Raw genomic sequence first — 121,896 nt, 5'->3', positions numbered from 1 at the left:
GAGTGAACATTTTTCCACCTTCAGGTTTGAGGATGTTAAGCTCCTGGTCAAATTTTTGCCTGTTGTATTTTTGGCTACTACCCATTTGTCTATCTGAGACAGGTCTTTAGGGGACTTGGTAGAAAAAAGTTCGTATACTGGTAATATTTGCTTCTTATGCCTTTTTCAATAAGATACACTAGAAAAAGTGAAGCCTTTGTTCAAGCTGCTCATGTAAAAGATGAAAGAAAATACAGCTTTGTTTAAAAGGAGTTTTCTGCTTCGAGTCAGCAATCCAAATGATTCAGAGTCAAATAAGTATGTATCCTGTTCAGTTGGAAAAGTCAACTACCTATCCTCAAATTAATATTAGTACATGAAAGGTAAGAAATTGGAGACAACATTGGGAATAAGATATTACAACCTAGGAACAGCCAGAGTGCAGACAAATGCCCTAAGCTCTGTCTAAAGACTTTGCTTCATGTCCTGACAAAGATAATATTTATATCCCTAAAATGTAGTGTGGGAGTAGAATCAGATTAGTTGGGTCTCATATAACTACAGCCTTTCATTTCTGAGGTAAACGAATAATGGAAGCAGTTTAACTGAAGGCTAAGGGATGAGCAGACTGCTCAGAAGTGCTGCCAAAACAGAAAGCCTTAAGGCAGGGTCTACATTTAAAGACCACAACTAAACTGCCTCTTTAGGTTTGGTTACTAGAATTTGGAATAAAAGTATGCAAATTTTCTCATATGCAAGTTTTAAAAAATATTTCCAAAGAGAGCCCTAACAAAAAAAACCTGTGTCCCTGCAATCATGCTAAATAAAAATGGTAGATTAAAGTGCAGCCAGAACTTTCTTCAGGGAAGAATCCTTCTTCCCTGATGCCAATAAAGAACAAGGGATGGACAGGGAAGATGTTCCCTGATAACAGAATTTGAATCAGGCAAAATGACTAACAACTACACAACTACAAATTTGCTGAACTGCAGTTGACCAAGAAAAATGAATATCATCTGGAGTTTCTAGACTCAGAGCTATATAAGGAGTGAGTTTCCTCCCTCTATGGAAGAGACAGATCTTAGTTCCAAGGGAGTAGATTCACTGTGTTAGGGAGGAGAATATTTAAATAATATACATAGAATAAAAACCTAGTTCTAGGCAATATTTTATATTTTCTTTACTTGTTTTTAATTATCTTGCAACACTTCTTCCTTTTTCTGATTATAATTTTCTTCTTATCAGAAAATGTCTTCTTCTATCTGATGGGGATATCATTTACATGAGCCCATTTCTCTACCACAAGGGTGGAGTGACAAAAGAGTTGGCGTGATGAAATCAGGGTCAATTAAAAATCTAAAATGCACCAAGCATCATGTAACATGTTACTGCTAAAGATCATCTTTTCTATCAGACAGAGATTGAGGGCCAGGCACGGTGGCTCATGCCTGTAATCTCAGCACTTTGGGAGGCAGAGGCAGGTGGATCACGCAATCAGGAGTTTGAGACCAGCCTGGTCAACATGGTGAAACCCTGGCTCTACTAAAAATACAAAAATTTGCTGGGCATGGTGGCGCTTGCCTATAATCCCAGCTACTCGGGAGGTTGAGGCAGGAAAATTGCTTGAACCCAGGAGGCAGAGGTTGCAGTGAGCCAAGATCATGCCACTGCATTCCAGCCTGGGCAACAGAGCAAGATTCCATCTCAAAAAAAAAAAAAAAAAGAAAGAAAGAAAGAAAGAAACAAATAGAGGCAGAGCTCTCGTTATACCTTTGGATCATTTCTATCTTTTTTATTGATATCTCTATTTAATGAAATATCATTCTTCTTGTTCTTGTTAGCTCTTTGTCCATAGTTTCTTTAGCTTCTTGATACACCAAAGAGAGGGCTCAAGCCCACTGTGGCAGCTTTCCTGGGCTTAGGAGTCTCAGGTTATAATCCAGTGCTTCCAGAACATCTGTAAGTTGAGAGGGAAAGACACTAAAAAGGAGGGAACATAAAAGTATGAGGTCAAAATTTGACTGTAAAATCCTCTTTAAAAAACTAAGAAATATTGGGTAAACTTAAGAACTGGGCAGAAATTTGTATGTAGGACTAGGGACGAGTGTTTGAAGTCCAAATTCTACCAAGTTAGCGAAGCAAAGTACAATATTGAGCTTTATCTACTTGAAAGCACATTAGGGTCTTGGTTTAGGAATTAGAACCATATAGCTAGACTGAAGAATGCATCATACACCAGAGAGAATATCTGAAATAGGTCCACCCAAACCAAACCTAATCCTAATATGAATATTTGAACAGTTTGAATAGCATTGATCTTTGCTACCTATTGAAGCAAAGATCAACGCTCTTCAAAAAAAAAAAAAAAAAAAAATAGAATGAAATCCACAGTGACCAGTCTTCAATGAGAAACAACCAGACATTTGAAAAGGTAAAATTTGATTTTTAATCAAGCAAAAAAGTAAATAGAAACAATTATGTGAATGACTGACGCTTTGGACTTAACAGAATAGAACTTTAACTATCATGAATATATAAAATAATATAAAGGAGAGTATAAATATGACAGGCATGGAAAATTTCAAAAGAAAAAATTTAGTTCTAAAATTAAAAAATATAATACATGAAATCATTGGACTGGCTTAGCAGTAGTATTAGGCATTGCTAAAGGTAGGATAAATAAATCTAAACACAAGTCAATAGCAATTTTTATAGTAAAAAACATAGAGAATAATAAAAATAACAACAACAAGGTTCCAGTGACCTGTGGGGGATAAAAAGAAAGGGAGGAAGGAACAGAAAGTGTGTATCCATATGTACTATTTTAAAATTTACCCAACTTGACAAAAAAACTAAAACCTCACAGGTCTATGGTGCTTTATGTGCTATGAACAGGATGAACACACAAAAAACACATCTAGGCACTTTTTTTCAGAAACAATATTAGCTGAAAGAGCAATGGAATGACATTTTCAAGATGCTGAAAAAAATTAAAAACCTACAAACCTAGAATTTTATATCAGCAAAACCAAAAATTATCCCAAAATAATGATGGTATGGATACATTTTAATACAGATTGAGTACCCCTAACCTAAAAATCTGAAATCCAAAATGCTCTAACATCAGAGATTTTTGAGTACTGACATTATGGTCAAAGGAAATGCTCACTGGGGCATTTTGGATTTCAAATTTTCAAATCAGGGATGTTGAACGAATAAGTATAATATAAATATTCCAAAATCCAGAAAAGTGTATAAAATGAAACAATATGGCCCCAAGCATTTCATATAGGGAATATACTAACCCTGTATTTTGAAAAAGCTAAGAAAATTTATCACCCACAGGTTTACTTGACATTCTACATGAGATTTTTAATGAGGGAAAGTTTATGTCAGTCAAAAATGTGGTTCTATGGGAAAGAATACAGTGGCTCATGCCTGTAATCCCAGCACTTTGAGAGGCTGAGGCGGGTGGATCACATGAAGTCAGGACTTCGAGACCAGCCTGGCCAACATGGTGAAACCTCAACTCTACTAAAAATACAAAATTAGCCAGGCATGGTGGCATGGGCCTATAGTCACAGCTACTTGGGGGAGCTGAGGCAGTAGAATCGCTTGAACCTGGGAGGGGCTGGTTGCAGTGTGCCACGATCGCACCATTTAACTTCAGCCTGGGTGACAGAGCAAGACTCCATTTCAAGAAAAAAAAAAAAAAAAAGCCGGAAATATGAATAAATATAAAAGATTAGTTTCTTTTCTTTTCTGAAATTCTTTAAAAATCCATTTAAAAAGGTAAATGTAGGTAATGCTACTATAAGGTTCTTATACGTGAAGCAATATAATGTGAAGTTAAGATAAGCTTTGATAAATTTAAGTATATATTTTAATCCCTTGAGTAACTACGGCATAAATGAGACAATTTAGCTAAAAATACAAATACAAAAGATAAAATTCTAATAAATACTTGATTAAATCAAAAGAAGGCAAGAAGTAAGAGGTAGAGAGAAAGGGCAAAAGGGCAAGAAGAAAACAAAGCTCAAGTGGGTAGACTTAAACCTAATCACACAAACTATTATATTAAATATAAGAGGATTCAAAAGTACAATTAAAAGGCAAAGCTCGTCAAGCTACATTACAAAGCAAGACTCAACTATATGGTGTCCACAGGGCATGTACTTTAATAACATAAAGCTATGAAACATTAAATATATAAAAGTAGAATTATGAATATCAGATAAAGACGACTTCAAGAAAAGGAGTAGTCTCATAAAGAAGGAATATTTCATAATGGCAAAAGCATCATTTCAGCAAGATACATAAACAATTTAAAATGTGTTTCAGTTAATTCAAATTGCATGAATCTAAATACTTAATAAACAATATAAAGTTGGAGATTTTAGCACTTATTTCTCAGTAATTAGCAAAACAGTTGACAAAACACTGAAAAAGATAGAATAGTGGAAAAAGGTTGTTATTCAATTAGATTTATCTTGCATTTATAGAACTTCAAATAACCAAGAACAGCACAATACACATTGAGTAAATATGGAGCATTCATCAAGGTTGACCACATTCTGGGCTATGAAACACACTTAAAAGTAAATTTTAAGCATTAAATCATCCAGAACATATTCTTTCATCACAATGGAATTACATAGGAAAGGAGTAACAATCTAGTAAATGCTTATACATTTTTTTAAATTAAGCAACACACATATAACCTATCGTTGCAATCTACTCCATTAACTGGATAAAGGATAACGTTGCATGATCATCTCAATATAAGGAGAAAAATAATTTCACAAAGTTCAGTACCCATCATGATTAAAACTCAAAGTGTGACACCAACAACAAATTCTCAGAAAGTTAGGAACAGAAGGAAATTTCCTCTATCTAATGAAAGACATATATGAAAAATCTACAACTAGCATCATTCTAAGTGAAATATTGAATACTCCCAGTTTAGGATCAGAAATAAGGCAAAGATATTTGTTCTTTTCACTCTTTTTACCATTGTACAGGAGATCTAAGCTAATACAATAAGGCAAAGCAATGGGGGGGAAATTATATAAATATTGGAAAAGAAACGGTAAATTGGTCCTTGTTTATATTTTGTATATAGAAAATACTGAAGAATGTACCAAAGCAGTACTAGAAAAATGTAAGTGCTTAGAGTATGGATGCAGAATAAAAAGTCAATATAAATAAGTAAATACTATTTTGAATACTAGCAAAAACCATTTGGAAAATAAAATTTTTAAATATCATTTATAGACTCTCAGTTTCCAGTCCAATATATAAAGATCTTTGAAGTCATTTTTTTGTATCCTCACAAAAAGAATAAGAACATACTGAAAATCAATAATCTTTCTTAGATGCATCAGAGAATTGAGGTTACAGGGCAAACTGTTGGCCAAAACCTACAGAAACAGATAGGTGGATACATATAATCATAGCTTTCTAAGAACAAACCCTCAGAGATGAAGTCAATATCTGTAAAATCGCTTACAGCTCTAATTGACACATTTCTGGTGGCTCAGTGTGAACTAGCTGTAGAGTTTGAAGTAAAACAATATATACAATTTTTATTTGACAATTAAAAACAAATTTAAAAAGAGACAAACTCAACACAATGTGTAAAATAAAAGACAAAATGAGTTAAAAATTTCAACAGTAAAAAGTTAAGGTGCTAAATGGTATTAATCATCAATGAAATGTAAATAAAAAAACAGAGTGGGCTATTACATTGCATCTACTGGAGTGACTAAGATTTCAAAATTTGTTGATTTCAAATATTGGTGGGGATGTTGGCATCTATTAATAAGTCTCGTAAAATTGTAAAGTGATGAAACATATTTGGAATGCTTTTTTGCATATATATGTGTGTGGCATATGGCCTACCAGTTTCATCCTTCGGTATTTATTCCAAGTAAAATGAAAATATACATACAGATAAAGACTTCTGTAAGAATATTCATAGAAGCTTTATTTATAATCACTGAAAGATCAAAACTAAACATTCATAAAGAGATGAGTGTCTTATTCTTATAATGGAATAATAGAAACAAAGCAAAAAATATGCTAAGTGAAAGAAGTCAGACACAAACACATGCTTTGTGAGTCCATTTTTAAGAAGCTCAAGAACTTAAAAAACCAATCTTGGGTGATAAAAGTCAAAACAGGGCTGGGAGTAGTGGCTCACTCCTATAATCCCAGTTTGGGAGGCTGAGGTGGGTGGATCATTTGAGGTCAGGAGTTCAAGACCAGCCTGGACAACATGGTGAAACTCCGTCTCTACTAAAAATACAAAAATTAGCTGGGCAGTAGTGGCATACACCTGTCATCCCAGCTACCTGGGAGGCTGAGGAAGAATTGCTTGAGCCTGGAAGGCAGAGGTTGGGGTGATCTGAGATTGCACCACTGCACTCCAGTCTGGGTGACCCTATCTCAAAAAAAAAAAAAAAAAAAAAAAGTCAGAACAGTAATTGTCTCTGCTACAAGGGAATTGGTTTTAATGGGGCATAAAGAAACCACCTGAGATGATGGGAATTCTACATCTTAATTGTGGTGTTATTTATTTGAGTATATTCATTTATGAAAGCTCATAGAACCCTGTATTTTACTGTAGGTAAATTATAACTATAAAAGTTATCATGAAAAAGAATTAAAGAACAAACTCCTTAAACATTAATTACATTCATCTTATATTAATTCCTTAGTCCTCACTTCCTAATATCATACATTTGGAATTTTACTTTATCCATCCTGTTACTGGTTTGTATTGTTTGTGTCTAAATTTGTTGTATATTTAGACCCAGCAGAAATTAGATATGCTTTTGTGCAATATAATTTAAATTTAGCTTTGTTATACATCCATCCAAAGCTATGCTTACCCTGCATACTTTATATATTTATTTATTTATTAATACTTTTCAGGACCACATAATACAATTGTGGACATAGTAAATGAAGAGCCAGAACTGATGCTATTACAGAAATTATGAACAATCAGGGAACAGATCACAGGAAATTGCAAATAACACAAAATTAACCATTACAATCATAAGGCCTGAGAAGTGTCCATTGACTGTAGCAACGTGAAGGTTGTTGGAGTTCCTGTGAGAACACTGTGAGTGGGTTATAACAAACCAAAGTCAGTTTAAGGGTGTGTGGAATATGAAGTGGACACAGCAAGTGCGGACTCATTTTAAGCATTTTTGCTGAGTGAGAAAACAATAGAAAAGCATTTGGAATGGGCTCTGAAGTCAAGTAAAGTGAGGGTTTTTTGTTTGTTTTTTGTTTTTTGTTTTTTTTGGTTTTTTTTAGTTAGGAGTTAAAACTCTTCAGTTATTGCAAGGGAAAAACTGTTGGTAAGGGAGAAATAAAAAATATGCAGGCTAAGATAACATTTATTTATTCATTGTTGTTTTCTGGGCTATATTTGTAGTATTTGTCAGAACTAAAATGCTTTTTCCTTTTTTTTTGTTATTTCCATAGGTTATTGGGGAACAGGTGGTGTTTGGTTACATGAGTAAGTTTTATTAGTGGTGATTTGTGAGATTTTGGTGCACCTATCACCCAAGCAGTACACACTGCACCCAATTTGTAGTCTTTTATCCCTCACACCCTTCCCACCCTTTTCCCCTCAATCCCCAAAGTCCATTGTGTCATTCCTATGCTTTTGCATCCCCATAGCTTAGCTCCCACTTATAAATGAGAACATGCAATGTTTGGTATTCCATTCCTGAGTTACTTCACTTAGAATCATAGTGGAGACTAAGATAATTTTTTAAAAGAGCAAGATATCCAAGAGGGTAGAAAGTTATGGGATCATAACAACATCTAAAAGGACTATCTTCATAAAAAGGATAGATGCCTTAACTATTATCACTTAAAGGAAGAAGAACGTATGTTGTATTCATTTATTAGAGTGATAGTAAAGAGGTGTCCTTTTGATAAACATGTTTGGATAACTAGAGAGGTGTTGACTGAATAAAATAAATACTGAATAATCACTAGGAAATGGTAAGGTTACAGAATTTATGGTATCAATCTTTGTATTGGTATAATGTTGTATTAGCATGGCTCAGTATTCATCATATAGAGATGATAAAGATAAATAGATTGGCCCAGGGTTTGGGTTTCACCCAACAGGAATTAAAACAGGAAAACAGGATAAGTCATTTTAGTATAATGGCAAGGGAAGAATTAAGATGATATCAAGGAGAAAGAAAGGCATAAGGTGGCTGAAAGTTAGAAGAATACAATTTTACTAATAAGATAAATAAAATCCCCAAAAGGAACAAAAATATTGCCTTTTATTTTCTGGTGACTAAATCCAAAATTGTGAGTTTTTCCCCCAGAGTCTTTCTATGTTAGCAAATTGAAAATGAGCAGATGGTCCCTGGACCTGCCCATTCTTTTCCTAAAGCAGATGATCATTTCCCAAAGGACAAATGTTAAGTTAGAAATAATGGTTATGTTTAATATTTTTAGATTTAACAAGCATTTATGTGGCTGTTAGCCACAGTAGCATCTTACACACATTACCATAGCAGGTCATGAATTTTGTGAATAATTTCCATCATATATGGTGATATCTAACTTTAGGAGAAATAAAGATTTTCTTAAATCCCCATAGGTTTGGCAGAATTGATTTATAGAGAACTTTCAGAACAAGAATCTAAATTTTCCAAAAGTGACATTGTGAAAGACTTCTGTTTATCACAGGCACTAAACTGTAAGCAGTCTCACTGGAAAAAGCTATACGAAGAGTGATATAGTGCAGTGAGCAGGTTGCCAAAACCAATGAGTGGTAAAAGTCCTAGAAGCTAAGTGAAAGAAGAAAAAACAATTTTTTTTAATAGTTAAGTGCTTCTCTTCAATACTGTTACCTTTATCTGGCACAATAAGAAGTGATTGCTCATCACTTCTTTTCTAATTTAATTTCCTTCTTTACTTCTCCAATCTGGGTTACACAATACACACCATGATGTACATGTAGCTCTGTCAAGCAACCAAACAGACTTTGAGCACGTGTCTTGCCTTTCTAAATAATTCAAACCCCAGAAGTGATTTCTCTTCAAATATTATTTTCACTGTAAGAGCCAGAGGTATGTGTTTTTACCCAATGGGTAGACAATGGATTATTTGCAAAGTGACATGAGAGTCCAAACCAGGGAGAATTCTTGTTGAGTGCTGACATGCATTGCAATAGATGCTTCAGAAATTATTGTGAAGTATTCATCTCACTTGCAGCATGTAAAATTTAAAAATGTAAAATATTGAATAAAAATATATTATAAACCACTAAAATATCCATATTTAAATTAACCTAATTTTACTATAAAACCTTTAGGGAGACAGAGATATCACACTGTTTTAAGAGGTAACATTTATGAAAGATAAATGCTTGTTATCTCTATATCATACAGACATAAGATAGAATTTTAAAGGATTTACAAGTTTAGAGATGGAGAACTCAGGAAGCTCATAAACTGTAAAACATTTTCATAATATTTTCTTTGCTTGTTAGCTAGTTTGCTATACTCTATCCCTGATCTTAAAGGATCATGACAGCTCACAGCAAAAAGACATACAACAAATTGATAGTAAAATTTAAACACAAATAAGGAATCCAAATTATTTAAAATATAAATAAGGTAGAAGTATATGTACGCTTTGCATTTTCTGAGTCTCCTAACAGCCAAATAATAATGAAAACATGATCAGTAAATACATGTTTTCAAGAGGAGGGAACAAATATTTGTAAGAGAAATCCAAAAAGTTGCACATAGAATTAAATTGTAGGTGAAATTTCCCTTGTAGAGTTTCATAATGGGAGTAATATAGTAAACAAGGTCTATAATAATATTTCTACAACAAACAATATTTCTATAATAGCAACAGACTTAACCGCTTCATTTTAAAAAACCTCCATTTCAAAGCCCAATGGATAATACTGAAATGCAACTTACTAAAGGCAATTATACAGAGTCAATGAAATATAGTCAAACCATTTAGTAATGACCCAATTCTATTATTGGTTTTTAAAGACTCAATGATAGAATTCACTGTGTATATGTATATGTTTATGTGTGTGTTTGTGTGTTAATTTCATATATCCAATGAATGGTTTACTTTGCAATTATATATTGTTTATCCATTTTGTAAGAGAAAGTACTATCAAAGAACCCATGCCTTAGGTATAATCTCTCCTTTCACAAACCCATAGCTTTGTTTATGCTGTCACCCTTAGAAATCCATTCTCCCTCAACAACGTAAGCTATTCTTCAGAAATCAGGTCAAATGCCATTTCCTTTTCGATATTCCCCAGGAATCAGTTTCTTGTTTCTCTGTGCCCACAAAGAATGTTTTTCACCTTTTACAGAATTCTTTACACTGTGTTGAAATTATTCTCATTTTGGTCTGTTTTATCAGAATATGAGCTTTTCAAAGCTATGCAATTTGCCTTATGCATGGTAGTTTCCTTAATACTTAATACTAGGACTCAATACATATTCTCTGAATGAAGGAATTAAAGGAGAAAGAAATTATTTCTTGATAAGTTAAGAAAGTGTTAATTATTCTGAAACCAAAGGCTCCAATATGTCTTGATAATTCCCTCAAATTATTTGGAGATATTTTTGGCTATGAACATTTTTTCTGGGATATAGATCCATAGCCTTGATCAATGTCAAAGGAACCCCTAATCCTGCCTCTGTAGAATAGGAAACATTGGGATAAAAGGACAAACATTCAGAGAATGTTACAATTTTAGTCTTCCAAATGCTCAAGTTACTTATTGGATTTTATAACTTTTCAAATAGAAAATAAATATTCAACACACTATCTGATTATTATTTGCATTAATTATGGGGAGAAAGTAAATTTTTCTAGTGTTTCCTGGAGTCTGTTGACCATGTAGGCCATATCACAGCTAAATATATTCCACCTGACCTTTATTTGTTGGTTGCTGAGAAAATTACGGTTGACTAAGCAGAGATCCAAATGACGAGAATGTTGGACTAATTATTCATTAATGAGAGATGCAAAAGAGAAGTGCTTCTAGGAATCAGTATACTATACTTAAATGACTTAGCACTTGGAGAAAAATCTATGAAAATAAGGACATAACTTAGACACTATATTAATTGGAACATATTTTTCTAGATTTTCACACTAGACCTACAACTGACAATTCTATTTCTAATGCCGGTTCCCATTTGAAAAATTCCTTTTTCTGAAATTATAGCATGCAACATATGAATGTAGATGAAAATCTATTAAGGTAATTTGAATTACAGAATTCATTGTGCTTATATAATAGATTGAAACAACTTAAAACATATGGTTTGATTCTAAAACTATAATGTAAGTAAATTAATCATAGTCATAGCAACTTAATCTTATAAGTCATTATTCTAAAATATAGATATTTGAATTAGCATATTTATACATGCCAAACTAACTGTATAGGTCATCATTATCTTGTAGAGGAGTTTAAATGTACCCTCTACCTTTTTAAGGTTTCTGGCAGGGACTAACATAAGACAGATTAAAAATAAAAAAAGCATACAGTCTTTATTTGGTAATTTTTACATGTACATGAGAGCCTTCAAAAGAAGAATGAAGACCCAAAGAACTGGCTAAGCCTAAGGCTTATATGTTAGCTTGAATAAAGGTTGGCAACTATGGAAAATTAATTAAAATAAATGTGACTAAAAAGACAAAAGTTATTTTAATAAGCTCTGTTTATACAGATTTTCTCAGCCCCTAGTCTGCATCTCTGGTGATAAGAATGTTCTATTCTCCTGGTTTAGGGAGAGCATCTTTCACATAAGAGTTTTATTTCTTGCTTTCAGGAAGAAAAAGGGAGGTCAGAGTGTCCTTCCTGCATCTGCTGTTTGTCAAGTACCTTAAGTTCAAAATAATCAACATGTCAAATTTGCATATTTTGGGGTGGTATGTCCTGAACTCCTTCAGTCTACACAAGTGCTTATGAGCAACATGGTACCTTAACTCAGGAGAAGACAATCAAGTTGAGATCCTTTATTTAGTTGTGCAATCTCCCTTCTTGTGTAAAATAGAGACACTCATATATATGCATTGGAGATTGCTGTCAAAATGCAACGGAACATAGTTTTCAGCACAAAAGAGATTCTCTTTAATGTTATTCCCCCATCCTATCTACATGTGATTCTGTTATTTTGCATGTATGAAATGTGTTATAATGAATATGCTAACATCACATTTAAAAATCAGTGTTTCTTAACCTTTTATGACTGTGACACTTCAAAATGTCAAAAATTTTGGCAGCAGGAAAAGGATTTGAAAGTAAAGATGACTGAGTAAAGTTTAGAACTTACTTTTTCTCTGGATAATTTCAAATGTTCCCATGTTCCCCACTCCTATTGAGATCAGATGCGTATGTTTATCTAGAAATTGGCCCAGAAACTGATTTAACCCCACCAATAAACACTATGTTTGCAAAGTAGATCTGAAAATTCCTCTTTGGAAGGGCTGCTCAGCTATTGAAAAAATAACCTTGGACAAAACAAAGTGGTAGCTCTTAAGCTGTTTCCCTTCAACATACAACTACACAAACTTGGGGTTTTGGATATGATTCCAGTTTATACACACTTTATGTTTCCTCAACATAACAGTAAATGTGTGATTGGCTATTCTAATACTTCAGATTATAAGCAATATTTGTAGATCAACATATAAATGTGTGAAAAAACTAGCTAAATTTAAAAGAAATTCATGTTCATATTAAGTTATGTGGGATAAGTGTGGAATTTCTTTGCGTAGAATATAGAGTCTGACTTGAAACACTGATTTGGTTTTATGAGGTAATGATTCTTTTAAATGATTAATACTGGAGACTCGAAAATCTCTATTTTAAACTACTGTCTTTCTCCCTAGATACTAATTTTTCACTATCTTCAAGCTCAAAAATCACAAAACAGAATTCATTGTATTCTTCTGTACATCCTTCATTTTTTGTTCCTAGTGACAGAGAACAGCATTATAATATGTTTAAAATCTTCCCCCCACCACTAAAGGAACTCCCTTATCCTTTTTACCTAAAATCTCACTCAAGATTTTTTTCAGAGATGAAATCATTCTTGACATAATTCTTTCTCTATTTCACTTCCACTTTCAAATTCAAAGCTTCACTATATTTCACTTAAAATTTTGCAATCATCTTCCCAAGTGGACCCTAGCATTCATTCCTTCTTTCACCATTCATCTATCAGTCCACTGTTTTTTTAAATTAAATCAATATAATTATATAATTTTCATAACAACTTTGATAATTCCCAATAGGCCAAAGGATAAAGTTCAAGTTTTTTTTAGTATAGAATGTGTAGACCATATCAATAAAGCTAAATCATCCTTCTAACCCTGTCCTACCATGTGACGCATTTTAGCTAACAATACTACTCACACTATTCAAAGATGCTATACATTTCCTGGCTCCAACTTTGATCATGCTATCCCTTCTCTTCTACTAGAAACACACAGGGTTGATAAAGTGTAATCTCAGAGAGCGATGTCCCTTCGTTTCTACCAGAAAGTCACAGGATTGATAAACTGCATCATCCCCAAGTCATTATCCACATAGTTTATGTTATGAGACCTTCATGAAACAGACTAGGATGGTGCCCTTGGAAGCAACAAAGCAACAAACATACATTGAAAACTCATGTTCCTAAGAACCAATTTATTGTTTATGCTTATTTATTTTTTCAGTAAATAATAAATCAAAGCCTATGATGAGGCATGTCCTGGCCAGGGATTTTAGGATAACAGATATGAATGTTTTTGAAGAAATAGGTACCATATGTGTATATTTCTCATGATCCTAGGCTAGACAAGGGCATGGGTAATATCTTGCTCGATCAGGTGCATTGCGTGGATCTAAGAATAAAGATTCAAGAGATATATTTCTGGATAAAGCTATAATCAGAACTATTTGACTATTCAGCCATATCACAAAATTAATTTATATATGCAACAATAACGTAGAAATCAGGGAAGCCAGGTTATTGATGAAAGGAGGCAAAAGGAGACGGGAAGACTCACCAGAAACTATCTTCTGCTTAGAAGATAATCTCATCACAGCCGGGCACGGTGGCTCACGCCTGTAATCCCAGCACTTTGGGAGGCTGAGGTGGGCAGATCACGAGGTCAGGAGATCGAGACCATCTTAGCTAACACAGTGAAACCCGGTCTCTACTAAAAATAGAAAAAATTAGCCAGGCGTGGTGGCGGGCACCTGTAGTCCCAGCTACTCGGGAGGCTGAGGCAGGAGAATGGCATGAACCTGGGAGGCGGAGCTTGCAGTGAGCTGAGATCACGCCACTGCACTCCAGCCTGGGCGACAGAGCAAGACTCCGTCTCAAAAAAAAAAAAAAAAAAAAAAAAATCTCATCACTTGTATGCAGTAGTGTGGTGATGAACAAATCAACCAAGTGATATTAATTCTACTGGTAAATCAGAATTAACCAAACTATTTTCTTCTATCAAAATAAACAGGTGAATTATATTTCACTCTCATTACTAGAAAATGTTAGTATTAACTAACTGTTGCTCTCAACTTTCACCTTCTTAAAACAAAATGTCTCATTCAAAACATTATATTCCACATTGTGTACATACTGGACTATTTAGCAGCCTTCTTGTGACATTGTATTGTAATTATTTATAGCATATTAGTTCCACCTCTACTTTTTAAGTTTTTTGTTATTTTTTAATTTAAATTTGTATTTCCCACATATTTAGCCCAGATTAATAATATGCGTGATAGGGAAAATCTGAAATAATTTACCACATTGATAATGGAAGAAAAGTAGATTTGAAAGTCACCTATGTGATGTAATTTAAAACATTTGAAAATTATAGGATGGTTTGAATTTATAAAAAGTGAAAATAGGAAAGAAGCACTTTAAATGGGAAGAAAACATCCAAATACACACAAGGAAAGAGAGAGCATAATGGGAGAAAACCTTGGAAAACATGGTGCCACAAGATGGGATTACCAGAATGCCATGTTATACAATTCAAATATTGGGATACAAACAATTTGCCTTATATTTGCAACCAATTTTAATTGAATGACTATATTTCTTCCTTATTAGTTTACTAATTATACCTTCAGTTATTCTTCTCATTTGCTGAAGGTGTTACAATATGTATCCTTGGCATATTAGGGTCCTACCTTGGATTAGTACTTTTACCACTTCCCATCTAACACGGTATCTTACAACAATTTAGGCCCTTTACCCCTTCCACATTTTGTTTTGCAACTCTATAATTTTTATCTCATTTAAGTGCACAAAATACCATGGAGCACATAATTTTTATAACCTACTGTAATATATCACTTTCCAAACACTGTATTTTTCTTAAACAAGATGTGAATTGCTGAAGAATTTTGCATAGAAGTATGAACTATTAATATACCTGTCTCCTACTATTAGATAATTATATTGCTATGTAAAAGAAACATTAAAATGACTATTATTTACTAAATATTACTTTCTAAGAATACATTGTTAAAAGTGCACTTTCTAAATGAAAGTATAAGAACTTCTAAAATGCTTTTGAGACATATTCCAAAATTGCTCTTTAGAAATGCTGTATGAGTTTATGTCACAGTTTTTGACAGGAGACTGAATATTATTTTTATGCTTATAATATTGCAAATTATAATTTAGTAATTAATTTTAAATTGAATTTCTTTTTTAAATAATAAATTGTATAAATTTTAATATATTTGTCATCTATTTTTATTGTCCATTGGTGGATTACTTACCCATTTTATCTACTTTTATTTTTCTATGGAAGTACCCATTACTTTAGTTCAGTTAATATGCAGTTATGTAGATGTGTTGCAAGAATACTGCATAAGGGTGTTAAAAATACTTTCATAAGAGCACTAAAAATAAAAGTTTTAATATTAAAAAGTTAAAGCAAAAACAGTATCTAGTGTGTCATATGCCCTTCTAGTGGAACTTAATTTTATTAAAATATCTGCATGTTTTACTCATGTTCATTGGGATCACAGATTTAATTCAGAATAAATACCAGGAATGAAAAAAATGTAATTTGTTGTGATAAAAAATCAGTAACTTTTCTATCATGATTAAAGCTGAGAACAAACCTATAGTACAAGCAGGCTTTTGCGTCCCAACACTCTCTGTTCATATGATATCAGGCTCACATGTTCAGGAGTATGGCTTTTAAGTCTTCATAGCATTAGGCTTAGGCACTGTATTTTCCTCACGCTTTTAAGATGATGTTACTGATCCACTTTGCTTTCATCTCTGAGTCTACAGCATATACCATGTAACTGGGTATATTAAACTTTGGTCAGAAACTAGTAGTTATCCATGGTTGACTATTGGGCTCATAGAATCCTCTGGGTTCTGGCTGTGCCTTCTATTTTCTTCTGGGGTTCTTTACAGTTCTTCCTAAGAAGTCACTACCTGGTACCTCACTGGTGGCACCGCCTTCCGTCACTTTTGCAAGATAGTCCAGCCATACTCTCAGAAAATTCTTGTTTCCATCTCTGTTCCTCTAAGTTCAAGATAAGCTTTTGGAAATGCCAGCTTCAGCTAGACCCAGCTGTGCATACCCCATCCTCTTTTGGTTAGCGTAGAAAGGAACACATTCTAGATTCCTAAATGTGGGGTAGAAACAATAGAATATCTCTGTTCTAGATATTACCTTAACTTATCAAAAGGACAAGACTTATCTTTGTTCTCCTATTTTTTTCTTAGAAATGTAAAATAACAGGTTTCCAGCTGATGCCATGGACACTGATTCCTCCTCCTCCTTTTTCTTCTATTAATCTTCTTCAAACTTTTGAATAAAACCATAGACCTGGCCTTTATTAATCTACATAGGATAGAATGAGAAATACCTAGAACTCCATAGTCCTTTCTAGATTTTTTCTTATATTATACACGTCATGATGTGATGTCTACCCTAACCACCAAGAAATGAATAATATAAATAAGGCAAAGATAAGGTGCTACAAAATTCAAAAGAGAAAAATCACATCAATAATTCAATATTTTATACCTATTATGTATGTATGTTTTATAGTTAAATAATCTCATTATTCTCAGATACAATAATTAATGCTCCCTGTCAATCCTTAATTATTAATTCTTAAGAAAGCACTATAAAGTTGCCCCCAAACCCATGATGGGTCTTGGAAGTTCTAAGTTGATGCCATCAAATGTATATCACAGAAGTTCATACATTAATCAAACATAGCTAAGTATTACATTAAACTTGAAATAACTTATGCAGGCTAATATTTCTTGTTATACATATCATATGGATAATATTAACAATACTTAACTATGTTTGTTCAACAATGCATGCAGTTCTTATCAATACACACCCTATAGCAGCCATTGTAAGCTTCAAATAGAAGGTTGCCTCTGGTCAACTAGAGAAAAGTTAATATGCTTTTGCTTTAGAAATCTCAATACAAGATCTCATGACTGAATCTTGCCACTGGAAGTGAGCTGCCAGGGATTACTTAGTTTTAAGATAGAGGACTAAGTGGATGAGAAGTGAGGATTTTTCTTAATCGTCCAATAGCAGGGAACTCAATCTCCAAATCTCCAGAGCTGTCACTTCATGTAACCTTGAATCATTAGGGCTTCTGGATAGAAGTAGTTGCTGTGTGTGCCCCCACTGACTGAATCAGCCATCCTTCTCTCTTAGTCTTGGCAATTTCGTTTTCCCCATAGTTGAATCCTTTTCCACCTCCCCTTGAATAAATACCAGGCTCCCTTACCTACTAAGTTACCGTCTATATTTAACTCCCTCAAAAAAAGACATTTATAAAGACCTATTTTTAAATTGTTTAGACATATTCTGCATTCTATCCATTTGCTTTCTGCTAAGAACTGTCTTCCAATAACCATAGGGATAACAGCTTATTCTCAGAACTATGAAATTTTGGCAACTCCATGATGATGATAGGGTTCAGGGAGGTAGAATAAGGATTTAATTCTGATTTTAACTACCCCGCAATCATTTTGTTGTTTTATTCTTTCAAATCATGTGTCAATATAAAAGAAATTTAAAAAGAGTTTAGTATGGGCAGTGCAGAAAATGATTCCATGATTGATATCAGCAAAGACAGAACCCAGTCTTGAGTAAACTTAGAAAGGCATTCACTGGAAATAATCTAACATCTTATTTGTTTCATGAGACACATTGCTGGTTCTATCATGAAGCTGTGAGCACACTGTGACTCACAGTAATGTCAGTGAGCTACAAAACAATGAACTTCAAAATCCAAGGGGAATTTTGTCAACTTTAGCTTTGCCATGAAATATGACCCTTCTCTGTGTAAAAGTGAAAAGGGGAAGGAAAGTGAAAGAGGATAACTAGTTTTTAACTGGCTTTAATGTTGTAAACACGTTACATGTAACATCTTGTTGAATCCATACAACTAGAATATTTGTATTCCATTTGAAAGGTAAAAAATTTTCAACAGATTAATAAGTTACCATAAATCCTGTAAGCAGTATAAAATAAAACTGAAATTTGAATTCAAGCCTGGATTATTACTATGCTCACGGGTTTATAACCGTGTGTATAGCTTTGTAACCATCACAATGGTAGTTAATTATAAAGAATCTTAATGGCACTAAGGTGACTCAAAATAGTAATTCTCTACCTTACTGAATAAACTGATATTACAGTTTTACTACTGTTAGGAATCCTTCAAGGAGTTTGAGGAGATATAAAATGAATAGCACATGGACATTGTCTTGTATCAGTTAAATTCTAGTAAATAAAACAAAAACATGACATTATATACTATATAGGCTTATTTCTAAACTATCAGAAAGCTATAGTGTAACAATTGTGATAGCAAAAATGAAAGCAAAATGCTCTGGGAAAAATATAGAAAATGACAGATTCCAGAGAGAAAAAAGGGCATGTTTTAATAGGCAAACACATGTCCAAAAGATGGCTAAGATGTCAACATTTAGCAATGAAAAGAGGAATATTTTGAATAGTGGAAAGTATGTGACTAATGAATAGAAAGGGCAGTAACATGAAAAGTAAGTAGTCCATTATAGGAATACATAATTATTTTCTAGAAAAGTCTACAGAATTAAAAATAGAAAAATAAATAGTATTCAGATTAAAGGGAGCCTTGAACATTCTGGTTTGGGGAATTTTGTTTGTCATTATACATCTATCAAAAGGTTTTAAGCAAATATTTGACATATTTTTAAAAATAGACTTTGAAAATGTTTCTGTAACAGTTAGTATATATTTGAAGGGAGATGGGATATAAAAGCAATAAGGCCAGATTTTAAGAAAGCTATTGCAATAATCAAAGAGTGAAAATGATGTCTTGGATTAAGGGTACGCCAGTAGAAATGGAAAGGAGAGGACACACATGAAAGATGTTAAGGTGAGAAAATTAGCTATTTTCACTAATATTTCCCTTTAGTGCAGAGTTTACTTTAATAATCAGCTGGAAGATACTTTCAATATGGCTTCTCAATGATCCCCATCCATTTAAGATTTTAATCAGGCAGTTACTGTCTGGTAATAAAATGACATTTTATGTTATAATGATGGGCCTTTCAAAGAGCTCTCATCAATGATTGAGTTGATGCTCAGTAATGAGCTGATCTGTATTCAACACACTGTGCTTAGTTTAATGAACTTAAATTTAATTTTTGCCAGAGCTGAGAGCTTTAAATCAAAGCCATGCCATTGTATCCTGGCAACAAAAGTTCTCAACACTATTCTATAGTATATTGCAGATTTATTCTGGGGTGGGCACTTAGAGATTATTTCTAACTTTTTATAAACTTTATATTTTGTTGATCACTGTTTAAATCAGCATATCTTTACTCAACTAGTAAGGAGACTTGACTTCATAGTCACAAGACTGACTAGAGGAGATAAAACATATTGTCTCCAAATATCTAGATTTATGAAAGAAGTCCTGAAACATTATGCAAGACATTGGGATTTTTTTAAAAAAAATGTTTTCTCTATGCAAAAAGTAACAGATGCTGGCGAGGCTGTGAAGAAAAGGGGATGCTTGTAAGCTGTTGATGGGAATGAAAATTAGTTCAGCCATTGTGGAAAGCAATGTGGAGAGATCTCAAAAAGCACAAAAGACAACTATCATTTGATGCAGCAATCCCATTATTGGTTACATACCTAGAGGAAAATAAATTGTTGCACAAAAAAGACACATACATTTATATGTTTAGTGCTGCACTGTTCACAACAACAAAGACGTGGAATCAACCTAGGTACTCATCAATGTTGAACTGGATAAAGAAAATGCTGTGAGGCTGTGGAGAAAAGGGGATGCTTTTAAACTGTTGATGGGGATGGAGATTAGTCCAGCCATTGTGGAAAGGAATGTGGAGAGATCTCAGAAAGCATAAAAGACAATTATTTGCTGCACCAATCCCATTATTGGTTACATATCCAAAAAGGAATAAATTGCTCCACAAAAAAGACATGTACATTCATATGTTCATGGCTGCACTACTCACAATAATAAAGACATGGAATCAATCTAGGTAACCATCAATGGTGAATTGGAAAAACAAAATGCTGTACATATACACCATGGAATACTATGCAGCCATGAGAAAGAAAAAAGTCATGTCCTTTGAAGCATTATTAATGCAGCTAAAGGCCATTATCCTAAGCAAAATTAACACAGAAACAGAAAACCAAATACTGTTTGTTCACATTTATAAATGGGAGCTATATAGTGAGAACATATAGACATGAAGAAGGGAAAATAGACACTGGGGGCTACAAGATGGGTAGGGGCAAAAGTAGGTAGGGGATGAAAAACTACCTATTGAGTATCATGCCCACTACCTGGGTGACAACAGGATCCATACCTGAAACCCGAGCATCACACAATATACCCATGTAACAATCCTGCACAGGTACATCAGTAATCTAAAATAAAAATTGATAGATTGCAACACCCAAGTTCCTTCAAATATCTGGAAAGCCTTCCCAAAAAGCATGAGTACAAACAAGCCCAGACTGTAAGGCTACAATAATTACCTAACTCTTCAATGCCAAGAGAATGATGAACATATACAAGCATCAAGACCATCCAGGGGAACATGATCTCACTAAATGAACTCAATAAGTCACCAGGGACCAGCCCTGGAGAGACAGACATGTGACCTTACAAAAAGAGAATTCAAAATAGCTATTTTGAGGAACTATGATGAAATTCAAAATAACAAGAAAAGGAATTCAGAATCCTATTGGAAAAATTTAACAAAGAGATTGAAATAATGTTAAGAAATCAAGCAAAAATTCTGAAGCTGGAAAGTGTAATTGACATGCTGAAAAACGGATCAATCTCTTAGCAGCAGAATTGATCCGGCAGAGGAAAAAAATCAGTGAGCTTAAAGATAGGTCTTTTGAAAATACAGTCAGTGAAGACAAAAGCAAGAGGCATAAAAAATAATGAAGTCTGCCTACAAGGCCTAGAAAATAGCCTCAAACAGGCAAATATAGACATTATTAGCCTTAAAGAGGAGGTAGACAGAAAGATAAGGGTAGAAAGTTTATTCAAAGTGATAACAGAGAACTTCCTAAACCTACAGAAAGATATCAATACTCAAATACAAGAAGGTTATAGAACACCAAAAAGATTTAACCCAAATAAGACTACCTCAAGAGATATCAAACTCCCAAGGGTCAAGGATAAAGAAAGAATCCTAAAAGCAGCAAGAGAAAAGAAACAAGTAATACATGATGAAGCTCCAATATGTCTGACAGCAGACTTTTCAGTGGAAACTTTACAGGCTGAGAAAGTGACATGACATATTTAAAGTGCCATAGAAAAAAAAATTTTACCTTAACATAATATATCTAGCAGAAATGTCCTTCAAACATGAAGGAGAAATAAATACCAGAAAAACAAAATCTGAGAGATTTTGTCAACTCCTTTTCTGTTCTACATGAAATACAAAAGGGAGTTTTTCATTCTGAAAGAAAAGGATGTCAATGAGCATAAGAAATCATCCGAAGGTACAAAACTTGCTAGTAATAGTACACAGAAAAATAGAATACTATAGCACTGTGATTGTGCTGTGTAAACTACTCATATATTGAGTAGAAAGACTAAAAGCTGAACTGATCAAAAATAATAACAGCAACATTTTATGATATAGTGCAGCCAATATGGCGCATGTATACACATGTAACAAACCTGCACATTGTGCACATGTACCATAGAACTTAAAGTATATAAAAAAAGATATAAATAGAAACAAGAAAAAGTTAATAAGTGGAAGAACAAAGTTAAAGTGTATGTTTTTTATTAGTTTTCACTGTGTTTGTTATATCATTTGTGTCTGCAATCAGTGTTAAGTTGGCATCAATTTAAAATAATGGGTTATATTATTTGCAAGCCTCCTGGTAACATCAATTTAAAAAACATACAATAGATTCACAAAAATAAAAAGCAAGAAATTAAAACATACCACCAGAGAAAATATTCTTCACTAAAAGGAAAACATGACAAATGGAAAGAAGAAAAACACCACAAAACAAATAGCAAAATGGCAGGAGAAAATTCTTACTTATGAATAATAATACTAAATATAAATTAACTAAACTATCCTCAAAACACATAGTATGACTGAGTAGATAAAAAACTGACTCAATGATCTGTTGCCTACAAGAAACACATTTTACGTGTAAAGAGACATGTAGACTGAAAATGAAGAGATGGAAAAAATATTCCATGCCAATGAGAACCAAAAAAGAATAAATCACTATACTTATATCAGAAAACATATTTCAAGACAAAAACTATAAAAAGAGACACAGAAGGTCATTATATAATGATAAGGGGGTCAATTCAGCAACAGGATATAACAATTTAAATATATATGCACCCAACGCTGGAGCACCCAATATACAAAGCATATGAGAGCTAAAGGAATAGATAAAGCATGTTAGAGCTAAAGAGAGACATAAATTCCAATACAATAGTGGCTGGAATTTCTAGCATTGGACAGACCATTCAGGCAGAAAATCAACAAAGATATACTGGATATAATCTGCACTATAGACCACAGGAACTTAACAGATATTTATAGAACATTTCATCCAGCAACTGCAGAATACACATTATCCTCCTCAACACATGACTATTTCTAAAGGAGTCCACATGTTTGGCCACAAAACAAGTCTTATAAAATTCAAAACTATTGAAATTATGTCAAGTATCTTGTCTGACCACAGTGGAATAAAAGTAGACATCAATAACCAGGAATTTTGAAAACTATATGAAAACATGGAAATTAAACAACATGCTCTTGAATGACCAGTGGATCAATGAAGAAATTAAGAAGGAAATTGAATCATTTATTGAAACAAATGATAATGGAAACACAACATACAAAAAGCTATGGGATACAGCAAAAGCAATACTCAGAGGAATTATTATAGCTAAATGTTCCCACATCAGAAAAGTAGAAAAACTTCTAATAAACAACCTAACAATGCATCTTAAGGAGCTAGAAAAGTAAGAGCAAACCAAACCTCAAATTAGTAGAAGAAAATAAATAATAAAGAACAGAGCAGAAATAAATAAATTGAAATAATACAAAAGATCAATGAAACAAAAATTGGTGTTTTTGAAGAGATAGACAAAATTGATGAACCTTTATCCAGATTAAGAGAAAAAGAGAGAAGACTCAAATAAATAAAATCAGTAATGAAAAATGAGACATTAAAACTGATAGTGCAGAAATTCAAAGGATCATTAGAGGCCACTATAAGGAACTATTTGCCAGTAAATTAGAAAACCTAGAAAAAATGGACAAATTCCTAGACACATGCAACCTACTAACAATGAATCATGAACAAATCCAAAACATATAGAAACCAATAACAAGTAATGAGATTGAAGCCATAATAAAAGTCTCCCCTTGCAAAAACCCAGGACCTGATGGCTTCAATGCTGAATTCTACAAAACATTTAAAGAAGAATTAACACCAATCCTATAAAAACTATTACAAAAAAAGGAGAGAATACTTCCAATCTTATTCTATGAGGCCAGTATTACTCTGCTACCAAACCACACAAAGACACATCAAAAAATGAAAACTATAGGCCAATATTCATGATGCAAAAATCCTCAACAAAATAATAGCAAACCAAATTCAACAACACATTTAAAAAACAATCATTCATTGTTACCAAGTGGGATTCATGCCAAAGATGCAAGGATGGTTCAACATATGCAAATCAATCAATCTGGTATACCATATCAACAAAATGCTTCAATGAAATGAAATGCTGAAAAAGCATTTGATAAAATTCAATATCCCTTTATAAAAACCCTCAACAAATAGGTGTAGAAGGAACATCTGTCAACACAATAAAAGCCATATATGACAGTCCCACAGCTAGTATCATATTGAAATGAGAAGAAGTGAAAGCCTTTTCTCTGATATCTGGAACACAAATAAGGATGCACACCTTGACGACTATTATTTGACAGAATCCTGAAAGTCCTAGGTAGAGCAATCAGACAAGTGAATTAAATGAAGGGCATCCAAATTGGAAAGAAAAAAAAGTCAACTTAGCCTTCTTTGCAGATTATGTAATCTTATGTTTGGATAATCCGGAAGACTCCAACAAAAAAAATATTCAAACTGATAAATTCAATAAGTTTGCAAAATAAAAGTCAGTAGCATTTCTATATACCAACAGCAAACAGTCTGCAAAAGAAATCTACAAAGTAACCCCATTTATAATAGCTACAAATAACATAAAATATCTCAGAATAAAATGATTGAAAGAGCTCCAGAATAAAAAGTATAAAACACTGATGTGAGTAATTCAAAAGGACACAAAAAATGGAAAGAGTCCATGTTTATGTATTGGAAGAATCAATATTGTTAAAATATCCATTCTACTCAAATCTTCAGATTTAATGCAATCTCTATTAAAATATCAATGGCATTCTTTACAGAAATAGAAGAAAACAATACAAAAATTTATATGGAACAACAAAAGACACACAAAGCCAAAGCTATCCTGAACAAAACAGGAGGAATCACATTACATGACTTCAAAATATTCTACAGAGCCATAGTAACCAAAACAGCATGGTACTGGCATAAAAATAGACACGTAGGCCAAAGGAACAGAATAGAGAACCCAGAAAATAATCCATACATTTACTGTGAACTAATTTTCAACAAAGACACCAAGAACATATATTGGGAAATGGACAGTGTCTTCAATAAATGTTGCTGAGAAAATTAGATATCCATAAGGCAGAAGAATGAAACTAACCCCTATCTCTCACCATATGCAAAAGTCAACTAAGAATGAATTAAAGATTTAAATGTAAGACCTCAAACTATAAAACTATTATGAGAAAACATTAAGGAAGCTCTAGGACACTGAACTGGGCAAAGATTTCTTGAGTAATATCTCAGAAGCACAGGCAACCAAAGCAAAAATTGGCAAATGGGATCACATCAAGTTTAAAAGCTCTGCATAGCAAAAGAAACAGTAAATAAACTGAAGAAACAACCCACAGAATGGGAGAAAATATTTGCAACCCACCCTTCTAACAAGGGATTTATAACCAGATTAGATAAAGAGCTCAAACTACTCTATAGGAAAAAAACTAATAATCTCATTGAAAAACGGTCTAAAGATCTGAATAGACATTTTTGAAAAAAAAAGACATATAAATGGTAAACAGGTGTATGTAAAGGTACTCAACATCATTTATCATCAGATAAACGCAAATCAAAGCTACAATGTGATATCTCACCCCAGTTAAAATGGCTTTTATCCAAATGACAAGCCATAACAAATGCTGAAGAGGATGTGGAGAAAAGGGAGCCCATCTACACTGTGGGTGGGAATGTAAGTTAGTATAACCACTATAGAGAACAGTTTGGAAGTTCCCTAGAAAACTAAAAATAGAGCTACCATATAATCCAGCAACCCCACTGCTAGCTATATACCAAAAAGGAAGGAAGTCAGTGTATCGAAGAGAGAGATATCTGCCTCCCATGTTTATTGCAACACTATTCACAATAAGCAAGATTAGGAAGCAAGATATGTGTCCATCTACAGACAAATGGGTAAAGAAAATATGGTACATACACACAATGTCATACTACTAAGCCATAACAAAATGAGATTCTGTCACTTATAACAACATGGATGGAACTGAAGGCAAACTTTGCATGATCTCCTTATTTGTGGGAGTTAAAAATTAAAGGAATTGAACTCATGGAGATGGAGAGTAGAATGAAGGCTACCAAAGGCCGGGAAGGGTAGCGGCAGGGGGTGGGGGAAGTGGGGATGTTTAATGGGTACAAAAAATATAGTTAGATAGAATGAATAATATCTAGTATTTGATAGCACAACAGGGTGAGAGCAGTCAACGATAATTTACGGTACATTTTAAAAGAACTAAAAGAGTGTAATTAGATTGTTTTTAACACAAAGAAAGGATAAATGCTTGAGATGATGGAAACTTGATTTACCCTGATGTAATTATTACACAGTATATGCCGTACAAACTATTTTATATATCCCATAAATATATACACCTACTATGTACCCATAGAAATTAAAAATTAAAAAACAATAAAAGTCAGTTATTTTTTAAAATTTTTCTCTAAATTATTTCAGTATAACTGTATTTTCCTGATAACATTCAGTGGACAAGAAAATTATACAACTCAAAGAATTAAGGGGTATTTGGGAAGATTTGCATTGCATTTCCCAGCACTATCTATCTATCTATCTATCATCTATCTATCTTTCATCTATCTTTGTTTCTGTCTATATATCTCTAGATAGATGTTTCTATATACATGTATTTGTAACTTTATAATTTCAATAAGCTCTTCCTCCTTATCTCTTTGTTCATTACTCTAACATGCCACCAGGGCAACAAGTAATAAAGAGGAGAGAGAATGATTTAAAGATTTCTATTATTTCTACATATTTTCTTTATATTATAGGATGTAATAAGAACTGCATTAGCAGTAATTAAATTCTTCATCAAGAAAGGTGACAAAATTTACCTGTCTTTTCAAAAGCTTTATTTGATGGTGTTCTCTTAGTGTCCATATGAATACATAACTTTAAAAATTTATTTTAGTGTAAATATAATTTTAATGTCACTTTTAAGTATTTCCTTTTCAGTCTATTTTGTGTTTCAATATCACCTCAATACATGTGTATTTTACTGGTCATACAGTATTCCATTTTAAATATTTCCTTATTAAGCTTAACTTGCACCCTCTTGGCATATGTAATTATATGACAGTGAAAAAGTGGCAACCAGGTATCCTTCAATAAACATCTTTATGTGCAGTAAAAACACATTAAAAAAACGTGTTTTTTTCCTTCAGAGTATTTTAAATACTCTTTTAGAATTTTTTTAGTATAAAACAAGTGGCATTATACAAAAGTATTATGGATACTGGATAACACAACAGTCTAATCCATTTGGTAACATGGGAAATTTGAACCATTTTTTTGCCATTTACACTTTGCTCTAGATGCATATTTCATAAATTGTTTTCTGAATATTTTCAGAAGTACTAGCCTTTTCAAAGAAAATAATGTTTATTTAGATCTTGTAGCAATTCTTAAGAGAACTATATTTCAATGCATGAGTTCATATTAACCAATCTTTTCAATTAAATATTCTAAATCCACAATAACTATGTCTACTGACCCAATGACTTAAACACTGTCTTATTTGTCCAAGAAAATGAGCTTTTAATAAGAACTGTGAAATAAAAATATATTCTCATTTCTTTTGGCACTTGGGGGAAAACACTGTGTAATAACTAAGAGATTTAATTATGAAAAATGACTTCTGTGAAAAAGCAGCCACTACTTTTCATGAAGATAATGTGACATTTTAAGAGCAGCCCAATATATAGGCTACTGAAACAAGGGTCCCCAACTTATGATGATCAAGTACAGTAAATATTTTTAAATGTAATTCAGTTATCTTTCTTCTAATTAACATGGGAACTACTGTTAAGTACAGAGTCAAATCATAAATTGCATCAATATTAAAGAAGGCCTTCGTTGTCTACTGAACTGAAGATTATTTGAGGGTTAAATGAATTATAACTCTGTCAACAAAATTCACAATGATGAGGTACAAACTTCTGAAATATTTTGCTATACTTGATCAATATAGATAGTTTTTTAGGATCATTCATGAAGGTGATGATCACTCATCAAAGATGATACTTGACTCAAATGAATGATTTCCCTTTCCATCATTATAAATTCACTGAATAATTGTCAATATTTTTCTTCACTTGAAGCTTGAGAAATCCATCCACATTCCAGGTATCTGCACAGACTTTTTAAGTTTAATTTCTATTTTCAAAGCTATTAAACATTAACTTTTAACAGCCATTAACATTACAGCTAGTGTTACCTCCCACACTGCTGGATGAAATTTAACAGCTGACATAGAACTTAGTATCTCGGCATAAGTGTGAAAGCTATTTCCTATGTAATTACAGAATAAAAACTTTAGTGTAAAAGCTCATCTAAGGTAGCTAATCAAGCTCTGGTACATGTCAGTAATGAGCTTAAATTTCAGTGCTTCCAGAAATAAATGGCAGATTTATTATATTAGCACACATTTGGCATTGTGTAGGTCCTCTTTGACTTTAAAATGGACTATAAAACAGTCATATCTCCTTTTTCCAATCAGGAACCAGCCTCCTACTACAAGCTGAGTAGGAAGGTGAACATTCTTGAACAGGTAGACGTTGTGATTCACCTTTGAAAAAATAACCGGGGGTCCTCCCTATGGTGTTGCGGGTGAGAAGGAAGCAAAAGATGCTTTGGTGCTTGGATTTTCACTTTGAATCTTCCAATAATATTTGAGCTGTCACGGACATGTTTTCACTTCTGTATCAAAAGTCTACAAACAAGCACTCCCACACTATGAATTTTCTAGGTCAGTTCCTTATAATGAAAGGGGAATAGAATCAAAGCTAGTATCAGTGAGAACAAAATAGAATCATCATCCTATAGCTTGGATGACAAACTTTTTCATTTCTTTAATTTTTTTTTCTCATCTGCCTTTCTCTCTCTCTTTCCTCTTTTAAATTTTTGCTTTGTTTTGTTTGTGACAGAGGCTTGCTCTGTTGCCCAGGCTGGAGTACAATGGTGTGATCTCGGCTCACTGCAACCTCTGCCTCCCTGGTTCAAACAATTATCCTGCCTCAGCCTCCCAAGTAGCTGGGGCTACAGACGTGCACCACCACACCGAGCTAATTTTTGCAGTTTTAGTAGAGACTGGGTTTCACCATGTTGGCCAGGCTGGTTTTGAACTCCTGGTCTCAAGTGATCCACCCACCTCGGCCTCCCAAAGTGCTGGGATTATGGGTCTGAGCCACTACACACAGCCTCCCTTTTGAATTGTTTTTACATAAAGCCTAAATACCAAGGCCTTAGATTCCTAATGTCTGGATTCAAACTCTGGTTGCACTGCTATTTAGTCAATCACACATTTCCCTTATACCTTAGTTTTCCCATATGGAAAGGGACCATAATAAATATATTGACTTCACGGAACTGTTGTGAGTTAATATATGCAAATAACTTAAAACAGTGTCTGGCACATATCATGCCACATAACTAATGCTATTATTTTTATATAGCATTTTCAGTAAAGTTCCATTTGTGGCTTTCCCTTTTAGCACTGGAGAGTATAATAAGAATCAACTTAGAATTTCTAAGATGAAAGAATTTCTAGTCCCTGAAATGCTGGTCATGAAGGTAGTTTTGGAAGAAATATTATTTAAAAAGGGTGCTTTCTCCTAAAGTACAAATCCATTGCAGGCCTGAGCTGAAAAAAAAAAAAAAATGCAGAAAAGCATTTTCACAGCCAAGGAAGAAGTGACTTAGTAAATCACTAATTTCATTCTCTCAGAACATCCTAGCTGTATAGGCATTACCTTAAACCTACCATCAGAATTTATCCATTTAATGAGTGAGATCAAACGACTTAATTTCCAGATTGCTTTTTGACAGGATATTTAATTGAACCATGTCCTACCACAGAGGTTTTAAACCGGCGTTCCTGCTCCCCTGTTGTACCGTAGTCCTCTTAAAGGTGAACTATCAATTTTTTATCAATTTAAAAAATACTGGAGATGATAACAAATTGTGTGTGTCTGTGTTATGGAAATATCAGGCACAGAGCAGAGGAGGAGGGTATAATTTGCTGGTATTAAGAGTTGTTAGTGTGCTGAAACACTAAGCCTGTTGCAAAACTGTTTTTGTTTTTGTTGTTTTGTTTGTTTGTTTGTTTTTAAGAGCAGGGAAGAACATTGCCTTGTGAATATATAAGAGCAGTTAACAGTTCTGCTCAAATGCAATATGGTGCTAAAAGACCACAGAGTGACTAGTAAGTAAATAGAGATGCTTTTAAAGACAATGTGAAACACTGTTTTACTGGGGTTGTTATCTCTTGGCAATTATGCTGACATGTTTTAGTGTTGCTTTGAGTTCTTTTTTAAATCCCATGAAGAACGGGAAGTAATGCTCCAGTGTTCAAAGAGAGCTGCCAACATAAAAGAGTCAAGAATCTTGGCTACAGCAGGAAACAAATGCACACATATGTGCATACACACACACATACACACACTCATTAAACTTTGAGTCAGATTTGTCTTCCAGTTGTAAAACAACTGGCTTTGTGTCCTCAGGCATGGCACTAGATCTCTGTAAGCTGAGGCACAATGATCAGTAAGATATACATGATACCTCCCAGATCGCAAGATCTTTTGAAATAACATAAATGAGACATTGTATGTGAAAGAGGTTTGTAGATAGCACACAAATTTAAAAAGAAGAGATTCCCAAGGATCTTAAAACAGAACTCTGCGGGAGTGGGATATAAAACAGATTGTTATGGGAGAACACATGGACACATAGAGGGGAACAACACATGCTGGAGCCTTTTGGAGAGTAGATGGTGGGAGGAGGGAGAGAATCAAGAAAAACAACTAATGGGTAGTGGGCTTAATACCTGGGTGATGAAATAATCTATACAACAAGTTTACCTATGTTACAAACCTGTACTTCTACCCCTGAACTTATTATGAAAGTTTAAAAAAAAAACATGTACAGACTATATGGCTTTAATGGTAAAGGGAAGGCATTAGGGCCTGCTCAGTTGTCATGTTCAAAGCAAACAGATAGCAATCGTGGAAGCCAAGTATTTGGGGTTGTATGAGTTTCATTTTTATCAAAAGCTGATTGCTAATAGGTCCAGCCCATGAGCTATTTCAGAGGGTGTAAAAACTACAGGGAAAAATCTGTACGCTGACTAAAGGACAATTGTTCCATGTCCTCTCTGGGGAGGCACAAGCAACTGCATCAAATCAGATGATTGGCCAGTGTTCCATTTAAAATAGAATTTCCTAAACATGAATAAACCAGAATAGGTAATGGATTATTTAAATGAACTTTAAGAACATTTATAGCATAGATCAATACCAGCTATTTTTTTCAATCAATGATTACTCTGTTTCTAAATGTACCCATTAGCGTGTATACAAATAGCCCTAAGGGAAAAAGTTATGTGGCCTTACTTCTGATTTCCTAATGAAAATGTTAGCACTTAACAAAGAAAATAATTTCTCCATACCTGAGAGAAAGAAATTTGAAACCCACAAAGAGAAAAATATAGCACTGATAAGGTTTTTATTTTTTTCAATCCCTTTTACTTCGTTATTCTAAGCCCCTCTCAATAGAGATGAAAAAGTTGAAAAACCTAAACTTGTGTCCCTTTTTGAGTGATGTCTTGTTTAGTTAAGTGACACTGATAATATAGTTTTTATGTCTCTAAAAAAATTATTTAAATTATTTCCATTGAAATATCTTGGGGTGATAAAAGAAAAAAAATTAAATTTAAAGGAGTTTAATTGAACAATGAAGGATTTGTGAATTGGGCAGCCTCCTGAGCCAGAATAGGCTCTGAGACTCCACACAGCCATGTGGTAGATGATTTATGGAAAGTAGAAGGAAGGTGATGTACAGAAAATGGAAGTGAGGTACAGAAGTATCCGGATTTGTTATGGATTAATGTTTCTTACTTGAACACAGTTTGAACAGTTGGCTACATTTGACTGGCCAAAACTTGGTGATTGACACAATTGTCGGCTATGGGTCTGGTCACACCTTCACTTGCTATAGTTCACGATGTACAGAGAAACCTTTGGGCCCAACTTAAACATGTAAGGAGGCAGGTTTAGGCTAAACCTGATTTAATAATTCCCCCATTTTGCTTATCTTCTCAATTTTGAGAGATTGACCAAAACTTTGGACATTGATGTTACTATCAGTATCATTAATGTACTTATTTGGCCTTAAAATCCACTGGAAAATAGCAAAACAGTGGGTTTTGTAAGGTAGGAGTAAGGACTTCGGGGTTTTTTTTTGTTGTTTTTGAAAGGATTAAAGTAGAGGGTACTTCTTTATGCTGCAATGTCCTCTTTACGGGAGAGAAAAACAACACCTGGTCTGTTCTAGGATCTATTTGTTTCCTTAAAGTCTTAGTTTGATTACGCCACATTTAGCATGAGTGACTCCACTTTGGTTTGGTCTGGTCTATTGGGACCTAGTGCGTGAGCTCAGTCCAAAACAATGGTCTCCCATAATTTTGTTTAAAAATTCCCCACTTTTGGTCACGATCTCACTTAGGTGAGAGTGTGACCAAAACTTAAGGCCTTAACACCACTTTCACTTACCACCATTTTTGGTTTCCAGTCTCAGCATATCATTCATAGGTTATGGTGTCCTCATGGTCACACATGTCTGTCAGCTCTTGTCATTCCAGTTGAAGAGATACCATTTGACATTCTAGAGATGGCTACATGCAAACATTTAAAACTTTTGAGAGAATACAGTGTACCAGGAAAACTATTATGACTGTCAGGAGAATAATACCAAGAGTTTGGTGTATGCTTCTTACCCAGGGTCCCCATAAAACAAACCACCTAAAATTAAATAAATCAAAGAATGAACTAGATAAGAGACCACTCAATTAACTCAGCAGTCTTTTCGTTAATCTTCTATAACTGAATATCTATAATCTACATTTGATATATTTCTCCATAGGACAAAAGTGCTGGCAGCTCCTCAGATACTTCTCTGTTTAGCCAGTTTGTAATCTAGAGCAATTTTATTTCAAAGGAGAATTTAAAGTCTGTCGTGTAACCACAGCCTTTACAGTAGAGTCTGCAATAGAGCCTATTATGAGGGATACATTTCTAATCATTGCTTTTTTATTTTTATTTTTTTTTACTCCAAACCATGAAAGAAAAGGACCTAACAAATGATGCCTTTCTAGAAGAGTGAAGGCCTCCTGGCAATGTTCTCTTTAACCCATGGTGTGGGTTAGGAGGAGTGAACCAATGTTCTGTTTCTAATTATGTGACAAAGTATATACCATTAAGATTTCTCACCTACATTGCACCTTCATCTTTCATCTATCAAGATATAAGTTATCTATGTATAAGGCTGGCCGCAAAATTATTCACAAATAAATGTATACCCGTATGTGCACAAAATAGACCCTCTTTTCACTTCTATTGTTCATAGAGGCATAAGCAAGGGAAAAATATTCAAAGATAAGAGTCTCATAATAGTAGAAATCTTGATCCATGATTTTGGGAAAAGCTGTTCATATCAAGAATATCTTCTTCTTCTGGGGAGAAAATTCCCTGGTTAGCTTCACCTTAAGGGTTCCAATGGGTGTGCAGTTCTAAGAGTGTGGAGGAATCCTTCTCAGTTGTGAGATTATTAACCCAAAGTTCAAGGTCCTGAAGTTTTTGCTGGAGTGTACATGGCAAGGAAATTATCTCTGTTGTTCTCAGAAGATTCAGTCTTCAGGTTCTAGATTGTAAAGGGGTGGATTGTCCTCAGTCAGTAAACCATTAAAAGCTTTTTTTACCAGATGAAAATACACATAAATAGAAAATACAGTCCTAGGATTCCTATAAACACAAAAGACTCCAAATAGCCAAATCAATCTTAAGCAAAAAGAGCAAAGCATGAGGCATCACACTACCTTATTTTTAAAATCTGCTACAAAGTTGTAGTAATCAAAATAGTATGGTACTGGCAGGAAATCAGGCACCTTGGCCAATGAAACAGAATAGATAGCCCAGAAATGAAATCATGCAAATATAGTCAAGTAGCTTTTTACAAAGCCGTCAAGAAAATACAATAGGGAAAGGATAAAATTTTTAATAAATGATTGTTGTGGAAACTAGAAATCCACATGCAAAAATAAAATAAAATTGGATGCTTCACTTACACTGTACACAAATATCAACCCAAAATGGATTAAAGAATTAAACATAAGGCCTGAAACCTTAAAACTCCTAGAAGAAAACATAGGAGAAAATCTCCTTGACATTGTCTTTGGCAATATTTTGAATACCAAAGTAAAATGTCAGACAACACAAACAAAAATAAACAAGTGGGGAAACATCAAACTAAAAAGTTTCTGCATAGCAAAAGTAGCAGTTAACAAAATGAAAAAGTTACCTACAGAACAAAAGAAAATATTTGTAAGCCATGATTCCAATAAGGAGTTAATAAGGAACTTACACAACTCAACAGCAAGAAAACAAACTGATTATAAATGGACAAAGGACCTAAATAGACCTTTCTCAAAAGAAGACATACAGGCCAGGAGTAATGGCTCATGCCTGTAATCCCAGCACTTTGGGAGGCTGAGGCAGGCAGATCACTTGAGGCCAGGAGTTTGACACCAGCCTTGCCAACATGGTAAAACCCCATCTCTACTAAAAATACAAAATTTAGCCAGGTATGGTGGTGCACGCCTGTAATCCCAGCTACTTGGAAGGCTGAGACAGGAGAACCTCTACCACGAGGAAGAGGCTGCAGTTAGCTGAGATCATGCTACTGCACTCTAGTCTGGGTGGCAACATGAGATTCTGTCTCAGGAAAAAGAAAAAAAAAAGAAGACATACAAATGACCAGCAGGTATATGTAAAGATGCTCAGTATCATTAATCATCATGAGAATGCAAATGCAGAAATACACAATGAGCTATCACCTCACACTTATTAGGAAGTCTATCATCAAAAAGATAAAAGATCCGTGTTGGTAAGGATATGGAAAAAAGGAACCATTTGTATTAATATACTGTTGGTGGGAATGTAAATTGGTATAGCCATTATTTAGAAAGTATACTAATTATCAGGGTAATGCAAATCGAAACTACAATGTGATACCATGTTACTACTGCAAGAGTGGCCATAATAAAAAAATAATAGATGTTGGCATGGATGTGGTGAAAAGGGAACACTTACATTGCTGGTGGGGATGTAAACTAGTACGACCACTCTGGAAAACACTGTGGAGATTCCTTAAAGAACTAAGGGTAGACTTAACATTTGATGCAGCCATTCCATTGCTAGGTGGAAAAGAAGTCATTATACAAAAAGGTACTTGCACATGCATGTTTATAGCAGCACAATTTGCAATTGCAAAAATACGGAACCAGCCCAAATGCCCATCAATGAGTAGATAAAGAAAATGCCATACACACACACACACACACACACACACACACACATACCATGGGATACTACTCAGCCATGAAAAGGAATAAAATAATGACATTCACAGCAACCTGGACTGAATTGGAGACCATTATTCTAAATGAAGTAACTCAGGAATGCAAAATCAAACATCCTATGTTCTCACTCATAAGTGGGAGCTAAGCTATAAGGACACAAAGGCATAGGAATGATACAATGGACTTTGGGGATTCGGGGGAAACAGTGGGAAGGGATATGAGGGCTAAAAGACTATACACTGGGTACAGCATACACTGCTCAGGTGATGGGTACACCAAAGTCTCAGAAATCACCACTGAAAAACTTATCCATGTAAACTGTTATAGGTAGTCAGGCATGAGCAGGGCAAAAGAGGGCTCCCCACCCCACCACCTACCAGGAATGTCAGGCGATTGGGTGACAGTTTGACAATCATCACATTGTCTCTCTATAAGTGATCATTCTGGCAGCCAGTGGCAGGAAGAGAAAAAAAAAACCTATTTTGTTCCCCAAAAACCTATTGAAATTAAAAATAAAAAATAAAAAAAAAAATAACAGTATGGAAGTTTTTCAAAAAATTGAAATAGAAGTACCATATGATCCAGCAATCTCACTTCTGGGTATACATTCCAAAAAAATTAAAGTCAGGATCTAGAGGAAATATCGTCACTCCCATGTTTATTGCAACATTATTCACAATGGCCAAGATAGGAGAACAATCTAAGTGCTTATCTGTCGACAGATGGATGGATAAAGAAAATGTGCTTTGCATATACTTTAAAAATTTTTAAATAGATTTTAAAAAAAGAAATATGGAATGCTTCACGAATTAGAGTGTCATTCTTGCTCGGGAGCCATGCTAATCTTCTCTGTATTGTTCCAATTTTAGTATATGTGCTGCCGAAGCAAGCACTATATATGTGTGTGTGCATGTGTGTGTATACACATACAATGAAAGTACATAATTATTCAACCTTAAAAAGAAGTTTCACTATTTGCAAACTTAGCATGAACCTTGAAGACATTATGCTAAATGAAAATATGCCAGAAACAGGAAGACAAATACTGCAAGATCTCACTTTTATGTAGAATCTAAAAACCAAAAAGCTAAGCTCATAGTAACAGAGAGTAGAGTGATAGTTACCAGGGGCTAAGCTTGAGGAAAAGGGAAGATACTGGTAAAATATGGCAATCCTTTAATTATAAGGTGAATAAGTAGTAGAGACTTAATGAACAGCATGGTGACTGTAGTTAATTATAACGTATTGGATATGTGAAATTTGCTGAGAGTAGGCCTCAAGTGTTGTCACTAAACACACACACACACACACACAAAATGAATGTTATATCAGAATTAATTGAGGTTCTTTAAGAATGACTCTTCCTTTACTCAGGAACAAATACTTTCCAGCACATTGTCCAACACTTTGTTCATCTTAAACAAAACAAAAGCCAAAAAACTTCAATAATCTATTCAAACAAATTTGAGCAAAATGAGAAAAACTAAGGATTTCAGTTATTATATAAAATTATTAATAATCTGTCAATACTTTGAGGCATTGCTGCTGTATTAGTCTGTTCTCATGCTGCAAATAAAGACATACCTGAGACTGGGTAATTTATAAAGGAAAGAGATTTAATTGACTCACAATTCATCATGGATGGGGAGGCCTCAGGAAACTTACAATCATGGTGGAAGGGAAAGTAAACACGTTCTTCACATGGTGGCAGCAAGGAGAAGTGCCAAGCAAAGAGGGAAAAGCCCCTTATAAAACCATCAGATTTTGTAAGAACTCACTCACTATCACGAGAACAGCATGAGGGTAACCACCCCCATGATTCAATTACCTCCCATGAGGTCCCTCCTAGGATATGTGAGGATTATGAGAACTACAAGTTAAGATGAGATTTGGGTGAGGACACAGTCAAACCAAATCAGCTGCCAAATATGATTCACATTGGACACAATTTAACAGAATGACTGAAGGTTGATGCATTGCCCACTCAAAAAGTAACATTTAAGAATTATAAACTGAGTAAGCATCTCCCATTACATTAACAAATACAAAATGCAGAGGAATTGTGGAATGAAGAAGGATGAGCTGTTGTTTTGTTTTGATTTGTTTTAATTGTTTGGGTGTTTGGTGTAATAGTTGTTTGCTGTATAACAAATTACCACAAATCTCAATGACTTTAAACTATAAACAATTACTCAACCACTGTTAGCTTCCAGAGTCATCTCTACATTTTCTAGAAAAAAAGAATCTTGATGCTAGAGATTTTCCTTATTGGATTTCTGACTTGCAAAATATCTCCCAAAACAAAACCTGGCCGAGTGGGAAAAGTAGACTGAGTAACCCAGTTTCTCCAGTCCAAGGTTGGAGATCTTGGCTCCTGCAGAAGCAAACTAGGAGACTGTGGGAGGGGAGTAAATCTGACAGATGGACTGATCAGTGAATCTGGTGGATTTACATAAGGAACATCTCTTATGGTTTCAGAAGCCCTTGTCCCTGCTGAGATTACTCTAGCCTTCAGAACCTGCATTCTGATCTTTAATGGTAGTGTGATGCTGTGCTTTTCCAAACTTTTCTTTCAACTGGTTAGGAGGGAGCCATGTCAAATCAGGAATTCTCACTTAAAATCTCTGCCTGGAGATGGAGTTTTTCCTCGTGTCTTTTCAGGCATGGTAGATATCTCTGCCTAAGCCCCTGTTACTCTTCTAAAATCAGGTCAAAGCCTTGCATGTACCCCTGAGCTGCAGGATCCTGAGTCTACAATATCAGCCCCAATTTCATCTGGGCCTGGACTTAGCACAGGAGCTGGTACTGACTCGTCTATTTGTAATGGACCTTCCTGCTTCTTGCCTTTGTTCTGAGGACAAAGCCACGGAAAACACCTTATCTTTGCTTCCCTTTTTCCTGTTGAAAAGGAACCTGTGTGTACTGTGGCAGGACTAGCCGGGTCTTGCTTCCAGTTGTCTCAGGCCATTCACTGAACTAGGCAGAGTGGCCCTTCCCTCTGATTTGGCTATTCTACAGTCCTTTCTGTCCATGGATATGCTTTCCTGCCTTGAGATACCTAGCATCCTCTTTCTCAGCTATTAAAACTACAAGCCTTCTCTGGCTTTTCCTTGTAGCCTGAAGCTTAGGATGCTCCTACTGGCACAGCCTACTCTTTCTGGCTTTCCTATCAGTACCCAACACCTGGGAAGCTTCCACAGCCCAAGTAAACTCACTCTGGGGATGAGATTCCGAGACTAACAGCCAAGCATTTTGAGGCTAGAAGCAATGTAATGGGTAGGCCTGCAGCTGGGGCTTGGGCTGGGGCTCTGTATCCAAATGAAGAATTATGCCATCAAGAGGCTGTTTTTTAAAGCATGAGTGTCCTGTATCTTGCTCAATCAGCATGTGAGTGGTGTGTGGCATTGCATTCTCTGCTCACTGAAGTCCCTAGACCACACACAAGACCTTATTGTGATTTTCCAGATAACTAAGTATTAAGGAGAAGTTGAGTGTTTGTCCTTAAATTTTTCCAAAGATACTTTGACTATAGTAGGAACACCTAAAGCCATTTCTATCAACTCCTTGATAGGCAAGCTGCACTTGAAGATGTCTCCCTTCTTTGATGAGGCTGAAATGGGCAAATCAAAGTACTCAGTGAGATGGCTGACAACGAGGTGGCCAGCCAGGAGAGATTATTTTTAGTGGACCTCAGTGGAATTGAAATAGATTACAGTGAAATCGATAAATGGATGTATAACAATAACTATAAATAAATGCCTACTTATTTTTAAAAGGATAACATAATTTCTACTGTTTTAATCTTTGAATAATGCAAAAATATTTTAATGGTTTGCTGGAAGGGATTATCAACTGCTTTTTGGTCATCGGTCCTTTTTTCAACAGGGCACAGAAGCTTATTCATCTCACAGACCATCCATGTGGGTGTGGCAGAAGGCTCCAGAGTAAAATCTCAAACACAGTGATCTACTGGTTAGGGATGATAATATTTAGCAAATTCAGTACTCCTATAGGATAAGAGAGTGTGTCCACAATTTGTTCACTGATCCCCTTCTTGTATGAGGTGGCTCTGGGCCATGTTCTTTCTGTTATGGCTGATGTGGAGAACAATGACAGATCTTTGGAAGGCTCTGATTGAATATTGCAGTTCAAGGTTTGACCTCAAGCAGCAGCATCCTATTAGATGGAGCATACTGCTACCTGCAGGAATAAGATGACAGTAGCACCTCCCTATTCCCTCACTGTGACAACCAACAGAGTCTAAAGACAATGTCAAATATTTTCTGGGGAGCAAAATCACACTGTTTTGGCAGTAGATTAGAAGTTACCAGGAGATGGTGGAGGAAGAGATTTAGGAATTATTGCTTAATGTGTGCAGAGTTTCTGTTTGGGGTGATAAAAATCTTTGGAAATAGATAGTGGTGATGGTTGTACAACATTCTGAATTAATGCCACTGAAAAATTGTGAAAATGGGAAATTTTATGCTACATGTATATTTATGACAAAAATATAAGGGCAAATATGTTTGTGGTTGAAATGTAAAAATATTGAAGTGTTTCAGAACCACTCAGATACAGACACCTGCTTCCCTACAGTTTGTCTAGATGATCTAATTTGTATTAAAGAAAAATTGTTGCTTTTCTAAAAATACCTTAGGAGTGACAATGAGAGTGAGTAGTGTATCTCTGCACAAACGTTTTACAGATCATATCTTTGTGATTGTTTTCTCTTGACTTGTTTAGCACTGCTCTATCTCTGAGGGCTATTATCTGCCCTCCTCCCATACAGTACCTCACCCCCTGGCTCCCCACCTCCTCTCCCCGCTAGATCCCTGTCCTTATTCAATGGTTTAGTCTCTTCTCACTTTATCATACAAAGCAATTTGGCTTTCCCCATTTCCCATCTTGATGTGCAATAACTCCATTATTGGGAGGTGAAAATATCCTCTGTTCAACATAATTGAACTTGTTTGGGCAGCATTTGGAGTTATATATCACAAAACAAAAATACAAACAAAAACACACAAAACACCCAATGAAACTGGAGAAAACAAAACAAATGACAAAACAAAAAAAAATTTCTTTCAGTCACTCCAAAGGTATTTCCATTAATGAAGAGTATCCTGATTTTCTTCATCTATTTTTGAACTTGTTATTAAAATTCTATTGGCCCCTCCTCAATTTTAAAAACAGGAAGATTATATTGTTGATAGTATATATTTATACACACATACATACACATATATTTGTGTGTATTATATCACCATATTAGGTAGGCATACAACAGTTATTCTAGTAGGTTCTTTATAAAGAATATAAAATGTTGAAATTAAGCATTCTATCATTTTTTTATTTTCACCCATTCTAGTGCTCATTCTCATGGATTAGCCTTGGCTCATGAGATCTAATTATCTCTTATCCAAATGCTGAACCTTTATCAAACTGACACCTTCTTTCTTTTCCTGTTTTCTCCTGCATCAAGAGCTTCTTCATCATCTTCCTTCCCTACAGAATTTACATGTCAAGCAACATCCTTCTTTTTCTTCTCCTTTGACTTTAGCAGAATTATCTGTTTTAGAAATCCATCCACAAACCTGATCATCTCTGGTGCTTCAATATAACAATTCAGAACACCAGTGATTAAAAACACTTATTTATTTAAAGTGCCAGGGCAGCAAACACACTTATAAAATCTAAGGTACTCAAAACAATAGTTACAAAATCAGAATAATGAAAATACAGAACATAGTTTTAATCAAAATTAAAACTTTAAGATGATTGTTGAAAATGGAGCTTATTGTTAAAGCCTGTTCCTTACCATCCATAGTAAGAGGTCAAGTTTAATTTATACAATTAATAAATCATGAAATAATGATACAAACAGTATTTTAAGGTGTGGAGGTTAATAGTGAATGGAAAAGCTAAAAGTTTAAAGAGTTTGGTTACCTCTGAGAAGCATGACTTGAGAAATAAGTGGTGATGAGACACTGTTTTTAATGCTTTACTTTTTATTTTTATCAGTTTAATAGAAATATTTGATTCTAAAACTTCACATATTATTCTGAAAATCTGAAAATTAAATTTAAAAGTAATGTGAGCTTCATTAGTGTTTAATGGAGATTTTAAAATTTTTAAAAAATCATTTAAGTTTGACTACTACATAATCAAGTTTTTAAAAATTCTACCGACTATTCAAATCCAATTTACAAAGGGTAGATATTCTGATATGATCCCCTACCATAAAACATGCAAATATTATTTTAGTGAGAAGGAATGCATTTTTAAAACTATTGTTGAGCTCTCACAAAAATAAAGCAAGTCTTCAATGAACAACAGCAACCACCACTACAAAAATCTTCAACAAACCTAAAGGAAAACAAAAATGGTACTATAAACCTAACAACTTGAACTAGAATGGAAAAGGGCACACCAAAGCCAGAGCTGCTCTGGAAGTGTTCTGAATCCTTAATCCTAGCAGTTCCCTGGATATCAATCCCACTACAGAGTGGGATTTCAACATAGCAAATTGGAGAAACTAATGTGAGACCTCTCCACATTGTCAGGAATCAAAAATAACTTTATCTTCAATAATCGAGCAATGGAGACAGAAGAATTTATTGACACCAGCCAACCATTAGGCAAGAAAAACTACATAATTAATCCATTTACTGATTTAAGCAAATGTTAATACTCAGCCCCACAGATGCCTAAAAAAAAAATGCTTGCTAGTTCAGTGTAGGTATAAATAAGGAAGACAAATATGATAGCATCAGTAGTTTGTTTATATAGGTTGTACATCTTTGAAGAAATATAGCATCATTTACATGATAAATGAGAAAGTATATTGACTTATCTTTAAGGAGATCCTAATTCTCACAGTGTACAATTTATTTTTGTTTTACTGAGGGTACAATGTGCCCTATTAATACCAATAAATTCCCTTGAAATTGGAGACAGAGGTTGATTTGGTTTTTGGTGATTTTATGTGCCTTTCTCCTGTAGAAAGAGACCATTGGGGATTAGAATAAGCACCACTTTATTACATTTCTATCTCCCTTGTATCCTTAGATTCCATAAATATGATCTCCTTTTCTATTTCCATTATATCACTATAACCTTATATTTTGAAGAATATTTTGTTTAAATAGAATTCCTTCTTACTCAATGTATAACACACTTTTTTTTTCTTTTTCACCAAAGTCACTTTCAAACCTGTAACACTTGATTGGAATTCCATGTATTTCAGGTGAACTTTTCCCTACAATTCATTTTTATTTACTTTTTTATTAATTTTGGTCTTATAGACTTGCTTGTGAGAAATAAAAGGAAAATTCATTTATAGCTATTAAATGACAGAACATGTTCTTATGTTATGTAGACTTCATGATAAACTTATTAGATAAAAGATATTATCCTCATTAAAATTAGAAAATTCATTTTTGTTTGTATAGCACAATACTTATATAAGAAATAATTATTGCTATTATACTGAATTACAATGTTACACCCTTACATATAGTTACACTCTTGGCTAAGATTTATTACAGCAATGTGCTATAGTAAAGATATACAGCTGAATCATAAGAGAAAAAGACATGTGGAAGAGTCCATTTAAAGGTCTCATGTTTTCTTCCTCCCATGAGCAGTCACAGACAGCACACACTTCAACCAGCAATAAAAATGCAGCAACAGCTGTGGGAATTTTCTGCTCAAGGAAGCCCATTAGAGACTCGGTGACCAAGGCTTTTATTGGGGTCGCTTATGTAGGTATTACCTGCCTAGCATGTACCAAAGTTCTAGACTCCCAGAAAGAAAGCATGTTTTTACCATCAACCGCATTGTACAAATAGTTTAGGCACAGTAAGCCACTCTTATTAGTTAGGGTAAAAGTTTTATATCAATGTATGAAACTGTTTACCAGCCAAGTTTCCAGATGCCAGCCAAGGGTTAACGTTGCAAGCTGGCATTTCTAAACATAGCAGTCTTAGGTTTGCTTTATTAACTTTTCTGCATAGACTTCAGTTTCTATCTAGATCTTTTTGGCCAAGAATCCTTAGGATTCTCTGAATGGCACATGTGCTTAACATGTACAGTATGGTATTGTGACACGTGGCTTCCAATCCTACCACTTTGACTAGCTATATAGTATATAACAGTCTCCCATTAGCACCTGAGAACGGTTAAAAAAAAAGCAGAAAACTATTAATATCAGAAAGTAATGATGTAAAAACACCAATCAACCTAAATTTTTTTTTTTTTTTTTTTTTTAGTTTGAGACAGTCTCACTCTGTCACTTGGCTGGAGCGCAGTGGCATGATCTCGGCTCACCGCAACCTCTGCTTCCCGGTTTCAAGTAATTCTCCTGCCTCAGCCTCCCGAGTAGCTGGGACTACGGGTGCGTGCCACCATGCCCAGCTGATTTTTCTATTTGTGGTAGAGACGGGGTTTCACCATGTTGGCCCGGATGGTCTCAATGTCTTGACCTCGCGAACTGCCTGCCTCCGCCTACCAAAGTGCTGGGATTACAGGCGTGAGCCACCGTGCCTGGCCCAACCCAAAATCTTAAGGTTAGTTAAACTTCTTTTTTTTTTTTTTTTTCCTGAGATGGAGTCTCTCTCTGTCGCCCAGGCTGGAGTGCAGTGGCGCCATCTGGGCTCACTGCAAGCTCTACCTCCCAGTTTCACTCCATTCTCCTGCCTCAGCCTCCGGAGTAGCTGGGACTACAAGAACCAGCCACCATGCTTGGCTAATTTTTTTGTATTTTTTAGTAGAGACGGTTTCACCTTGTTAGCCAGGATGGTCTCCATCTCCTGACCTCGTGATCCGCCCGCCTCGGCCTCCCAAAGTGCTGGGATTACAGGCGTGAGCCACTGCACCCAGCCTAAACTTCTTAAATGAGTATAGGTGAAATAAGATTTTTTCAGACTTAAGTAGTTTACAACACTACACTGAATTTAGGAACATGAATCAAGAAAAGGAGTGATATGAAAAAGAATAAACATAAAAACAACTGGGTAGAGTTATTTGCAAACATGGTCATTCTGAATAAATGCTAAACATAAGGTAAATTAAAATAATGACAAAACTTTAAATAAGTAAAATACTTTACAAAATTAATGTCGAAACTGAAAAATGATTAAAACACTCTAGAGCCATTTCATTTTCAGATATAAAAATCAAGAAATTGATTTTCTTCTTTGTAGAGTTATTTAATTTAAAAAAAGTATTTATATTGTTCACTACATTAATAAAAATAAATGCATTGTTTCCAAACCAGAAGCACAAAATGGAGAATGAGGAAAGTTTCACCAAATCAAAAGATATATAACAAATTGAGAATGTTCCAAAAAAAGGGAGCTAAGCCCTGAAACAAGATAAATATTAAATTTAAAACATTGTAATATATGAATAAAACATTCAAAGCAAGTGTCACAAATTAAGTTTAATAGAAAAACATAAAACATAATTATAATGTATAATAATGGTATCAGTATATTACATGAGGTAGACCTCTACCAGTTGCTTTTGGATGCAAACTAAACTAACAATAAAATAATATTGATAATAATAATTATTTTTTATTGGCTCACAGAACTGCTCTATTCAGAAGGTAACACTAATTAAGAGACTAAAAGAAAGTAACTAAGGTCCACTGTCTTTAGCCTCAGTCTTTCCTTTCTACATATTTTTGCTTCTCTTTTCATGTTGACCTCATTGTGTCTTAATGAAAATTGCTGTATTCATTTAACCATGAAATATGGCAGTTACACCTCATGTTATTCATAAACTTTGTGGAAAAAATGTTTATGTCTCATCAAAAAGCCATGTGCTCCCCCAACATCCTCAGCCCTCTAGTAGCAGTGGGGCCGTATGACTATTTCTGGCCAATGGACTGTGAGGAGAAATAATAATTCCAGTTTAAAGCATGGAGAATTCAGTACACATCCCTCTAGCCTTCATTTTCCTTGTTGTGGGAAGCATGGTAGCTTCATGTTGATGAAGGAAAGCTACATAGATTGCTGAGTGATCACATAAAAAATATTCTCTAGAGAATATCTCACTTTTTTGAACCTATAACTTGAGCAAAAAGTAAAATTTTGTCATGTTACGTCTATAATGCTTTGTGTGTGCTTATTGATTGCCAATGTACAATCTAAACTTATCTCTCTAAATCAACTGGCTTTCCTGGTGGGTCTAGTTAACGAGGCACAATGAAGACACACACTATTTTAGCTTGAATAATGTGTTAACCTAGAAGAAATCGTTGTAGTGAGAGAGATTTGGTATTCCGATAGGCCAGATATTTGATATGTGCCCACTCTTGTGAAGACAGAGGTAATCTCTTAATAAAGCCTGAAATGCGGTCCTCCGAGGAGAGAAAGGTCTTGTTATTAGACGGAAAATTAGTAATGGTTGATAATAATAGCAAATGACTACTTTATGTCCCCTAAAATGTTTTCCTTACACTTATGGGATAAATTGTATTCCCCCAAAATTCATATTAAATCTCTAATCCCCAGGACCTCAGAATGTGACTATATTTGGAAATAGGGCCTATAAAGGGTAATTAAGTTAAAATGAGGCCGATTAGAGTGGGCCCTAATCCAACCTAAGCACAGCTGTCCTTATAAGAAAAGAAAATTTGAACACACAAAGACATGCAGGGATTTGCTTACACAGATGAAAAGTCATGTGAAGACACAGTGAAAAGGCAGCCACCTGCAAGCAAAGAAAAGAGAATTAAGGAGAAACCAAACCCACTGACACCTTGATCTTAGATTTTCAGCCTCTAGAACTGTGAGAAAATAAAATTATGTTATTTAAGCCATGATATTTAATTATGGCAGCCCTAAGAAACTAATACACTAATACATAAAAATATCAAAATCTCTACTAGTTCTCAAAATACTGCCCAAAAGACACTGCCTTCTTCAAAGTAGGCAACTCACATATCATCCACTTACTGCCGCACTTCCAAGTTAGGGAACTCTATTTGATGGATATTTCTCCTAATCAGTTTCAAGGGCTATCCCTTAGAATGAAATAGCTTATAGCTGAATGTTAAAATTTACAGGGAAATCCTAGGAATCAAGAATCAGTATTAAGAAATACCATATCTTTGAAAAGCAGAAAGCAAAATGCCTTTAGCACACATAAATAAATTGGCCTACATTCAATAGCTATGGGAATCTTTCCCACATTTCCTTCTTTGAAGGGTCAAATAGGCAAAAGAAATACTGCTGGAGAATGTTTAGAATGTTAAGACATATATATTAAATTATGAACATTTCCAATACGATGTATTCCAGAAATTGACCACACATTAAAATAGAGCTTGCTAACTAATACTTATGAGTTACGGATGTGTTCAAATATTGATTCCCTGAGCTCCCTAGGCAGGTAGGTGAACAGTCTCATCTCTGTTAATCTTGGTGTAGCATATAATCATTGCAATTTACTCTGTATGCCACAATGTAAAAATTATTGGGAAACAATACATAGAGAGCCTCAATAAATTTCAAAAGAGTAATTGTTCAGGCTGTATTGTCTAACTGTAGTATTATAGAAATTAAAATGGCCATATTTTTTCAATCCTGAATTCTACAAATTTTTGTATTTTAGATTTTCTAAAATTAAGGTGAGTCTTAAACTTGTAGCTGCCACACAGGTACAAGTCATGAGATAATGATCAATTCCTGTACATCTTTGAATTATACATGGTTTTAAAATAACTCTTAACATAGTCATCTATTCAATTTAAATATTTCTAATGGCAATATATTAATAAAATGCTAAAATGTGACTCTACCTCTGTTTCAGTTATGCCTCCAAGAAAAATGTACCAGCTTCTCTCAGAATTTCAAAGGGAAGTTGATGGTCAATAAAGCAGGACGTGATCATGGAGGTTCTGAACACTAATTTGGAGATCCTTAACTAACCACAGATATCTAGCTTATGAAGTAGATGGAGAAGGTGAGATGGAAATTTTAAACGACTTTCAGAGTGCATAGAATTCCCATGGTCTAAGATGAGGAATGCTTTTCTTCTACCTTAGGAGGGGAAAATTGATGTTAAAAAATCACACTCAGAATTTCACACGTTTACCCTGGAGCTTCGGGTAGAGGTAAGATCTTAAGGAACTGATTTCTCATTTGAGTCTGAGAAAGAATAGTCCTGGAATTGACTTAGATGGTGCCCATTATAATTTCTTGGAGGGATGAAGCTGCCATCAGCAGAAAGAAGCTAGAGGTGAACTGCCAATGCGTAGATGGCAAGAAAACTGCTTGAGCGACCAATTGCAGGAGATACATTTAATTCATAGTGAGAGGAAGAGAAAGAGGTTGATAAAGAAACCATCATCAGCCAACATATAGTAAACTTTCAACATCTGCCAAACCCAAAGAGGTCAATGCTTGAACACCCCAACAAAACCATGAGGTAAGTTCCTACCCACTGATACAGCCTCCTCTTCTCCAGTTTTAACCTTACGAGAGAAACCAAGATACTAGAGAATGGGGAATTTGAACACTATAAATTTTCACTCCAAGAGACTTGTTTTAAGCAGATCTAAGGAAGGGGAGAAGAGAAACATGGAATGAATTTTAAATGTAGACTATGACATTAGAATGCTTATTTTTCTTAACAGAAGTGGTTTTTATTGCCTAAAAGGAGGTAAAAAAGACATGAGACTTGCTCTACATTTCACATAAGAGGAAGAATAGAAATAGCTTCCAGAAAATTATTTGAATAGGTGAAAGGAGAGGCATAAGAATAAAGTTGATTGTACTTTTTAGAGTATTTGCCTGTACTTTTTAAGTGTGACTTTTCCAATGTAGTTGTATTTGTCATAATAAACTAACAATACATGATGTGAATTTAAACCCAAAGTTGGACACCTAATTTTTACTTTAAAATGCCTTTTGAAATATTCTAGTAATACAGCATTGAAATTAAAGTAAAAAGTATCTTCTTTATAAAAAAGTTTGCCTGTTAAATGCCATGATTTAAGGAAGTCTTATGCTTATGTGATAATATACATAACTTTGATGGCCAAAGGATTCAAAAGATTCTTTAATCAGAGAATGTAAAGAAAAATTACATTCAAACATTGAGTATGAATCACATTTAATTATTTCCCTCCAAAAGAACCATTATTAAATTGATGGTTCATCTTAAAATTATTGACATTTGAGAATTTAGAAAACATTGATAAAAGTTGTAAAAAAAAATAACAAAAGTATACCACTTGCAAATTACTTTCTCATTAGACAGCAAATCAAAAGTACCCATACAGATTATTAGAAAGCAGTAATAATGAATGACAATAATTAATATCAAATCAGAAATGTTGTAGCTATAGGTGGCACTATAACAAAGAAAAACAATAACTTAATTTCAGCATACCATTTAAGGAATAAAGAAGGGGACAATAAAACAAGCAAAAACTACTTAGGAGGAACACTCAATAAAGATAAAGGCAGAAATTGATTAAAAAAAGAACTGTCAATTAGATAAAATTAGCTAAAATCTATATCTTTGAGACAAGCAATAGAATAAGCAAGCCTCTAACCTGTTTAATATACCAAAGATAATAATAAGAAACAAACAAACACAAAAGCTCAGAACTTAGTGAGAACAGTGGTATAACTAGAGATTTGCTAGCTACTTAAAAGCAACATAATATAAACAATTTCATGTGAATCAACATTAACATATTAAAATTTTTTTTAGGAAAAGAAATTGATTACCAAACCAGACTCATAAGTTTAAAAATAAAACTGATAATGAAAGACCATGAGATACATAAAGAAAAAAGGTAAAGTTTTATTTTCTATTTTAAAAAATCTGCAGATTGGAGAGGGACAGCCTTCAGAGGCACAGAAAGTGTACTCTCTGGAGAACAAAGGGAAGGTTTGGCTTAAATAGGTAGTCCTCAATCAGGCAGTTTATGCAAATAAAGAATTCAACCTTATGCCATTTTGATTGGTAGAAATAGTCAATCCTTGATTGCGTGGTTTCCAAGTGAAAAACTAGAAATCTCTGACAAATGTTTCTCTGTTAGATGTTTCTTGTCCTTCTGTCAGCTGATTGACGGGAGAGGGGTTCCAGGTGTAGTACAGTTTGTCTTAGCACTGACAATAGAAATGACTTGGCTTGATTGTAGAAAGAGAAGTCCTGTTACACTTTTATCACATCTTTCCAGGAACACAAGAGGATATGACCACTCCTTTACCCAGCTATGGCAACCAGATTCTGTTTTAACTTTGAGCATTTCAGTTAGCCATGGGGAGTCCATTTTGTCCACTGGCCAAGGTAAGTTTTCCTCCTTTTTAGTGGAAACCTGTCATAGGCAGTGTTGATGATCAGCTTATGTTTTTGTTCCATACTGTTGCCAGAATGATGTGGCTACCTGCACTGGGTCCACCTATTCCCTTGGTGGGACTCATGTGGCTGAGACATATGTGGCCAGTTTGAACAACTTGGTCAATTGTAAAGTGAGAAGATGGGCAGGCACCCGCTAGATTTAATTCAGTGTATCTATCTTACTGATATTCAGTGGCATCTGGTAAGTCTATGGATAAGACCTGGAATTATGCAGTCAAATTGATGTTGGCAAACTAGTAAAACATTTATTCGAGCAGATAAAACAATTTTAAAGAGGAGCTAGGTGCTTAGGCTTAGTATGAAAAGGATTTAAGAAAATAACTGTGGTTGAGAAAAATTTAAAGTAGCCATGGTTAAAGATGCAATTAGCAAAAAAATTGGGTTATTTCTGTGGCATATGACATTAATAACTATGATTATGGTAAATAATATATATCACGATAAATATGAATTTAGGTATAGCATACAATTTTGGAACTCATATTAATAATACATTTAGGGCCAGGCACAGTGGCTCACGCCTGTAATCCCAGCACTTTGGGAGGCCGAGGCCGGCGGGTCACGAGGTCCAGAGATCGAGACCATCCTGGCCAATATGGTGAAACCCCGCTCTACTAAAAATACGAAAATTAGCCGGGTATGGTGGTGGGTGCCTGCAGTCCCAGCTACTCGGGAGGCTGAGGCAGGAGAATCGCTTGAATCCGGGAGGCGGAAGTTGCAGTGAGCCGAGATTGCACTACTGTACTCCATCCTGGCGACAGAGCAAGATTCGAGCAAGATTCTGTCTCAAAAAAAAAAATTATATGAATATAACTTGAAGAAAGGTACATATCTTTTTTACTATTCGACAGCATTTCCTGTATGATTTAAACACAATGAATAAACTTAGTATGTCTCTCCTGGATTTTGGGGTATTTCTGTTATGACTAATGTCCAAAAGACTTGATTTTTAATTTTGGGAAGCTTGTCAAACATCAAAAGTTTAAAGTGTTGGATGGCAATAGGATCACAGATCACTATGAAATAAAACCAAAGTTACGAAAGATTTTAAAGGTATAAAGCACAAGAAATTATGATGAAATGCAAAATGGAATTTGTTTTTGAGGCCAGTTACCTCAAAGGTAAAGAAAAACTTTTCACAATTTTCTATTAGAGGGCAGATTAATGCTTCAAGAAAACCCTTTTGTTTCAACACAGGGGCAAACACCCTAGCCCTGCATCAATGTGCTTTTGATATTAATGTTCAATTTTTAGGAAAACTTATAATTTTCTTTCCATTTTAGCCAACTTGACCACACACAAAATTTATTTCATCAGATTAATTTTTCCCACACCTTCTACAACTTACTCAGACCTTTAGTTTTGTCTTATACTTCTGAGTTTTTGTTTGTGTGTGTGTGTTTGGCATTCTACCTTAGGACAAAAACGCACTTTACTTTCCCCTCATCATTTTGACCACACAAAGTTCTCTGTCATGTAAAAGAAAAAATATTACTCTCTTTAACTTGGTTTACCAAAAATGGCTCCTACTTTCCTTCATATGTTCTGTAAAGTGAACTGTTTCTCTAATATCTAGTAGTTTTAGTTACTTATATGAACTGCAATTTTAACTCTTAGCTACACTTATTTCCAGTAAAAAGCTTAGAAAGTAAGTAATTTTGAACTTTTTTAACCAGTATTTGTAGGTTAAAACCATTTCATGAATTTTAGCTTCAAATATATTTAGCTTTTCTATACCATATAAAAATAAGATGTCAAAATATGTAAACTTCATCTTAAATAGTGTTCCAATGTTTAAACTTACTTAAAAATGACTCTGACATTTCATGAGTATCTATTAGTTAATCTGACATAACATACTTTAAAATTTTAAATTACTAAAAGTACTTTTGAAACTATGACATGGGTAACTTTTCTAATTCCATTTTCAATTGTCCTGGGTCTCACGTACCCACATGGCACCCATAGATGAATAGATGATAATGAAGGGCAGGTCCAGTCAGGGTCCTGAATTTACATACCAGTCTTAGAGCTTAGGATAGAGGACAGAGCTATGAAGATGATACCTTTAGGATCCAACCTCTCTCAGCATGCTCAGGAGGCAAAGCTGGGTCAGGGATGATTGGTTTGACTCTACCTTGCAGCTGGTGGTCCAGGTACTTCAGACATGTCCCCAGGTCCCACTTGTATAGGCCCCAGAGTTCATGGGCTTGTTCAAAGACAAACTCAGTAAGATGTGTGCAAGACTTTGAGGGAGCTAATTCACAGATAAATAAAGCAAGTATCAAAAATAGTACAGGAACAACAGTTTTATGACCTTAAAACATCTATCAAAAACAGCCTAAACTTGTATAATGAGTAAGTCCAGGCAAAATGCTTGAATTATACTTAATACTGACAATTTTGAGGACATTCTAATTTTATTTTGCCAACCATTTTAAAGTAGTTTTATTTACCAAACATAGGCCTGCAGCTAAAATAGGCTGTGTAAATAAGTATATACATACATATGTATATATATAAATATACATATACACACATATATGTATATATTTTTGCAATGGAGTCTCACTGTGCCGCCTAGGCTGGAGTGCAGTGTCACATTCTCGACTCACTGTAAACTCCGCCTTCTGGGTTCAAGTAATTCTCCTGCCTCAGCCTCCCGAGTAGCTGGGTCTACAGGTGCCCACCACCACGCCTGGCTAATTTTTGTATTTTTAGTAGAGACGAGGTTTCACCATGTTGGCCAGGCTGTTGGCCAGGCTGGCTGCGAACTCCTGACCTCATGATCCGCCTGCCTTAGCCTCCCAAAGTGCTGGGATTACAGGCGTGAGCCATCACGCCCAGCCCTATATTTATAAATACTTTGTGTAGCTTTTTTAAAAAAACCAAAAGTATCTTTTCAAGTGAATCATCTTAACCAATGTCATGACAAAACTAAAGATGAACTAGGCATCTCCAAAAATTTATAAAGTAGTACTTGCAAGATCTAGAACCACCCAAAGGGAGTTCAAAGAAAGAAAAGTCTTTGTAGTTTCAAATGGGATATAACTCACATCTGTCCAGCCACGTTGTTTAGGGCCCAGCTGCTTCTAACAGAGCACCTATACTTAAAGACCCAAAAGCCCCACATGTACCTCAGATGGAAAAGACTGGAAGTCAAAAGTTTCCATTGGAAAGGGAAAGGATCAATAACAAAATTATGCAAATAAATTTTTGCATAAAGGATCAATAACAAAAGGGTATGCCAAAAGGTCAAGAGTCATACAAACAATTTTTAAAAAGTGGGTTTGGTTCCTTGATCAGAAATCAAACCTGTGCCACAGCCAGGAGAGCACAGAATTTTAGCCCGTAGACCGCAGGATGGATTGCTATTTTGTCAATCTTTCAGGGCACTCAAGGCAGACAATTTGAGATTTATTTTAATTGTAAGTTGATCCAGCTGTCTCTTCATGGAAGGTGAAGGGTATAATTTTCTAGGTTTAGAATAAATTTTTACAGATGTTTCCTGAAGAGGGCTGGAAGGGGTAATCCCAAAAATCCCCTGAAAAAAAAATGTACTCCCAGCAATAGACTCACATTATGAAGGCAGTCCCTTTGAGTGCAACTGAAAGAGCAGGTGTCCTCGCAAAACTGAAGTGTGAGCATACCCTACAAAGCATGAGTGTAGCCCAGAGTGTGAGTGTACCCAACAAAGTGTGGGTATACTCCACCAATGGGTAACCTGTGGAACTGGGTGGGAAGAATCACTAAAAAAATAAGGTGCCAAAAACCTCATCCTAAGAACAAAAGATATTGGGTCCAAGGGGCCTTACCTCATTTCTCCCTGGTGCAGCCAGGAAGATAAGTGAGCTCAAGGGGTTCTTGCAGGTGCAAATGCATTGGTCCAGATAGTGTTGGGAAAAAGCAAGGGTGCCACTTCAAATCCCATCCTCGTCACCAAGAAATGTTAAGACCATGAGCTCTGTGGAGGAGAAAAGTAGAGCTTTATTTTCTATAAAAACTAACCTGCAGATTGGGAAGAAACAGTCTTCAGTATAAGTGAAAGTGTATTCTCCAAAGAACAAACGAAAGGTCTGGCTTAAATAACGAAAGTTCTTGCCTTCATTCTCAACCAGGTGCATTCATGCAAACGAAGAATTTAAACTTGTTCTGCTCTAATTTCTCTAAATAGGCTCTGATAACCTGGTTTCTAAGCCCCAAACCATAAGTCACTGTAAGTTGTTTCTGCCAAAGGTCCTGTGTGTGGGAGTGAGGGGAGGAGGTGTTTCTGGCTGTAGTTTATCTTGCCACAGACAAAAGGCAGTGGTTTGGCCTGCCTGTGGAAAGGGAGGTCCTGTAACACTTTTACATCTTTCTGAGAACAGAGTACATGAGAAGTCCCTCACCTTGCTGTGGCTTCCTACTTCTGTTTTAACATTCAGCACCTCAGTTAGCCATAGGTAGTCCATTTTGTCTTTTGGCTGAGGACATACATAATCATGGAAGCATTTTAAAGTGTGTCATATTATCTTAACATTAGGTATAAAACCAATTGGATAATAAATTTTGTTTTTTAGGTCACTTCTGTTTTCTGCCATGATGGAGTAACACTGACCCTTCCCAAGTAAACTACTAAAAGCAAACTAAACAAGATATGTGAAGCAATAATTTGCACATATTGGACAGGAGGAAATGCAGAAGTGTAACTTGTATGAGAAGAAAACAAATATGGTAATACCCATCGTGGTTTCAGCTCACTTCCTGGAGCATTTCCAGGATGCAGTGCAGGCAAAGGAAACCCAAACAGAGCCTAAGAAAAAGAGTGTTAAGAATTTGGGGCGGCCAAAATGGCCTCAGTTTGCTGAGCAGAGTACCAGAAATGACAAATCTATAGATCTAGCTGGAATGAAGAGAGAGAGAGAAAGAGCACCCAGGATAGTTCCCCATTAGTCTCAAGCTAAGTACTGAGCTTAAGTACTTAAGGAAACTTGCCAAAATCCAGGAGAAAAAATAAACCCTAAAAGGCTGTTTTAATGGGTAAAGATAATCATTTTAACAACTATATGTAAAAAAAAAAAAAAACAAATAAATAGGCTGGGCGCAGTGGCTCATGCCTGTAATCCTAGCACTTTGAGAGGCCAGGGAATTCACATTGCCTGAGCTCATGAGTTTAAGACCAGCCTGGCCAACACGGTGAAACCCTGTCTTTACTAAAATACAAAAAATTGGCTGAGCGTGGTGGTGTGCACTTGTAGTCTCAGCTACTCTGGAGACTGAGGCAGGAGAATCGTATGAGCCAAGGAGGCAGCTATAAAAAACTATTAAAAAAAAATAAAACTCACACCTGTAATCCTAGCACTTTAGGAGGCCAAGGCGAGAGGACATCTGAGGTCGAGACCATCCTGACCAACCTGGAGAAACCTCATTTCTACTAAAAAATACAAAATTACCCGGGTGTAGTGGCACATGTTTGTAATCACAGCTACTCCGGATGCTGAAGCAGGAGAATCGCTTGAACCTGGGAGGCGGAGGTTGCAGTGAGCCAAGATTGTGCCATTGTACTCCAGCCTAGGCAACAAGAGTGAAACTCCGTCTAAAAAAAAAAAAAAAAAAAAAAACCTAAAACAGACTATAAAAAAATCAACACATTAAACTTCATCAAAATTTTTAAAAACATTTTTCAAAGATACTATTACAGAAATGATAAGGCAAGTCACAGACTGGGAACAATATTTGCTAAACATATATCCAACAAAAGACTTTCATTTAAAAAATATAAAAAAAAAACTATTAAACTCCATTATTATTTAAAAAAAATAAATTTTTTCAAAAAAATCTAACAAATGCTTCAACAAAAGAGGAATAGGAGTGACCAACAAGCCTATAAAAAAATGCACAACTTTGTCAGTATGCAGTAAACCACAATCAGATACTACTACAAACATCCTATACACACCTTGCAAGTGTTTGTTAGCAAGGACCTGGAACAACTGGAATTCTTATACACTGCTGATGAGAATCTAAATCAATACAACCACTTTGTAAAAACAGGTTAAAAGTTTATGTAAAAGTTAAACATACACATATGCTATGACCCAGCATTCTACTCTTAAGTATTCACCTGAGAGAAATGACAGCATATGTCCACACACCAACTTGCATACATATATTCATAGGAGCTTTATTTATAATAGCCATAAACTAAACAAAATTCTATCAGTAGTACAAATTGTAATATATCTATGAAATGAAATACTAGTAATCAGCAATGAAAACAATAAAATATGGACAACATGGATAAATCTCAAAATAACTGTTGTGTTACAAGTAATTTAAAATGCATGATACTATCTCTCTAAAACTTTAGTAAGTACAAGCTAATCTATAGTGACAGAAAGGAGACCAATGGTTGTCTACAGAGGAGAACGAGAATAAGTGAGGGATTGCAAATGACCAAGATGATGTGTGGATGCTATCTTAATTGCGGTGATGGTTTCACAAGTGTATATGTATGTTAAAATGCATTTTGTTTTTGAGACAGGGTCTTGCTCTGTCACCCAGGATGGAATGCAGTGGCACAATCTTGGCTCACTGCAACCTCAACCTCAGCCTTCCCAGCTCAAGCGATACCCCTACCTCAGACTGCCAAGCAGTTGGAACTACGGTCATACTCCAGCGTGCCAGTATAATTTTTGTACTTTTTGTAGAGATGGGGTTTTGCTATGTTTCCCAGGTTCCTTTCAAACTCCTGGCCGCCTTCCTTGGCCTTGGGATTACAAGCATGAGTTACCGCACCCAGCCAAAACTCTTAAATTGTGCACTCTCTGTATGTAGAGCTTATTGTACGTCAATTATACCTCATTGAAACAATAAAAAGAATTTGTTTTTTATGCTATTATTATTTCCATATAAATTTTGTAAAAGGATAGACAAATGGACAATTCCACTACTCATTTAGCAAAACAATGTAACTCTATTCCACAACCATGTGTCATTATAAAAATACAAGCTCATTTCAGTTGTGAATATAGTTGCAAATATTCCAAAACAAAATACTAGCATTTAGTTATTAAAAAATAATAAATGCCTTTTTATCAAGTAGAATTTATTTCAGGAATACCAGAATGGTTTAGTAAAGCAATAATGTAATAGAGAAAAATGATGCTAAGACATTAGAAAAAATGAAATTTCTCTTAATATTCTTAAAATATTTTGTTAAAATAAATTCCAATCGTAAACTTACATTCATTAAAGCCATTCACTTTAAAGTCCAGAACAAGATAAAAATACATTGTTAGTTCACATGATTCTGTAATTTATTAGCACTACAATATTTGTTTATTATGTTTAACTTTCAAGGAAAAAAGTAACACTTTTTACAGTGAATTATTTACTTAAAAGGAAATTAATCCAATTAAAAAATCATTTGGATTTTTTTTGAAGTAATAAAACAGTTGTTTTATAATATAGTTTTATACAAATTAAATGTGCCAATATTAATATTCATGGTCTTTTACATCTTGTCATGAGAAAAACTAATATCAGACTAGCCCTCCCACCATAAACAAACTAGAAAACTGAATAAAATATAGGAAACATTTATTTTCAGATACTGGATAGCAGTATAACTGTGGTTCCTAAGAAAGAAAACAAACAAAATTAGCCTTTATGATATATATTGGAGGCTTTGTACCTGGAAGCCCTTTTTTGGTTTATTGAGGTCTTTGTTTTGTTTGTTTCATTGAAACTGAGTCTCACTTTGTCACCCAGGCTGGAGAGCAGTGGCATGATCTCTGCTCACTGCAACCTCCGCCTCCCAGGTTCAAGCGATTCTCTCGTACCTCAGCCTCCCCAGTGGTGTACCACTGCTCCCGGCTAATTTTTGTATTTTTAGTAGAGACTGAGTTTTAACTTGTTGGCCAGGCTGGTCTCAAACTCCTGACCTCGAGCGATCCATCTGCCTAGGCCTCCCAAAGTGCTGGAATTATAGGCGTGAGCCACCACGCCCTGCTGGAAGCCTTTTTCAGATACCAAGAAAGCGACAGACAGTTGAGTCTGGGGGGAGTTGCTGAGGATTCAGAGAGGGGAAAACTGCAGAGAGGAGTTCAGAGATCTGCAAGTGGTCCCTTTGTTGATAAACTTAGGGATTTCACTCACAAAAGACATATTTTATTCAAGGTAAATTGTAACACAAATTTAAAACTTTCTTATATGCCAATGAAAATCTGTTAGGATATTTAACAGACAAATAATCATAACAGAAAAAAAAATCAAAATTCTAGGAGCCAGTTGTACCTGAGTAACATAATCTTTTTGAAGAAATAAACTCTATATTTTTGATGATTTGAATAAATGAAGTAAATGAAAACATATGCCATGTTTCTTTGGTTTTTTATCCCAATGTGTGAGGCCAATAGAAGTGATGTTAAAATACAATATTTTGTTTCATTTAAATAAAAACTGATTTCTAAAATGAAAGATGTCTTTTTTTTCTTTCCAGGTTGTTTTTCATATTTAACCAATGCCTTCCAAAGACATAATAGTTTTCATCAATATACCTAACAAACAGTTGTTCTTTGTAGAGTGTTTGGTTTTTTTAACAAGATACAAATATACTGACCAATAATTATCCTAGAATTTAAAATACAAATTGAAAAGGCTAAGGCTTAGAAATCACAAAAATTTTGACAACTCATGGAAATGATGAGTGTATATTTCAATAATTCTGGAGCTAATATATGATTTTATACATGAGTTTAATTTAAAAGATAAAGGCTATCTATCTTGAAACACAAAATTAGAGACATAGAAAATTCCTTATAATATACAATTACTGCTACTCCTACCTCCTTTCCTTATTTGACATCAATTCCTTACCTAGAAACCAGTGAAGTCTGTTGGGTGAGCCTTTCCCATATATCCACATCTTAAGATTCATCAACCAATAGTAGCAGTCAACCTTGTAAAATAGCTCTAGCTTCATCACTCAAATGTGTTTCTAATTTGAAACTTCAAGCAGAGAAGAGAAATAATTTATTGATCTCTGGTCACATAAGACACTTAGCAGCTAATAATAAGACAGCATTACAAAAAAACTAATAGTTTATTATTTAAAGTCAGGTAAAATTGTATGTTAGATTTTAGTATAGTTACCACATATTTAGACTGTGTCTATAACAAGATATTGGCACTGAAATGAGTCAGTTGAATTACTTTTTAAGAGTATTAGCAAAGTGCTAAGATCTAGCAAATGAGGTAAAAAGGAGGTCAGTGGTGAGATATCAAAAGACATCAACTCCTATCGAGGAGAAATAAAAACATATGTAATTTCAAGATCAAAAAGGGGGAAAACACGAGACCTTAGTGGGCACACACACAAGCAGCTGAACATCAAGAGCAGCAGAGGAATAGAGCAGCAGAGAAATAGAGCAGCAGAGAGCAGCGGAGAGTGGCGGGGTCTCATGGCAGAGGAGGAGGGAAGAGGCATCTGAACATAGGCCGAGAACAGTCAGACTCCAGGGGAAGATCACCTTCCCACTCCATCCCCACCTTCCGGCTCCCCATCCATTTCACTGAGAGCCACATCCACCACTCAATAAAACCTTGCACTCATCCTTGGAGCCCACGTGTGATCCAATTCTTTCAGTATGCTGGGCAAGAGCTCAGGATACATAAAGCAGTCACACTGTCCCTCCACCCTTGCAAGAAGGAAGAGGGTCCACTGAGCTGATTAACACTCATCCCATCTGCAGATGGCAGAGCTGAAAGAGCTTTGTAACACTGGGGTTGCAGGCGCCCTTCCCTAGACATTACCAAAAGGCTGGAGCCCAGAAGCATTGGCCGGCCTCTGCACCTGCCCACCTGCATGTTCCCCCCAGGGGTTTGAGCTGTCACGTGATGGAGCAGGCGAGCCACACCCCTGTCGCACACCTGCAAGAGGAATCGGGGAACTCTCCCGTTTCAGTATGGACTGAGTTTGAGCCTTCCTAGTTGAGGGACAAAAATTATTAAAACTACTTAAAAGTTCCACCTTTTGAGACTTTGGGCACAAATCTCTACCATACGTAAGTGCTCAGGATTCAAAATGTGACAAAGATGTTGAATAAACATTTCTGTGTTTATCTCCATGGAATCCAATCAAGTATCAGGGGAAATTAACTAGTGAAAGCAAGAATCATTGATGATAAAGGAGGGTGATGAGGCTTACCTGAATGGCCTTCCAGGTGTAAGATTTAGAAAAGTAGAGTCTAGAACATGAAAGAAATAATCAGTTCTGAGGCATAAAGTAGCTTGGTGCCCCAAGGAACTGAAATAACATGCCTCTGCTGGAGCATAGAAAGGACATGAATTCCATGTAATCAAACATAAAAGATAATTTATGTAATGAGTCAGATTACACAGGACCTCGTGGACTGTGTTAAGGGTAAGTGCATTGGGATGGTCAGGCGTGAAGGTCTTTGAGCAAAGGAACTGATTTGATCCAAGTTACTTTTTACCACTGTAAAACTTAAATTCAAAGTTCACCATTTTTAAAAGTAAGAAAGCAAACAGGAGGGAGGGAGAGAGGGAGAACCAGTCTATTGATGGAGTCTATATCACAATACAATACAGTCAAATTTCTCTCCTTTTCTTTTCTTCCTCTCTATATATTTTAAAAACCAAAAATTATGATATGTATGCATATATATCATTATATATAACATTTTATATACACACATATTTCATATAAATATATAAAACATTTCAAACACACACACATGTTTGGGGTTTTTTGTTGTTGTTCTTAGAAGGAAACAAATCAACAACCATAATTTATATACTGATGGTGTATGAAAGATGCCAATACAGCTGGAGGAGAGGAGAAAGTTATATACAAGGAAAATGGTGGGTTAGTGATAAATGTTGTTACAGAATTCATCAGGTTCAGAGAGTTGTAAGTAATGGTCTAGTACCTTGAAGTAGAGATTGTAGATTGTAGAAAATGTGATCATACTTTGTCAAATTTTTTTGATACTGAAAGGAAGCATTACTCATAATTACACTGGGAAAAAGAAGAGTAAATAGATTTAAACTAGAATGAAATACCCTAGCTATATTAGAATGTCTCTTATTGCTTTTAGTAAGTGTGATAGGGATAATTTCTTTAATAATTTACAGGAGATAAGGGAGCTAAGCCTATTGCCTATGGCATCATAGTAGACCCTTCTCAAGGGTAACAAAAGTTTAGCACCTCCCCAAAGTCCATCCCTGAGTGAAGATTAGAAAACTTAATTTGGAGTAGAGGACAGAAACTGGAAGGAAGGTGGAAAGTTTGAACATGATGAAGGGTAATGGGAAAACTTTAAGTTTAGAAAAACTTGACAGGTAGCCTCAGAATCCAAACATTCCTTCTGGGAGAATGTGATTTGGCAGAGCTGAATGGTAACACCCATGGGATGGTTCCTCAGAAGCATTTCATGATCAAGACATGAATTGTGGAGTCCATTACCATCATAGGTTTTGTAGAAGTTATGCCCCACACTTTAGAATCTTATTTAAACTAAGAGAGATTCCTTTGGAAAAACAGAGTCGCCACTATACACTTAGGCCTTTGTGCCTTTCTAGAGCTTTTACTATCATGTGTCCTATCAGCAAATTTTCCCCCAATTCATTCCACAGGGTAAACTAGGTGATCTTTGGTCTATGATATGACTGGCTGTAGCATACACAAAAGCCCCAGAGGATGGACCTGGAAAACAAACTGGGAAAGACACAGTGTGTAGAGTGACCATGTTCCTATCCACAGAATGGGCAAGACTACAGAAGATAGTGTGATCCAGCACTTACTGGCCACAGAGACCACAAAGAGATAGACTTGGGACACAAGCCAAGTAACACACTACAAATATCTCATGTTCTTGATAATCTCAAAGTCGTAGCTATTTGAGAGCAGATTCAGTCTTTTTTTTTATACAGTATTCTTGCCAGATACATAGGAGAGGCTGGGTATATTTTGGCCATCTTCCCCTCAATAGTCATAACTGTCCAAGAACAACATTACTAATATAATATCCTTACAGACTTTGTAGCTTAAAAACTTAGTGAGGAGAGAGGATTTTTATTAAGCAACTATTATTTTCAAGACAATGTAGTTATTGGAAAATTGATATGAGCTCTCAAGATTCCGCAGCGGGGCAGAAGTATTAAAAGTGCATAAGTCCAACTCTCTTCCAGTCAAATCTGAGACAATGACATATGGCACCAAATGACAAAGAGAAATGGATGTTCATTCCTTTGAGCAAAACCTGGCAGCAATATAGTGATTTAATGGCATGAGAAACTTGGAGGCTTATCACGCAATAACCAGTCATCACAGGATAGTAATCAGGGATGAAAAAGAGAAGAGAAAGATCCATTTGACTGCTTTTTTGGGCTGGCACTTCACCTGTGATTTTCTACCTACTATCGAGCATAACATTCTCAGACAAGCTGATATGAGTAAATATTGGATCAGTGTTAATGGTTGGGGAAGGAGAAACATAAAAGGGAGACTCACCTGATTTACTGGGATCCTTATGTTTCTAATGATACAATAGAAAGTTCATGGGTTTTGGGTCACAATTCTCTATACATGGATTCCAGCTTTTGTCACTGCTTAGATGAGACTTGTCATGTGACTTACAAACCTCAATTTCCTCATATACATAGTGGATCTAATAACATCTACCTCACAGGGTTTCTGTGCAAATTAAATAGGGAAGAACAATTAAAGAATTGTTATTCTGCATGGCGCTTAGAAGTCATTTACTATGGAGCTAGAGGAGTACTGCAAATGCTGTATAAGTTGCTCACAAGAGTGCAATAATGTGATCTGAACTCAAGTCCCACACAAGAACAGCTAGAAAGAGCCATTTCCAAGTTACATTTTAAGATCACTCTGACAGCTGATTAAATAACAGAACGAAGAAGTGGAGATATAAAGCCTTTGAGACCAGTGAGCAGGGTACAATAATCTGAGTATGAGATGCTTATGACTTGGAAAAGGGAGGTCGGGGTGTGATTGAAAAAAATGTGGACAGATCAGTTGCCTCCTGTGAAACATGGCATCAATCTGATCTGGTGATAAATCAGAATTGGGAGGTGAGAAAAACGGTCAAAGAACATAAATTTTGGCGGGGAGAAGATCATTTTCAGAAATGTAAGGTTTACAAATAGAAGCAAAAAAGCGTATTTTTAAATCTCTTGCACTTTATATGGAAATGGAAATGCTCATTCAACTTGGTCAATCACATACTTTGCTACTCTAAAAGGTATTGCAATAGTTTAGAACTTCTTAGTTAATTAAACTTTTATTTGCCTTATTTAGATAGCACCTGATATATACATAAAGCATTCAGAATTCTCAATTCAGGTGTAATTTTACCAAACTTGAAATATCAAACAAAATGCTATCTGTCATTGTAACCTCTATCAAATCTTATTACTCCTTACAATCATTCAAATTCCAATGGCCTTTTTGTGTTTTGTGATTTAATAAGCCATATTAAAATGTGTATCTTAATTATACACTTCAGCTAACTCATGAATGCATATACTACAAGTGTTCATTTCACAATCAGACAATTATTTACTACACTCTTGAATTTATATCCAAAGATCTACAATTTAAGGAAAGCAGTTCTTTGCAATGTATAATATTAATGATGCATGAGAATGTTTACAGAGGGCTGAACTAATAAAATCAATTTGAAATCAGTCTGTTAAGTGTGTTTCCTCGGTTGGAATTGGCAAACCAACCAGTAGGAGACAACGAAACAGAAAAAGGAAGGAAAACATCTTGAAACAACTGTTATTCTTTTGAAATATCAATTTTTGTAGCATTAACTTGTGTGCTTTACCATGTGACTTTTATTAACATTTTTTCTAGTGTATCACCAGCTATTTTAATGTTATGTATTTATTGCAATTTGATAGCACCACTCCAAGCTTATAGAATACTTGCAGAATATGTACTTCTTAAGTATATTTTTCTTAAACAGATGTTTTTACATACATATGTAATTATATATATTAGATATATATTAGTATATATGTTATAACATAGAAATTATAAGATGCATTATAGATATAAATCATATTACTTTCAAACATACACCTAAATCTATAATTCAAAATTAATATTTTTTGCTTAGCTTTTATCTCCCTCCCAACTGGGTGTGGTGGCTCACGCCTATAATCCCAGCACTTAGGGAGGCTGAGGCTGGTGGATCACCTGAGGTCAGGAGTTCAAGATCAGCCTGGCCAATATGGTGAAACCATCTCTACTAAAATTACAAAATTAGCCAGGTGTTGTGGCGGGTGCCTGTAATCCCAGCTACTTGGCAGGCTGAGGCAGGAGAGTAGCTTGAACCCAGGAGGCAAAGGTTGCAGTGAACCGAGATCTTACTATTGCACTCCAGCCTGGGTGACAAAAGTGAAACTTTGTCTCAAAAAAATAAAAAAATAAAAATAAAACACTCCCCTAGGATAGCTTTGATATGAAGAAAGTTAAAATTATCTATTCCAACAATTATATTTTATAATTGAATAAACCATAATTCAAAAGTTAAATGATTTATCCAATATTACATATTGACCAATTCCATGTTACAATACCTAGTGATCTTTCAGTCTTTCTTTTTCTGCATATGCTCCATTCTTTCCAGCCTCCTTTATTTCCTCTTTACTGTTTACACAGTGAAATGTGTAGCAAAAATAGGTATCTTAAGAGATAAATGGGATACAGGATACAAGGATTTCTTCCTGTAGTCAATATGCTTAAGAGTGTTGATTTTAGAAAGAAACATGGAGGTAGTTTATATCATCCAAATTTATAGGTAAATTGAAATCATAAAAATTTACCCAGAAACCACATTATTCACTTATTTAACTGCACTTACTATGTGACAGGCACTATGAATTTTTCTGGATATTTAAGACCAACAAAACAGGCTAACTATAAAGCTTACAGTGGACTGAGGGAGACTTAAGCTAAATGTCTCTTAAAATTTCTGTATTTATAATCAATATCGGTAAGTGAAGAAAAATCAGTTAATGGATATTGACATAGAAAATTAGGAGCAACTGGGAAGGAAGGCTTTCTTTCTACAGATTGGTCAGAGAGGACTTCTCCCTGACAAGGTGCTTTTATGTGAGGCTAAGAACAATTGAGCCCTGTGAAGAACTGGGTGAAGGGTGACATGAGCAGTGGGAAGGGCTTGAGTTACAGGCTTGAGGAGGGAAAGTCTCGGACATATTTGACGACCTACTGATGTCCAGTGCATTTGAAGAGTAGTAAGCAGGGGAGAGAGAATCACCCAAAGAGGTAGAGAACTCACATGGGCGTGAGTAGTTCCTGTAGAACACCAGTTTCTTCTTCTTAGGCTTAGATGAAGCTATCATTACCTCCATAATTTCTCCACCTGTTGTTTATGATTAACCACACCATGGGCAAGTCGTATTTGTACAGTCATTTGCATATCAAAATCACGTTCGCACATTTGTCATTTTATTTAGTCCTCATGTGAAACTTCTAAGGCAGCCAGATCAGGCTTTAAAAGCAGAATTTACACAGGAGTTAACTGAAGTCTAGGTATAATGTTGTATTACTGTGTTGTGTTATGCATTTTATAACATAGGTTTTGTCAACACTTTCTATTTTTTGTGTTTTGTTTTCATTTTCAAATCTAACTACCTTATGTTCTAGTGTGCAGTTTTCTACCTTGTGGATAATCCTTAGTGTTATCAAATATCTTTTGTGTGCAGTTTGCAACTGCCCCATTTGCTTGTGTCAGCTATTTTTGTGACTCTTTCTGACTCACACAGGAAAAGCCATTTTTATCTCTAGTAACCCCTTTAGGTTCCATAAAATTCCCATAGTTTTGTTTTGGAAAGAAAAATTGTGAAATATTCAGTCATATTCTTAGCTATTTTCTTAGAGTCTTCAGGGTGTATGTCTAGAGGGACCTCCCAGCATAGGGGAATTGCTCACATGGGGACACTGAAAGATAAAACCCATGGTTCCCGGCCTGGCACTGTGGGGGAACTTTGTGCTAACACTGCATTCTTTTCATAATAAGCTCTGCAAGAAGACACAAAGTAGCAAAGTCCAGAAATTGCTCTGATATATCATAGGGCCTGATATTAACTTGAAAAGTAAACTCCATAATAGTAGAGTAACATAGAACAGAAGAACTTTCTGACCTTCCCTATGGTGTTATAATATACTTGGGTTTGCTAAGAAAGAGGAGGTTATTTCCCTTTACATTTTTATTCTTTGAATTCTAATATTTTCCATCACGTGGAAGTGGAACTCTGAAATGTATAAATGTACTTTTTAAATGGGACTAGTTCATACACAATTGTTCATTTATTAAAATTATTTTGAGCACCTTCTCTTGCAAATACTATTCTAGGTACTAAGATTACAAATAAAGATTAATGAAGAAGAAAAATAAGCAGACATTGTCCTCAGGGTGCTAGAAGAAGGGACAGATAATTAAAACATGCAAGTTATACAGCCTAATAAGCAACACAAATTAGAATATGATAAATGCTACAACAGTGGTACACACATGGTAATTTTTACCAAATAAGAATTGCCCTTGACGCAGACTAAAGGAATAAAGTAGGATGTCTTAAAGGAGATGATGGCTGAACTGAAACTAGAAAGACAAGTAATAGGTTAAAATTAAGGTTCAGAAATTAAAGTACTTGATAGATTTCATATTAGGACATCTTATTATGAATAAGCAAGAGACATTATATAAGGAGTAAAATTTCAGGAATTAGATTACCCAAGGACAATTTAATGACATACTGCTATTATATCAGCATCAATTACTGTCTAAAATAATACTCTGTTGTATCTTTTGCACTTTTTGCAGACTTTCAGGTACAAAAATATCCTTGCCTACATTTGTATCCCACCATCTCTATCAAACTTTAGAGTAACTAACTTTATAGTAAACAGCTTCTAGGTTTATTTTACCCTATCGAAGCTTCAAAATAAAAGAGGTCTCTTTGTGGTTTTTATTAAAAAATACATATTTTAGTCTAAACTTGCTGCTGTATAAATTTTCTAAATTTGCTTTTGAAGGAAAAACCCAGATAGTGGCTTATTGGCTCCAAAGAGCTCAGAGCCTAATTACCCCTTCTCTATAAAACCCATAAAACTTTTACCGTACTATAACTGTTATTCTTTCTGTTATTTTTGTTAATAAAGACAAAACAAAACAAAATAGTCCTCCTGGAACTGGTTACACATCAGGGTCTCATCAAGTTCCACAACAGTGAACCTCAATTTTGTAACTACTGAATATTTATTTTCTTTCGATATAATTGCCCCATGTTTTTGCATATCTTCCAATAATGTCCTAAATTATGCTTAAAATGTCATACTAACTAGACTGGTAAAACTGTAAGCTACTAGAGGCTTTGGATATTTTTAAATCATCTTTTTAAACATTTAGAAAAATAAATTGAACTTGAAGAAAGTAAAAATTATGTGGTTAGCACAATATTTTAAATCAAACCCATTATTTGTAGAATTATAATAATTAACACGTAAAGTAGATCTGGAAGTAATCTAATCAGCTTCACATTGCAAAAACAAAACAAAAGCAAAACAACAACAACAACAACAAAGAAACCTCATACGGTATCTTTGAAGAGGAACACAATAGTGACATGTTTTTATCTGTTTGATGAAAAGCTAACAGAATTCATTTTGGAAAAGTGATAATGGCTTTTCATGTATATCTTTGGTCAAATCTTATAAGTAAACAACCTGATAACTGTTAATATACTTCCTTTTATAAATGAATAAATGACAAAAATAACTAACACTTTTTAAGCAATAATATACAACAGGCACTGTGTTGCTTTACATATGTTGTCTTTTTAGTTCTATAATAAAGGAATAAGGTAAGTTCTCAGCAATATCCTTGGAAATTCGTTACACAGAAAAGTAATTCACTTGACTTTGGACCTGAATATAACAAGTGGCAAAGTTAAGTACTCATAAATAACAGGCTATATTGCTTTCTTAATATGTTATATAGGTTATGCTAACTCTTAACTTTACCCCTAAGTAAACTTTTATATATTGTTATATTTTTCCTCTTGTATATTAAAATTTCATTTTTATGCTTTTGATAGATGACTACTTTGCAAGGACTTTCAATTTTTTAATTTCTCTTTTTTTTTTTTTTCTTTTTTTTTTGAGACAGAGTTTTCTTGTCACCCAGGCTGGAGTGCAATGGCGCAATCTCGGCTCTGCCTTCCAGGTTCAAGTGATTCTCCTGCCTCAGCCTCCAGAGTACCTGGGATTACAGGAACCCACCACCATGCCCAGCAAATTCGGCTAATTTTTGTATTTTTAGTAGAGATGAAGTTTTTTCATGTTGGCCAGGCTGGTCTTGAACTCCTGACCTCAGGTGATCCACCCACCTTGGTCTCCCAATGTATGTGATTACAGGCATGAGCCACTGCACCTGGCCAAATTTTTAAATTTTTCTAATCTCTAGCTACTTAGTAGGTGCAAGTATGAGAATACAGAAACACAATAGCATCTTTACTTAAACAGTCACTGTATTAGTTTGTTAGAGCTGCTGTAACAAAATACCACAAACTGGGTAGCTTTAAAACCGCCTTTGCAAAATTATGACTGAAACAGTGAAAAAGATCTAACCTAACCAACTCCATCTTGCTTCTAACCTTTAAGCTGTCCTTGCTCATTCCTGGGCATATGCTGAACTAACTTTGGGAGGAACTTAGTTTTTAGTTTAAAACAAAGACGGTAACAACCCTTTCCCAAAACAACCCTCCTCTTGCCTGGGGACTAGACTGCCTTTGTAGGACAAACATTAGCCACAGGATTAGAAATTAAGATTTAGGAGTCATACAGCTGGAGGATACAAGATTCTCACCCTCCCTAAACTGCTTCTAAAATCAGTACCTGAGATATTTTGCAGACCCTGCACTTGATGGATCAGCTGGCACCACATGTATGTATTAACTGGCTCATCTGATCTTGTAGACCCCACCCAGGAACTGACTCAGTGCAAGAGGACAGCTTCAATTCCTTATGACTTCATCCCCTACCTAACCAATCAGGATGCCTGGCTCACCGGCTTCCTCCCACCCACAAAGTTGTCCTTACAATTTCTGATCCCCAAATACTTGGGGAGACTGAATGGAGTAATAATAAAACTTCCCTTTAGTCTCCTGCACAGTCCTGCACTCTGTGTGAATTACTCTTTCTCTACCGCAATTCCCCTTTCTTGATAAATTGGCTCTGTCTAGGCAGTGGGCAACCCTTTGGGAGGTTACAAATTGAATATGGGAAGTTCATTATCTCACAATTCTGGAGGCTAGAAGTCCAACACCAAGCTGCCAGCAGAGTTGATTTCTTACAAGGCTTCTTTCCTTGGTGTGTAGGTGGCTGCCATCTTTCCCCTTATTCATGTGTTTTCTGTGAATGTCTGTGTCTTAATCTCTTCTTTTAAGGACACCAGCCATATTGGACTAGGACCAAACCCAATGACTATATTTAACCTTAATCACCTCCTTAAAGACTCTATCTTCTGGCCAGGTGAGGTGGCTCATGCCTACAGACCCAGCACTTTGGGAGACCAAGATGGGCAGATCACTTGAGGCCAGAGGAGTTCAAGACCAGCCTGGCCAACATGGTGAAACCCCATCTCTACTAAAACTACAAAAATTAGCTGGGCGTGATGGTGCTCACCTGTAATCCCAGTTACTCAGGAGGCTGAGGCACGAGAATTGCTTTAACCCACGAGGCAGAGGTTGTGGGAGACAGAGATCATGCACTGCACTCCAGCCTGGGCAATGCACCGAGACTCTGTCTCAGAAAACATAAAATAAAATAAAATAAAAGATTATCTTCAAATAAAGTCACCTTCTGAGGTAGCAGGGGTTAGGACTTCAACAAATGAAATGGTGGGGGCACAATTTACCCAATAATAGCCACTAAATTTGATTCTGTTTTGTGTTAAAGATTCATTGACTTTAGCATAGAGTCAAAACCACTGAATATGTGCACGACTCCATAGGGCACCGTTCACATATAGTAAAATGTACACATTCTGGTCAGTCATACAGTCCTTTTCCTAGAACAGATCTTAGAATTGCCACAGCCACTTTTCAGGCAAAATAATTTTTATTATTAATTTTATATATCTATGACAATATAGATCTTTCAGTAAAGCTAATGATTAAGCTTTGTGTAGTTCTTTTGTTAAGGCTAGTAATTAAGCTTTAATCTGCTGAATTATAAATGGATTGCATTTGTTTACTACATGTCAATTCCTTCATACTGAAACAAAGTTATGAGAGCCAAAAAGATATATTTCACAAAATTGAATTGTTTTGATGCTTTGAAAGTAGATTTCAGGATTTTACCAAGCACCGTAATTCCAATAATAATATGTTTTTTATTATTATTATTATTATACTTTAGGCTCTATGGTACATGTGCGCAACGTGCAGGTAAGTTACATATGTATACATGTGCCATGCTGGTGCGCTGCACCCACCAACTCGTCATCTAGCATTAGGTATATCTCCCAATGCCATCCCTCCCCCCTCCCCCCTCCCCCCACCCCACAACAGTCCCCGAAGTGTGATGTTCCCCTTCCTGTGTCCATGTGTTCTCATTGTTCAATTCCCACCTATGAGTGAGAATATGCGGTGTTTGGTTTTTTGTTCTTGCGATAGTTTACTGAGAATGATGATTTCCAATTTCATCCATGTCCCTACAAAGGACGTGAACTCGTCATTTTTTATGGCTGCATAGTATTCCATGGTGTATATGTGCCACATTTTCTTAATCCGGTCTATCATTGTTGGACATTTGGGTTGGTTCCAAGTCTTTGCTATTGTGAATAATGCTGCAATAAACATACGTGTGCATGTGTCTTTATAGCAGCATGATTTATAGTCCTTTGGGTATATACCCAGTAATGGGATGGCTGGGTCATGTTTATCTTCAATTAATGATTAATGCAATTGAACAATACTGACATTTTAAAACCAATATTATTTAAATTAATATGTCTGTGACTCTCAACCTTTAGAAAGCGTTTCAGACACAGAACAGAATAAAAACATGATGAACACTATAAAATTAAATAATGTAATTCACATACATAGTATTTTACACAACTAGTATAAATATATTAATTTCACAAATAATGATTTCACAACAAATATGTTATTTTCGTTTTCATCCCAGAAAATGTAGAAAGTACAAAATGTTTAAAGATAGTGAATATTACAAATGATATTTGTGAAGACTTTGCATTCTATTATGTTCCTATGAAAAGTGAATTTTGTTCTATCAGACAGTTAACTTGGCTGAACCCAAACTCCAATCTATACCTCCTTTTTGTTAGGCAGCAGCTGAAAAGTACTCCATTTTTTTTTTTCAGTTTCTAGTTGCTACATTTACCTAAATCTCCTGTGTTCTCCCAAGCATTCATACATTGACATATAACCACATAGTTGAGTACATTTCAAATGTAGATTTTGGGGCATGTCGTTTCTGTGACTTCATCCTTTCCAGAATTTCCCTCTGAGCTTTTTGTCTCCTCTTTTAGGCACAAACTCTATCCTCTGACCTCAAGCCAAGTATGTATGTGTAAATGTGTATATATGTATATCAAAGTGATGGGCCAGCAACTGCAGGAAACCTCATCCAATTATCCATCTTTGGAAGAGCAACTCTGGATGCCACCTTTCATCTTTCAAATTCTCTAACCCTAAGAGCCAGAAACAATTAATATTTGGATACCACTGCTCCAAATAGAAACCACAAAAGAAAGAAATGTAAAACTATTACTTTATGTTGATAACAAAAATTAAAAATGCATCACCTATGCATGATTTAAATAACATAAATTGAAGGAAAAGTAGAGCCTAAGCTTTACATATAAGATGCAGGTCGACGTTAGGTGGCTTAAATAATCTCTGAAATCACTGTCACTTTCAATAACATAAAACTTCCAACTGGTATACAACTTTTATCACTTAAAATGTTATTTCTTGGGATATCCAAAGCTCTAGCCATCTTTAGCATTCATTCCACAACTCAGCTGAGTGTCACAAAACAAAATCATGTACAAAATATCTTGTACATATCATAGAGGCAATTGCAGATGAGATTTTGCAGTTGTACCATATCTTCTACTTATGATATATGTAAAATTTTCCCTAGAGGCAGGATTCCTTTAAACTGGGAAATGTTAGCAACATCTTAATTTATGTGGTTTGTTTTTCCCCATGTGATCTTATTTGTCATATAGGCCTGACCATATTTCTTTCTTTTCAGGTTCTAAAAAAGAATATCAGCATAGGTTTCTTGTATTTAAAAGTCACTATACTATAAAGGCATACAGTGTGTACTGAACAAATAAGGGTAACTCCATCACATCAAGCATTTATTATTTATATGTACCCCATAAATATGCACAACTATTACACTTAAATAATAACTTAAAATAAAAACTAAAAGAAAAATAAAATGCCACTATAAGTAATACAGTTTTGTATAGTAATCTTTCAGTGGAAAAAGTAAAGTATTACCAAATACAATTTTATTATTTTATTGCAGCACTGAAAATAAAACAAAATCAAATACCATTTCCACTCAGTTACTTAGAATAGCATAGTTTCTTCTTTATGAATTTCCTTCCAGCTTAAAGCACAATCAAAAACAGTTTGGACCACGCAAATTATCTAGAGTGTCTTATTTGTCCTATTCTGCCTAGCATTGGCAATTACTCTCCTATGGCAAGTAATTTTTGATGAATTTTCAATCTCAAGTGTTTATCTGATTCTTAAAGATGACATAAGTAAAGCCAAGAAGAAATATATCAATCATGTCATTTAGAAATAATGAGAATGAAAAAGGTGCTTTAAGTGAAGTTTGTCTTTTTTCTTATACTGAGAGATAACTGATGAGTTTGAGAAAATGAGATGAAAAATTATTCTAGAAATACTTAGGTAGAATTTAAGGTGTGAAAAAACATTATTTTCTTCATTTTACTTCACCTCAGCCTAATCTTGTACAGCTCCACAAATCATTCTGCTGTATCTTGCCTCTTTTCTTGAGTGACTGTGGAAGACACTCTGGATGGCTTATCCATCTAATTTCCAACCCTCTTGCGATGTTCCCTTCTGCATATTAGAGGATAGAAACTAAATCTACCTTTTCTTCTCTTTCCTACGGCTCGTGTTCTACATGCAGCCAGCTTTTACCAAACAAAGGACCATATGTGATATTATGTAGGGGTAAGGGATCACTGAGAAGTGTCCCTGAGGTGATTCTTAAAGCTTTTGTACAGAAAGGCACACATTCCTCAAACTTATATTTTATTAACCTATATTTTATTGACCAGAGCAAGTCACATGCGTAGCCTTAATGTGTTGCATAAAATACACTCTCACCAAGGACAAGAAGCAAATATTGCAGAATGATGATATAGACATAGTACTTTAAAGAGGAGAATGGCATCATCTTATTTATATCAGGGAATGGATTGCAGAGAGACAAGAATGGAAATTGGTTAGGAAATTATTTCAGAAGTCAATGCAAGATATGACTTTAGCTTCTGTAAGGCAGTTGGAGGTGGAGAGAATTTAATGTATTTTGGGAAATGTTTTGGTGGTAAAATCAACGTGACTTGTTGATGCATTAGATATGGAGAATCAAGGAAAGGGTTAATTCAGAGATGACTCCTAAATTATTACTTCACCAACTATGATCAACATTAACCCAAGAAAACACAGGATCCAGGAAATATAATTCACTTTCCCATTTCACTATGAAATGAAGTGCTTTCCACAATTACCACAGAAAATGTGCCAGAAGATGCAACTACATATGTCTTTGAAAGCATTAAGGAATATACCATACCTATGCTGTTTACAGTAACCAGGGCCAAAAATACTTTACAAAGATATTATAATGCTGATAACAAAATTTAAGAAAGACCAAAATGGAAAAAAAAAAAAACTTAGGCTATAAATTTAACGTAGAGTTACCTGAAAAAGTCTAAATTTATACTAGCAAATCAGGCTCCAAAGAAACTTAAAATAATAATGTACAATGATTAGCTTCTAATTAAAAAATGTGATTTAAAATTTATAAAATCTCTAATATGATAATTACATAAGAGGGTCAAAGAGAGGATAAATCATATCACCTCTTACCCCTTTCTCCCATGAGGAAGTTTACCAAAGGCTTTGTTCTAGTAATTTATTCCCAAAAAGTTTGCCTAATAAAGCACTTAGAATAGAACAATGAGATTCAACTACTTTTCATTCAGATTTTCCCAATTCAGGTCTCTAGTGAGTAATTTGTATCTCAGTGATCGTCAGTCTAATTGACTCTCAGTTTAATGGCCCCCAAGCTTCTACACAAAGGATTAATTACCTTAGTGTACTTCCACAGACAAGGCAATAGTGTTTTTGGATTGTTTCATTTAAAGTTTCTTCCTTCTTATTTATTGTCAATAGCAAATGAGAGAGCTGGAGATAAATACATGTCGTAAACATATAAGGCAACAAATAACTACTTAAAACTAATTGAAGCTTTTATTTATGCTATTTGTTTATTTACATGCTCACTCATTCACACTTATTTCTTCACACACTCAACAAATATTTACAGTGTTCCTAATGTGTTCTAAACACTGGTAGGGTTTGGAAGGAAAATTTCTGAGAAAAAGAATCTTATTATTCTAAAACTCCTTACATCTAAACGTAGAAATGTATTTAAGGAAAAAAAGGTAAGGCTCAAGTTAGCTTAAAACAAATATTCACAAAATACTATTAATAGATAGATAGATGAAGTGTGACAATGTAGCCAAGTATTTGGTTGATAAAGTATGCGAACCACATTAAGTCCAATATGGATAAGATTCAAAAACAGAACACAGAGAACACAGAAACAGAACACTGATACAATTTGTCATTGTATCAGTGTAATCAGAAAACAACTGGCACATACTTAAATCATGATAATTCAGGAGGATTTAATAAATGGATTAATTAAAAAGCTGTAAGGAAGATGAAGGGTAAGCTCAAGGTATACTGAAGCCTCCAATGCAATTAGGGACAGTGTGGTTGTTACCACTCCTAGGTCTAAGAGATACGGAAAGGAGGCTCTTAGAATAGTCTTGGAGAAAGGACTGCAGAAGGAGGCAAGACCAACTGCCTAAGACTAACAGAGACAAGATCAGGAAAAAAATACCCAGACTTCACATTCCTTTTTCCCTTCAACCTCCCACTCTCCTTGCTAGCCAGACCCAACTAGAAGCTAAAGCAAAAGTTGATGTAGTCACTACGAATCTATTCTTTCAAGGCAGAGGACTGAGTAGACCATGAAGGAAAAAGAAAATGGATGATATCAACCAGTCATGTCAAGCACAATGCAAAATTGTAAAACATTAAATGTATAACAAATACTATAATTATACTATCACAGTTATGAGCCATATCACACCGTTAAAAACCCAGTGTTTACATTTTAATACACTAATAACTCTAATAAGCACAAATTAGCTCCCCAGAAATTGTCTCAGAGGTTACTGAGGCTTTATTCAATGTCTATAGTGTATTTTTCCTCTCTCTCAGATTGGAGAATGTCTGCTGGTTTATTTTTTAAGTTTGCTGACTTATTGCCATTATTGCCATTCTGCTGTTAAGACTGCCCAACAATTTTTTTTTTATCACACATATTGAATTTTTCAGTTTTGAAATTTGTATTTTATTTTTATATATTTATATATTCCATCAGTTTGCTGAGATTTCTTACTCTTTTATTCATTATGAGGACTTTTTTTCTTCCTATTAAGCTCTTTTGACTGCTTTGCCAAAATTATTGCCATAAATTTTGTTATTGTTAAAAAATTAAAAATGTTGGCAAACTAGATAAAAAGTAAATTACCTACTTTTTTAAAAAAATTTGAAGGCATGGCTAATAGCAGAATTTGGATATATTTCTGATTTTACTATTGTTTATTAAATAGAATAATTTAGATCTCTCTTATTTAAAGTTAACAAAAGTAGCTTTTAAGGGAAGAGGATGGTTAGGAGAAGTGTATGTTCAAACTTCTGATACAAGTGATGGAGAACAGATACTGTTCATGGAAGAATTCACTTTGAAAATAAAAGATTAATTGAATTATGAAGTATAACATAAAAAGTATGTTCTATCTTCAGATAGACTGGATTGCTTTTATTTAAAGTTAACAAAATAGCTTGTAGGGAAGAGGAAAGTTAGGAGAAAAGCATCTACAATCTTCTGATAACACAAATTACATTTTTTAGAATGAGATACATTGGGTTATTTAGTGAATACATATAAAATGTATGTAAAAATAATGTTAAGTTATAAAGTACAAGAAAGTGAAAAAAATAAATGACAAAAATACCCACTGTATCTTTATACTGTAAAAGAAAGAATCCAAGCTAAATATCTAAATGGATATACTCATGCAAAATAATATTATACCAACATTTTCAAAAAGGTAATGTGAATATAAAGACACATGAACAATTTGTATAAAATACGCAACAAAAAGCTGAAAAAGCAGGATGTAAAGCTGCTTCTACAGAATGGTTACAAATATGTAAATTTAAGTCTCAAGATGAATACAACCTGGAAGAAAAATTGAAATAATTTGTTTTTATTTGTTGGGAATACAGACTGTGGCTAAAATTGTGTCCCTTTTTTAGGGTTCTATAAATATTATAATGTTGATTGTATAATCAAAACATCTATTTTAACCTACTTTTGGTTTTTATTTAAAAATAAAACCATTTTAGCGAAGTAAAATCTATTAAGCTCTAGACTGTTATATTCAAACCTCAAATTTAACTGAGAATTATAGTTGTAGCAGAAACTTCATTTTTGAAAGTGATGATATCTACTTTATTTGAAGAATTCAGTATTGCTGTAGAGACCTGCCAAATGCAACTTGAAGTAATCCAAGAACCAAAAATAGCATTCGTTATTTATCTCTTTATTCATCTATTTGCTTATGGAACAACCACTCATTATGTTTTTACCTTGTGCCAAGTATTAAGATGTGTATTGGAATGAGTAAAACATATTCCCTCCCCTCAAGATCGTAGAATACTGGAACAGGCAGACTTACAAAGAGAAACAAACACAAACCTTTAGTAGAGATTTTCTTCATATATTTTTTTTTCTTTTATTATTATTATTATTATTATTATTATTATTATACTTTAGGTTTTATGGTACATGTGCGCAATGTGCAGGTAAGTTACATATGTATACTTTTTAATACACAGATGATATCTCTAGTTGGCCTAGAAAGACATGATGGAGAACAGATGCTGTTCATGGAAGAATTCACTTTGAAAATAAAGGATTAATTGAATTCTGAAGGATGACATAACAAGTGTCAAACATGGAAAGGGAGAAAGCAGCGGGTAGTGAATTTCTTAATCAGAATTAACATTTGAAAAAACTGAAGGTTGTGGCCAGGATGTAGCTTGTAAGCACTGGAGCATAATTACACCTATAGAGTGACATGCTATAAAACTGGAAACAGAGGCAGGAAAGTGAATCATGAAAAATCCTGTATGACATTAATATTAAACCTTTAAACTTTACAGATTATTTACCATTATACATATATTTAAAATTATATTCAATAGTACTACATTCTATAATAAAAATAGCTTCTTCATAACATGATTAAATGAAACAATTGGGATAATCTCAGTTCAATCATATTCAAATAGGACAAATTCTAAAATATCTCTATAATTTAACAAATCTAATGTTTAGTTTTTAAATTAATCTATGTTATGCAGTTCAATGCCTTAAATTTATTAATTAAAATGATGGCAACATTTAAAAATATTTAACATTGCAAGACATGTTATCAAACCATTCCAGATGGATAATAATAATTTTATGTACTATTAATGGGAAAATGCTAATAAAAGCAATTGAATTTCCATGAGCCAAATCATCAATAAAATCCTGCAAGCAAGTTATATTTGAATATATTATTTTAATTATGCTGATTGTCTGAGATTTGTAGCTATTCCCTAACAAAAAGAACAATATGTATGACATCCTTCAATAATTATAAAAATACTACTAATTATTGCTAACGTTTCTTAAATGGTTCCTGTTGCTGGGCCTAATACTAAGCATGTATTTCTCATCTCATCTCATTCTCACAATAACCATATAAGATAGACACTATCACTATCTATGTTTTAAAGGGAAAAATTCTGAGACTTAGAAGGTCTGGATAGCTGTCCAAAGTATCTTAGTGAAGAGTTAGAGCTATGATTTAAACTCAAGTCTCTGTTTTCAGGGGCTAAGATAAGGAAAAACTTGGGATCAGCTCACTTTATTTCTGTGGTGACCTATTTCCGGTTTTCTAAAATCATTTACTAAGTTGGGAAAAATAAAAAGCCAGCAGTGAATTTTTTTCATGGGAAATAATTCCTTTTTCCCCCTTAACAAATCAATTTTTACTCTGCAACATGAAAATTTATCAGATTTGTCATGGTATGCCTAACTGTGGGCTGTTATTAACAAACGTAAAATTATCAGGACAGAGTGTTTGACTTGATAACCTGAAGTGATCAAAATTCCACAGGTTAATTTTTATGGTGCCTACATTGGTATTTCCATTTGTTAGTTCTCAGTGGGTTGACACTAATTCCAGCAAAGGAAAAAAAAGAAATTCTTATAGCTACTGTTTGTTTCCCTGAAACATTATTGCCTTTAGTCACATTATTTTACATGATGAAGTATCTACAGAGATTTATCTATATACAATTAACGTTCCATAATTTTTTTATTCAAAGCAATTTCAATTACAAATTAAAGAATACCTTCAATGAAGAGATGGATTAATTGCCTATTCTGACTTGCTTTTAGAATCAAAATAGTTCTTCTGTATTAATAAACATAAGAAAGTTGCTTCCTTACTATAGCTCACTTCTTTGTAGATACAGATTCAATAGTTCTCACAACAATAAGAAAAAATTTAAGGTTTTAAAACCAGAAGAATGCATAGAAGGTCCTAAGAATATGAAGATGATACATATCTGAGAGATTAAAAAAAAAACTAAACCCCACCTACTGATACTGAACCAATGAAACCAGGCTGTAGAAATATATTTTTCTTGTCACAGAGCCTAATGAAAACATTTCCTTTGAAAAAATCATATAAGAGATGGCTATTGATTATTTCTCTCCAGAATTTTTTAAAGTGAATTTTCCTTCTGCCATTTGCTTCTTTTACAGATTGTCATTCTTACACTTTGTTTACTTATTGTGCATAAAGACTAGATGCATAGTTTACAATGTATCTGCAACACTAATAAAAAGTAAAAAAGTTATACTTTGGGAAAATTATTTTAATGCTCACCAAATACGTGTTGGTGAGTGCATAAACTTTAAATATTCTGGGACCATTAACAATACATTTCAGAAAATAATCAGAAATATAAACCAAAATAAACAGTAAGTTTGGGGATAAAAGCTACAGTCAGAAAATGGAAGAGATTATAACCTATCAGTTTTCCTTTCCTCTTCATCCATCCTATATCCCATGAGATATCACTTCAAAGCAGTCCTGTCAGCACCCTTAACTCTCTTGTCACATACCCTGCATACATAACCAATGAACACCTCAGCCACTCTTCTACTTTACTTTACAATTCTGGTCACTGTCATAGAAATTCACACAATTGTTTGGATAGGTGTTTCTTTACATTTATGGTATTAAATCCATGATACTTCAGCTAAATCCTTTGATACTTCTTGAAAATTTTCCTTTTTTCTTGACTGCACTTAGTAATTTCCAACCACCATTTTCCTCAGTGGTATCATCAAACTTCCCACACTTTCTTCAAACTGCTTCTCTAGTTCCTTACATGCTGAGAATGAATGTCCTGGCCACTTGTTAAACTAATATTTGAGTACGTTCTGTGCAATGTCCTATTTTCTTGCCAACAAAACTATTTGCAGCATCGTATCTTTGAATATTTTCCCTTATTTCATTACTTTTTCCAGGCCTGTGAATACCAATGGCAGCATGTCTTTCTGGATTTGGACATTCATACTTAGAATATGCTACGGCGAGAAGAGTTGGGGTGTCTTGTGAAGTCCTGTGGGAGGCGAGAAATGATTCACCATTGTGCTGCCACTACAAAACAAAACAAACCAGAAGAAAACATAGTGTCAAGAGGCCCTATCATCCTTTCCCTACCTATAACTCCCTTTTCTCTGTAACAGAGATCTTAGCATTTCCTGAAAATGTACCTGACCTCCCAAGATTTTATCCTGGAACTGCAGAGATGAAAGCCTCAACTCCAGTATGACAAGTGCCACATGGGTAAAACAGGCTCAGATCTAAAGAGGTTTTGTTTTGTTTTGGTTTTGGTTTTTATTCCACCCTTGTTTGAACTTATGGCCCCAAGGCATGGGGTAGGGATACCAGTGAGCATCCCTAAAAACTATAAATTCAAGTAATGGATTCTGAACAATAATAATGAATTCTGAACACCCTGCAGGGTAATTAGGGAATTGATATGTGAAAAAGGAATGAGATTGGTCCATGGGCAATATAGCCTAGAACCACTATCATCTAGTGGAAAAAACTGGATTAAAGAAAAATAAATTGCTGCTGAAGAATTTGAAAGTTCTGTGCAGTGAGGCAGAAATTAGCAGTAAAGAAACAGTGAGAAGATCACACGCATGAAGCCAATGTTAAAAGGTGTTGGAAATAAGGCAATGGAAGGAGCCTGGTGATATTTTCTGTGGTGCTGGACAAAAGCACAGGTGATTTTTAATGGGGTCTTATGACTTCACTCTTACAGGAAAATAGAGATTGTTTGATTTACTTAAAAGTAACAAACTTAATTGCTTCCTTTCTTTTACATTTTGAATTCTTGAAGATGGCTCAGATATGTTAGGCTTTCAATTATGTAAGTGTTCTTTCTGATATAAAGAGAGATTGAGAGATGGCCAGAGTCCTACTCCTGAGTCAGCTTTCTGCTGCCACTGCAAGGCTGATCCATAATGCAAGAATATTCTCCTCCCAAATCAATAAAGTTTATTACTACAGGTATTAGGTACCATCCCTTGTGTAGATTTTCTAACCATGATAAGTTGGATTGGACTATTTGAGTTATGAAACAGATTTTGTCTCTCTGGCCTATGACCTATGTTTATTAAGTCAACAAATATTTATCGAGTACTTATAAAGTATTTATAAGGTACAGACAGTACCCTATTTATGATGGTTCAACTTATGATTTTTCGGCTTTATGATGGTATAAGATCTGTGTTCAGTAGAAGCCATACTTCAGTACTCAATGAATTACATCAGATATTCAACACCTTATTATAAAATAGGCTTTGTGTTGGGTGATTTTACCCAACTGAAGGCTAATGTAAGTGTTCTAAGCAAGTTTAACGTAGGTTAGGCTAAGCTATGATGTTTGATAGGTTAGATGTATTAAATGAATTTTTGACTTGTAATATTTTTAACTTACCATGGACTTATTGGAACATAAGTAGAAGAACATCTGTAGTTACAAAGTACATGTAAAGTACTTGTGAGTACTTATAAAGAAGCCATACACAATCCCTGACTTCATTAAGTTCATGGATGTCTTAGTTGGCTTGGACAGCCATAACAATATACTATAGACTGAGTAGTTTAAACAACAGAAATTTATTTTCTCATATTTCTGTAGGTTGGAAGTTCGAGATGAGGGTGCCAGCATGGCTGATTTTTGGTGAATGCTCTGTTTCTGATTTGCTGATGGTGGAGAGAAGAGGAGAGAACAAAAAAACACTCTTTTATCTCTTAAGTGCACTAATCTCATCATGAGGACCTTACCCTTATGACATCATCTAAACCTAATGGTCTCCCAAAGGCCCCATCTCTAAATACCACCTCACTGGGGATTAGGGCACCAGCATATGATTTTTGGGGTGGGGAGTGATGTATTTCAGTTCAGAGCAACAGACAAGCAGAGAATAGAAATAGTTAATTGTTCAGATGGATGAGCTAACTCCTTCTCGTTCTAGAACAGTAGGACCAGAAAGAAAATAGAGGAGCAGCTGCTGAGGAGCAGCTTAGTGACAGTTTCAGTGATGCTGAGTTCTTAAGTGTGAAAAGAAACAACCATATGCTCTTAAAGTCAGTAATTGAGGGCTGGGGGATAGGAATTAGTAGTGGAAATATTCTTTCCCAAATGTACATTAAACTGTATGATTTCCAATGATAATTGTCAGTAGTTTCCATATAATATGCTTACTGCCTATTTGATATAATATGAAAATATGTCTCCCTGTAGATAACTAAGTGGTAGCACTATTGATCTAGAATTGTAGGATCCAGGAAGATTAGAGTCCTCTGTTCTCAGGAACCTGTGAATAGTGAAAGAGGAGAATGTCTATCTTCACCCAAATGGAACCCAAAGAATTTATTTCCTTTCCAGAAAATAGGAGGACACAAACAGACAAAAAGAAGCCTATTCCCATAGAAGATGTAGGTTTTTTTTTTTTTTCTAAGGGAGGGAATTGGGTTGATACCTGAGAAGGTGGTATAATGGAAAAGGAGAGGGGCACTCAAGGAAGAAAACTCAGATCAGAAGTAGAAAGAGTCTGTACAGAGGATCCTATTTGTTATAGCTGAGTCTGGAAGTTCTTTCCTTTGAGATTTTATGTATTTGTTTTCCCAGCCTCTATTCCCACTTCTCTGGTAACAGCATGCTGATTTTTTTTTAGGAGAAACATGCTATCCAATTGTTAGATAGTTCCCCTGTTTGAGTTATTTGCATCCTCTGGCTCTATGGAATAAGGGGAGGCAATGAGGGAGATGCATACATTCACTAAAATGCCAACTTTATTCTTCTGTACATGTCCAACCTGTTGGATTATCTATGTAGAGAAATAGATTGTCTCCATGTAGTAGAGAATTGAGTTCAGAGTAGTAAAGAGATGGACAGGTGTGTCCTGTCCAATTTTCCCTTCAGGGCCTTGCAAAGAAACTGGATAAGAGAGCAGACAACTTTTGGTGGACAACACGACATCCTTGGTGATTACTGGCATCCATGATCCAGGAAGTCTCCTGGAAAATTCAGGTAGAAAGAATCATGTCTAAGGTTTCTTTATTTTTCTATGAGTGAAAACCCCCTTTGGGAAGATAAAGAGAATGAACTGATAAAACACCGATAAAAAGAAAATGATTTTAAAAGTGATTAAGATTAATGTGAAAACTGCAGGAAGCATGAGAGCTCACAGTGGGGTTCAGAGCTCATTTGGATTCTACATTGCTTTCAGGTTATTCTGACACTCATGCTTTCAAACTCACAGGTGAGCGTTTTCTACTCACATCATGTCTTCATGTTCCTGGGCTCTTGTTGTCTGAGACAGAATTTTAAATAGAAGCAACGAAAAACAGTACAGGTTAACACTCCACTTGTTGAGAATATCACTGCTAAACTGCTTACTGAGTACTTTGGTTATACATGCATTATGAGAGTCACAGGTTTGTCGAAAAAGAGAAAAATCAAGCCTTGCTTGACCATTAGAAAAGCCACTGGAAAGAGGAAGAATCAAAATCTGAGGACTCTGGGTTCTTATGAGTAGGTTCAGGCCAGACCAAGAACAGGGCTAACTCATAGACCCAGTCCTTCCTTCTCTGATGATAGTCCCAAGTTCTTTCTTTTCAATATTTTTATGTTTGTCATTTTAGTTTAGTTTTGGTTTTCCTGTTCTGTTGTCTTTTAAACAAATGACCATTGTTTACAAGAAAAGCGGGAGGAGAGTTAGCCAAACCAGAAACATCTATCTCCTGAAGACATGCTTTTTTAGCTAGCTATTGAATCATCTCAGTCCTTTTTATTTTTTTATTTTTTTTCCTTCACCTGGATTTTACAGTACTGAATTTATTATTAAAAACACAAAGTTCTTAGCATTGTCAACAAACAGACATTCTTAAAACTATTTTAAGAGTTTGAAGTTTCTCAAGAGGATACATATGAATTTATAAGCATTCTGAAATCACGATCCAAATCAATCCACTTGGGGGAAAGGTTTACTTTTTAAAAAAAAAAGTAACTGAAATTTGAGTTGTCTATCCCCACAGTAGCTAGAATTTCTAAATAAGTCAGTAGGAATACCTCATGCCTTTTTCAATAGTTCTGTATGTTTTTTCTTCTTTTGTAGGCAAACATTTTTCAATTCTGTCAATCTTTTGTGGTGAGAGATGGCTTATTTCATAGATAAATTGTTATTATAACTCACAGTGGAATTCAAAATAATCCAAAACACAGTAGTAAGACAATCCCCTGGAGAACATGGGAGCCAAATAAATCACATTTTGTAGCATTACTCACCTCACCATAGGAACATTTCTATCCAGGTAAAATACCAGAGGCATTCATAAGGAAGGAAATAATTCAAAAAAGCAAGATGGGAACTAAGAAAAGTGGGTAAAAAAGAAGAACAGGATGCCTTGGGTTGACAATATGGTGTCCTCAAGGAAATCGAATTGACAAAAAAATATAGTTTATCCTTGGTAGTTACGTTATAAACCTTGACATAACGGATTACATCACAGATATTCAAAATCACCTTAAAAAGGACATACAAGGAGCAAACAGAGAAATATGATACTGGAGAAGACCATTCTCCCAGGTGACAGAGGATACAAGTTTCATCCCAAAGGATAAGAACATGGCTGCAAAAGGAACCACTTCCAGAGGAGTCAAGGAAGGTACGTCCTGAGAAGTTTGCATTGATCTTGCTAATTTGCCAATGCTGTTATAACAGCATTAATTATAAGGGGTTCTTAGAATTCAGGCAAACTTTTTTCTTTCCTGTAATCTCCCTGAAGGATATTAAAACAATTGGCTTTAAAAGATGAAATATATATTGTTTTACATTTGCCTTCCCCAAATAATTGATTTTGAATATTATGTTTTAAACAAAATGCCTCCAGGACATAGATTTTTTACAGCACCTTATATAAACAAGGCAGGAGAAGTTAGAGGATGTGTACCCGCACACACACACACACACACACACACACACACACATGCACACGCACACAGATATTAGAAAGACAGAAAGAATGTGCTCAATTGAGAAACAGGAATCTAAATTTTTAAGAAGTAGCTTGAGACTATATTAAAAAAGAACAAATTTTTCTTTCACTTTGCGAATGGAAAGATATAGGAAAGCATAAAAAGAAATGCAGGTAAATCCAAAGTTGGAAATGAGAAGATAGAAAATTGTAGAAATTCATGCTGAACAGACTTTTTCCCTGTGAAGTAGGAGACAAAGGGTCTGTTACAATGAGGGAATTATATTTGGAGCCAAACAGAAACGTACAGTAGTATTGGTTTGTTAACCTACATTGTGTACTGCTTTTTGCCATTTAAATTTCCACACAACTCTCCACTTTTGACTTTGAGCTCAGCAATGGGAGTTGCTTTGGCCAAAGGATTTTAGATGTGTTGCAAGCAGATACGTAGAAATCATTTGCCATTATTAGACATCATTCTTTGATCCTCTGCCATAGCTGTGAGAGGAATTATCCAGCTGGCCTACTTGACCAAGAATGAGAGAACTTGTGCAACCAATCTAGACCCATAGATATCAAACATAAAGTGGAGTCACCCCACCTGACACAAAAATCGGTGAGAATAAATTGTTGTTTTAAGTCACCAAATTTTGAGGTGGTTTCTTACTGAAGCAGTATGACCTGATGCATGTGTCAAAGATCTAGTCACATTTATAGAACACACAGGTCTAATAGCCACAACATATAAGTTATACCATTTTCTCCAATAGGGTTTGAGAGTCTAGATAGAGATATAGAACTGGGCATTATTGAGTTGACAAAAATGTCCAATTATAAAAAGATAAAGCAATTGCAGATAATGGCAGAAACTGAAGTGATATATGAAAAAAATTAAGATTGATATGAAGGGAATAAATCCAAGAGAGTCCTGATGGCACCACTACCACCAGAAAGTCTCGCTCCGTCGCCCAGGCTGGAGTGCAGTGGCACGATCTCCACTCATTGCAAGCTCTGCCTCCCGGGTTCACGCCATTCTCCTGCCTCAGCCTCCTGAGTAGCTGGGACTACAGGCGCCCACCACCATTCCTGGCTAATTTTGTGTATTTTTAGTGGAGACGGGGTTTCACCATGTTAGCCAGGATGGTCTTGATCTCCTGACCTCGTGATCTGCCAGCCTCGGCCTCCCAAAGTACTGGGATTACAGGCGTGACCCACCACGCCCAGCCCACTACCACCAGAACTTTTTAAGACACTAGAGTTCTTGGTGTGAACAGATGTAGAGAATAAAGAAATAAGATTATTGTGAGGATATAATATCAAGCTAAGGGAATGAATTATGAGAAAATAAAATTCATGATGTGGAAATATACTGAGATAACAAGTTTTAAAGCGTAGTCACAAGAATGATGGAGTTGTTAATTGTTGGTGTTGTGAGAAAATGGAAAGTCTAAGTGATAAGATGTGTTAGCACATACCTTTTTGACTATTCCTGTGTAATTATAGAAGTTAGGTATAATGGAACCAGGGAATTAAGGCTCAAAACTTTTGCTTTTTGAAGGACTCAATAGGAAGTCAATGAGAGGTAGTGCTACCTTTCATTAGAATAAAAATTGCTACAGTCAGAAGGAATCAAATAACAAGGGAGCTTCTGTCACTTGCATGGAAAAAGTCTAACCTAAGAGCAACCTGGAGAAAGAGTGATTATACCATATTAATTTAATGGTATACTTTTTCCTTAGTTTTTAAATTTTTAAATCTTGTTTTACTTACCTTGCAGCTCCAACTCAAAGGATTAAATTTAAGATCCTAATGGACGTGCAGTAAAATGGCATAACACAAATAAATAGCTGGACTTATTTCCACAAACTAAACATACCTGTGAAACCAGCATTCAAATTCAGAAAAAGAACAACTGCTACAGAACCGTATCAAACTCCTTTCTAGTCCTTATCTCCCCCAGAGGAGGCCCACTAGCCTGGTTTATAACAATTTTGATTTGTTTTCTCCCCCAACACACACTTTAGGTAAATGAGATAATACAATGTGTATTATTTTGTGTCAGGCTTTACTAACTCGACATTATGTTTTTATTTTTATTGTTTTTTCAACTTTTATTTTAGATTCAGGGCTACCTGTGCAGGTCTGTTACATGACTAAATTGCAATTCACTGAGGTTTGGTGTGCAAATGATTTCATCACCCAGGTAGTGAACATAGTACCTGGTAGGTAGTTTTTCGATTCTCACTCTACTCCCCCAAGTAGGCCTCAGTATTGTTCCCAGCTTTGTGTCTAATGTGTTCTCAATGTTTACCTCCCACTTATAAGTGAGAACATCTAGTATTTGGTTTTCTGTTATTGTGTTGTTTAGGATAATGGTCTCTAGACCTAGCAGATACCTACAAAATACTCCAACCAAAAGAACAAAAAATATATTTTCTCACCTGCACACCAGTACATACTCTAAGATCAACCACGTGACGTGCTCAGCCATAAAGCAATTCTCCAACAGATATTTTGTTTTTGAAGTTCATTGATTTTTTTTTTTTTTTTGAGACAGGGTCTTACTCTGTCGCCCAGGCTAGAGTGCAGTAGCCAATCTCGGCTCACTGCAACCTCCGCCTCCTGGGTTCAAGCAATTCTCCTGCCTCAGCTACCTGAGTAGCTGGGATTACAGCTGCGCGCCACCACACCCAGCTAATTTTTGTATTTTTGTTAGAGACAGGGTTTCACCATGTTGGTCAGACTGGTCTAGAACTGACCTCGTGGATCTGCCCACGTCGGCCTCACAAAGTGCTGGGATTACAGGGGTGAGCCACCGTGCCCGGCCTATTTTTTAAAATTTATTTTTAATTGACAAATAATTTTATATATGGGGTACAACGTGATGAATACATTGTAGAAAGATGCAGTCAAGGTAATTAATAAATCCATTACCTCACCAACTTAGCATTTTTTGTTGTGAGGACATTGAAAATGTATTATTTTAGAAATTTTGAGATATGTAACTCACTATTATTAACTGTAGCCTCCATATGGTGCAAAAGATCACCAGAACTGATTCCTCTAGTCTAACTGAGACTTTGTACACTTTGATTAACATCTCCTTTTTTTCTATCCTTTTTTCCCCCTTTGCTACCCTAGCCTCTGAATGAATACTTTTCTAGTTTCTGTTTGGATGAGAATAACTGTTTTAGATACTAATATAAGTGAGATCATACCATACTTGTCTTTCTGCACCTGGTTTATTTCACTTAGCATAATGTCCTCCAATTTCAATTGTGTTGCCACAGAAGACAAAATTTCCTTCTTTTTAGAGGCTGTATAGTATTCTATTCAGTATACATACCACATTATTTTTATCCATCTGTTGACGGACACTTAAATTGCTTCCATCTCTTGGCTATTGTTAATAATGCTAAAATGAACATATGAAATGAATGCAGCTATCCTTTTGACATACCAATTTCAGTTCTTTTGAATATTTACCCCAGAAGTATTATTGCTGGATCATATGCTAATTTTAGTTTTAGTTTTTAATAAATTTCATACTATTTTCCAAATTCACTATATTAATTTACATTTCCACCAAAAGTGTACAGATATAAAATAAAACGTTCAATATCTCTAATCATCAGGGAAATGTAAATTAAAGCCACAATTAGATATCAGCCACACCTGTTCGAACGGCTATTAACAAAAAGATGAATGATAGTAAGTTTCTATATAATTATAGAAGTCAGATGTAATGGGAACTAGAAATTCAGGCTCATAATTTTTATTATTGAGGTATTTGACAGGCAGTCAATAAAAGACAGTGTTACCTTTTATTAGAGTGGATGTAGAGAAAAGGGAACCATAACTGTGGATTTTTAAAGATTATTTATTCTTATTTTGGCATAATTTCCCTGATTTGAACATATCATTATTTATTATCTGTCCATTCTACAATTGATGGGCTTTTGGTAGTTTCCAGCTTGAATCTATTTTAGACAATGCTGCTATAAACATTCTAGTGATCTTTTGGTAAACATTCATACACATTTTTGTTGGATAAACAATGTCTGGATCATAAGATAAGAATATATTCAAATTTTCTAGATTCTGTCAGATAGTTTCCAAAATGGCCCTACTAGTACATACTCTCTCACCACCAGGGTATGACAATCTGTTTATTTGCAGCTTAGATAACACTTCGTATTTTCTCTTTTCTATTTTAACTATTGTGATAAGCATGCAGTATATCATTTTGTGGTTTTGATTTGTATTGTTCTGATATAATAACGAAGGCGTTGGAGAATCTCAGCTACAGAAAACAAATAATAGATGCTATATTCTTGGGTAAGATGGGGAAATTTCAGAGGAAGGGTAAAACTGATTATGGGAGACTTAACACCCTCAACAATATCAGCAAGTAAGTGGGGAGGGAGTGTGGGTATTACAAGAGAAGATTTTTGGAGAGCTCTTAGCTCTCTATAGAGGGATTATCAACCCATCACACTAACATCATGTCAAACTTAGGCAAAAGATTCTGACAGGACAAGTCATAGAGTTTTTACGATCTCTTGTATTTTGGGGGAGACACAGTAAACTGGTGTGTAACTATGGCATGAAAAATCTTAAAAAATGATGGGTAGGCAGAATAACTTTGATAGCTGACTTACAAAGAAAATAGTAGAACTGTTCTCCCTAATAATGTATCAATATCGGTTCATTAATCGTGACAAATATAGCGTACTAAGTAAAAAGTCAATAATAGGAAAGAATGGCAAAATTTTGTACTAGTTTGCAATAATTTTGTAAAAATCATATTGTTTTAAAATAAAAAGTTTACACAAATAAAACAATGAATGAAAATGAAATGAAATGAAAACAAAACATCAGTATTTTTTCCATAACACTGATATGGGCCTTATGTGAAAAATCAACTATAGTGTTATGTTGGGTTTGATCTCCCAAAGAAGTGGGAGTATTCCCAGCTATCTAAGGAATGAAGAAAGACCCAGCCACTCCCAGAATAGAGATGCATCTCTCCATATTTTTCTATGTTTGAGTTTATCTCTTTTAGTCTTAATCACTCTACATTGTAAATATATATCAAAACATCATATTGCATCTAATAACTGTATCTATTATGTTAACATAATTTTTAAAAATATTAATATTTGTTGATTGAAGAAAAGAACAATTAATCTATCACATTAACAAGTTAAATAGAAAAATTATATTATCTTACTAATATATGCAGAAAAAGCATTTGACAAAATCCAAAACCAACTTGTGATAAAGCTTCTCAGTAAACTAGGAAGAGAGGACACCATTTTAAACTTGATAATGAATATCTCTAACAAACCTACTTGGGTTAGATTGGAAATTTGTAGAAGAGACCTCTGCCATCTCTTAGTCAGGCAGTACAGTTGTTTAGATAGAAGTTGGAATTCTTTTCAGGACTCTGGCAGCAACAGTAGTTATAAGGTAACTGTAGAATTTGCTTTTCATTTGGGGTGGGATGTGGGAATAGAGTGAGATATGGATACTGATTATTTCTGTGGGGCATCAGAGATACACGTGAATTTGTGAATGAGAAGATTTAAGGAAGGAGATATAAATATGAATCACAGACCTTAGTCTGAAGAGTTCCACTTGAAGAAAGATTCCCATACAAAAGTTCTCTGAACTAAAGAGGCTGCATTTTCAGAAAATTTGGCAGTATGGTAATAGCCCCAGAACTTTATACATCTTGGCATTAGGTAGATTTTGTAACTTCTCTTTAAGATCTCTTATAGATTATTCAATCATAGATTATTCTAATTTGAAGGTAAGTTGAAGATTAGTTTATATTGCCCAATTTAAAGTGAGGACACAGCCAAGAGAACTTAAAAGAGAGCCAAAGTCACAGATCTCTTTACATTCTTTCAAATAATGTGTCCTTTTAGTGACTGAGATGTTTCTGCTATGAAATATGATTTTGATGTATCAAATATTTTATTTTATAGATATCAAAGTATAACATAAATTAGTTTATTAATTAATGTAATATATGTGTGTTTAAATAAAATACAAATATGACAATCAAGTACCAAGTATGACTTCTGGACTAAGACTACTCTTATATCGACACCTTCTCTTCAGTATGTACTCCCATGTCCCTTTCTCATTGCCTTATAATTCTATGCAACAAAAAATCAGCCCTTCCTTTATCATGTTCAGTGTTTTCAACTTGAGAGTTTTATGAGCATTTTATTTTATGAGCATTTTATTTGTGGATTTGTTGTGCTACTGATGCTAAAAAGCTTCTCATGTTGTTATATATGTCATGATCACCATGTATTTTGTCTCTGAGAGTTTTGCTTGATAATTTAACTGTAACGGAATATGAGCACAAGTGGTAAAATGAATGGGGACAGGGCTGACTGACAAAGTAATGAGTAAAACGTTTATTTTCCAAAAATAAGCAGTACAATTTTGGTAAGTAAGTATGCAGGATCCCAGTCTTTGGAACACACACTCCACAAATACACTACACATCAAATACAAATATACTTTCACATACTTTTAAATAAATGCAATTGCAATCTAAAACTAACTGTACAAAGCAGCATTACCTTCAGGATGTATTAATTGGAATACAATATGCAGAAAAAATGGTATAGCAAACCCATCGTAATTTGCACAAATTAGACTACATCTACCATAATCACTTCTGTGAATAAAATTTTTGATTACCAGGATAATTAAAAGAAGTGGGATAAGTTCCATTCATTCTAAAATGAAACAAAACAAGGTAACAACTAAATGGAGGATTTAGTAGCTCTTTCCACAGATTCGAAGAAATATCAAAGAAGAGATTAGACTTACCTATTAGCGTAGAAAATCTAGAAGCTGAACTAATAAGTACAAGTTACTGTCATGGCAACACTGAATTTTCTTACACATTGTTGTTTAGCCACAGAGTGAGATTTTTTGTAAAATAATAAATTCTTTGTGAATGAGAGTTTACAATGGGGATGGCGTTTTTTGCTGCAAATGTCATTTAAAAGGATATCTGTAATTGGAGGAAGATTATTTGTAGGGCAATCCCTTATAACCCTAGGCTTTTGTGGCAGACACTTATATTCGAGATTCTACTATGTGCAAAATCTGTGTATGCATACAGTAATATATTTAAATTTACTCATAAGCCTTATTGCATTTCATTAATAAACGGACTCATTTTTGCTGACACATTGAAGATCACGAATATAATGTTTGGGAGGCTTGTATCTTCACAAATTTTGTTAACTATCCAAAGAGTATACATTAGCTGGTATTTCATTTTTTCAAAAATTTTCATTGTGGTAAAAGATACATCATAAAATTTAGCATTTAACCATATTAAGTGTACAAGTTTTGTGTTCCGTGTATAAAAGTTTGGGTATATTTTGGAACAAGCTTTATGCATTTCAGTATTGAGTAATATATCCAGAACAGATTAAAAGTTACATGGAAACTGAAAAAAAAAATCTCCAATTTTTTTTGTATTTATGGATTATATTTTACATTAGAACACAGGAAAATACTACATGTTAAAGTGTTAAAGTAGCTTCAAGAGTTACCTAATTTATTACAGAAATGGAACTTAAAGTTAGGTAGAACTATTTTTGCTCCAAAATATAAGAAATATTTAGAGAAACTCTAAATATTTTAAAGTAAATTACTGACACGGTCCCTATATTCAGGAAAATTACAAACTAAGAAGAAACTATATGTAGAGATGAATATAGGTAAGAACGAAAGCAGAAGGCTCACAAATATATATGATCTAACTCGTTTCATTTCAAAGCACTTCCTAAAATGCAATTATTTTTAATTCACCATATTTATCAACAGAACAAATACACTAATGTGTGTTGTTTATCACCAGGAAACAAATAGTTTTATCATTAAAACTACTGAGGTAGTAACACAGCGGTTAACCTATCTTGTGTTTACATAACAGAACTATTCCTTTATACACATTTTCACGTGAGATTATCATAGCAATTCTATGAAAGAAATTCTAATCCGTCTGTTGGGATGAGACAACTCATGACTAAGGAGATTATAAATTAACTTATCCAGCTGTAAAAGGTTAGCAGCTGGATTCAAATCAAATCAAGAGTGTGATCATTCTTGATCAAATCAAATGAAGAAACTATCATGCAAGCAGATGAACACTGTATATGTTCTCTTTCCCATATTCCAGTTAGGGTCACCATGCATTTTGGTTTGCCTGTGACAATCTCTTTCACATCTGTCATTCCTGAGTAATTATAAATAGAGCCACCTTTCACTTTCAAGATGTTCTGCTTTAGATGATAAATTATGTGGTCATTTAATTATACTCCATATTTCTAGAATCAAGCTATTTCTACTTCAAAGTTTGAAACAGTATGTAGATGTACGTGTGTGTGTGTGTGTGTGTGTGCTGCATTTGCGTATGTGTGTCTGTGAGTGTGTGGTTTGCTAAGTCCAGGTAAGGGATTGTAACATGACAAGTCATTTATAGACTTGATGTTGTATTCCTCATTTTCAAGAAGTCTAATTAATAAAACATAAAATAGAAAGTATGTAATTATGTGGTGAATCTAGATTGCAAGTATAATTAAATTCAATTACAAGAAAAATTTAGTCATTTGACTATAAAAGATGCCCCAATGGAATTTATAAATATTTATAAATATTCTTTCACAAAAGGTAGATTAACGTTCATATGCCAATCAAGTGCATTTTACATTCACTAATATAGGCCTACTGAAGATCGCCCATTCAAAAAATAATAAAGATTTTTCTCCATAATGTGATACTCTAATGTCAGGTTACTTCATACAGAATGTTTTTTCTTTTTGATTTTATGGATAGAAGGATAAAAATATAAATTGAAAATAATTTAATTTACTGTATAGAATCAACTTTATAAAATGCCCCACTCTCAAATATTTTAACAAAAATGTTAAATAAAAATATACAAAACTTAATTTATACATGTGCTTAACATATTTCTATAATATTCAAAATTTTACTGGTCTATTATATACATAATTTATAATACACATATGTATTTTACATATCATTTATATGCTGTTTATATAACATATAATGAAGAAACTAACATTTATTGAGCAATTATTAAATGCAAAACACTCTTTTAATCACATTGCATATATTATATTATCTAATCCTCATAATGATCCTGTGGTTTTGAGGTACTGCTAAATTTATTATCTCAGATGATGAGGAAAATGAATCTTTCTCCAATATTATACCACTGTTAAGTATTAGGACCAGAAATCAAATATGAGCAATTTGTCCACATTGAACTGCCTTCATAACCACACATGAAAAACTGGAACTCACATACATAACTTTTAGTTTTAAACTAATATTAACTTCTAATTTATTCATAATATTCTAGAGAAAAAATATTTTTTCATCATTCTTTCTGGCCTGTTGCTGGTTCCATAACATCCTCTGATCCATTACCGTAATCCACTCTGGTCTGTATTGTGAGCTAATACTCTCGTCAGTATTGTGCTAACACTCTGGTCTGTGTTAATACTCATCAATATAATCACCATTTCCATTTAGGACTGCTACACTAATTGAAGACGAATTTTAGTTTAGATAGTTCATTTCTCTGTGCAATTTACTCAGTTTGTGTAAATTTCATCATCAATATTTATTTGCCCTTATCCTTTGCTTTACTAATATTTTATAATCACATATCCATGCAAATATTAGGCTTTAGGCAGTTTGGGACAGTTAAAGATGTCTATTCTGCAAATATTCTTATTGCACCTTATTGGAGAAAGTTGTGTCTCCCTTCTACGTGGGAAAAAATGTAGAGGAGATATGGCTTATGGACTTCCTTGCTGGAATGCTGTCATATGTTGAGAACTATCTTTAAGAATATCTTGCTCCATTGCCCATAAATAATCTACCATGACATAATACAACATGCTATTAAACATTTTTTGTGGTTACTGCTAGCCCAGGCCTTTGTAACTTAGACACAGTTTCAGAATTGTGTGTGTGTGTGTGTGTGTGTGTATGTGTGTGTGTGTATGAGAGAGAGAGTTATTTAAAAGCAGTTATGACACCTACTTAATTATTTATAACAATGAGAATCCTTTTGGAATAGTAAATGTTTCCCAGAATCATATGATTGCTTAGGTCTTGGTTTTATGCGTGATGTGAAGATAATGGATATAACTACATTTTCTCAAATTTTCTGACCAAGTAACTAAATATACATATTTTCCAGTTCAAGCATTTAAGATAATACAATTTAATTCTGCATGTAATAAAAATGCTATTTGTGTTAACTGCTGTTAACATTGAAAAATATCTACATAATTTTAACGATTGTCTAGCTAAGATTTCATGAGGCATTAGGATTTCCAGATTTATAATTTTTGGTTCTTAACTGTTGTGTCACCCCTATGCAACCTTGCCTATATTTCCCCAAATGGGTTCTCTATGGTTAATTAACACTGAATACATCATTACATCAGACAAGCCTATGGGGGAATGTGGCATTTACTCTGATAACTTATGCTGGGATCCTTTAACAGCTACAGGTTGTTTTGGCCATCTCTGATTTTCTACTAACTTACATCACCAAATCATTGACATAAAAAAGGAACATTAAAATTTTGGCTTTTGACAACTTTGTCAGTAACTTTTAAATGCTAGTAAATCAGATGAAATCAAAGAAAACTCATTTGGATTAGGGTATCTGATATCAAATTTGGATTTGGATTAGGGTTTCTGATATCAAATGTAACTCTGAAATTTGTCAAGGAGGGGAGTTGTTTTGTGACAGAAAAATTGAGGTAATAATTACTATTTTCACTAAGACAGCCATGTATATCATGCTCATACAAAATACATTGTAATTTTGAATCTTACTTGAAAACAAATTATTGAAATACTATCCACCATGACAAAGGAATACCATACTCGTCCTATTTCCTCGCTAGTAGACACCAATAACACATCATCTTTAATCAAAGGATACTGACTTTCGGTTTCAGCTTCAAAATGTAGGGTTTGGAAATTGTCATTCTTATTCTTAAGCAAGAAAAATGTAGATCTATAGATTCAATCCAAGTAAATCAAAATCATAGGAAGCAATTTTGTAAATATTAACAAACTAATTCAAAAGTTTATATGGAAAGATAAAAGAATAAGAATAGCCAACACCAACTAAAGGAGAACAAAGTTGGAGGACTTACACTGTTTCATTTGAAAACTTAGTATAAAGTTATAGTTAATAATTAAGTATGATATTGATGAAATAATAGACATATAGAAAACTAGAATAAAATATGGATCACAGAAAGTGGACCTACACAAATATTGTCAATTGATTTTTAACAAAACCACCAAGGTGATACAGTTGAGAAGGAATAACCTTTTTAATAATTGATGCTGGAGCAATTGGACATCCACATGTGAAAAGCAGTGAAACATGGCACATGTATACATATGTAACAAACCTGCACGTTGTGCACATGTACCCTAAAACTTAAAGTATAATAAAAAAAAAGTATTAGAAAAGAAAAGAAAAGCGGAGAAAAAATTCCAAACTTCTGTTTTGTCAAAAACACTGTTAAAATAATCAAAAATAAGTCTCAGACTAGGAGAAAATGTTTTCAAAGCATATATTTGATAAAGAATTTAGTCAACATACACAAGTAAGTCGTAAAACCCAACAAGAGAAACAGAGAACCCAAATAAAAATGAGCAAAAAATCTGAGCAGACATTTTACCAAGCAAATACGCAAATGGAAAATAAATCTGAAAACATGCTCTACTTCATTATCCATTAAGGAAATGAAAATTTGAAAAATGAGATACCAGTTCTGACCCAGTATAATGCTTAAAAATCTAGAAATTGACAATACAAATTATTGGTGGAGATGCAAAGCAATAAGAAATCTCAATTGTTAATGGTCAAAATGTCAAACGAGATAGCCACTTTGGAATATAGTATGGTAGCCTCTTATAAAGCTAAACAAAGCCTTGCTATGTGGTGCAGAAATAGCATTCCTAAGTATTTCCCATCAATTTGAGAAATTATGTTCATGCTAACATACACACACAAAGATTTATAGCAGTTCTATTCAAAATCACTAAACATCGGAAGCAACCAAATGTCCTTCAATAAATGAATGGATAAGCAAGCTGAAGAACATCCATAAGGTGGAACACTATCCTTCAGTGATGAAACATTATGAACTATCGAGCCTTGTGAAAAGATAGATGAATCTTAAGTATATTTTGCTAAGAGAAAGAAGTCAAACAATGCTACATATAGTATCATTCTATTTATATACAATTTTGTAAAGGCAAAGTTACAGAGATAGTAAGTCCATTAATGCTTACCAGAGATTTGGGAGGGTGGTAGAAGAGTTGCCTGAATATCCAGAGGGGATTTTTTTAATGGTGGTTAGACTATACTGTTTGATTTTGTAATGCAGAATAACATGCTATTCTGCATTTGTCAAAACCCATAGAACTTCTCCACATAAAGAGCGAACCTTAGCGTATAGAAATTAAAGAATTTGAGATTTCCAGGAATCCTAGCATGGAATGGGGACTGTGAGAAAATAGTTTACCTGTATTACAGATTATGAAACAACCTCACTGAAGAGGATGATGGGGGATGGGGAAATACAGTGACCTTAAGTATCTTTGGAAAATAATGGGGACTATCTGACTAAAGGCAAAAGGGACTGCACATAATAAACTTTCATTTCTAATTGATAACATTGCTTTCCACGAAAGTAAATGTGAACAATACTAAAACCACAATACATGTATACGCTAGTATCAAATAATTAAATAGATGGTAGACAGTGGAAGCTAGGTTTCAAACTATTGGAGTGGGAGATTACAGATAAGCAAGGGGAGAATATTAGAATGATCCATATGCTAATGGTTTAGAGTTGGAGGCATCAACATAACCTGTTTAGTTTAATATAGATACAGATGGATGTATTATAAAAAATGTACAGATATTCACATATATATGCATTTGTATACACACAGCTATTTCCTCGCTCAGTCAGCTGAGAGGGCTTAGGCAATGATGCTCTGGTAGTAGAGTGCTTCTAATGCTTAGGTCTTATTTTCTAATATCATTTTCTAATCAAAGAAACCAGGGATTCCGGGAGGAATGGCTGATTCTAGAACTGGGGCAGGAAATGTACAACATGGTCCAGGAGCATCTTGTAGTGCCTGAAGGTAAAATGCTTTAAACAAAAAACAAAAATCACAATTACGGGGGTATCTGAATGCAACATAGGAGCCAAATGAAAGAGCTCCAAGTGGTCAAATCTGTAACATTTTATGCAACACATAAATACAGTATTGGTTCCTAATCCGAAGTATAAATAAATGTTCATCAGTCTATGTTAATATAAACAAACGATTTAATAAATAAATAACTGGAAAGAGTAGACAAATATTTCACACAGAGAAAATGCCAAATGGTTTATTAGGATGTTTTTGCCCTCAAAGAAGTGGAGCCTAACTTTCCGCTCCTTATGTGTGTGCTGCACATAGTGAAATATTTCCAAGGAGTATGGAAAGAGGGGGAAAAGGAGTTTCTGTTACAGTGGAAAAATACGACAAGCACTATCACAGCCAAGTGATCAATGTTAACATCAATAGTGATAATTCATGTTGACAGTGTGCACCCTACTAGATATGATGTATCAAGAATGCCACTTTACCTTTGTGGTCTTCTTCACAAAAAAGGATAATTTCAGCCTAAACATGAGACAAAAATCAGACACATTTCAATTACAGGGCACTGTAAAAATGCCAGAGTAGTACTCTTCAAAAATGTCAAGGTCACCAGACACAAGGGAAATCTGAGAAACTGTCACAGTCAACAGGAGCCTGAGTAAACATGAATATTGAATGTGTTATCATGAAACAGAAGGTGGGCATAGTTAAAAGGTAAGAAAATCTGAAAACAGTATGAACTTTAAGTTCATAAGAATGTATCACTGTTGTTTCATTTATTGTGACAAACAGACCATAATAAGGTAAGATTTAACAAGTGAAAGGGTAACGGATGTAGAGAAACTCTGTACTACCTTTGCCACTAATCTCTATATCTAAATCTATTCTAAACATTTTAAAAATTCATTATAAACTTTTTGAAAAATATACCCAAGAATGATTGATAGTGAAGAGGGAGATTTAAGTAAAAAAATGTTTAAACATTCACATGTGAATTTGTAGGCAGAATTATATTTTAGACAAAAAGAACTATTGTATGAATTATAATATGATGAATGTAGAACAGATATTCTTATTTAACCTATATACCTTTTTATATAGGTGTATAAATAAACTCAGTCCATGAGAGCGAAATTGGTTTGATCAAGGTGATACTTCTATATTATTTATGGAATCTACACAGAAATTGGAATCTTGAGGATCAGATTGTCACTCTTGAATTTTTCTGAACCTTACTAGTATAAGGATTGCTAAAAATTGCTTTTGTTTCTTCTGATTTAGACATGAGATTTTTATTTTTATTTTGTAAAATGCTCTTACCAAAATAAATTGTAACAATTAAATCTAAAACAATAATAAATTAGATTTTATAAGACGAATACTTTCTCTGTTATCCCTTTATTATCATCTATTTCTACATGTGACAAAACATCACTCTACAATTGTATATTTGCATAAAGTGGCTTCTTTGAGTAAATAATTCTTTCTTATAGATTTGGGACTGTTAAAGTTTTTGGAACACCATTTACTCACTGTTATTTGAATGATTTAGTATTCATAAATAAAGGCAGCGCTGTATAAAAATTTTAAAACCAATAGCAATCTTATAGCTTTATGGGGTTTTCAAAATATTCTGGAGTGACAGGATTGTATCACATTTCTCAAAATCATATTTACAGTCCAGGAATACCTTTAATCTAGTAGAAGGTAAAGGCAAAGAGAAAGTATATTATCCTTTCCCCTTTCCTCAGCTATGGTCTAAAATCTTTGTAACTACCGCTTTATTTTCGTGAAAGATTTAACAGTGCGGATATCTTTCCTAAATACATAGTTGGGAATGTAATAGGGGAAAGATAACAACTGTTTGATAAACAATTTATTAAAATGATACTTGCACATGTACGAAGCATAGAGCAGTAATATTTTTAACCACAGCACGACTATATGCTTCTAAGATAAACAGATCACACTGACAGCTCAAAGAATTCTCCCAGAGACCAAGAGCAGTTTCTCTGCTTCGTTTTGTTGTTTTGTTTTTTTTTTTCCTAACATTTCCATATATCACCAAAATACTTCAATTAGAGCAGTTTACTCCTGTTCCATACAGAGTTCCCCTACTGGGCAGAGCTGTGCATGAAGTTATTTGAAAATTCTTGGACTTCTTATTATCATGTTACTTCTTATACACAGTAACCTTCACCTCACATGTAGAACATTCATCTAAGTTGTAGTCAGGAATAAATGGATTCCTCCTACTCACAGTATGAGATAACCGATATTAAACACAGAAAATAATCACATGGATGCAGGTTATTTGAGTTTTCATGTCATTTCTATGGTGATAAGTGGAGTGGTAAGGAAATATAATTTCTCTTTGATATAACACAATGCGTATAAATCAATCTAATATTAATCCATAATTATATCCTATATACTGTAGATAACAATTGTCACTGTTAAAACAACAAGAAAGAATTTATTTTAGAAAAGTTTTACGTTATGTAAAGTTATTAAAAGCAGGGTCAAAAAGGGCAGAGTAGACATATATGGTCCACCTGATCATAAAAATAGCTTTTTTATGTAAATGAATTCTGGGTGATGCCATGGGCTGTAATGCTATTTCACCTGTATTCATGTGCTTAACCTGTCACTGTTGCTGCAATTTCTAGATGAAGAAAGCCATTGCATATTCTGAGCAGGTCTGCTCACTGATATGATATTAACAAATAGTGGCACCACATCAAGTCTGGAGGTGGACCAGCCACGAGGAAGTTATTTATGTAACTTATTCTGGGCTGCAAACCAAGACGCCATGGCTCTTTAACAGCCAGAGCCAAGAATTAGCAGAGCAAGGAATGTCTTATACTTGACAAATCAATACAGTAAAGTGTCTCACTTCTTTCCACTGGAGTAATTAAAACATTTGTATCCAAGGGGATCCACAGGACATGATGCATAACAAGTGTTAGTGACCACCTATAACTATCTCTAAACAGCACTATAGCCAAGCATTTCCAAATTATAGCCAAAAGGGACAAAAAGAGCATAAAGCAGCATTTTCATTAATTCATGCAGAGGAGCTCTGTAGTGGCAGCATATGTTTTGGTGGTGTATTTTCTAAGTGAAGTAAAGTAATTCATAATGGGTTTATAGGAGAAAGCTACCTAAGGTTCATCATATGCTCATAGAGATTCGTTTTAGATGTTATGGATTATGAGGCCCACAGTATTGCCTAATGGGTTAAATTTCTTTTGTTGCTGTGTAACTGTGTTATAATTGTTAAAAGTAATAATGTATACAATTTTAAAATAAAACAATAAAGAAGATCTCTTAATTAAAAGATGGTTTTGCTCCACACTCAAATCCCTCCGTTTAGATGTCAAAACCTACATTTAACATTTTATGTTTTCCAGTTGTTACTTTAATCTCTTCAAGTCATATATGCATGCAGCTCTTTAGTCAATTACTGATTGCACAAGGGTTTTATTGGTTTCCTATTGAGATAACTAAGAATTTCGCTTAATTATAGTCTTCCTTTCTTCCTTAGCCTTCTTTTCTCTCATAAACCATATATGCCCAGATATAAGAGAAGATTGCTCCCTAAAATCTTTCTTCCGAAATGAGTCATCTTATGTATGGGTTTTAAAATGCTTCCTTCTCAATAAGAGAGAACACAAAATTGGAAAAACATTCCATGCTCATGTTTAGAAAGAATCAATATCGTGAAAATGGCCATACTGCCCAAAGTAATTTACAGATTCAATGCTATTCCCAACAAGCTACCATTGACTTTCTTCACAGACTCGGAAAAAATTACTTTAAACTTCATATGTAACCAAAAAAGAGCCTGTATAGCCAAGACAATCCTAAGCAAAAAGAACAAAGCTGGAGGCATCACACTACCTGACTTCAAACTATACTATAAGGCTACAGTAACCAAAACAGCATGGTACTGGTACCAAAACAGATATATAGACCAATGGAACAAACAGAGACCTCAGAAATAACAACATACATCTACAACAATCTGATCTTTGACAAACCTGACAAAAACAAGAAATGGGAAAAGGGTTCCCTATTTAATAAATAATGTTGGGAAAACATGCTAGCCATATGCAGAAAACTGAAACTGGACCTCTTCCTTATGCCTTATACAAAAATTAACTCAAGATGGATTAAAGATTTAAATGTAAGACATAAAACCATAAACCCCCTAGAAAAAAACCTAGGCAATAACATTCAGGACATAGGCATGGGCAAAGTCTTCATGACTAACACACCAAAAGCAACTGCAAGAAAAGCCAAAGTTGACAAATGGGATCTAACTAAACTATAGAGCTTCTGCACAGCAAAATAAACTATCATCAGAGTGAACAGGCAACCTACAGAACGGGAGAAAATTTTTGCAATCTATCCATCTGACAAAGGGCTAATATCCAGAATCTATAAGGAATTTAAACAAATTTACAATAAAAAAAACCATCAAAAAGTGGGCAAAGGATATGAATAGACACTTCTCAAAAGAAGATATTTATGTGGCCAGAAAACATATGAAAATCAGCTCATTATCACTGGTCATTAGAGAAATGCAAATCAAAACCACAATGAAATACCATCTCATGCCAGTTAGAATAGCGATCATTAAAGTCAGGAAACAACGGATACTGGAGAGGATGTGGAGAAATAGGAATGCTTTTACACTGTTGGTGGGAGTATAAATTAGTTCAACAATTGCAGAAAACAGTGTGGAGATTCCTCAAGGATCTAGAACCAGAAATAACATTTGACCCATCAATCCCATTACTGGGTATATACCCCAAGGATTATAAATCATTCTGCTCCAAAGACACATGCACACATATGTTTATTGTGGCACTATTCACAATAGCAAAGACTTGGATCCAACCCAAATGCCCATCAATGATAGATTGGATAAAGAAAATGTGGCACATATACACCAAGGAATACTAAGCAGCCATAAAAAAGGATGAGTTCATGTCCTTTGCAGGGACATGGTTGAAGCTGGAAACCATCATTCTCAGCAAACTAACACAGGAACAGAAAACCAAACACCACATGTTCTCACTCATAAGTGGGAGTTGAACAATGAGTGCGTATGGACACAGGGAGGGGAACATCACACACCGGGGATTGTTGGTGGGTAGCGGGCAATGTGAGAGATAGCATTAGGAGAAATATCCAATGTAGATGACGGGTTGATGGGTGCAGCAAACCACCATGGCACGTGTATACCTATGTAAAAAACCTGCACTTTCTGCCCATGTGTCCCAGAACTTAAAATGCTTCCTTCTTATAGGCCATCTCCCCATTAACTTGTTCTAAACAAATTAAAATATTTTGAGGAAGGCACAATATGACCTCAGTTGTCTGAGATGCTCAAGAAAATCTGGTGCTATCAGTAAAAACAGAAGGCAAAGAGATATAACAAATATTTAGTCACTAACACTTTATATGATATCACAGTCAGTTGTTAACTGTGTCTTCACAGATATGTCTTTAAAACTCTTTTTTAAAGGTAATAAAAAAATTCATATTTTTGTTATGAAGAAAATACTTCTTTACAGCAACAGATTTATTAAAAGATTGTAGTATTTATGTTGGTACTGGAATTCGGTATCGGTATTGGTTAATGCTACTTGGAACTTGGCTTAACTTTTCCAGTGAGATCACACTTGAATTTAAAAGTCACTACATTTCAAATAATGTAAATGGAATTGAGGATGATTGGTTTTAAAATTCCATGCTAGAATAAAATTTCTGTTGTTTTAAGCTACTAAGTTTGTAGTAATTTGCTACAGAAGTCACAGGTAACCAGTACACCATACTTAGGTCCTCTGAGCTTTGGCTACGCGTTGTTTCCACAGATGCAAATTAACCACATACATAGTGTTACAAAAACACAAAACAAAAAAACCCTGAATAAACTGAATTTTAAAAACTGCTTTTTTTTCAGGTTACTAATCCAATTAGCACTTTTCAAGGAATCTGATTTTTTAAAAATGTAATAAAATGGTACATGCTATCCAAATGCATCATATAGACTCCAGTGAAGCTCTTTATAATAACTACATGCAAAGTCACTTGCCCCTTTCTAAAGTTTCACAGAATCTTAAATGTTAAGTAAGTTTTAACACTTAATATGTAGTATTGCTATCGGAAGATTCACTGTAGTGTAGTAAAGGAGGTATAGATTTTAGGGTCTGAATAAAATGGGTTATAATCATAGCCTTTCTACTCAGTAGCTGAGTGATCTTAGAAATGTTTCTCAGGCCTCAGTTTCCTCATCTGGAAAATAAGAATAATGCCTAATTCACCGTGTGATTTAGGTGTTAAATCTGTACAAGGCACATGGCATGGTGCTAGAAAATTACTTAATATTATTTCTACCTCTTCTTAGATCTGTATGTCTACCGAGTTGTCAACTTTCAAGGACAGGAAAACTTCAGGTTGCTTTTTTTCCTACCTTCAGGGTAGTCAAGTAGCTCACACTTACCAGTATTTGACACATGTTTAAGAAAATGATAAATGGATGGGTGAAGGAATGAATGGCTTACAGGACAAGATGTGCTCTGAAATTTTACTCAACCCTGAACTCTTGAAAATGACAAGAAAGGAAATTCAGATTTCAGTAACCAACTCTGAACAGCCATTTCTTGCTTCTGGACTTCAGGGTTCCAACCCTGACATTTCTTTTTCTCACTTTTAGGAAAATGCCTTTCAAAATAAAGGACACAATTGGAAGAAGGAGGGGAAAAAGGGGGAGACAGAGAAAAAAAGGTAGAGAGGAAGAGAAGAAGGAGGAAAGGAATAAATAGAAAGAGAAGGGGGAGAAGAAGCAGCAAGAGGAGGAGAAGAAAGAGAAATCATGAGAGAAACTCATCCCTCCCCTTAGGGTTCCCCTAATTTAGAGGCTCTTCTTTCTTCACACACTGTACTTCTGTGGATAGACCATAGCTTCGGATCCTGCAGGTCTGTCTTGTTCATGCAAAGTAATTGATCTCCATGGGGACCATTGTCTGAGGAAGATAAAGATAAAGACCTGCTACATGACAACCCCTGACTATAGTTCTGCTAATCTTATTCCCTTTCACTGAGTTCCAGATACTAAATCTGAATCCTGCTTACTTCTCTTGGAAACCTCAGCCCAATAACAAAGAAGATGTCCTATAAATACCTGGGTACTAAGCACCTTTTCTGTATATATCTTGTCTGCCATTAGTCTTTGTCCTTCCTTAGTGATGGTTTATTTGATAAATTTATGAATCTCTTTGAATATATAGTTCATCATTTTTAAAAAGCAATAGACATGCTTATTACATGAGGTTGTTGTGATAATTCCATGGGGATTCTAACCATAGCCCCTGGGCCCAGTACAGAACATTTGACAAATGTTAGAGCTCTTTTAAGTTTACAACCACTCATTTTCATTAGAAAGCTGTATAGTTTAGACATTAAAAGTAGAATTATCTAAAAGTATAGGTTTCATTTTGAATCCTGGCTCTACATTTTATTAACTATGTAATATGTCAGAAGTTACTAACATCTCTGAATTTTCTTATATGTAAAATGGGAATAATGATAGCACCTCCATCATAAGATTCTTTGTGAGAATTAAATAAAATAATCTCTGGAAAAATTTGAGATATTCAAGTTGATTGCTGAGCAATTTACCAAAATATATAATCTTGGAAAGATAATAAATTTCATGGGGGCAGTAAAGGTACTAGTTGAGGAAAAAGTATACTATTTTGAAAAAATTAGTATTTTAGAATGTGTCAAGGAGATACAAGTGGTGATATGAAGTAAGAAGTTTGATATAAAAACATAGAGTTCATAAGACATTTAAACTAAAAAATGAAAATGGGTTGGCATCCATCGGCACACAGGTGGTATTATATATACAGCGTGGGACTGAATGAGATTATCTCAGAAAATAAATTAAATCTTCTTTTAATTAAAGAAGAGAAATGCTTTCAGGATAGATACCTGATGTACTTTAGTGTTTGAGGTTGAGCGGAAGAAAAGTTGTTAGCTGAGAAGACTCCGAAGTAGCAACAAGAAAAATAAAGAGAACAACAAGAGAACGTTACAGAAACTGCATCATACAGAATTTAGTTGCAGATAAGAGAAACTTATCTACCAGTTTTAAGAATAAGGAATATAGACACAGGAAATTAGATGCTTACAAATTTGGTGGTTGGGCTGGTTCCATAAAATTTACTCCTAGAACAAGGTAATTGAGGTTGCCTATCAAGGGAATAGTTTCACATGTTATAGTCGTACATCTGATGAAAAATATTGGCATTGTCTCAAGTGCTGGCTACAGGATCACACTTCCCTGGCCACAATGTAAAGACAAGAAGCCACCACCAGATTAATTGGCTTTATAATCATGCTACACAAACAAAAATAATGTTTCAATCTCCATACTTTGCCATGGTCATTACTAAAATCCCTGTATACGTAATTTTCAAATAATAAATTATATATAAAATGTTGGAACACATATTAAAAGAGTCAGTTTACCATACGGACCAAAAGGTATGCAAGGGGAGAGAGGTATTTCAAGAAGAAAGGAGCAGCTATTTGTGTGCAAGGGTACTGGTGAGGCATGTAAAGGACAACAGAAAAAAAATTAAATTTGGCGCTAAGAGATATCCTTGCTGACCTCAACATAGTAGCAGAGAGGTGAAAACTTGGGGGAGATAGAGTAGGTTGAAGAGTGAAAAAGTAGCAAGGAAATAGAGAAAAGAAAGAAATAACTCACTTTTGGAGTGTTTTTGTGAAAAGAAGCAGAGAAATGGAGCAATGATTGGGTGTGAATGGAGGGGTCAATAGATTTTTTTTTTTTTTTTTTTTTTTTGAGACCGAGTCTCGCTCTGTCGCCCAGGCTGGAGTGCAGTGGCACGATCTCGGCCCACTGCAAGCTCTGCCTCCTGGGTTCACACCATTCTCCTGCCTCAGCCTCCCGAGTAGCTGGGACTACAGGCGTCCACCACCACGCCCAGGTAATTTTTTGTATTTTCAGTACAGACGGGGTTTCACTGTGTTAGCCAGGATGGTCTCGATCTCCTGACCTCATGATCTGCCCGCCTCAGCCTCCCAAACTGCTGGGATTACAGGCGTGAGCCACCGTGCCTGGCCAGAATTTTTTTTTTAATTGGCTTTAAATGGCATGTATTGATAAACTGATGGGAATAATTCAGTAGAAATGGAGACTAATGTTTCAGAGAAATAAGGGATAGCTGCAAGATAAAATACTTAAGAATATTACAACCTAAATTAGGGTGTTCTCAGATAGAGAGAGTGAAGGGAGAGAGGAAAAAAAGGGAGTCCAGGAGATTGCTTGCAATAAACTGGATAAATAATGGGTTGTGAGCCTAAGTGTGTACAAAGAGAAATGAAGATAGCATATGGAGACTGGATAGTGGAAAAGTTTAATGGATTGATGTGTTGGAGGTCTAAATTAGGTAAAAAATAGTTTGGAGTGGACCAATTAGAGTCAAAGGCAAATGGAATGGGTCAGACTGATATAGTTATGGTTCTGGATATAAACAGGTCTAGGATGTAATTATCAGAATGTTAAATAGAGGAGATTTTTTAAAAGTTTGTTGGAAGTGAGGAAGTCAAGAAACAGAACTGGGGGTGATGGATGGGTCTTCTTGCCTATATCACTGATAATAACAGTAGCACTAATTGAGAGTAAAATCCTGAGCAAGGAAAATATTCATTTAGTGAGTGAAACAAGGTGACTTTAAGATCTAGATGTACAATGGCAATAATTTAGCAGTACTATATGGGAGTCAAATAAGCTATGGTTGAGAATGAGGAAAGAAAAAACACATATATGTTGATTTTAGAATTCTCATATGGACTAAACATGATAATTGTTATAAAGCACTATAACCAAACTCATGCATGTAAACACATACACAACACACACAGACACACACACACAGACACACACACACCATGGAATTATTAGATCACTAACTAAAAAATCTCACGTGACATAAATACAAAAAGTTTTTAGAGCAAGTGAAATTTTAGCTGCTATATGTTAATTGGTGGTAATCCCAGCAATAAAGACAAGGTAATCAGAGAAATTTTCTTCAAAAATTCTACACATTCATTGACATGCTGTTTCTTCTGCAATGAATTCTTGATGATATTGAGTGTCTTACTAATATCTATATTCCACAAAACTGGCATGAACTCAGGCACACTGAATCAATATTTATTGAATTTCAAGTTCTAAGAACCTAAATTATGTGAAGAGATTTTTCTCCAATTAATAACTGAAATACAGAAGAATTTAAGAGTCTAAATTTGCCACTGCATAGCAAGTAGAAAATGTATAATGCTATAGTGAATCACAAAAAATTTAATAGCATTTTCACTTATCAAGCATCATATCTGCTGTATTTGATGCCTACCGTATTTCCAATTTGCTAAAATAAATGTGGATTGAAAATGTAAATAATTATTATGCATATTTTCAAGCAAATCAAAAGATAGGACCCTCCCTGACCCTGGAAATTTGTTCAGACAATCTGTAGTCATGGTTCATTAGTGACATGCTCTACCAAGCTGGTGAATAAATAATCATTTTCATTCCCTTTCATTGCTTTTCCTGGTTATGGAGGCTATTAGCAGATAAAAATGACATTAATGCACATTTTGTATAATAAAGATTCCATGAACCTAAGAATCTTATTTTCACTGTCAAGCGCCCATAACCGCAGTAGGGGGATGATGAATAAGAGATAAAAACCAGAAATAGCAAAATTCAATATAATTTTAAGCAAAGTGTAACCAGAAATATGAGTGAGTGAAAAAATGCAATTATATGCTAGCAGAAAGAGACTGCTGATAATTAAACATTAATGTATAATATGCATATATATAACAAATATAAATATGTAGCCTAGATAAGTTTTATGAACATAATATATATGTAGAATTCTGTGTGTGCATATACATATATATATATTCTAATATATATTTAAGTATGATTACATGAACAGAACAATTTTCTTAAGCCTTGCCTGACAGCTGTTATGGATCTCCTTTACATTTAGAATAACTAAAGTAAGTAGGCACAAGAGAAATAAATGTAGAGCAGACCATTTCAAACACTTACACAAATAGGCACATATGATTCAATAATGACACAGGCAATAACTGTGCTAATGAAAATTACCTCCTTGATTATTGTCTTATGTCTCCATTTTCTTCTTATATTGGTAGAAATCATTTGTAAAGGCATTGGCTTTCCGCAAAATAAATTATCATGCCAGTTGTTGATGTCTTGCTTTGGTAAATACAGTTAGGAGTATGTACTGCTCCCTGAATATTACAAGAGTCAGAAACAGATATTTTAACTTTCAAAATGCTCATGCCAAATAGGGAAAATTTTACTCGCCTGATCAATTTTATATTTTTAAGTATAATGTACAGGGCAAAGGTCTTTGAAAAATATTTTATCTCATATGATATTTAGCCACATATGTGATATTTTTGGTAAGAATCATAAGAAAATAGACGGTGGGTCCTACATTCCTGTGAATCACTACTCAGTCATGACAAACATGCTCAGAGCTTTACAAGGAAAGTAGGACTTGAAAGATCGACTTATAGTCTAAAGATGTACAACTATTCACAAGAAAACATATTTTAAAAATGACCATGCCTTCAAAAGCCTGGAATAAGCCCCTGCTCTAAATAGCGAATCAAAATTAGATAAGCTTAGTTGAGTTTGCAGAGGAGGCACTAATTGTCTTTTTTCAGATATTCAATTTTATTTCAGGTTAGGATAAAAAAGAAATTTTAAAAGGTGATTCATGTTTGTTTGATTCTGTTTTAATGAAGAACTTCTTGGGGAAAGTAAAATGACACTTAACCCTCTCAAAGGAAATACAAAGAAACAAAATTTTGAATGACTCATGAAGATGCAAATGACAACAAGAAAATATCTGAAGTAAGCTCAAAGTGATTCTCTGCCCATGGAAGTAAAGAACTAACATAATCTATAGAGGGTGATGTCAGAAGTCCTTGGTCCTGATCTTCAACACAAAGACAGCCAAAACAAATAAACAACTACATTTTAGTGAAGATAACTTAAGGGGAGCAAAGAAGTACATCAAAGGGGTAGCAGAAACTCTGTTGAACACAGAAACTTAGGACAGTCACTTAGAGAACAGAAGGAAACACCTGGCCTCTATCACACCATCACTCAGCCCAGGATCATATGGGAACCAGGAGAAACCTCTCCCTTTAGGGAAAAGATCAGCAAGAAGGTCCCAGCAGCCCTCATCAACACCTTGCATGCCTACAGTTCTCAAAAGCACTAAGCACAGCTGAGAGCTGTCTGGAGTCAACAAAGTTGTGCTCCCCAAGAGAAGTAGCCAACATTGTACCCTAGCTGCTGTGGCCTGCAAGGCTACTACACTATACCACTGTGGAGATGCAACTACTGCTGGAGTGTGTCTTGGTCAGGGAGCAAGTGGCTGCACCCTATCATCCTTGAGGCTTAGCCCTGCTGCTGCCAAGCCACCCTCACTTAATGGTTCTGCATCCCCAAGCCAAGCTGGGAGCTTCTGTTATACTGTACCTTATGGGGCCAAAAGGCAGTGGAGGTGCCCCACCTATTCCTCCCAGGCAGAGCTGTGCCTCACTCCTTCAGGCCCGAGCTGAAGCTGCTCACTCCATGCTGGGGAAATTGTACCTTGGTAGAGCTACTCCATATACCCCACCCAGTAGCTGCTGAACCATGTCCCACTGCTCCAAAGATGAAAGAATGCCCTTTTCTCCTGAGAAAACAGTACCTTGGTGTCCCACAGCTGTCACAATCACCTCCTTAGTGCTTAAGTTGAAGCAGCAACCTGCCTCATTGGAAAAGGTAACTTTGTTGCCCAGAGTGGCTATGCACCCCTGTCCCTAAACTGAAGTGGCACCCAGCTTCCCAGGTAAATGGTGGCTGGGCCACACAGAGCAATCACATCCTCTTGGCCCAAGCTAAAGCAGCACATAGCCACCTGAAGAATTGGTACTTTGGCCAAGCTGAGCAGCTGCACATCCTAGGGCTGAGCTGAAATGGTACCATATGTCCCAGGGAGACAGAGCAGTGGCTAGGCTGAAACACCCACCCGACAGGCCAAACAACTCCAGTACCATGTTTCCCTGATGCTAGAAACATGGTAGCCCATTAGAGCACAAGCTGCTGAAGTACCCTCCACCCCAGAGAACGGAGTCATCACTATACTATTCCCTGCTCCCCAAAACTGAAACCATTATGGGATCCTTGTTGCTGCTGAACCTGGCCACACAGAGTCTGTGATACTGCCAAGTTTCAGAGTCCAGAGTCACCACTAGCCAATGCCTCATCACCAGGGATTTGAGTTGCCAGTGAACCCTATTGCTCTGATTCCCAAATGGTATGTATACCCCACTCCCAGGGCCCAATCCTTCATAGTACACCTTCTTCTCTGGAGCTGGGTCAGTGATGTGCCCTGTCCCCAGGTGCCACAATAAGTTTATGACACCTTGAGATCAGAAACCCAGCTCCACAGCTATTCTGAGCACCTGGGCCATGGAACCTAGTGCCACTGAAGCTGCTTATAGGCTGTGTCAGATGGAAAACCAAGAAGGATCTCCTTTGCTAAGTCTTTCCATTGGGGGGGAAAAAAAATAGAAGAGCCCTTAATCCCTTGCCACCAAGCACTTTACAACTTTTGCAACCACCATCATGGCCACAAACTTCTCCAACCTAAGTCCCTAACACACCCACAGTTATCGCTGACATTGTTTGTCCCTGAACAAGCTGCATGAAAGCTACACACACTGCATCTACTTGGAACCAAAGTCACCATTCCCAACAGGTACACGAAGATCTATCAGCAGGTAAAAGTCTTTCTCTATGAAAGCCACTTTGTAAAGTTTGGAAGACATGACTGTTCTACCAGATATACAGATATCAACAAAGGGACACAAAAAACATAAAAAGTGAGGAAATATGACATCACTAGGGAAACATAATAAATCTCTAGTACTAGACCCTAAAGAAAAGAAAATCTGCAAATTGCTTGAAAAAAAGACAAAATAATAGCCTTAAAGCAGCTCAGTGAAATTCAAGAGAATATGACAGACAAATGAAATCAGGGAAACAATTCAAGATCTCAGTAAGAAATTTTACAAAGAAATAGATATCATAAAAATGAAGTAAACAGGAATTTTGCAGCTGAAGAATTCATGAATAAAATAAGAAATATCATAGAGAGCTTCCACAGCAAACCAGATCAAGCAATTGAAAGAATCTCTGAGATTTATCCCAAGGATGCAAGGAAAGTTCAACATATGCAAATCAATAAATGTAATTCACCACATTAACAAATTGAAGGACAAAAATCACAGGACCATTTCAACAGCTGCAGAAGAGGCATTTGACAAAATTTAATATCCTGTCATGATAAAAACTCTCAAAAAAATAGACATAGAAGGTGCATGCCTCAACACAACAAAAACCATATATGACAAAGCCACAGATAACAGCATACTGAATGGGGAAAATTTGAAAGCTTTTTCTCTACTGTCTGAAACAAGAGAAGGATGCCCACTTTCTCCATGTCTACTAAGCATAGTACTAGAAGCCCTAGCCATAGCAATTAGACAAGAGAAAAAAATTAAAAAGCATCCAAATAGAAAAAGAGAAAGTCACACTGCCCATTTGAAGACAATGTGACCTAATATATAGAATACTTTAAACACTCAAACAAAAAAACTGTTATAACCAATAAACAAATTCAGTAAAGTTGGAGGATACTAAATCAACACACAAAATTAGTACTTTTTTAAATACTTATAGTGAACTATCTGAAAAAAAAAAACTATTCCATTTGTAATTCTAAAAAAATGCCTAGGAATAATTTAACCAAAGAGGTAAAAGTTATATACACTATAAATTAAAAAACACGGATGAAATGAATTCAAACACACACAATTAGATGGAAATATACCTTGCATTCATGGATTAAAAGAATTGCTATTGTTTAAATATCCACACTACCCAAAGTGATCAATAGGATTCAATGACATCCCTTTCAGTGTACCAATAACATATTTCACAGAAATAGATAAAACAATCTTAAAATTTGTATGGAACCACAAAATACCTCAAATAGCCAAAATAATCTTGAGCAAAAGAATAAAGCTGGCGGCATCACAGTACCTGACTTCAAAATATACTGCAAAGCTATAGTAACCAAAACAGTATGGAACTGGCATATGAACAAACACATAGACCAATAAAACAGAATACACAGCCCAGAAATAATCCATATGTGTACAACAAATTGACTTTAGAAAAAGCTGTCAAAAGCACATTTTGGAGTAAGGTCAATCATCTCATTACAATGCTGGGAAAATTAGATAACCACATGAAGAAGAATAAAAATCAGCCCTATTTCTCACCATATCCAAAGTCAACTCACAATGGATTAAAAAGATTTAAGTAAAAGACTTGAAACTATAAAATTACTATAAGAAAACACAGGAGAAATGATTCTGACATTGGTCTGTATAAGGCTTTTATGAATAAGACCTCAAAACGCATGGGCAACAAGAGCAAAAATAGACAAATCAGATTAAATCAAAAGTGATGGCAAGGATGTAAAGAAAGGGGGAGATTTTGCCCACTGTTGGTGGGAATGTAAGTTAGTATGGTCATTATGGTAAACAGTATGAAAGTTTCTATAAAAAATTAAAATAGAACTACCATATGATCCTGTAATCCCATTTTGGATATATATTCAAAGGAAATGAAATCAGTAAGAAGAAGAGATAGCTGCACTATTCTGTTTATTGCAGCACTATTTGTAATAGCCAAAATATGAAATCAACCTAAATATCCATCAACAAAAGAATGGATAAGGAGGGTGGAGCCAAGATGGCTGAATAGGAACAGCTCCAGCCTACAGCTCCCAGCATGAGCGACGCAGAAGACGGGTGATTTCTGCATTTCCAACTGAGGTACTGGGTTCATCTCACTGGGGAGTGCTGGACAGTGGGTGCAGGACAGTGGGTGCAGTACACCATGCATGAGCCACCAGGGGTCAGGGAATTCCCTTTCCTAATCAAAGAAAGGGGAGGGGTGCCCACCATTGCTGAGCCTTGAGTAGGTAAACAAAGCAGCCAGGAAGCTCAAACTGGGTGGAGCCCACCACAGCTCAAGGAGGCCTGCCTGTCTCTGTAGGCTCCACCTCTGGGGGCAGGGCACAGACAAACAAAAAGCAGCAATAACATCTGCAGACTTCAATATCCCGTCTGACAGCTTTGAAGAGAGTAGTGGTTCTCCCAGCACGCAGCTGGAAATCTGAGAACAGGCAGACTGCCTCCTCAAGTGGGTCCCTGACCTCCAAGTAGCCTAACTGGGAGGCACCCCCCAGTAGGGGCGGACTGACACCTCATACGGCCGGGTACTCCTCTGAGACAAAACTTCCAGAGGAACAATCAGGCAGCAGCATTTGCGGTTCACCAATATCCACTGTTCTGTAGCCACCGCTGCTGATACCCAGGCAAACAGGGTCTGGAGTGGACCTCCAGCAAACTCCAACAGACCTGCAGCTGAGGGTCCTTACTGTTAGAAGGAAAACTAACAAATGGAAAGGACATCCACACCAAAAACCCATCTATCTGTACGTCACCATCATCAAAGACCAAAGGTAGATGAAATCACAAAGATGGGGGAAAAACAGAGCAGAAAAACTGGAAACTCTAAAAATCAGAGTGCCTCTCCTCCTCCAAAGGAACGCAGCTCCTCACCAGCAATGGAACAAAGCTGGATGGAGAATGACTTTGACGAGTTGAGAGAAGAAGGTTTCAGAAGATCAAACTACTCAAAGCTAAAGGAGGAAGTTCAAACCAATGGCAAAGTTAAAAACCTTGAAAAAAAAATTAGATGAATGGATAACTAGAATAACCAATGCAGAAAAGTCCTTAAAGGACCTGATGGAGCTGAAAAACATGGCATGAGAACTACGTGACGAATGCACAAGCCTCAGTAGCTGATGCGATCAACTGGAAGAAAGAGTATCAGAGGTGGAAGATGAAATGAATGAAATGAAGTGAGAAGTTTAGAGGAAAAAGAATGAAAAGAAATGAACAAAGCCTCCAAGAAATATGGGACTATGTAGAAAGACCAAATCTACATCTGATTGGTGTACCTGAAAGTGACGGGGAGAATGGAACCAAGATGGAAAACACTCTGCAGGATATTATCCAGGAGAACTTCCCCAATCTAGCAAGGCAGGCTAACATTCAAATTCAGGAAATACAGAGAATGCCACAAAGATACTCCTCGAGAAGAGCAACTCCAAGACACACAATTGTCAGATTCACCAAAGTTGAAAGGAAGGAAAAAATGTTAAGGGAAGCCAGAGAGAAAGGTTGGGTTACCCACAAAGGGAAACCCATCAGACTAACAGCTGATCTCTCAGCAGAAACTCTACAAGCCAGAAGAGAGTGGGGACCAATATTCAACATTCTTAAAGAGAAGAATTTTCAACCTAGAATTTCATATCCAGCCAAACTAAGCTTCATAAGTGAAGGAGAAATAAAATCCTTTACAGACAAGCAAATGCTGAGAGATTTTGTCACCATGAGGCCTGCCCTACAAGAGCTCCTGAAGGAAGCACTAAAAATGGAAAGGAACAACTTGTACCAGCCACTGCAAAAACATGCCAAATTGTAAAGACCATCAAGGCTAGGAAGAAACTGCATCAACTAATGAGCAAAATAACCAGCTGACATCATAAAGACAGGATCAAATTCATACATAACAATACTAACCTTAAATGTAAATGGAGTAAATGCTCCAATTAAAAGACACAGACTGGCAAATTGGATAGTCAAGACCCATCAGTGTGCTGTGTTCAGGAAAACCATCTCAAGTGCGGAGACACACATAGGCTCAAAATAAAGGGATGGAGGAAGATCTACCAAGCAAATGGAAAACAAAAAAAGGCAGAGCTTTCAATCCTAGTCTCTGATAAAACAGACTTTAAACCAACAAAGATCAAAAGAGACAAAGAAGGCCATTACATAATGGTAAAGGGATTAATTCAACAAGAAGAACTAACTATCCTAAATATACATGCACCCAATACAGGAGCATCCAGATTCATAAAGCAAGTCCTCAGTGACCTACAAAGAGACTTAGACTCCCACACAATAATAATGGGAGACTTTAACACCCCACTGTCAACATGAGACAGATCAACGAGACAGAAAGTTAACAAGGATATCCAGGAATTGAACTCAACCCTGCACCAAGCAGACCTAATAGACATCTACAGAACTCTCCACCCCAAATCAACAGAATATACATTCTTTACAGCACCACACCACACCTATTCCACAACTGACCACATAGTTGGAAGTAAAGCACTCCTCAGCAAATGTAAAAGAACAGAAATTACAACAAACTGTCTCTCAGACCACAGTGCAATCAAACTAGAACTCAGGATTAAGAAATTCACTCAAAACCACTCAACTACATGGAAACTGAACAACCTGCTCCTGAATGACTACTGGGTACATAACGAAATGGAGGCAGAAATTAAGATGTTCTTTGAAACCAATGAGAACAAAGACACAACATACCAGAATCTCTGGGACACATTCAAAGCAGTGTGTAGAGGGAAATTTATAGCACTAAATGCCCACAAGAGAAAGCAGGAAAGATCTAAAATTGACACCCTAACATCACAATTAAAAGAACTAGAGAAGCAAGAGCAAACACATTCAAAAGCTAGCAGAAGGCAAGAGATAACTAAGATCGGAGCAGAACTGAAGGAAATAGAGACACAGAAAACCCTTCAAAAAATCAATGAATCCAGGAGCTGTTTTTTGAAAGGATCAACAAAATTGATAGACCACTAGCAAGACTAAAAAAGAAGAAAAGAGAGAAGAATCAAATAGACACAATAAAAAATGATAAAGGGGATATCACCACCAATCCCACAGAAATACAAACTACCATCAGAGAATACTGTAAACACCTCTACGCAAATAAACTAGAAAATCTAGAAGAAATGGATAAATTCCTCAACACATACACCCTCCCAACACTAAACCACGAAGAATTTGAATCTCTGAACAGACCAATAACAGGCCCTGAAACTGAGGCAATAATTAATAGCTTACCAACCAAAAAAAGTCCAGGACCAGATAGATTCACAGCTGAATTCTACCCGAGGTACAAGGAGGAGCTGGTACCATTCCTTCTGAAAATATTCCAATCAATAGAAAAAGAGGGACTCCTCCCTAACTCATTTTATGAGGCCAGCATCATCCTGATACAAATGGAATGTTCTTCCACTTGTTTGTATCCTCTTTTATTTCATTGAGCAGTGGTTCGTAGTTCTCCTTGAAGAGGTCCTTCACTCCCCTTGTAAGTTGGATTCCTATGTATTTTATTCTCTTTGAAGCAATTGTGAATGGGAGTACACTCATGATTTGGCTCTCTGTTTGTCTGTTATTGGTGTATAAGAATGCTTGCGATTTTTGCACATTGATTTTGTATCCTGAGACTTTGTTGACGGATTAAAGACTTAAATATTAGACCTAAAACCATAAAAACCCTAGAAGAAAACCTAGGCAATACCATTCAGGACATAGGCATGGGCAAGGACTTCATGTCTAAAACACCAAAAGCAATGGCAACAAAAGACAAAATTGACAAATGGGATCTAATTAAACTCGAGAGCTTCTGCACAGCAAAAGAAACTACCATCAGAGTGAACATACAGAATGGGAGAAAATTTTTGCAATCTACTTATCTGACATAGGGCTAATATCCAGAATCTACAAAGAACTCAAACAAATTTACAAGAAAAAAACAAACAACCCCATCAAAAAGTGGGCAAACGATATGAACAGACACTTCGCAAAAGAAGACATTTATACATCCAACAGACACGTGAAAAAATGCTTATCATCACTGGCCATCAGAGAAATGCAAATCAAAACCACAATGAGATACCATCTCATACCAGTTAGAATGGCAATCATTAAAAAGTCAGGAAACAACAGGTGCTGGAGAGAATATGGAGAAGTAGGAACACTTTACACTGTTGGTGGGACTGTAAACTAGTTCAACCATTGTGGAAGACAGTGTGGCAATTCCTCAAGGATCTAGAACTAGAAATACCATTTGACCCAGCCATCCCATTACTGGGTATGTACCCAAAGTATTATAAATCATGCTGCTATAAAGTCACATGCACACATATGTTTATTGTGGCACTATTCACAAGAGCAAAGACTTGGAACCAACCCAAATGTCCATCAATGATAGACTGGATTAAGAAACTGTGGCACATATACACCATGGACTACTACTCAGCCATAAAAAGGATGAGTTCATGTCCTTTGTAGGGACATGGATGAAGCTGGAAACCATAATTCTCAGCAAACTATTGCAAGAACAAAAAACCAAACACCGCATGTTCTCACTCAAAGGTGGGAAATGAACAATGAGAACACTTGGACACAGTAAGGAGAACATCACACACCGGGGCCTGTTGGGGGGTGGGGGGATGGTGGAGGGAAAACATTAGGAGATATGCCTAATGTAAATGATGAGTTAATGGATGCAGCACACCAACATGGAACATGCATACATATGTAACAAACCTGCATGTTGTGCACATGTACCCTAGAACTTAAAGTATAATAATTTAAAAAAAGTTAAAAAAATAAAAATAAAGACAAAAAAAAAAAACAATGGAATTTGTGTCAACTTGGATGAGCCTGGAGGACATTACATTAAGTGAAACAAGCCAGACACAGAAAGACAAATACCACATGATCTCACTTATATTTGGAATCTAAAAACATTGATCTCATAGAAGTAGAGAGCAGAAAAGTGGTTACCAGAAGCCAGGGAGGGTAGAAAGGAGGAAAATATGGAGAGAATTTGGCCAATGGGTACCATGTGACAGTTGGATAGGAGAAGTAAAGTTCTGGTGTTCCATTGCACAGGAGGTGATTATAATTAACAATCATGTATTCTATATTTCAAAATACAGTCAGGCACCGCATAAGAATATTGTAGTCAATGAAAGACTACATATAGGACAGAAGTCCTGTAAGATTATAATAGTGTATTTTTCTGTATCTTTATGTTTAGATACACAGATGCTTACAATTTGTGTTACAATTACCTATAGTGTTCACTACAGTAACATGATGTACATGTTTGTAGCCTAAAAATAATAGGCTATACCATATAGCCTAGGTGTGTAGTCAGCTATACCAAGTAGGTTTGTTAAGTACCCTCTATGATGTACATGCAGTGACAAAATTGCCTAACAACGCATTTCTCAGAACGTATCTCCATGGTTAAGCAATGTGTGACTGCAGCTAGAAGAAAGGATTCTTAATGTTCTCACTGCAAATAAATGATAAATATTTGGGGTGATGGATTTGTTAACTATTTTGTTTTTCTCATTACAAAGTATATATATATATATACATATATATATATAAAATACCACAAACTACCCAATAAATGTGTATGATGTTATGTCAATTAAAAATAAAAGTCTAAAAAATTAGCATTATCTACATTACAATTTCAACTAAATTTTATAGTCAAGTATTTCAAAATGTATTTGTATTATTTTTATTTAAAACTTTTAAATATTTAATTACACAAAATAATATGCTAGATAACAAGATACTCACTATCTAAAAAAATCAAGTTAATACTACACAAACTTTGGATCAGATCTTTCTTTTTTGAAAGAAATAATACATTATATATTGCTGAGGCTCTTCATTTCTTTGAATACTGCCCCTCCCCCATTCTACTGTTAATAAATATCCTCCCTATGCCTATTTTATATTATCACATATATAGTATTAATACATATGTGTAGGCCGGGCATGGTGACTTACGCTTATAATCCCAACACTTTGGGAGGCCAAGGCAGGCAGGTTGCTTGAGCCCAGAAGTTTGAGACCAGGCTGGACAGCATGTTGAAACCCCATCTATAAAAAAAGAAAAAGAAAAAGAAAAAAAAATTAGCCATGCTTGCTGGCACATACCTGTATTCCCAGCTAATATGGTGGCTAAGGTGGGAGAATTGCTTGAGCCCAGCAGGTGGAGGTTGCAGTGAGCCAAGATCACACCACTACACTCTAGCCTGGGTAACAGAGAGAGACTCTATCTCATTAAACAAGCAAACAAAAAAAGCATATATTTACTTAAGAACACAGTACTATATATTTTTTAAATGAATGTTTTAAATATTATCATACTGTATGCAGTCTTACACAACTTAGTGGCCATGTTTGTTGACTCAAATCCACGTTAATATCCCAATTAATGAGCATGTACATTGTTCTAATTTTCCCCATTTCAACATTGCAATAAAAATCCCTGCATCATGCCTTTTTTATATGTGTGAGTTTAACCATCAGTCTCAATTCAGATGTACGTAAAACATGAAATAGTTGCATTTTCTTGTAGTTACTCTCTTTACCAACATTCTACTGAATCACCCCTTCTAGTTTCTTCATAATAACTTCTACGAATTCTAAACATTTTCATTTTAGATAAACTTTTTGTTTTAAAGCATTAATTAATTGCAACCTCCATTTACATCTCACCTCCTCTTCTCCCTCAACCCAGGCTAAGAGCTGGGAGGTTGACTGCTAGGAAAAGAAAATGTAGGTGGCAAGGCCTGGCTCTGAGACACATCACCCTGCATTCTGTATTTCTAGAGTTTTGAGATAAGGAACATGAAGAAGTAAAATCAAACTGTTTTATTATGGTTGTTGTTGTTTGTTTTGTTTCTAATTTAATCATCCACTTTTTTCATTTATTTGCTCTCTCCATTGCTTTTTGCTGCTCTCTGGCTTACGCTGAATGACCTTCAACTCTTCTATGCGGCAGCCTGACAAATCTGAATCTTTTTTGGAAGGTTTGATCGTGTCCTTCAAGGAATCATTTTGTAATTTCTTGATTTGTATACTGTAGATCAAACTCACGTCTTTTACCCATCTAACCTCCAGCCACAGCCAAGAAACATTACCCCTAGGAGTTCTCTTATTCCTTGGGGCAGAAAACTGTAATGTGGGATGTCTTAGGATAGTTCAGACACAATTCCCTCCTGTGTTTTCCTTTTGCCTCACAAGAAACCTACCTCGCCAAAAGGAACATGGGAGTGTAGCGGGCTCCACTCTCATCCTCTTTTTCTGCCCTGCTTTGTCTCTCCAAATTTGCTTTCCCTCTCTTTCTCCCCTGCCTGATTTCTGTAAATTTGTGAATTTTTCTAACTTCTTCTATCCACAGGATTGAGGAACTAATCACCTAACTGTAGAATAAAGTGGCTGTT

General features: G+C 35.1%; 1 long non-coding RNA gene and 1 other non-coding gene across 3 annotated transcripts; both read right to left on the bottom strand.

Moving 5' to 3' along the window:
• Window positions 1-1,692: 1,692 nt before the first annotated feature.
• LOC129047739 (uncharacterized) lies at window positions 1,693-69,130 on the bottom strand. Of its 2 annotated transcripts, none has more exons than XR_008509507.1 (4): window positions 69,034-69,130; window positions 55,508-55,650; window positions 53,891-54,039; window positions 1,693-1,959 (listed from the first exon to the last, which is right to left on the bottom strand). It is a non-coding gene; the product is annotated as an uncharacterized LOC129047739 (long non-coding RNA). The 2 variants fall into 2 exon arrangements; XR_008509506.1 differs by lacking the exon at window positions 69,034-69,130 and adding an exon at window positions 58,935-59,043.
• Window positions 36,477-36,583, bottom strand: LOC112135095 (U6 spliceosomal RNA). Its single transcript, XR_002916393.1, has one exon. It is a non-coding gene; the product is annotated as a U6 spliceosomal RNA (small nuclear RNA).
• Window positions 69,131-121,896: the final 52,766 nt, after the last annotated feature.

This window comes from Pongo abelii, chromosome 13 (assembly GCF_028885655.2).
Source record: "Pongo abelii isolate AG06213 chromosome 13, NHGRI_mPonAbe1-v2.0_pri, whole genome shotgun sequence".
Classification (NCBI taxonomy): Eukaryota; Metazoa; Chordata; class Mammalia; order Primates; family Hominidae; genus Pongo; species Pongo abelii.
This window is presented reverse-complemented; position numbering and strand designations above follow the sequence as displayed.